The sequence below is a fragment of the Lycium ferocissimum genome, chromosome 12, assembly GCF_029784015.1.
Source record: "Lycium ferocissimum isolate CSIRO_LF1 chromosome 12, AGI_CSIRO_Lferr_CH_V1, whole genome shotgun sequence".
Lineage (NCBI taxonomy): Eukaryota > Viridiplantae > Streptophyta > Magnoliopsida > Solanales > Solanaceae > Lycium > Lycium ferocissimum.
The window spans coordinates 48,001,872-48,117,853 of NC_081353.1; the positions used below are offsets into that span (position 1 = coordinate 48,001,872).

A 115,982-nucleotide genomic window follows, 5' to 3' on the forward strand; every position below is an offset into this window, starting at 1 on the left:
AAACTCTCTTGAAATTTCTAGAAAAATGATGAAGTGTGGTCTTTCTTCGACCATCACATATATATATATATATATATATATATATATATATATGTATAAATGGGCATGGCCGGCCATGTGCCCCTTTTTATCTTTTTTTTTTCTTTTTTTTTTCTTTTCTTTTCCTCCAATTTTTCTAGAATTTTCTTTAAGTCATAAAGATGACCAATTTTATTGCTTGCCTAGTCATCTTGTCCTCATGTACACTTAATCCTTGAAATATAATAGTTTCCGAATTCCAAGTTTGCCCTTAATATTCCATGCCAATAATATTTATAAGCGACTTGCGCATTAAATCAAAACCGGAAAATAGCCTTGTCCTTAACTTTCCTTCCATAACCTATTACACGAACTCGGACTCTTGTATTGCAAACGAGCATTAATGATCTTGCATCCTTTCGACAATAACTCCGGTGTCTATAGTTAACTAGCTAACTCCTAATAAATCTCAATGTACCGAAACTTGGGGGTGTAATAGGTCCATAAGGGAAAATACATCGAAGGTGAAGACTGTTAGCATACCTGTGACAACATCTCCACGAGCCTCTGTATCCTGGCGACCTGACAGTGCATACAGACCGTTCTGACCACCGCCCGTATTACCGGACTTTGCTACCCCGCGCCCCTGCTGGATTTGGGAATTTTGGGGAGCTGCTGAATTTGTGGGCTGAGCTACTTTACCCCCAGTAATCTGTCTTGCGGATGGGCAATCCTTCAGATAGTGGCCCTGCTGACCGCACCCAAAACAACCATCCGTGCCCGAACAACACACCTCTCTCCAGGTGCTCTCTTCACACTTGCGCAAGCGAGGATATGTAGTCGCTCCAAAATTCGACTCTTTTGGCTAAACTTGGACCTCCGAGATGGGACACTAAGCTTGTAGCGAAAGGTCTTGATGACCTATTCTTCGAAGAACCGGCGGTTTCCTCCTCCCGAGTTCCTCCCCGACCGAAATTTCCGTAGACTTAGCCTTCTTCGAATTCCCTATCTTTCTGTACACGCAGGCTTCTTCTTCCTTGACCTAGTCTCGTTACCTTGCACGAATGCCAATATCTCCGAAAATAGTCATCTTGTCATTACGAGCACCGTACAAGTATCCCGCGCAACTCGGGTTTAAGCCAAGCACAAATCTTCTAACCGCGCTCTCGTATCAGAACCATGTGAGGAGCATGTACGGACAATGACACGAACTTGGGAGGTAATAATCCGAACGGTCATGTCCTTCGCCTTAGATTCTCAAACTCTCTATAGCCTTGGATTCCCCGACCTCAATTGGCATGAAGTGCTCGAAAGCGTCCGCAAATTCATTCCAAGTAGTGAAGGTGCATCATCCCCCTCGGGATCGTTCCCATATCTCATACCAAATATGGGCCACATCTTGAAGCTCGGAAAGCTCCGAGTTCCGCTGCCTCGTATCGCAGTACGCATCACACGAAATATTTTTCTCGAGTCCATCAATGAAATTCGGGGGTCTTCCTCCTTCTTTGACCCCGTGAACACTGGCGGCTTCATCCGCATAAACTCTCGAGTCCTAGAATCGTTTGACCCACTACTCCCGAGCTAGGGGCCGTTTCTCGTCGCCGGGCCCGATTTGCCAAAATTTGAGTGAGCGTTCGAATAGCTCTCTAACATCCGCATCCGACGTACGGGGAGGCGTAGTTGCGCGCATTGGGTTGTGGCGGCCGCTCGGGCTCGAGTGCCCCCATTCGTTGTCGCATCAACGGTAGCCACGGTTAGTAGCGTATTTCTCTTGTTGTACTTCCTTTTGAGCCACCGAAATACGTAATTCGCACAAGTTAGAAAAATTCCTAAAAGCATTGCTCTATCTACACGAACTAGAGTATGAAAGAAGTGGAAACAAATCCCGAATGTCTTGGTGGTCCCCTTGTTTATATGTATGGGGCCTCACACATATATAAAATAGCCCCCACCGGACACGCATTTCACATAGACTCCCTAAGACACTTGAACCTAGGGCTTTGATACCAAGCTTTGTCACGCCCGAACTCGGGCTCGGACGTAAAACGGCACCGTGCCGACCTACGTGACCGAGCGAACCAACCGGGTGCAGTCGAATCAACATGTGATACCAAAAACATATCGAACGTGGAAACAACTAAACATATGCTGATATACTAAGTGTCGACCGAAATCATAATGCGAAAATACTTAGACAATCCGAAATATCTAAACGTAGCCAACATGGCTTAAACCAAAACAACCGAACAATCGCAACAAGGCTAACATAATAAATATCGATCGTCTCGAACTGTGTCTATGAAGCCTCTAAGAATACCGAATAATGTAATTTTATCTATAAACAAAAATAACTAGATAGCCGACTACGCCCGAAGGAATTTGAGGCTCACCCAGAGCCGATACGCACTCTAAAGAGCCGAGTCGTCAACTTTGTATATCGTTTGCTCGCATCGCGAGATGCGTGCCCCAACTAATAACAAGGGACATCGTGATTTGAATTGTCCGGTATGCCCAAATCACAATAAAATACCGAAACCGAAAGCGAAATGATAATCATGAATCGTAATCGAATCGTAATAGCAAGGAAGTAGAGATATGAATACTCCACCGTTCTTGTGTCGAATCATCTGTATTATCGTGTTTGTATATGTGGGGCCTCGGCCCAATAATAAATGCACGCTATGGCCTCGGCCTAGTAGTGCGTCAGTCAATGGCCTCGGCCATGTATACGTATACACAAGACTGTGCTGTGCCCTTGGGCAAATCACATATGTTTAATTATGGTTAATTAATAAGGACTGAGACCATAACAACAATGAACAATGCTGAACTGAAATAGACATGCTGGACTGAATTGAAAACACTGACTGTTTCTGAGCATACTGAATTTCACTGAGACTCATGTGGTAACAATACATAAGTCTATAAAGATTACGTCCGAGTTCATGATATTCAAATTGACAACCATGAACGATTCTATAAATCGCAACCCTAGAAGATAACAATTCTACAACATATCATAAAACTAGGGCTAAACTGTATTCTGAGTCAAATTACTGACAAGTATGAAGAATGAGGCGTAGGGAGAATCACGAACATTCCTTAACGTAGATAGTTAGCCTCACATACCTTAATTCCAGCCTTTGCGCGTAATACAATGTTCGTCAACCCTTTCAACTTTGATCTATATCAATACAAGTCAAAGGGATTCTATATTAGCAATAATATTCATGCTTTGGTCATCTAAGCATTTTATCAAACACTTAGTGGGCATAAAGCTCCATAATCTCCATTAATGGTGTTTCTTCACCCAATTCCCATTCTATTACTTCTAGGTGATTCTACAATCTCAATTAGGTGTAATTAACATCATTCTCCATCACCCATATCATTATAACAATCTCAAGTCAACAATCCAAAACCCTACTATAGTTCGTGTAATTCTCTTTACTAAACCCATTTACTATTCTCCCAAGAACTCATCAATTCACTATTATGAATGGTTAGAGTGTAGAAGCATTACCTTTTTGACGTTCAATCCTCTTGAATTCAAGTTCTAGGGTTTTCACGCCCAACAATAAGGTTCCACTCACAACTCTATTGATTAGAAGGGTTTACTCAAGTTAGAAAGAGATTAGGGACTTGAATTCAACCTAGAATTATGATAAAACTTACCTTGGAGGGTTCTTGAGGCTTGGGACTTGTTCCCTCTGACTTTAGGGTGATTTTTCGTGACTAGGGATGTTAGGGAAATAAACCCCAAACTTAAATATAACTTAAAACGCGAAATCCCGACTTTTGACCCGAAACCCGACCTTTTGTGCGTTGGGTCCGCGATGCACAGGCATCGCGTGACATCCTGCGCAGTCAATATTCAGATTGTGCGATCGGCCTGCGATGCGGAGCGATCGCACGCGCCCACACGCGCCCGCACGCCCCCGCACGCGCGACAAGTATCGGTTCTGCATAGTATTCGGTAAAATAGGCATAACTTCTTGTACATAGCTCTGTTCAAGGCCCATAATATACCGTTGGAAATCTATTTCAAAGGGATACAACTTTCATGTTTTAAGTTTCCTCAAATTCCCAACGGATTTGCACGAAATTTGACTGGAAGTCAGACGTATCAAAACTTAGCCGATTCTATAGCCTTTTAAACGCCTTACTATTAGCCATATTGAGACGATCATATCTCCTTGCTCCGATCTCTGATTGGCCTGGTCCTTATATCGTTAGAAATCTATTTTTACGTACTACAACTTTCATTGAGGGTACTTTCCCAAATTCCCAACTAATCAAGGAGTTATCACTGCTCGAAATAGGCCTATCTCTCCTATCAATCATTTTCGCAAAACGTTCAAACCTTCAGTTTTTCCACTAAAACTCTAATGATATGAGTCTAACCTTAGTTCTAAGATACGGGGTGTAACAAAGTTATTTCGTGAAATCATGATTACAAGTTATTTCACGAAAATCATGGGCTTCTTAGCCAACTATATCATGTTCATATTTTGGGATTGCTTAGTTAACCTAAGGCTCGGATAGCCCGAAACTACGTCGCCACCGTAGGATAAGGGTTGTCGCAAGGAGGCAACACCTTCATTATGCGGTTTTGGATCCTTACATGCTTATTATTACTTAAATCTCATATCCTGGCAAGGTGTGAGTGTTCTCGGCGGGTAGACGCAAGTACCAGATCATGTTGTCGGTTACACTATAGCATTCCCCTCGTTACAAGAAGTTTTATATACATGTATTTCCATTGATTTACTGTTTTCAGACTTTACTCACGTTTCATACTCATGTTCAAGTTACATTCAGTTTCAGTTCATATCCTATACCTATGTTGTGCCATGTTCCTTATTTTAGCAGGTTTTACATACTAATACTATTCACCATGTACTAACGTCCCTTTTGCCCGGGGCACCCTTACGGTGCGGATACCGATTTTCCAGAGCATACACACGCACGGTAGGATCACCTCGATTATCGGCCTTATTGGTGAGCCCCGCTCTCGGGGGTTCAACATGGAGTCGTATTAGTATTCAGTTTATGGTAGTCCAGGGCCATGTCCTGGTTGTTAATATTCAGACATGTTTTAGAGGTTTCATAGGCAGATGTTAGTTCACAGAGTCAGTTATGCTTTCATGTTTGCAGACTATTACATTTTCATGAATTTTACATGCTATGAGATAATTTCAATACTTTATTCGGCAAATTACATTTTTATGATTCATTTAACTTGCATCATATAGATTATATTGTGTTGATGCCCATGTTGACAAGCAAGCCATGAGGTTCGCTCGGACACATGCAAGCAAGGCCCGAGTGCCGTATTATGCCCAGGCCATGGTTCGGGGCGTGACAGTTTACATACAACTATCTACAGACTTCTACTAGAATAAAAGTTCTAGAAAGGACGGGACAGGGCCCCGTCATACCCATATGCATATCTACATCTCAAAAGTAGCATACCAAAATGAACTGCAGCTCCGGATCAAGTGGAGCGCACTGACAACTGCTGGGTGGAAGTCTTCCCGCCCGGACCGCCCGTCCGTTCACTCGAACCTCGCGGGTACGAACGCGCCCCCCCCCCGAGCAATAGGGAGTCGACGGACAATGTACTGAGTATGTAAGGCATAAGAGTAACATATACACAAGAATCATGCAAGAAATCTGAAGCTCATAAACCAACTGACTGTCTGAATGCATCTGAATAACTGAATGTCTGAAAACATCTTTATAACTCTGTATAACTGAAAGTGCCTCTACGGCATATGATATGCATGCTCTCTTTAAAATCATGCACCCTCTCTCTCTCTCTCTCATATATATATATATATATATATATATATATATATATATATATATATATATATATATATATATATATATATATATGTATGTATGCATAAGAGAGAGAGAGAGAGAGTAAACTGCCCGACCGTATAGGTACGGTGTTATCATCAACTGAATAATATACTACCGACTATATAGGCACGGTGTTATCATCATCAATCCCACGTCCGGGCATCCCAAGTCCGGGATGATATCATAAGCTGCCCACTGCAGTGGTGTGAGCATCTACGTGCCTGCCCGGCCGACTATAGCGCGGCACGGTATGAGAAAATAGCTATACATATATATAAATGCATGAAAGAATCAGGAAGGAATACTCTGGACTACTCTGGCAACATAAGATCCCTGGAAGCCATAGACATAAAACATAGGAGATTAAGGATGCGATGAATCCTATACCATCTAGGAGCAGAGTCTTTGGAACTCGCTTGCTTACTCTCTTCGTTCATAAGATAAGGATCACGCCAAAAGAATGAAAGGGACGGCCTTAACATACCTTGGAGCGTATCTAATCATCCAACGTCTACTTCTTGCACTCGTAAGTCTACAATCAATATAACATAAGCCATCATTAGACCTTTTTCATCACTTGCTATCCAATTCAACTCAAACATCAACAACAACATCAAAAACAACATCAATATCAATACTCACATCTCAAAATATAATCAAATCTACTTCAAATCCTTTCCCAAAACAGCCCCTAGCCTCAACTCGACCCTTATTCAACTTACCACTTCCATGAGTATATTTCCTTTACTTAAAACCACTAAAATTCTTGATAATTAACTCAAACACAAAGATAGAAATCATATACATACCTTGAAGGAACTAGAATACCAAGAATCAAATTCCAACTCCAATTCCCAAGCTCATCAACTCAAAGAAACCCTAGGAGCAACCTTCTTCTTCACTAGCTCGGGTTTTACGGGGCTCATATCTTACTAAATTTTCACTAATGTGATGGACAATATAGAGAGGAAATATTCTAGGGCTTTTTCTGATTTGGGAGTGAAAATAATGAGAATAAAGCGTGGAGCTACATATATATATATAGATGGGTCAAGAAGGTTCCAGCGGCTGCGGTTCGACGGCTCGTCGACACCTCGACGGCCCGTCGACTAGCTCCGTCGTTCTGCCACCAGAGAATCAGAGGCGGCGGCAATATCGATTGTCCACAACAACGGTTCGTCAATATGGACTGGTTCTGCAAGTTTTTCCTGGGCCAATCCAGCTCGCGTCGATTCAATTTATTTAACTTCTAATCCTGTAGTATTACAAGAAACATGTACTTGTACTTTGGTACACGTGGGGTAAGGCACTTAATATCTTAAAACACTCGGGTACTGATCTCCATACTAAGGGTATAAACCACTCATAAGCCAAGGACTTCCTTGCGATGAAAACGAGAGGTGTAACATCCCACCTCACTACAATATCGCTCACACTCTCTATTTTTCGTCACAGACTATTTTTCTATCTGTGAATGCCTCACTCTTCTTTCTCTCTTTGTTTTGTGTGATTACAGATGGAAGAAATGCTCTCCATTTATAGGAGACCAAACTTGGCCTCCAAGCACAAAAAGAAAAAAAGACCTAAAATTTGTAATCCACAAATTTTGCCTTTGGCTCCAAGTATTTTCATTTGACTCCAAATAAGAATTCAAACCAAGTAAATTGACACATGCCAATTACAACCAAATGGGATGGATCTCATCACATTTCCTCCTAAAAATAATTTTGCCTTTGGCTCCAAGAATTTTCATTTGACTCCAAATAAGAATTCAAACCAAGTAAATTGACACATGCCAATTACAACCAAATGGGATGGATCTCATCACATTTCCTCCTAAAAATGCAACTGCAAAGGTAAATTTAGCAATTGGATTGCTATTGTAGTTTGGTATTTATTGTTGACTATATCAGTGGCCGATCAACGATTTAGAGTCAGTTTGTTTTACTCTCTTTATATTTGTCAATTTTTTTCACAAACGTGTAGTTACGTAAAATATTAATAATAATAGTTTGCTTTCATTTGCTCAGATGTCTACAATTTTTCCGCATGATTTAAACATTAAGTTTTAGAATTTGGTCAATAGTGAGGGGCAAATCCAGAAATTGAAATTTATGAATTTTTGTGATAATTTCAAGTTTATAATAATCATAATTAATTTTACAATTAAATAGTTATAAACAACAACAACAACAACCGCTGAAATCCCACAACGTGGGGTCTGGGGAGGGTAGAGTGCACGCAGACCTTACTCCTACCAAGGTAGGACTACATTTCGAAAGACCCTCGGCTCAATAAAAAGCATAAAAATAGGTCATATAAGGTTAAGAAATTCAAAGCGATATGGAAATGACAATAACGAAAGCGACATAGATAAAATAGGATAATCAAAGTACGAAATAACAGATAATAGCGAAATCGAGCACGAGAAATTATCCGCGATAATGCGACTACTAATAAGGAAGGATAACCGGACTATCTACTAGCCTTCTACCCTAATACGGGTCCTCCAAACCCTCCTATCTAAGGTCATGTCCCCGTGCTTATGAATCTGCGCCATGTCTTGTCTAATCACCTCTCCCAATACTTCTTGACCTACCCCCACCTCTTCTAAAACCATCCATGGCCAACCTCTCACACCTCCTCACCTGCAGGTATCCGTGTCTCTCCTCTTCACATGCCCAAACCATCTCGGTCTCGCTTCCCCGCATCCTCGTCTTCCACCTAGGCCACTCCTACCTTGTCCCGAATAGCCTCATTCCTAATCTCGTCACTCTTAGTGTGCCCACACATCCGTCTCAACATTCTCGTCTCGCAACTTTCATCTTTTGAACGTGAGAGATCTTAACTGGCCAACACTCCGCCCCATACAACATAGTCGGTCTAACCATCACTTTGTAGAACTTGCCCTTAAGTTGTGGTGGCACCTTCTTGTCACATAGCACTTCGGAAGCGAGCCTCTATTTCATCCACCCTGCCCCAATACGATGTGTGACATCATCATCAATCTCCCCGCTGCCTTGCATAATAGACCTAAGATACTTGAAACAACTTTTCTTCTGGATGGCTTGGTACCAAGCCTCACTTCCATGCTAGCCTCCTGAGGTGCTTTACTGAACTTGCACTCCAAGTACTCTGTCTTGGTCCTACTCAGCTTAAACCCTTTAGACTCCAGAGTATGTCTCCAACCCTCCAGCTTAGCGTTAATTCCGCTACGGGTCTCGTCGATCAAGACTATGTCATATGCGAAAAGCATACACCATGGCACCTCACCTTGAATTTACCGCGTCAATCCATCCATCACCTAGGCAAATAAAAACGGACTAAGAGCGATCCGATGCAACCCCATCACAAGCTCGGGAAGTGCTGCGAGTCTCCTCTCTGTCCTTACCCTGGTTTTGGCTCCCTCATACTTGTCCTTGATCACCCTAATGTACGCCACAGGTACACCTTTAGCCTCCAAGCATCTCCATAGGATCTCTCTTGAAACTTTGTCGTAAGCCTTTTCTAGGTCGATGAATACCATGTGTAAGTCCCTCTTCCTCTCACTATAGTAATTTTTTATGCGTACTCAATCTACCATAACTCCTATAAAAAAAATATGAGAATAAACCTGTGGTTTTAGCGAATGGAATGAAATGAGTTTGAAATCTAAAGGCAGATACATCTTAACTTACCTCTTCTTGCCTTCCTAAATAAACCCACCAACACTCAACACATCTTGTTTAAAAAGGAATGAATCTTTTTATATTCAAGGAGTTTTTTACTCTTAATATTTTCATTTTATCTTTAATAACACATTTCCTTTCAAGAAAGACATGACATGTTTAAAATAACAAAATTTAAATAATATTAATGGTTGATTTTACACACCTTTAAATTAAGATCACTAGATTTAGAAGGGATCTTTATATTCTTAAACTTCATGTCCAATCAAACTAAGCCACATAAAAGGAAAATGATGGAGTAATAATATGCAAAACTAGTGTGCAAAAAATGATAAATATGGTCTCTCGTTGGAGTATGTTCGGAGTACTCCCTTGTCCCGTCTTTTAAGAATCATCTCCTTACAGTCAAGGGGCTTTCAATCCTTAACAAAAAAAGTCTGAACTCCAATGTAACTTTCTTCTCTGATCGGTGTCTTTTTCAGGACGTGAGGAATGGAGATCCGTGGGAATGGACATGAGGATAAGGGGCTCTCCGTCATGCTAAGAATAGAGGATTTAGGAAGAATACGGGCTTTATTTCTATCAGGTGTCGGACTCTTTTATCTTTTCATCTGGAAGTTGATCTCTTGTCCAAAGCACTTTTGGTCTCTTAAATTTGCTAAAAGTGATCACTTTTGGTTTTCGTCAAATATATTGATAAATTTTATCTGGTATTTCAGGAGAATTGGGGAAAAAATTAACCAAAAATATCTGGAAAATTCCATAAAATCCTAGAAATCGTAACAAAAAGGCTAGACTAGATACTACACAAGATAAAAATAAAGATGCCAAAAATAAAATAAAAAACGGCACCTCCAAATACGAGTTCCTACTAAAACTTTAGTATTTTTCTTTCACCTTCCATCAAATCTAACAGACAATAATTGTTAAATATTTATCACAACCCAAAAGCACTCATCTTTAAAAAACTTAAAAGGACCAAAATGAGAAAATGAGATCTTTTGGCCTCAACAACAACAACAACAACAACATACCCAGTGAAATCTCACAGTGTAGGGTCTGGGGAGGGTAAAATATACGCAGACCTTACCCCCATCTCGGAAGATAGAGGGCATTTCGGAAGACCCTCGGCTCGAAGAAAACATGATGAGAAAAGGTCGGATAAGCGAGAAGCCGATTCAAAAGCAATACGAAAATGAAACTAACGAAAGCAAAAAAGCCATGATAAAGCAGTATGAGAAAACAGGAACAATAGCTACCACAGATAAATACGATAATTGTGGTACAAGGACCAACATATAGTTGCACGAATCAAAGGACAAGAAAATGAAGATCAAAACTGCGACTACTAGTACGACGGGATACGAGGGACTACCTACTAGCCTTCTACCCTAATCTGAGTCCTCCATAGCCTCCTATCTAAGGTCATGTCCTAGGTAAGCTGGAACTGCGCCATGTCTGTCTAAGCACCTCTCCCCAATACTTCTTCTTACCCTACCTCTCTCTTTCCGAAACCGTCCATAGCCAACCTTTCACACCTCCGCAATGGGGCGTCTGTGTCTCTCTTCCTCACATGACCAAACCATCTCAGCCGTGCTTCCCGCATCTTGTCCTCCACTAATGCCACTCCCACCTTATCTCGGATATCTTCATTCCTAATCCTATCTCGCCTGGTGTGCCCACACATCCATCGCAACATTCTCATTTCCGCAACTTTCATCTTCTGGACGTGCGAGTTCTTGACTGCCCAGCACTCCGCCCCGTACAACAAAGTCGGCCTCACTACCACTTTTGGCCTCCTAGAATTTAAATAAAAGAAAATGATTTTTTCAGATTCCTTATATGTTTTTTTCCAGATTACTTATGGGTGAAAAATGAAAATCTCTGGTAAGGGTCATAAAACTAAAAAGAGTTTGTAAAGAGCCAAAAAATCTTTTCTCCAGATCCAAACTCCTCAAAATATATTCCATTGTACTAACTCCAGCTCTTACCATAACAACGAAAAATTAACGGTACCTATCCTGGGCAGCCAAGCCGCTAGGGCGGAGTCAGTTGGTGGCAAGGATTCACCCGAACCCATTCGACGAAAAATTAGTTAACTACATTGTAAATGGCAAGTTAAAATATTTTTTTCTATATATATAGTATATGTTGAACCCTAGCTTCTGTTGTGTTTACTTTCTTTATATTGTTGAACCCGAAGTGAAAATCCTGACTCTGTCGGGAGAAATAATTATTTGGCCTTTGAGAAAGAGCCTATTTGGATGGACTTAAAAAAGCAGCTTATAAGCCAAAAAAATAAGTTGGGGTAGCTCAACTTATCTTTTTTTTAACCCCAACTTATTTTTTTTAAATTAAGCCAAACGGGCTCAATTATTTTTTGGGCTTATTTTAAGCACAAAATGGCTTATAAGCTGGCTAGCCAAACATCATTTTTTTGCGCGGAGTGCCCTTCTTTTGGGGTGGTCTTTAAATTTTTCCCCTCATATTTGTGGTCTTTAAATTATGCCCTCATATTTAACAGTCTTTAATTTTGCCCTTCGCATTAACTTTGAGCTTTCGCTCGAAATCATGAGGTTCGAGTTCGAACCCCGCTCAAGCATAAATTAAAAAAAATCGCAAGACAAGGTTTGGTTCGCGTGTATCTTGGGACCGGCATACTTTTGTTAAGGAATTACAAATTTTATCTTGACCGGCGTACTAAACCTTATAGGCGACTTTCCGTAAATATCTTGGTCGGCTTATAACTTTGATAATTCCTTCACAAAGTTATCTGCGATTGGGGCTATACTGTGGGCAAACTTTATGGGACCGCCGTAACTTTGTGAAGGAATTATCAAAGTTATCGGGACGAACACTCTTTATCTTGCGGAAATCTTATAAAGGCATCAAATATCTGGTCCGTATACTTTGGTAATTAAACACCGAAAGTTATCTTGCGTGGGGGCATACTGTCGGCGAACTTTTATGGGATCCGGCATAAACTTGTGAAGGAATTATCAAGTTATCTTAAAGATACTTATCCGTCTGCCCATAAAGCATAAGTATCTGGTCCGGTGATAACTTTGGTATTCCTTCAGCGGTATCAGATGGCCGTGCATAAGCGAAAAAATTTAAACTCGCGCTTTGTGAATTTTTTTTTTTAAAATTTTGATTGCAGCGTGGGTTCGAAGCGAAGCCTATGGGTTTTTAGCTAAAGCAAAATTTAAAGATTTCAAATATAAGAGGGAAGAAAATTTAAAAACCAATTTAAAAGAAGGCGATACGACCGCCACCAAACATTCAAAAAAGCTAAGCCAAACGAGCTCAAACTTTCTTTAATTTTATAACCCTTTACGGGAAATCTTCATTTTTTACCGTAATATCTGAAAAAGTCAGTTTCTCCCATTCGAATTATTATAAGGGGCGAAGAAATGTCATTTCTGCTGTGTGCCCATATGCTTGCCTCCCAAAAGACCGAACAATTCTTTCTCCAAATTGATTACCAGCCCTAATTGACAAAAATCAGTGAGCAACGCAGTTCGGACAAAAAAAAATTAAAAATTGTGAGATTGTTGCATTGAGTTCTTTGGCACCTAAGTGAATTTTGAATTTTGAAGTCGTTATATATACCCAGGTGCAAAGTTTCACTTACTCCCATTTCCTTACCAGACAGAGAAACATGTATGTATCTTTGATGACATATATTATACTAATGCGTATATAAAAACCCAAAATTGAGGTTATATTCAAGATTTCAAGTAATTCACACCCTTTAATCAATTCAGAATATTTGTTTAAGCGTTGTGAAGTTCAGTCAAAAACTTAGAAATGGCTCTTGTTGAGATGGAAAGTTCATAATTTTTGTGGGTTATTATTCCTAATATATACCGAAGGGAGTAACTGGTAAAGTTGCTGCTATGTGAATCTTAGTCCGGTCCTTCCCCACACCCCTTGCATAGCGAAATCTTAGTGCACCGCCCCTTTACCCCATAAAAATTCAAAAATTATCATGCAAAATTGAAAACAAGAAAGGTGACTAAAATTCTAACTCTACCTCCCAAGGTAGGGGTAAAGTCTCCGCAGACCCCACTTTGTGGGATTTCACTGGGTATGTTATTGTATTATTCGTATTTGCTAGATCCATTTCAAGATTTGAATTTTTTTGGGGGGTTTTACTGAACGTTATGGTTTGCTTTTAGAAAAAGTCCATGTGGGATCATTAAAAATTTGCTATAGTTGATTGGTTGGTGTGATTTGAGTGACTTTTCTTTGTTAATTTTGAACTTTTCTGAATCACATTATTGGATATCCACATTTTAATATTTTCTTGACAGTTTACTTGTTTATTGGACTAATAATGATGATTCTGCTTTTCAAGATGGATACTAAACACGTTTATGTATAATAAACTCATGAACCTCATTCACTATGTAGTTAGTTAAACTTGTGGTCCTATCAGAAAGTACTATGATCTATATATAATAAATACATGAACATCATTTGTTCTTGAGTTTGCCTACTGCTCTTGATTCAAGTAGATCAGAATTTTTTTTATCAGGTGTTTACTCCACTGCAACTTTGTTTTACATTGTGTTGAAGCAAACTCTTCCCAGTATACTCACACTATCAAATTTAAACTTCGTTGATTTTTCATTCGTTAAGTTCAATATCATTCTTTCATCCTTTTTCGTAAATTTTTTCCTTTTATTTTTATCATCAAAATAGAGGTCAATACATTATCTATAAGACTACAACAACCAACTTTTCGGAAAGAGAACAGAGAAAAAAAGAAAAGATGAAATGAATGACTTGTAATCTAAAAGGATCTTCTTGACTAGTAAAATAATATTACTTTAATAAAGAAGAAGGATCTGAAATTAGAAAACAAAAAGTACCAAAGCCAAATAGTGTTGATTTTCTTACTTATAAGTAACAGTTTATATGATCCTGCAAACTACAGTTAGGCAATCCAGAAAGCTTGTAATAGTTGAAAACTTTTCCTTTCAAAAAATAAAAAAAAAATAAAAAAAAATACAAATGATACTCCAAGTAGATAGACCAATGTGGAATCCTGTTCCTTCTCTGTATATGCTATTAAGCTTGTCCTTCACTGTGTTTCAACTGGTTTTTGCTAAATATCATTTTAATACTTCTGAAACATCTTCAAGTGCAAATGTACTTGCCCTTTTATCCTGGAAGGCTAGCCTTGAAAGTGAAAGCCAATTGCTTCTTTCATCTTGGATGAACACTAGCACAAGTCCTTGCCATTGGGACTGCATTCGTTGCGACAACCTTGGACGAGTGACTGAGATGAATATGCCAAATTATCTCATAAAGGTACCCTTCACCATCTAGATTGATCATCATTCTTCTATCTCCTCAAAATAGACTTCTCTGAAAACTCACTCTATGGTACTCTTCCCACCAATATATTCAATCTTTCAAAGCTGAGTTACCTTGATTTTGGGCTTCAACGATTTTTCTGGAACAATTCCCCTTGAAATAAGATTCTTGAAAGGTATTAAGTACCTTTTGCTCGATCATACTCGTCTTAGTGGTGTTCTGCCCCAGGAATTTGGAATGCTAGAGTCTCTTTTTTTGCTCAGAACGTATCTTACTGGCGCAATCCCGGTATCTATTGGTAACTTGAGCAGCTTGAGTCTTCTATACCTTGATGAAAACAAATTCTCTGGGCATATTCCACAAGAAATAGCGATGTTGAGTTCCCTAAAAGGTCTCTTTCTGTCAAGAAACACATTTATTGGCTCCATTCCGACTTTGTTTGGTAACTTGACCAACTTAGAGTCCCTGTATCTTCATACCAACTCACTTTCAGGTCACCTCAAGGCTTGGGTCTCACCGTTTTGTGCCATTGGGCTTTAACTCAAATTAAAGATACCTCAACATGTGAATTCATTAAATGACCCGTAATTTTTCGCTCCCATTTTTGATTTGGGATTTGCCTAAGGCGAGTTTTCACAATGAACCCCGAAGTATGCTCCATGCACTTTGATCGTGAGAGACTATGAATTGTGATATTCATTTGTGATTTCAGCTGTTCAGTTTGATTATGTTGTTTAATGTTCTGCAATATGTTGATGAGTATTTGAAATCATGATTTAGATTGATATTAAATAAGTTGGTTACAATACAGACCGTTGCTTAGTGTTAGTGGGATGAGCCTATGGAAATACACTTTTGCTTTAACTTTTCCTCAATCTTTCTTTTAACTTTTTTCCCTTGTCATAACACATTTTCTACAACAATAATTAACTTTCCGCAAAGAAAACAGTAGTATGAAATTAGGAAAAAGAATACCAAAGCTGACAAAAGTTCATCCTTTTACCGAGTTACTAAGTGGACAAGTACTTGGGTAAAAAAATTTCATCCATTAGATAATGGAGAATTGAACAGCTTGAAAAGTTTTGAAAGTGAAACAAAAACTTTATTGAAAATCCGCCATCATAATGTTGTAAAGCTTTATGGATTTTGTTCACATGCAAGACATTCTTTCTTGGTTTACGAGTTCTTGGAAGGAGGAAGCTTGTCAGAGAGACTTAGGAATGATGAAAAAGCGACAGAGTTAGACTGTATTAAGAGGGTGAACATTGTCAGAGGGGTGGCATATGCATTATCTTATATGCATCATGAATGTTCACCTCCTATTCTTCATCGGGATATATCAAGTAAGAATGTTTTGTTAGACTGTGAGGATAAGCCCCGTGTTTCTGATTTTGGTACTGCAAAACACCTAAAGTCAAACTCCTCTAATTGGACTTCTTTTGCTGGAACTTTTGGATATGTTGCTCCAGGTATGCTCTGTCTCTATGTATTAACTACTTTCATGAATTTCAAGAATCTCAATGACTACAAAATTAAACAGGATTGTCCATGTGTAGTGCAAGTTAAAATGGACATAACTAACAGCTTTCACCTTGAGATAACCTTAACCTTCTTTGAACTCTGACTTGAGAGGAACATTTTAAAATCATTTAAACAAAATACAAAACTAGTTGCTTTTGAGTCTTATGTCATTTTCATTTTCTTGTACTCTGCCCAGCTTCTCTTATCTACAAATTTTGTACCTTTGCTTTTTTTGTCTTGTGTTTTGAAACACGGGTTTTAACTTATGTGCACTGAGGGTGTTTAACTTTTATACATCAGAGGACCTACAAAAATCGGTAACTATGTATGGTAATCCTAATCTGGTAAAATAGAAAATCAACAAAAGAACCTACTATAATCAGTTAGAATGCATTGAAAGTGTTGAAATTATTTATACTCTGTGTATATAATTTAAATCATTTTCACATGTATACAGAGTTTGCTTACACTATGGAGGTAAACAAAAGTTGTGATACCTACAGCTTTGGAGTGCTATCATTGAAAGTGATCTTAGGTCGGCATCCAGCTGATATTGTTGAAGCTATGTCATCACTTTCATCAACATCAGAAATCCTTGACATATTGTTAAAAGATTTCATTGATCAACGGCCATTACTTCCCTCTCGAGTGGCTGAAGAATTGATCAAGATCACAAAGATAGCATTTACATGTCTTAATCCGAGTCCTCAACTTAGGCCAACCATGCAACAAGTTTCTGCATCTTTAGCCAAAGAAAAGGCACTTTTGAAGAACTCTTTTCCTTTTATTACTTTAGGCCAACTAATTGATGCTGAATTAGGTAGTTCCTATTTAACTTCTTGTGTAGTTCTGTTTTCTTTTTTTCCGTTTGCTGTTGTGATGTTTTCTCCTATTGTACTCTAAATTTCCTTTTTATATTATACAATAAAGTAAATGTTTTGCACACAAAACATTGAACTAGATGTTGGATCTGTGCTTATCATTCTTTATGGTGGAAACTTGGTTGACTGAACGAGCTGTGTGAAGTAGGGGTTGTTGTTGTCTACTGCTATTTCTCCTATTACGGAAAATCTAGATCTCTTGTTCGCCAGGAAAAAATTAAGCAACTGTGGACTGATATGCTCAAGTGGAGGATGAAATTTTGGTGCAGATGTTATCGTGGAGGTAGAATTTTGAAAACACTAGTTAAAATTTATTTGGAAAGCCATAATCTGGTGTCATCAGTTAGTATTTTGGTTCCTAATTTCCTTAGAGACATTCTGGAAGTCGATCCGCTTCTATTCTGGTGTTGCTTCTGCATTCATTTTATCTCAGATTTCTCTTTCTATACCCAACAGAATTGAGAGAAATCAAAACGACGCGCGCTTTTTATGTGTCTTATGTATCAGGTGAACAAAAACTAGGTTTATTGATGGAGCTATCTCCTTGGATCTAATGATAGAAACTGAGTGAAAAATAAAGCCAAATGATTTGAGTGGCTTCACTTTCTAGAATTACACTAAATATTCATTCATCCTAGACCAGTTCTTCTATCTAAGTAATTTATTTCTCCTTATGTGACTTATTGCAACAAACTTATTGTAACCTACTGTGTTGAACTTTGGAGTATAGTAAGCATGCATTTTGAGAGCTTAGTGCTTACCAAAACAAAGGGACACAACTTCTGAGAGACATAGTGTTGGAGTCTTTTTTCCCTATTTAACAAAATTAGTGTCTATTCTCTTCAACAATTGGATCTTTTCCATGTGTAGTCCTAAGATCTTTTCTAAGTGCTCACATAAAATAGATGACTTGATGCCCAAAAAGTGCAACAATATGCTTCGGGGAATAAATTAATTGTTGGCATCTTTGTGGAGTTAGCTAATGTGAGAAAATGGTATTAAAAGTTGTTCATGAGTCTTGGTATTGATTCATTGTAAAAGGGTATCTGTTGAGGACCTCTATGTTGTTGGTGTCTTCACTTTTAATTTATAGCTGTGAACTAGGAATTACATCATTTTATTGTGGGATAGTCCTATAACTTTTTGATAAAGACTGCAAAACAATCATGGTGTTGTTTAGAATTTTTGTGCAGTCTGGTTTAGCTGCAGGATTAGAAGGGGTGAACTTGATCCTGGTTTCCAATTGGTGAATCTGTTTTCTGCAGAATGCACATTAAGGTGCCTTTGATATGCCATTATATGAGAGGGTGGGAGAATATCCTGTAATTCTGTTGAATTATCGTCTGTGCATTTCAGGAAATAAGTGATTAAATCTCTGTTAAGCTCCTAAAGAACATAGTAAATATGAGTCCTTTTTTACAAAAGGAGGATAGTTTTGAAGGTAGTGTTAAAGAGTAGTAGTTATATTTAAGGAAGGATCCTAGTTCTTAATTTTTTCGCCACAGTAGGGGAAAGTAAAGTTCTTTCTAATATGCATATTTTTGGAAATTAATATTGCAGAAATGTCTTTAGTTATGTGTACTAATTGTCCAGAGAGGATATTTACCATCTTGCTCTATTTTATGCAGGGGAATCATAGTTGTGAAGCTATGGCGTGGGTTGGAGCTAAGGTTGAGGCAATAGTACGGAAAGGAATTGGTGAAGAGAAATGATATGGGTTCTGCCAAGGTGATTTACCGCTCTCAATTGAACTTTTTAATTTGGAAAAACCTTCACATAATCTTTTTTTCTGGTGATGACTTCTAGTTTTTGCCTGCTGATGCACTTATAATCTTACTCTAGGTCTATATACTGAGAAATAGTTTGAAGTAAGCTCTTACAAAAATTGTTCCACCAATCAAATGACTCGCAACAGTTAAAAATTAACGGAACCTATTCCACCGCCGCCCATATGCTTTCCCCCCCCAAAAATGAACACCACCGAGTTCGTTGGCCCTAAGCGACGGTTGCATTTTGGAGTCGTTATATCCAGGTGCAAACTTTCACTTACTCCCATTTACTTACCCGAGACAAAAATGTATATATTTTTGCTGACAATATATACATGTAATGCGTATATAGAAACCTAAATTGAGCTTAAATTCAAGCAATTAACACCCTTAAATCTGTTCAGCATATATGTTTACGCGTTGTGAATTTCAGTCAAAAACTCAGAAATGGTTCTTGGTGAGACGGGAAGTTCATCATTTTTGTGGGTCAATACTCCTAATCTCTGTTCTGAGTTATTTGCTAGATCAATTTTAGTGGCGCTTGGACATAAGAATTGTGAAATTTGAACAGAAGAAGTAGTATCTGTTTTCAAGTTGAAAATGGTATTTTGGAGTTGTGTTTGAACATGACTACAAATTGGCGTTCTTTTTGTAATTTTTGTGAGTGATTTGGAGTGAAAATTATGAAAATAGGTTTTTGGAGTTTTTCAAATTCCGGAAAATTGTAACAATTCTATGTCCAAATAGTTTTTCGGAATAAATTCCAGAAAAAAGTGAAAACTATCCATGGACAAATCAGCACTTTGGCTTTGGTTTTTTGGGGAGTTTCGAGGGGTTTCTGCTGAATGTTATGGTTTGCTTTTGGAAAAAGTCCATGTGGGATCATTAGAAATCTGCTATAGTTGATGAGTTGATGTGGTTGAGTGACTTTTCTTTGTTAATTTTGAACTTTTCTGAATCATATTATTGGATATCCCCATTTTAATATTTTCTTGACAGTTTACTTGTTTATTGGACTAATAATGATGATTCTGCTTTTCAAGATGGATACTAAACGCGTTTATGTATAATAAACACATGAACCTCATTCACTATGTAGTTAGTTAAACTTGTGGTCCTATCTGAAAGTACTATGATCTATATAATATTAATACCTTTCCAGAAGGTGGAAAATTCATTGGACAAAACACAAAATGAGTGCTTAAATACCAACAATCTTTCCAAACAGTAAAAGCTACCACCAACAACCGTATCTGAACAAATCACTAATACTACTAGCTAGCAGCCATTAATCATAGTACCAATTACACTAGCTTTTGACAACATTAAAAAATACTAAAGCATGACATATTAAAATAGTGAATAAGGGTGGAACATTAAGATAAGCATATGGCCTCACGCTAAGAACAATATCCATGAATATGATCCCATTAATATCCATGCTAAGAACATTAAAATAGCAGTGGACTGGTCCCATTAGTTCTTAGTCATCGTTGGATTTGAAAAAAAAACTGCATTAGTTGTGCATGCTATAAGGACTATTACAGCTCCATCTACTAGAATGGAGATTATATTGGTTCAAATACCAGACATAAGGGACTCTTTTGAGCCTTTACTTGAGAGATTCTTAAGTAATGTAATGTACTTGTGATTTCATTTTTTTTAGTTTGGTTATATTGTGTTATGTTCTGGAATATGTTTGAGTATTTGAAATTATGAGTTATGACATATTGAATGAATTAGCTTGATATGAAATTAGTAAGTTATTTACGATTGAGATGGTTCACTTAGATGTGGTGAGGTCACAACCCCCTAGTTGGGGTATGCCAGTTTTGACCCGGCTTTTCCATGTAAAATCTTGACATGTCTTTTGTTTGATTGTTTGTCTTTGCTGTATATAGTTTTCTACATATTATATTTGCTACATACATCATTTGTTCTTGAGTTTGCCTGCTGCTCTTGATTCAAGTAGATCAGATTTTTTATCAGGTGTTTACTCCACTGCAACTTTGTTTTACATTGTGTTGGAGCAAACTCATCCCAGTATACTCACACTATATCAAATTTAAACTTCGTTAATTTTTCATTCTTAAATTAATAATTGGTACATTGAATAAACAACATACTAGCTTTACGAAGAAAAGACTAACAAGGTATATGTTTCCTATTGAAAAGGTATATGTTTCCTATTGAAATAGTTTTGCTTTTCCTTTGAGAGGTGTCCTTTCGACTAGTTCAATATCATTCTTTCATCCTTTTTCATAACTTTTTTCCTTTTATTTTTGTCATTAAAATAGAGGTCAACACATTACCTGTAAGACTACAACAACCAACTTTTCGAAAAGAGAACAGAGAAAAAAAGAAAAGATGAAATGAATGACTTATAATCTAAAAGGACCTTTTTGACTTGTAAAATAATCAATATTACTTTAATAAAGAAGAAGGATCTGAAATTAGAAAACAAAAAGTACCAAAGCCAAATAGTGTTGATTTTCTTACTTATAAGTAACAGTTTATATGATCCTGCAAACTACAGTTAGGCAATCCAGAAAGCTTGTAATAGTTGAAAACTTTTCCTTTCAAAAATAAAATAAAAATACAAATGATACTCCAAGTAGATAAGCCAATGTGGAATCCTGTTCCTTCTCCGTGTATGCTATTAAGCTTGTCCTTCACTGTGTTTCAACTGGTTTTTGCTAAGTATCATTTTAATACTTCTGAAACATCTTCAAGTGCAAATGTACTTGCCCTTTTAACCTGGAAGGCCAGCCTTGAAAGTGAAAGCCAATTGCTTCTTTCATCTTGGATGAACACTAGCTCAAGTCCTTGCCATTGGGACTGCATTCGTTGCGACAACCTTGGACGAATGACTGAGATGAATAAGTCAAATTATCTCATAAAGGGTACCCTTCACCATCTAGATTTCTCATCATTCTCCTATCTCGTCAAAATAGACTTCTCCATAAACTCACTCTATGATACTCTTCCCACCAATATATTCAATCTTTCAAAGCTGAGTTACTTTGATTTGGGATTCAATGATTTTTCTGGAACAATTCCCCCTGAAATAAGATTCTTGAAAAGTATTAAGTACCTTTGGCTCGACCATACTCGTCTTAGTGGTGTTCTGCCCCAGGAATTTGGAATGCTAGAGTCTCTTTTTTTGCTCAGAATACAAGCAACCAATCTTACTGGCACAATCCCGGTATCTATTGGTAACTTATGCAGATTGAGTCTTCTATACCTTGATGAAAATAAATTCTCTGGGCATATTCCACAAGAAATAGCAATGTTGAGTTCCCTAAAAGGTCTCTTTCCGTCAAGAAACACATTTATTGGCTCTATTCTGACTTCGTTTGGTGACTTGACCAACTTAGAGTCCCTGTATCTTCATACCAACACAGTTTCAGGATGCATACCTCAGGGGATTTGGTCTCTGACACATTTGATGGATGTTGATTTAGGAAATAACAATTTTGCTGGTCAAATACCAAGTCCTATTGGAAATTTCAGCAAGTAGTTCTCTTTGATTCTGTCCAAAAACAGTCTCACAAGTGAAATACCCACATCAGTTGGAGATGCAGGCAACCTGCTCTTTTTATCCTTATGTAATAACAGGCTGTCAGGACCCATTCCTTCATCCATGGGAAACTTGACTAAGCTCAAGACATTACATTTATGTCAAAATGGATTTTCTGGTCCCATTCCTCCGAGCTTCGGGAACTTAAATCTCCTGTTGATATAAGATTATTTAACAATAAACTCAATGGGTCACTTCCAGTAGAGTTGGAAAACATTACAAACTGGGAGATGTTTCATTTAGCCGATAACAATTTCACTGGTCATTTGCCTCATAATGTTTGTCTTGGTGGCTTCCTGACAGAAATATCAGTCCAAAATAATCGTTTCATTGGTGGCATGCCAAGAAGCTTGAAAAACTGCCCCAAGTTATCCAGGGTCAGACTTAACAACAATAAACTATCTGGAAAAATATCAGAAGTTTTCGGTGTGTGTTCGTATCTAGATTACATTGATTTGAGTCACAATGAGCTGTATGGAGAGCTGTCATTAAAATGGAGCCTTTGTGGTAAAATGACCTGTTTGAAGATGTCTAATAACAATTTATCTGGATCAATTCCATTTGAGATCAGAAACGCATCTCATCTACAGGTGCTTGATCTCTCCTCCAATCATTTCAGTGGCAAGGTCCCTAGAAGCTTGGATAGCCTAAAGCTGCTATTTGAGCTTGATTTGTCTGGTAACAAACTTTCAGGTGATATTCCATCAGAAATTGGGATGCTTTCTACACTCGCAAAACTTAACTTGGCAGCAAATCATCTGAGTGGCGTAATCCCACAAGATATTGGAAATGCTATGCAGTTACTGAGCTTGAATTTAAGCAAAAACATGCTGCAAGCAAGTATTCCTTCCAATTTGGGGAGCTTATGCTTCTTACGAGTTATGGACCCTAGTCACAACATACTGAATGGTGAGATACCATGGCGACTGGGTCAATTACAAAGCTTAGAGTATATGAATCTTGAGATACCATGGCGACTGGGTCAATTACAAAGCTTAGAGTAGATGAATCTTTCACATAATAAGTTGATTGGCTCGATCCCATCAAGTTTCAATCAGTGTATTAGCTTGAGTTTTGTCAACATATCCAACAATCAATTGATCGGCCCTCTTCCTAACAACTTGGTATTTCAGAAGGCATCCCTTGAAGAACTAAGAGACAATAGTGGGGCCATCTCATTGGTTTAAACCTTGCTCTTCATCTAAAATCACCAACAAAAGAATAAATATCTCAACAATTCTTTTTAGTTTGGGAGGTGTTCTTCTTTTGATGGTGATCATTTGTCTTCTTTTTGCCACATGTCGGGAAAAAAGTAACCAAATTGAGCAAAGAGAACAATCTGAGGATCTCTTTTCCATTTGGAGCTTTGACGGGAAGATGACATATGGGAACATCATCATAGCAACAGAGGGCTTTGACAGCAAATATTGCATAGGAAAGGGAGGACAGGGAAGTGTCTTGAGTTACTAAGTGGACAAGTACTCGCGGTAAAAAAAATTTCATCCATTAGATAATGGTGAATTGAACAGCTTGAAAAGCTATGAAAGTGAAACAAAAACTTTATTGAAAATCCGCCATCGTAATATTGTAAAGCTTTATGGATTTTGTTCACATGCAAGACATTCTTTCTTGGTTTACGAGTTCTTGGAAGGAGGAAGCTTGTCAGAGAGACTGAGGAATGATGAAAAAGCGACAGAGTTAGACTAGATTAAGAGGGTGAACATTGTCAGAGGGGTGGCATATGCATTATCTTATATGCATCATGAATGTTTACCTCCTATTCTTCATCGGGATATATCAAGTAAGAATGTTTTGTTAGACTGTGAGGATAAGCCCCGCCTTTCTGATTTTGGTACTGCAAAACACCTAAAGTCAAACTGCTCTAATTGGACTTCTTTTGCTGGAACTTTTGGATATGTTGCTCCAGGTATGCTGTGTCTAATTCTTTGTACTTACAAGTTTATACTAACTTCTATGTATTAACTACTTTCATGAATTTCAAGAATTTCAATGACTACAAAATTAAACAGGATTGTCCATGTGTAGTGCAAGTTAAAATGTACATAACTAACAGCTTTATCCTGGAGATAACCTTCTTTGAACTCTGACTTGAGAGGGACATTTTAAAATCATATAAACAAAATACAAAACTAGTTGCTTTTCAGTCTTATGTCATTTTCATTTTCTTGTATTCTGCCCAGCTTCTCTTATCTACAAATTTTGTACCTTTGCTTTTTTTGTCTTGTGGTTCGAAACACGGGTTTTAACTAATGTGCACTGAGGGTGTTTAAATTTTATACATCAGAGGACCTACAACAATCGGTAACTATGTATGGTAATCCTAATCTGGTAAAATAGAATATCAACAACAGAACCTACTATAATCAGTTAGAATGCATTGAAAGTGTTGAAATTATTTTATCAACAACAGAACCTACTATAATCAGTTAGAATGCGTTGAAAGTGTTGAAATTATTTATACTCTGTGTATATAATTTAAATCATTTTCACATGTATACAGAGCTTGCTTACACTATGGAGGTAAATGAAAGTTGTGATACCTACAGCTTTGGAGTGCTATCATTGGAAGTGATCTTAGGTCGGCATCCAGCTGTTATTGTTGAAGCTATATCATCACTTTCATCAACATCAGAAATCCTTGACATATTGTTAAAAGATTTCATTGATCAACGACCATTACCTCCCTCTCGAGTGGCTGAAGAATTGATCAAGATCACAAAGATAGAATTTACATGTCTTAATCCGAGTCCTCAACTTAGGCCAACCATGCAACAAGTTTCTGCATCTTTAGCCAAAGAAAAGGCACTTTTGAAGAACTCTATTCCTTTTATTACTTTAGGCCAACTAATTGATGCTGAATTAGGTAGTTCCTAATTAACTTCTTGTGTAGTTGTATTTTCTTTTTTTCCGTTTGCAGTTGTGATGTTTTCTCCTATTGTACTCTAAATTTCCTTTTTATATTGTACAATAAAGTAAATGTTTTGCACACAAAACATTGAACTAGATGTTGGATCTGTGCTTATCATGCTTTATGGTTAAAACTTGGTTGACTGAAAGAGCTGTGTGAAGTAGGGATTATTGTTGTTTACTGCTATTTCTCCTATTACGGAAAATCTAGATCTCTTGTTTGCCAGGAAAAAATTAAGCAACTGTGGACTGATATGCTCAAGTGGAGGATGAAATTTTGGTGCAGATGTTATCGTGGAGGTAGAATTTTGAAAACACTAGTTAAAATTTATTTGGAAAGCCATAATCTGGTGTCATCAGTTAGTATTTTGGTTCCTAATTTCCTTAGAGACATTCTGGAAGTCGGTCCTCTTCTTTGCTGGTGTAGATTCTGCATTCATTTTATCGCAGATTTCTCTTTCTATACCCAACAGAATTGAGTGAAATCAAAACGACGTGCGTTTTTAATGTGTCTTATGTATCAGGTTAACAAATACTAGGTTTATTGATGGAGCTATCTTATTAGATCTAATGATAGAAACTGAGTGAAAAATAAAGCCAAATGATTTGAGTGGCTTCACTTTCTAGAACAGTTCTCCTATCTTAGTAATTTATTTCTCCTTATGTGACTTTTTGCAACAAACTTATTGTAACCTACTGTGTTGGACTTTGGAGTATAGTAAGCATGCATTTTGAGAGCTTAGTGCTTATCAAAACAAAGGGACACAATTTCTGAGAGACATAGTGGTGGAGTCTTTTTTATTATTTAACAAAATTAGTGTTTATTCTCGTCAATAATTGGATCTTTTCCATGTGTAGTCCTAAGATCTTTCTAAGCGCTCACATAAAATAGATGACTTGATGCCAAAAAAAGTGCAACAATATGCTTCAAGGAATAAATTAATTGTTGGCATCTTTGTGGAGTTAGCTAATGTGAGAAAATGATATTAAAAGTTGTTCATGAGTCTTGGTGTTGATTCATTGTAAAAGGTATCAGTTGAGGACCTCTATGTTGTTGGTGTCTTCACTTTTACTTTATAGTTGTGAACTAGGAATTACATCAATTTGCTGTGGAATAGTCCTATAACTTTTTGATAGAGATTGCAAAACAATCATGGTGTTATTGAGAATTTTTGTGCAGTCTGGTTTGGTTGTAGGATTAGAAGGGATGAACTTGATCTTAGTTTCCAATTGGTGAATCTGTTTACTGCAGAGTGCACATTAAGGTGCCTTTGACATGTCATTGTATGAGAGGGTGGGAGAATATCCAGTAATTCTGTTGAATTATCGTCCGTGCATTTCAAGAAATAAGTGATTAGATCTCTGTCAAGCTCCTAAAGAACTTAGTAAATAGGGGTCCTTTTCTCAAAAGGAGAATAGTTTTTGAAGGTGTTCTAGAATAGTAATATAAGGAAGGATCATAGTTTATTCTTAATTCTTTTGTCACGGTAGGAGAAAGTAAAGTTCTTTCTAATACGCATATTTTGAAAAGTAGCGTTGCAGAAATATCTTTATTTATTCGTACTAACTGCCCAGAGAGGATGTCTACCATCTTGCTTTATTTTATGCAGGGGAATCAAAATTGTGAAGCTACCGCGTGGGTTGAAGTTAAGGTTGAGGGCAATAGCACGAAAAGGAATTGGTAAAGAGAAATGATATGGGTTCTGCCAAGGTGATTTACTTCTCTCAGTAGAACTTTTTAATTTGGAAAACCTTTCACATATTCCTTTTTTTATTCTGGTGATTACTGCTATTTTTTGCCTGCTGATGCACTTATAATCTTACTCTAGAAGGTCTATATACTGAGAAATAAAGCTCTTATAAAAGTTGTCATTTAGTTACCAAGCAAAAAAAATTGTGCCAATTTGGAGCTAGGCCTATAAAATATTGATGGTTTCTTATAATTAGATTTGATTAAATTACCTAAAAGCATTTGATTTTTGGTTTTTGTGTTATTCACTGTTCATGATTAAAAAATTGCATGAAATAAATCTTATTGTTATTCACAGTTCATGATAAAATAATTGCATGACATATATATTAAGGTTTTTGGTACTTGGACGAATTCTATAACTCTCTATGATCCTTCTTGTTCTCATGTCAAAGGAATTCTCTTTTGGTGTCTATCTTGGTTGTTGATCAAAGTTCTTCACTGGAAAAAATCACAAAGAAGTAGAAATATACTTGGTTGTAATTGAATTAAGAAACATTTAGTATAATCAATGTATAATTGCTCTTTTTAGTTATCTAGACATTCTATAACTCTCTATGATCCTTATTTTGATTGGTTAAGGATAAGGGTGTCAAATCTGGCACAAAAGATGATGGCCCGCCCAACCAGCCCAAAATTTTATAGGTTGGGCTCAAGATAATTTTGGATTGGGCTGATTTTAGCCCAACCTAACATAGCCTATTTTAAAGTGATCTCCAACTTAGTCCAATACTAGCCCAATTCTAGCCCATTTTAAAGATTTACTTAAATTTGGGTTTATTGTTTGAGATTCTTTGTTTTTTTTTTTTTTTCTATATATTCACTTTTCTTGTATCATGTATCTTATAAGTTTGTGATGTGCTTGATATGAAGGAAAATATTTTTCACGGAAAATGTTTTCCTCAAAAATAATTTCCACGAAAATCAGCGAAAATATTTTTCAAGGAAAATATCTTTTGCGAAAAATGTATTTCTAGAAAATAATTTTCACGAAAAAATAGACCCTTCAAAAAAACTGGATCAAGTTGGGCGGATCATGACCCAACTTATTTTTAGCCCATTTTAGCCCAAGTAACTTCTGGGTCATTGTTACCCCCAACTCATTTATTACCTCAGCCCATTTTGATTGGGCCAATTTCAGCCTAGCCCGCCCATTTGACACCCCTAGTTCAGGAGTTATATTTTCACGAATGAATCTGCAGGTTGTATTTTCACAAATGAATCGGCAGGTTGCATATCACCTACAACCTGTTCAACAATTTGGAAAATGGAAATATATTAGTTTAAATAAGAAATATTTAGCATAATCAATGTATAATGCTCTTTTTAGTTATCTAATTGTGGTACTTGGACATTCTATACCTCTCTATGATCCTTATTTTGAATGATTAAGTTAGTTATATTTTCACTAATGAATCTGCAGGTTACATATCACCTACAACCTGCTCAAGATCTTTTTTTTTTTTTGTCAGTCTTGGTGGGTTCTTGACAGAAACATTAGTGCAAAAAAATTGTTTCGTTGGTGGGATCCCGAGAAGCTCGAAAAACTGCTCCAAGCTATCAAGGGTCAGACTTGACAACAATAAACTATCAGGAAAAATATCAGAAGCTTTCAGTGTTCATCCGAATCTAGACTACCTTGATTTAAGTCACAATGAGCTGTATGGAGAGCTGTCATCAAAATGGGGCCTTTGAAGTAAAATTACCTGTTTGAAACAACAATTTATTTGGATCAATTCTGTTCGAGACTGGAAATGCATCTCACCTAAAGGTGCTTGATCTCTCCTCTAATCATTTCACTGGCAAGGTTCCTAAAAGCTTGGATAGTTTAAAGTTACTTTTTGAGATTGATTTTTCTGGTAACAAACTTTCAGGTGGTATTCCATCACAACTTGGGATGCTTTCTACACTTGCAAAACTTAACTTGGCAGCAAATCATCTCAGTGGCATAATTCCACAAGATATTGGAAATGTTTTGCAGTTACTGAGCTTGAATCTAAGCAAAAACATGCTGCAAGCAAGTATTCCTTCTAATTTTGGGAGCTTACGCTTCTTACAATATATGGATCTTAGTCACAACATGCTGAATGGTGAGATACCATGGCAATTGGGTCAATTACAAAGCTTAAGATTTAATGAATCTTTCACATAATAAGTTGATTGGTTCGATCCCATCAAGTTTCAATCAGTGTATTAGCTTGAGTTTTGTTGACATATCTAACAATTAATTGATCGGCCCTATTCCTAACAACTTGGCGTTTCAGAATGCGTCCCTTGAAGAACTAAGAGACAATAAGGGCTTGTGTGGTCATCTCATTGGTTTGAAACCTTGCTCGTCATCTATAATCACCAACAGAAGAATAGAAATCTCAACGATTCTTTTTAGTCTGGTTGGTATCCTTCTTTTGATGGTGATCATTTGTCTTCTTTTTGGCATACCTCAAAAAAGAAGGAACCAAATTGAGCAAAGAGAACAAACTAAGGATCTCTTTTCTATTTGGAGCTTTGATGGGAAGATGACTTATGAGAGCATCATCATAGCAACAGAAGGCTTTAACAGCAAATATTGCATAGGAAATGGAGGACAGGGAAGTGTCTTCAGTGTTGAGTTACCAAGCGGGCAAGTATTTGCGGTAAAAAAAAAAAAAAATCATCCATTATATAATGGTGAATTGAACAGCTTGAAAAGCTTTGAAAATGAAACAAAAACTTTCTTGAAAATCCGCCATTGTAATATTGTGAAGCTTTATGGATTTTTGTTCACATGCAAGCCATTCTTTCTTGGTATACGAGTTCTTGGAAGGAGGAAGCTTGTCAATGAGACTGACAAATGATGAAAAAGCGACAGAGTTAGATAGGATTAAGAGGGGTAGCATATGCATTATCTTACATGCATGATGAATGTTCAACTCCTACTCTTCACCGAGATATATCAAGTAAGAACGTTTTGTTAGATCATGAAGACTGGCCTCATCTTTCTGGTTTTGGTACTGCAGAACTCTTAAGGCCAAACTCCTCTAATTGGATTTCTTTTGCTGGAACTTTGGGTATGTTGCTCCAGGTATGCTCTATCTAATTCTCTGTCCGCTCGTTTTAAGTTTACACTAGCTCTGTATATAAACTATTTTCACGAATTTGAAGAATCTGAACGACCACAAAAATAAACAGGATTTTCCATTTGTAGTGCAAGTCAATATGTAAATAACCAAAAACTTTCTCCTGGAGATAACCTTGATGTCTTTCATTTAATCCTTTGATGTATAGTTGCATTGATTAAGTTGTCAAATTTCCATGCATTCAATTAGTTAAATGATTTTTTAGTTCATTAGTTTATGGATTGACAAAGGGAGTTGTAACCGCCTTCTTTGAACCTTGAGAGAAACAATTTTAAATCACTTAAGAGAACACAAAACTAGTTGCTTTTGAGTCTTGTGTCATTTCCATTCTCTTGTATTCTTCTCAGCTACTCTTTTCTACAAAGTTTTTACATTTGTGTCGTTTATGTCTTGTGTTTTACACGTGTTTTAACTTATTTGCACTGAAGGTGTATAACTTTTTTTACATCAGATGACCTACAAGAAAGGATAAATGTGTGCGCTAATCCTAATTTGGTAAAATGGAAAATCAACAAAATAACCTACTATAATCAGTTAGAATGCATTGAAATTGTTAAAATTATTTATACTGTGTGTATATAATTTAAATACTTTTCACATGTATACAGAGCTTGCTTACACTATGGAGGTAAATGAAAGTTGTGATGCCTACAGCTTTGGAGTGCTATCGTTGGAAGTGATCTTAGGTCAGCATCCAGCTGATATTGTCGAAGTTATATCATCACTTTCATCAACATCAGAAATCCTTGACATATTGTTAAAAGATTTCATTGATCAACGGCCATTACCTCCATCTTGAGTGGCTGAAGAATTGAGCAAGATCAAAATGATAGCATTTATATGTCTTAATCCGAGTCCTCAACTTAGGTCAACCATGCAACAAGTTTCTGCATCTTTAGCCAAAGAAAAGGCACTTGTGAAGAACTCTTTTCCTTTTGTTACTTTAGGCCAACTAATTGATGTTGAATTAGGTAGTTCCTAATTAACTTCTTGTGTAGCAGTGTTCCCCCCTCCCCCCCGTTTGCAGTTGTCATGTTTTCTCTTATTGTACTCCTGTTAGTATCAAGTTTCTATGATGACAATTTTATTTGTGTAGGTATAGTAATTAAATCACACAAGGAAGCAAAGGACATCAACAAAGTTGACTAGTATAAAAGAGCCCGCAAGGCCAGTAAGAAGGAGCCCAACAGTCGCATAAACAAGATGGGCTTACACAAGTCCAATTCAGTGAAGACTTCGTACCTACAATTGGGTATGCTAGCTATATGGCAAATATCGTAGTGGTTGCGCAAGAGATTTTACAGCTGCAAGCAGTACTAAATGCGCAAGAGAATTTTACAGCTGCAAGCAGTACTAAATAAGCTCAAGGAAGGAAAGAAGATCTGCGCTATTAAAGGAGGAATATCCCATCGAGTGTAACAATCTTCTTGATTGACAATGCAGCTCCATCACACAAGGAAAGACGCACTAAGAAGTAACAGCTCCAGCCTTATTCTTGGAAATAGGATCACTAATTCCTTTTTCCAGGGATCAAATCTCTTGGGTTGATATCTCTGCGTGAAGAGCCTAAACAGCTACAAAAAGGCTACTTCACAAAACAAGAACTATACTCAGTCTCATTCTCTCAGTGCTCTGCTTTACTTTTAATAAACATTGTATGTCTGTGTGATTTATAGTGTAAGAAAAAAAGAAATGAGAGTTATAGTATAGCTTGTGAGGCTTTGTATCCAAAATATTCAGAGTGATTTGAGTGTAGACGTAGGAGCTCCATTCAAACCTCCATTGTACCAAACCTTTAACAAAGAGCTGTAGAGAAAACCCTTAAAACCTAAGGGGACTGGACTAGGATTCACATTGAATCTGAACCAGTATAAAATATTTGGTATCATTTATCTTCTACAGTCGACTATTGATTCAACCTAATCGACTAACAGATCGAAAAATTACAATTCACCCCCCACCCCCCACCCCCCCCCGCCCTCCTGCACTTTCAATTGGTATTAGAGCAAGGTCTCACCTTCAGTTGCTTAACCACACGTGAGAAAAGATCAAATGGTTGGATATCAAATTCCTGGAGCAATATTACAAGATGGGCACTCCACAACAAGATCACCATACGTCAACTACTGATTCAACCTAGTCGATTAACAGATCGAAAAATTACAATTCACCCCCTTCTTGCACTTTCAACTCCAAATTTCCTTTTTATGTTATACAATAAAGAAAATGTTTTTCACACAAAACATTGAACTAGATGTTGGATTTGTTCTTATCGTGATTTGTGGTTGAAACTTGGTTGACTGAAAGAGCTGTGTGTGAAGTAGGCATTTCATTGATGTTTACTGCTATTTCTCCTCTTATGGAAAATCTAGATCTCTTGTTGGACAGAAAAATTTAAGCAGCTGCGGATTGATACGCTCAAGTGGAGGATGAAATTTTGGTGCATATGTTATCGTGGAGGTAGAATTTTGATAATGCTAGTTAAAACTTATTTGGAAAGACATAATCTGGTGTCATCAGTTAGTATTTTGGTTCCTAATTTCCTCAGAGACCTTCCGGGTGTCGATCCGCTATCTTTGGTGTTTTACCTTGCATTCATTTTATCTCAGATTTCTCTTTCTATACCCAACAAAATTGAGTGAAATCAAAACGACATGCGCTTTTTATGTGTCTTATGTATCAGGTGAACAAAAACTAGGTTTATTGATGGATCTATCTCCTTGGACCTAAAGATAGAAACTGAGTGAAAAATAAAACCAAATGATTTGAGTGGCTTCACTTTCTAGAATTACACTAAATATTCATTCATCCTAGACCAGTTCTCCTATCTAAGTAATTTATTTCTCCTTATGTGACTTGTTGCGACAAACTTATTATAACCTACTGTTTTGAATTTTGTAGTAGTAAGCATGCATTTTGAGAGCTTAGTGCTTATTAGAACAAAGAGACACAACTTAGACATAATGGTGGAGTCTTTTTTCCCTGGTTAACAAAATTAATGTCTATTCTCTTCAACAATTGAATCTTTTCCATGTGTAGTCCTAAGATCTTTTCTAAGTGCTCACGTAAATTAGATGACTCTTTTTTTCTCTTCAAAAAGTGGGGGCCGCATGAATGCAGGCCCCATCTGCCACAAATTTGGGCGATTCGCGTTAATTGCCCTTCTTTTTGTGGTGATCTTTAAATTTTGCCCATCATATTTGTAGTTTTTAAGTTTTGCCCTTCACTTGGATACCTGAGGTTCTAAGTTCGAACCCCCGCTTAGGCATAAAATAAAAAATAATTTCGCAAGCCAGAGCTAGGAGGAGTGTATGCCGGATCCGGCATAAAGTCCTTAAGGAAAGACTAAAGTTATGCCGGAGGGGGCATAACTTTTGCTCAAGGCATAGTTTAGTCATGCCTTATGGGGCAAAACTTTTCCTTAAGGAACTATGCCTTATAGGACAGACTTTTAATTAAGGCATAACCAAAAGTATGCCCCATAAGGTAGAACTTTTCCTTAAGGCATAGACTTTGCCTTATAAGGCAAACTTTTAGTTATGTCTTAAGGAAAAGTTCTGCCTTATGAGGCATACTTTTAATTATATCTTATGAGGCACACTTTTAGTTAAGGCATAACTAAAAGTATGCCTCATAAGGCGGAACTTTTCCTTAAGGCATAACTAAAAGTTTGCTTTGAAAAGTAAAAAAAATAAAATATATGTCTCAAGGCAAAGTCTGCCCCCTCCGGCATAACTTTAGTTTTTCCTTAAGGATTGTATGCCGGATCTGACATAGACACCCCCAGACCTGCCTTGTGAAATTATTTTTTTTATTTTATGCTTGAGCGGGGTTCGAACCCAGAACCTCAGGTATCCAAGCAAAGGGAAAAACTTAAAGAACACAAATATGAGGGGCAAAATTTAAAGACCACCCCAAAAGAAGGGCAATCCGTGCAAAAAAGGGCAATTTATGGGTGGTCTTTAAATTTTTCCCCTCATATTTGTGGACTTTAAATTTTGCTCCTCATATTTGTGGTCTTTATGTTTTGCCCTTTGCTTGGATACCTGGGGTTATGGGTTCGAACCCCCGCTCAGGCATAAAATAAAAATAAAAATTTCGCAAGGCAAGGCTGAGGGGAGTGTATCTTTGGATCCGGCATAAAATCCTTAAGGAAAAACTAAAGTTATGCCGGAGGGAGCATAACTTTTCCTCAAGGCATAGTTTAGTTATGCCTTATGGGGCAAAATTTTCCTTGAGGAACTATGCCTTATGGGCCAAGCTTTTGATTAAGGCATAACCAAAAGTATACACATAAGACAGAACTTTTCCTTAAGGCATAGACTTTGCCTTATAAGACAAACTTTTAGTTATGTCTTAAGGAAAAGTTCTGCCTTATGGTGCATACTTTTAATTATATCTTATGAGGCACACTTTTAGTTAAGGCATAACTAAAAGTATGCCTCATAAGGAGAAACTTTTCCTTAAGGGATAACTAAAAGTTTGCCTTGAAAAGTAAAATAAAATAAAATATATGTTTCAAGGCAAAGTCGGCCCCCTCCAGCCTAACTTTAGTTTTTCCTTAAGGATAGTATGCCGGATCCAACATAGACTCCCCCAGACCTGCCTTGTGAAATTATTTTTTTATTTTATACTTGAGCGAGGGTTCGAACCCAGAACCTCAGGTATCCAAGCGAAGGGAAAAACTTAAAGAACACAAATATGATGGGCAAAATTTAAAGACCACCCCAAAAGAAGGGCAATCCGTGCAAAAAAAAAATGCACAAATTATGACGTAGGCCACTTGGGCCGACCTTAGGTGGGCACCCCTCCAAAGTGAAATGGAGGTCACCAACCTAGGACATGGGCATTCATGATCACCCATTGACTCTGTCTAGGTAAGTATTAAATTAGACGACTTGATGCCCAAAAAGTGTTTCCACAATATGCTTCAGGGAATAAATTAATTGTTGGCATCTTTATGCTGTTAGCTAATGTGAGAAAATGATATTAAAAGTTTTTCATGAGTCTTGTTGTTGATTCATTGTAAAAGGGTATCAGTTGAGGACCTCTGTTGTTGGTGTCTTCACTTTTATTTTATAGCTCTGAACTAGGAATTACATCATTTAGCTGTGGGATAGTCCTATTTATGACAATTTTTTGGTAGAGCTAGCAAAACAATCATGGTGTTATTTAGAATTTTTCTGCAATCTGGTTTGGTTTAGAAGAGGTGAACTTGATCCTGGTTTCCAATTGGTGCATCTGTTTCCTGCAGAGGGCACATTAAGGTGCCTTTTATGTGTCTATTCTGAGTTATTTACTAGATCAAATTTAAGCTTCGATGTTTTTTGGGGGGTGGGAGGTTTCTGTAAATTGTTGTGGTTTATTGTTTTTGGAAAATGTTCATATGGGATCATTAGAAATTTGCTGTAGTTGATGGGTTGGTGTGATTGAGTGACTTTTCTTTGTTAATGTTGGAACTTTTTTGGATCATATTATTGTTTTCTTCTTTTCTTTTGAGCCGAGGTTCAACCGGAAACAACATCTCTATCCTCAAAGGTAGGAGTAAGGTCTGCGCACATCCTACCCTCCTCAGACCAGTAAACCCTACTTGTGGGATTACGTTGGGTATGTTGTTCTTGTTGTAGGGGAGGAATATAATTTTCAATAGAAAATTCAATATAATTTTCACTAGAAAATTCAAACTCATCAGAAGTTGGGTGGCTTATTGTTACACCTCGAATTTTCACACGTTAAAGTCACATCATGAGTAAGTAGACACAAGTTCAAAAGAAATTATCTTGAGGTTAAAAGGGATTGAGCTTCTTAATATAAATGGTTATAAGAGTCTATAAATAAGATTAGTAAGTGGCGGAAGGTTTGGAAGGTGAATGAATCAAAGAAGCATGAGTTTCGTCAAAAGTCGACAAGTTGGGAATACGATAACTTGTACTTTTGGGTGAGATTAGGAGCACTTCATATACTAAGCAAGTAATGATATGAATTATTTGAATCGTACAATGGTCGCTTGTAAAGTTTGGAAGTCAAACGAGTTGTAATACAAAAGTCGACAAAAGGCGTCGTAAGTTAAGTTTGTAAATTTCACTGAAATTTAGGTCAGATGTCGCGGGTTTTTCTCTCAATCTGCTTAGAGTTACAGGGTGCTCGACCTATCAAATCGAAGGTCTACGAGTCTAGTTTCCAGCGCATTTTACCGTTCATCGATACGACATCGGAGCAGAGAGATATTCGCATTCCGTCCAAGGATGTAAACTGTCACGGGACAGAAAAGCCCAAGGTCGGTGGCTGCCTGGTTCAATATCTATAAAAAAAGCCCCAAATTATTTTGAACCTCATTTCTCTCAAGAACAAACCCTAAGACACCTCCCAAACCCTCTCAAACATTACTCCATAATCCATGAACATATGAAGGAGCTAATCAATCCATCTTAACACAACAAAGACCGTGGCAATCACGAAACCTTCATTTCTCCATAAATTCACTTTTCGAAAGAAAACGTCATCTTGAAGAAACTTCTATTTTGGATTGATTCTGGGAATCTAAGGCATGTTTTATCCTCTTAATCATCTCCTTATGATTCTTCAAGTATTTAATCTAAGAAATTTGGAGGAACTCCCATGTATATGAACCATATGAACTAGTATGGATGAAATTAAAGTTGAAAGTCGCTTTATGTGGTTTAAATGTATTTTCTTGGAGTTGTGAAGGTATGGATGGATTTATAAGGAAGAATAGGAGTAAAAGAGAAGAAAAATAGCAGTCTTGAATGAAGAAATTAAACTACAAATGATCCGGCGAACTTTCGCCCGCAAGTTGTTTGATGAAATGCCTCAATGAGTATTTCCATATGCTTTGAACTTGGAATTGATCCCACATTGGTCGTATGATGTAGGTGATCATTCGTAAGGCATTCGAGGACTCGGGAAACATATATAACTCCGTTGACGAGGTATGTAGGGCTTTCTATTCTTTTAGTGGCATTACTAGATTTCAAATGATCTTTCATTGAAAATTTGTTCCGTTAACTTGGATCGATCGCGTTCCATGGTAATTGAGCTAACACATACTTCATCTATGACTTGTACCAAATTATGTTTCACATCTCCTTTTGGCTATCGATTAAAAGACTTTCTGTACAAGTTGTGTTGATTATGTTACAAAATGGTTAAGCTTACCTTTTTCTCATGAATAGCTTGCATTGAAGTACCTTTCACATTTCATATCCCTCTTGTTTATCAAATGAAGAATGATACTAGTTACGGTACTCTTCACATCAGAGTTGAGTTGATTGCACTTCCTTTAATTGAGTCAATCCTTATCTTCTTGTCTATTACTCCAAGGTGACAAACCTCTCGTTGGAACACTCTTTCCGATAAAAGCTGTGTCGATCATATTTCATAAGAGTTTGGCTAACTTTGGCTTCGTGTATAGTTCATAACAAGATGTTTCCCTGTACATTTACTTCTTGGCTTATTGATTAAAAAATGTAGCGACAATAACTATAGTCGCAGGGTAACGGCAATAGGTCACTCTGACTCTTCTTATGATATCTCTTCTGAGGTCAGTCTTGTATTGCACTTATATATATGTATTTATTTTCATTACCGAGCTGCGCTATAGTCGGTCGGGTAGGCACTTATATGTGCACCTAGATATGTTTCTTTCTTTACCGAGCCGTGTTATAGGTGGCCAGGTAGGCATGTAGCTGTGCACCTAGATGTATTTCTTTCTTTATCGACCCGTGTTGTAGGCAACCGGGTAGGCACGTAGTTGTGCATTACCACTTATCAGTTGGGCAGAGATGATGTTATGATGATGAGCTCACCCCACAGTGGGATTTATTATTGTTATATGACATGATATATGCCTCCACAGTGAGGAATGATTTTACGAGCACGCATTTACATTTATGTCATGGTTATGGTCGCCCTCAATGGCCTCGTTCAGAGTTTCAGGTTGCCTCTATATCTCCTCTTATTATTTATATCTCTTATGCTTATGTTATGTTTATGCTTACTACCTTACATATTCGGTACATCTATCGTACTGATATAATTTGTGCGCTGTGATCATGCCCATAGGTACAGGTAGACGGATTGGTGTACCTTTTTCAGTAGGATACGAGAGTTCAGCAGGGATGTTTGCACTTCATTCTCCGGAGTGGCTGGTCGCAGTCATTAAATAGGATGCATGATATATATATATATATATATATATATATATATATATACACACACACATATATTATAAGTATGGCTATAGATATGTCTGGGCCACTGTCCCGACCAGTTGATGCATAATAGTGCTCTTAGAGGCTTACAGACTATCAATCAGTGTACAAGTATTGTGTTTGGCCTTGTCGGCCTTCTGACTAGTTGTCTTCCTTGGTTGTGGCCTTGTCGGCCCTAGTTATGCATGTATGTGTTGTTGGGCCTTTTCGGCGTGCAGGTTGTCATGATATACTTCTAATAATTGTTATACAATGGCCTTGTCAGCCTATGTTTCTCATTACAGAGTTCAGATATCATAGTTGGTTCGCTCGGCCCTTTGGGTGCAGGGTGCCGGCCACGCCCCCCAAGGTTGGGGTGTGACAAACTTGGTATCAGAGCAGGTTTGTCCTGGGGATGTCTGTAAGCCATATCTAGAAGAGTCTTGATTATGAATGTGTAGCGCGCCACATTAATAATCACGAGGCTACAGGGCATTTAGGTTGTTACCTTCCTTGAAATCTAGATCGTACGGTTAGAGCGGAGTCACAAGTAGTCAAACTTCTATTTCTCACCTTGATTTCCTTTTCAGTAATGCTGATCTAAAAGAAATGTACGGTTAAGAGAAACTGAACAGGGACACTGTAAAAAGGTATTAGTCACTTTCCATCCTCTAATGTGAATCCAAGAGCTTTGGAGATTACCTTGCAGTGAAGTAAAGAGGTAAAGAGTTTGAACGATGTCTATGATTTTTGATGAGCTAGTATGAGTATCTAAGATATGTCCCCGGTAATAACTTACGAGGCGACTATCAGAATTTGTAAAGCCGACTGTTAAAGTTGTTTGTATCGTATTTGGGCTGCCTTGGCTTGACGAGATTCGAAAATTCATATCCGACTATTGATGAGATTACGTAATATTTTGAGATGTATATAGTTAATACAAGTTTGTAAGTTGAAGGAAAAGATGATGAAGTTGTGTTATAAACGGGTATTATATGACAACTTGACATGCTGAGCTTACTTTTGTTGTACAGAGTCGTAAGAAATATTGTTAGGTTGTGATTCGGTATTGTGGAAGATGTTCCAAAGTAAGATCTCCTTTCCTCTTTATGTGTGTGATTCGATGATGTCATAAATCTAAGATGGGAGAAACGGATAAATGGTGTACTTGAACTGATAGTTGTATCGTGTGTATATGTTGAGCGAGTTTTGTTATATTGAGTGGCTGAAAATGTGACGTATATGTATTCATGCGTGAGTTGATACTGTAAAATAAATTTTAAAAGGGAGTTAGAAGGGGTTAATGCCGTAAAACTATGTTAAAGCAGGCTCACCGTTCGTCGGCTGGTTGATAGACTTCTTTATGTTGAGAATAGTATTTCTTCTCTGTTGTGGGTTTGAATTATAAGGAATTACCAAGGGATGAAGGACATTATGTTAACAATAAGTGAAGGAAGAATGAGAGAGAATGGCCAACGACTCGATGAAAGTGAGTGAAAGAGGAGCAATTCAAAATAAAGTCAATGACTCTATGAATATAAGGTAATGTTATTACCATAACAGGAATCTATAAGTCAGAATAGTTAAATTGTTTCGGGAAAGTTTTAGGTTCGTAGGAACATCGAAAGCAAGTTTTGACGGAAGTTTCGCATCTAAGGGCAGGCCGACACAACCTGCGGCCACTAAGACACTACCTGTGAGACGCAAGCAGAACCTGCGGAGCCGCAGGTGGCGTCGCAGACCTTGATAGGGAGTAAAGGTCAGTGTTTTAATTTGGGAGCTTGTATGACGATCACTTAAGTTATGCTTGGAGACCTGTGCTAATGCACGTGTGAAGTTTGTAGATGATGCCTTCTGTAGGAGTGGTGAGGAAAAGAAGCAGGATTGGCAGGAGGACTGTTATAACAAAAATCATCAATTAATAGGAATACGAAAGAGATCATGACATGAAGGGATTATAAACATAGAGGAAATGGGTGACGATAGGGTGTTTGAACAGGATTCCTAGAGTAAATAAAGGATTAAGGTTGATAGAAAGATAGAAAGGGAATGGTCTAGTTATGATAAAATATAACGACAAGAAGCTGGATAAAAGGGATGGTAATAGTAAGAATCGAAATAGCAACATGGCGAGCTACATAATCCTAATCGGCGGACTTGGAAGCCTGATGAGATGAGGTTAGAAAACGAAGTGCCTCTAGAAGAAAGGTGAGCTTTATGAAAGAAAAATCAACATTTACAAGGTATCTTGAGAAGAAATTGAAGCATGAGAGATTCTGTAAAACGGATAAGACATTGATAGCTTGTAAACAATATAGACGCGAGGGCGAATAGCAACAAAGGAATAAGAAAATGTGTGACTCATCCAAGAAAATATTTTTTTATGGAAGCTTAAGGTAAATGATAAGAAGGGATAAAAGCAAAAAGGGAAGTGAAAGCTATCGCAAAGTGAATAATAGTCACCAACGGGTACGAGAGAAAATATATCAGTACATATATGAATATAGGGAGTGCTCGAAGTAAGAGGTTTACTACGAAGGATAATTAACTGAGGACGCAATGTTAAAAGGCATGGATGTTATCTCTACATGAAAGGGTAAAGCAAAAATTTCTTCGATATGAGGGATGTGGTGAAGGAAATTAAGTTGACGCACAAGGAAATTTTTTTGAAAGAATAAGACGATAGGAACAGAAGTTGTAATAAAGTAAAGTCATTGGAAAATATTGAAAGGACGATGTCCCAATAAGGGGGGGAAGCTGTCAAAGAAACTCTAATGTACCTGGTAATTAGGAGACATCAGGGAAAGTCACTACTAAAAAATTGCCAAAATTCGACGGACAAAAAACCGACGGACTGCGTCACTTTGAAAAATCGACTGAAAACAGATGCAGTGCGTCGGTTTTGTGTATTTCTAATTTTTTTATTTTTTTATTAAAAAACCGACAGACAATGTCGGTTTTTTCCGCAGAATTTTGAAATTATATTTCCTCCAATTTTTTTTTACAAAAATCGACGTCCCACTTCGGTTTTATTAAAAAAAAAAACTAATTAATTAAAAACGGACGGACAACATCGGTTTTATTTTTAAAAATATATTAAATAATTTATAATTCATTTTGTTTTTTAAAATATTAGTAAATGAATTTTTTTTAAAGAAACTGACGGACTACGTCGGTTTTTAATTATTATTTTTTTGTCAAAGGCTGGTAAACATTTTTAAAAAAACGACGGACCGCGTCAGTTTTTCGGTCGGATTTTCTTTTTAACAATATGATAGAAACGGGTTTGGCATATCATTTGCCATCTTCCCCAAAAAAAAATACCCACTTCTCAAATAAAAAACCCTAACCCACATCCCTATGCCCATGCCCGCCACCTGCTGCTAGCCGCCGCCCACCCACCGCCACCTGCATAGCCCAACCCCACCTACCCCAGTCCCGTTTTTAACTTGTAATTTGAGGTAGTTTCTTTTAAATTAGGGCTTTTAAAATTCTTTCAATCTTAGTTTTATTTGTAGATTTTAGGCCTAATGTTAGTCTATTTAGCTTTGTTAAACATCATTTGTAATGTTATTAATGTTGAATTTGTGAAAAAATGTAAAATTTATTTGACTAGTTTACTTTTTAGCTTTGTTAAACATCATTTGTAATGTTATTAATGTTGAATTTGTAAAAAAATGTAAACATTATTTGACTAGTTTACTTTTCATCTTTTTTTTTTTTTTTGACTTGAGATTGTGTTATATTTTACGTTCATTGTCAATGTATTTGTGTTAGCTTAGTTATCATTGTTTGTAATATTATTGATGTTGAATTCGTGCAAAAATATATACTTTATTTGACTAGTTTTTTTTTTATTTTTTTTTTATTTTTTTATGTTGGGATTGTGCTATTTGTTAGAATCCATAAGTCAGTAGAATTTTTATTGAGCATTCAAAATTAGAATTAGTTGAGATTGTGCTTTTCAAAGTTAGAATTGTTAAGTTATAGTATTTCTATAACCTCAAAACTAAAGTGTAAACTTTATTTGACTAGATTTACTTTTCAATTTTTAGAATTAGTTGGGATTGTGCTTTTCAAAGTTATATTAAAGTTAGAATCCATAAGTTATTAAAGTTAGAATTGCTATTGAGAATTCAAAGTTAGAATTGGTACGGATTGTGTTTTTCAAGGTTAGAATTAAGTTATAATATTTCTGTAACCTCAAAACTAAAATGCAGACTTTATTTGGCCAGATTTACTTTTCAATTTTTAGAATTAGTTGGGATTGTGCTTTTCAAAGTTATATTGAAGTTAGAATCCATAAGTTATTAAAATTAGAATTGTTATTGAGAATTGAAAGTCAGAATTGGCTGGTATTGTGCTTTTAAAAATTATTGATGTTGAATTTGCGAAAAAATGTACTTTATTTGACTAGTTTACTTTTCATATATATATATATATATATATATATATATATATATATATATATTTGCTTGAGATTGTGCTATTTTTTATGTTCATTGTCAATGTATTTGTGTTAGCTTAGTTAGAATTGATTGAAATTGTGCTTTTTCAAGTTATATTAAAGTTAGAATCCATAAATTATTAAAGTTAGAATTGTTATTGAGAATTCAAAGTTAGAATTGGTTATGATTGTGCTTTTCAAAGTTAGAATTGTTAAGTCATAATATTTCTATAACCTCTAAACTAAAATATAGACTTTATTTGACTAAATTTACTTTTTAATTTTTAGAATTGATTGGGATTGTGTTTTCTTAAGTTACATTTTAAGTTAGAATTCTTAAGTTAAAATATATTTCTATAACATCAATAATTTGTGGGTATATTTTTGTAGATGGATCGTATGTGGATGTATAATATAAATAATAGTGATCGTGTGGGTGTACATGATGAATTTGTTGACAAGTTTATCACACATGCAATGTCACTTCACCCTTTTCAAAATGAAGGGGTAATTAGATGTGCTTGTTCTCGTTGCCGGTGTAAGAAGTATTTGAAACCGGAAGCGGTTAGGGTTCATTTATATAGTTGTGGGACTTATGTTTTTGTTTGGATTTCATAATGGACTTATGTTTCATGCTTTATAGACTTATGTTAAAACTATGTAGAACTAGTTAATGGTACTTTTGGTTGGACATTTAAATATTTTTGAACTTTGAAGGTCTATTTAGATCATATTTGATGTGTTTAGATAGTGTTTGATGTGTTTGATTGTTACTTAGGGTGATTTTATGTGTTGTAGCTCTTTTAGAATTGATTTGGAACATTTTAGTCTTTGGTTTTGAGCAGGTTTTGGTCTTTTGGTATTTGTATTGGTTTTGTGCAGGTGTGGCTGCAGAAAATGCAGCAATTGCATGTAGGAAATTTTCCAGAAAACTAACGCAGCCCGTTGGTTTTTTTTATAAGATTTATATTATTTCTTTTTAAATTAAAAAAATTAAAAATTAAAAAAACTGACGCAGTCCGTCGGTTTTTTTTTTTTTATTATTGGATAAAAAATCGACGGACCATGTAAGCGACGCAGTCCGTCGATCTTCAAAAAGCGACGCTATGAAAACCGATGGACCGTGATGGGTCGGTTTCCCGTCAGTTTCAATGAAAAAACAGACGCGGGCCGTCGGTTTTTTCGGTCGGTTTTTGATATTTTTTTAGTAGTGAGTATACGTGAATGAAAAATGGGACAATCATCAAAAAGAAGACTAATGTAGAGGAAGTAACGATAATTGCAAGCAAGCTAAGGTTCGAGAAAGCAAATAGAAATTTCAGACAAAGACCAAATAACTAAGACAACTAAAAGGAAATTGAGAAGGGACATAGTTGTATTTAAGATACAGAGCACTGGGGAAGTGGAGGCCTGAACGCGATGTAACCATATAAGAGAGATACGTTATTCAAGCTAAGGATGTCAGTTCAATTAAGTCCCGAAGGAAAAGATAAGTAACGTTGCTAATAATAAGATGATACGGACCGAATCAAAGGGATTAGTAGATGAAAGGAACTAGAAGTGAAAATGGATATGACAACAAGACATGAAGAGCATCGACAACGATTGAACCAGTAGCCTGTTATCTGCTGAGGCTAGAGATGAAATATGTCACTTCACTGTGCAACAAAGCCAAGAAATATGCCCGACAAGTTGTTAGAAAAAGAAACCATTACACTCAGTTTGGGTTGCAAGGTGTAAGCTATAATATGGAATGTTATTTCAGGATTTGGCAACGTCCATCGCTAGTTTAATTCCCTTGAGAAATCGTGAGTGGAACTAGTTTGGGTTTGTTCAAACTACGTTTATAGTTGAAAGATTTTGCCAAATTAAACAGAAATAAAATGACTCAATCTCGTAAGATTTCAGTCCTTATCTTACCAAATTAAGGTGCACAATTCTAGAGGCCCTTCCAAAAAGATATATGTGCCCATACTATACTTACAAGTAACATAGGTGGTTTGAGTTCATCCCTAGTAATCGCCACCATCCGATTATGTAACTCTCAACGAGAAGATGGAGCCATGATTTGGTACGGCAAATAGTAATAAGGAATGAAAAAGGGTGAAGGACTAGACATCCTTGTCTCCGTTAGACATCTTAGCGATATTGACAAGTTTCTCAAAGCTGATAGGAATTCTATTCGGGTAACCGGCATCCAGACTTTGGAATTTCACTGGAATCACCACCCATGAAAGGCCTATTGAGACTCGTCGAGAAAGGTAGACTTATCTTGCAGTGGGACCGGCTAAGTAGTTGATAAGTTTGACGTGCTTAAGGAATTTAAAGTAGTTTATCCGGTGTTCTGCACATCTAAATATCATGAGTACCCCATCACTACCCCTGATCCTCGAAATCATCATCTACAAGCTACAAAGTTGGAACGCGCTGCCAAATAGGATAATGTCGAGGAACCGACATAAGGAGACAAGGGAAGATGTGAAGGCTGGATATCCCCATCTGTCTCAGACCTCAGATTTATACCGACACTCGTGTGATAAGATACCTCCTTTTCAGTTATATATATTGAATTTTTATATATCTTATTAGATTTTATTATTGAGACAGATATGGCCAGTATGTTGCAGACTTCAGCAAAGGACGGTTGAGGTAAGTTATGGCTAACCTATTATGATTTTTGTATAAATAGACGGTCGTGAGGGGCCAAATTGATATTGTTATGTTGTTGTGTGGCCCTGTGTGGCTTTGGACATTTGTTTGGGCTGTTTGACAAGTTTTGGATAGTCCTATTTACAGAGAAAACTCTGCCGAAATTTTTGGAAATCCCGAGAGTTAGAATATCCCTCAACATTCTAGGACGAATTTTCTTAAGAGGGGAAGGATGTTACACCCCGGATTTTCACACGTTAAAGTCGCATCATGAGTAAGTCAACACAAGTTCAAAAGAAATTATCTTAAGGTTAAAAGGGATTGAGCTTGTTAATATAAATGGTTATAAGAGTCTATAAATAAGATTAGTAAGTGGCGGAAGGTTTGGAGGGTGAATGAATCAAAGAAGCATGAGTTTCGTCAAAAGTCGACAAGTTGGGAATATGATAACTTGTACTTTTGGGTAATATTAGGAGTGCTTCACATGCTAAGCAAGTAATGATATGAAGTATTTGAATCTTATAATGGCTACTTGTTAAGTTTGGAAGTCAAACGAGTTGTAATACGAAAGTCGACAAAAGGCATCGAAAGTTAAGTTTGTAAATTTCACTGAAATTTAGGTCAGATGTCGCGGGCTTTTCTCTCAATCTACTTGGGGTTATGGGGTGATCCACCTATCAAATCGAAGTTCTACGAGTCTAGTTTCCAGCACATTTTACTATTTGTCAATACGACATCGGAGTAGAGAGATATTCTCATTTCCGTCCAAAGATGTAAACTGTCACGGGACAGAAAAGCCCAAGGTCGGTGGCTGCCTGGTTCAACATATATAAAAAAGCCCCAAATCATTTTGAACCTCATTTCTCTCAAGAACAAACCCTAAGACACCTCCCAAACCCTCTCAAACAATACTCCATAATCTATGAACATATGAAGGAGCTAATCAATCCATCTTGACAAAACAAACACCGTGGCAATCACGAAACCTTCATTTCTCCATAAATTCACTTTTCGAAAGAAAACGTCATCTTGAAGAAACTTCTATTTTGGATTGATTCTGGGAATCTAAGGCATGTTTTATCCTCTTAATCATCTCCTTATGATTTTTCAAGTATTTAATCTAAGAAATTTAGAGGAAATCCCATGTATATGAACCATATGAACTAGTATGGATGAAATTGGTTGGTTGAGCTGCTTTATGTGGTTTAAATGTATTTTCTTGGAGATGTGAAGGTATGGATGGATTGATAAGGAAGATAGGAGTAAAGGAGAAGAAAAATGGTAGTCTTGAATGAAGAAATTAAACTACAAATGATCCTACGAACTTACGCCCGCAAGTTGTTCGACGAAATGCCTCAATGAATATTTCCATAAGCTTTGAACTTGGAATTGATCCCATATTGGTCGTATGATGTAGGTGATCGTTCATAAGGCATTCGAGGACTCGGGAAACATATATAACTCTGTTGACGAGGTATGTAGGGCTTTCTATTCTCTTAGTGGCATGACTAGATTTCAAATGACCTTTCATTGAAAATTTATTCCATTAACTTGGATCGATCGCGTTCCATGGTAATTGAGCTGACACATACTTCATCTATGACTTGTACCAAATTATGTTCCAAATTGCCTTTTGGCTATCGATTAAAAGACTTTTCGTTTAAGTTGTGTTGATTATGTTACAAAATGGTTAAGCTTACCCTTTTCTCATGAATAGCTTATATTGAAGTACTTTTCACATTTTATATCCCTCTTGTTTATCAAATGAAGAATGATACTAGTTACGGTACTCTTCACATCAAAGTTGAGTTGATTGTACTTCCTTTAATTGAGTTAATTCTTATCTTCTTGTCTATTACTCCAAGGTGACGAACCTTTCGTTGGAACACTCTTTCCGATAAAAGCTGTATCGATCATATTTCATAAGAGATTGGCTAACTTTGGCTTCGTGTATAGTTCATAACAAAATGTTTCCCTGTACGTTTACTTCTTGGCCTATTGATTAAAGAATGTAGTGACAATAACGATAGTCGGAGGGTAACAGCGATAGGTCACTCCGACACTTCTTATGATATCTCTTCTGAGGTCAGTCTTGCATTGCACTTATATATATGTATTTATTTTCATTACTGAGCCGCGCTATAGTCGGTCGGGTAGGCACTTATATGTGCACCTAGATATGTTTCTTTCTTTACCGAGCCGTGTTGTAGGCGGCCGGGTAGGCACGTAGCTGTGCACCTAGATATATTTCTTTCTTTATCGAGCCGTGTTGTAGGCGGCCGGGTAGGCACGTAGCTGTGTATTACCACTGATCAGTTGGGCAGAAATGATGTTATGATGATGAGCTCACCCCACAGAGGGTTATTGTTATATGATATGATATATGCCTCCGCAGTGAGGAATGATTTTGCAAGCATGCATTTACATTTATGTTATGGTTATAGTCGCCCTCAGTGGCCTCGTTCAGAGTTTCAGGTTGCCTCTATATCTCCCCTCTTATTATTTATATCTCTTATGCTTATGTTATGTTTATGCTTACTGCCTTACATACTCGGTACATCTTTCGTACTGACGCAATTTGTGCGTTGTGATCATGCCCACAGGTACAGGTAGACAAATTGTGTACCTTTCTCGGTAGGATACGAGAGTTCGACGGGGATGTTCGCACTCCATTCTCGAGTGGTGGTCGAGTCATTAAATATGATGCATGCTATATATATATATATATATATATATATATATATATATATATATATATATATATATATATATATATATATATATATATAATGAGTATGGCTCGGGTACGTCGGGGCCTTTGTCCCAACTAGTTGATGCATAATAGTGCTCTTAGAGGCTTACAGACTATCAGTCAGTGTACAAGTATTGTGTTTGGCCTTGCCGGCCTTCTGACTAGTTGTCTTCCTTAGTTGTGGCCTTGTCGGCCGTAGTTATACATATATGTGTTGTTGGGCCTTTTCGGCGTGCAGGTTGTCATGATATACTTCTTACAATTGCTATTCAATAGCTTTGTCGGCCTATGATTCACGTTACAGAGTTCAGATATCACAGTTGGTTCGCTCGGCCTTTCGGGTGCCTGGTGCCGGCCACACCACCCAAGGTTGGGGTGTGACATTGATGTTGGTTTCAGTAGAAGATTTTTTTTTTTTTACTCTCTTCGTGGGGTGAACTTACTAAGTGTAGGTCATAGCCCCCTAGTAGGACTATGATAGTTCTAAAGATGTTTTCTATGTACTTATCTTGATATGTGTTTCTTTTGACTGTTTGTCTTTTCCATATATTTTTTTCTTCATATTATACTTGTTATCCACATTAGCTTGTGTTTTGAGTTTGCTTGCTCCTCTTGATTCACGTAGATAAAAAAGAAATCTGATCGGGATACTCCGCTGCAACTTTTTTCTTACATTGTTTTGGTGCTTTGTAGAGGTGTACCTGTGGCCTATATTAGGGCTATCTAGGATATGTACGATGGAGCCAAACTCGGGTTAGGACAGTGGGAGGTGATTCGGAGCACTTTCCAGTCGCGATGGGGTTGCACTAGGGATCAACCCTTAGCCCGTTCCTATTTTCCTTAGTGATGGACAAATTCACACGACATATTCAAGGGGAGTTGCTGTGGTGTATGTTATTCGCGGATGATATAGTATTGATTGAAGAGATGCGAAGTGGAGTTAATGACAGGCTGGAAGTTTGGAGAGCGGCTTTAGAGTCAAAAGGTTTCAAGTTAAGCAGGACCAAGACAGAGTAACTGGAGTGCAAGTTCAGCAATGTGACGTCTGAGGCAGAGGTGGAAGTGAAAATTGAGGCACTAGTCATTCCTAAGAGTGACAACTTCAAGTATCTTGGATCCATAATCCAAGGAGATGGGGAGATTGATGCTGTCGTCGCACACCGTATTGGGGTGGGGTTGGGCGAAATGGAGGCTTGCCTATGGTGTCCTATGCTATAAGAAAGTGTCGCCAAGGCTTAAAGGTAAGTTTTACATAATGATGGTTAGACCAACACTTTTGTATAGGGCAGAGTGTTGGCCATTCAAGAATGCCCACGTTCAGAAGATGAATGTGGCGGAGATGAGGATGCTTAGATGGATGTATGGGCATACTAGGATGGATAGGACTAAGAATGAAGTTATACGGGATAAGGTGGGAGTTGCTTCTGTGGTGGACAAAATGAGGGAAACGAGGCTGAGATGGTTCGGGTATGTGACGAGGAGTTGCGAGGATGTGCCAGTGAGGAGGTATGAGGGGTTGGCTATAGCAGGAGTTAGGAGAGGTCGGGGTAGACCGAAAAAGAATTGGGAGAGGTGATTAGACAGGACACAACTCGAATTGACTGAGGGCTTGACCTTGGATAGGAGGGTTTGGAGGTTGAGGATTAGGGTAGATGGTTAGTAGGTAATAGAGTCATTATCGTATGATTTAGGGTGGTCGCATAGTTTCTTTCTTGCTAATGTGTATTGATATATGTTACTCATTTATTTTGTACATTTTGCTATTTTGTTGTCCCTTTTTCTTTCCTACGTTTCTGCATCGATTACATTTCTTTTGAGTCGAGGGTATATCAGAAACAACCTCTCTATCCCCATAAAGGTAGAGGTAAGGTTTGCGTACATCTTACCGTCCTCAAACCACACTTATGGGATTACACTGGGTATGTTGTTGTTTTGGTGCTTTCTCTTCTATCAAAACTAGTAAGAGTTGCTCATGGTGAGCATGGGCCCAACGGCAAAATAGTCTAAACACTGATGCACCAACTAATCATACATAAAATCATGTCTAAGTGAAGAATCAGCTCTCTAAATAGCTAAGTGCAGCAAAAATAATAGCAACACCATTGGAGCTGGCATTTCCTACTTCCCAAAATTAGTGGTATAGACAAAGATATGTAATATTTCAGGTTCCTACCGGTAAATCTCCGAGTCAATTAGAAAAAATTAAGTAAATCTTCAATAAGTTGATCGAAGTCCATGATATCCATCCAGAGAGTCTCAGATCATCAAATTTTGAACTCTCAAAATATTATCTGCCACTGGAATGAGGGAAGTCTATCTTAGACGGCCTCAAATCATCTTCCATTTGAACTCTCCTGCATTAGAGCAATAATGATGAAAATAGTCAGAATGTGTAGACAACAAAAAAAATTATGAGGTACTGAGGTACTGAAGAGGTAAGGAAATAGTAACTCATACGCAGCGTCTTTAAACTTCTTTCTTCCCCTCTCGTATACAAAGACTACCAAACCTCCACCTGTCAAAATATTCTTAACAAATCTCACCCTTGTAACATAAACACGACAACAACAACAACAACATACCCAGTGAAATCCCACAATGTGGGTTTGGGGAGAGTAAACTGTACACAGACCTTACCCCTACAATGTAGGGAGGTTGTTTCCGAAATACTCTCGGCTCAAGAGAAAGCATGACTTGTAACATAAACATATAATAAAGAAATTTTGTATTGTCTTCTCAAGTTCTCATTCAATTGGAATAAAAGTACCAAGGGAGAAGTACCTCTTCCATCTTTATCCAATTCTCCATAATCCCTGTTTTATGTGGATGCACATAGGTCACAACTATTTTCTGGCATAATCTTCTAAACAGAAGGAAATTAGAGTAGTCTGTAACCTGTAACCTCATTGTTAGGGTAGTCTGGTTGTCTCTGCACATACTCCACTTCAACAATTCCTTTTTGTATTGTGTTTCTACTTGATAATTAACGATAAAAGAAAATATGGATTCCTTTTTCATTTCAAATTCATTACGTAATGCGTGCAGATACAGATTGGTTTGTGTTGGCCATGAAATTTAGTAACAAAACAATTCTTTTACCCACATAAAAGTAAGTTAAAAAATACTATTCCAGAAAATAATAGGGAAAAAGAACATATAGGAATGGCAATAGCTTTCCTAGGAATATGCAGATATAATCAAATAAAAGGAGAATGATGGCAACTTAACTAAAGAACACATTGATTAGAAAAAAGATCTAACTACCAAACCAATCAAACCTTAAAATAACTTGAAGTTTTGATGGATCAACCCATTCTATCCTTTTCTTTTACAAAGCAACATCAAAACTATTTCTAACTTTCTTCACATTTGAAACAAACTTAAGGCGTGAATAAGTAAGCACTGGAAATAAATCTATTGCAAAAGTCACTTAGAAGTGTTCCAATATAAGGTAAACTGAAACAGAAAACATCTCCTAGATCAACCTATTTAAAGCTGAAACGCAACTTTGCTCCTTTCCTTAGAGGAGAATCCCACTTTTAAAGATTGTTTAGTACGTGCTGAAAAACACACGGCATTCATCTGAAGGTTAGTCTGGCACTAACCAACATGTTGTAATTTAATAGTCTGGCACTAACCAACCTGTTGTAATTTAACTTTTATAATAAAAAGTAAGTTCATATATAACAAAAAAAATCACCTAGTAAAGTGCTTCTTGATTTGTTTCTTCAATTTGGATCATAGAACACAAGTAATATTAAGATGCTTCCCAAAGAAGTGAATGCAATCTTAGTGTTGCATATAGGGAAAAGGGTCCAAAATACCCCTCTCTTTTGGGAAAAGGGCTAAAAATGCCCTCCGTTACGAATTTGGGTCAAAAATACCATTTCCGTCATTAAAGTTTTTAAATTTACCTCTCTGTTAATGGAAATCCCCCAAAATAACCCAGTTTCATTTTTTAAACTCGCTCCATTATTTGACCCAATCCAACTAAATAATAACCATACCATCCTACACTGCCCCTAATTGTGTCTAGTGCGGATGATCTCCGGTGAAAATCTGGCGGATGAATGGTATGCTCTGAAATCTTAAAGCTTTTTTTTTGCGCACCAGCCATAAATGTTTTCTGACATATCTGCTGAACCTTTAGCACTAAATTTATACAATTGGTTGTTAACATAAATCTTTCAGTTTGCTATTTGACTTATTTACTGTTATATAGTATCGTTTTAGCTGTAATACAGCTTTTTGGTTGTCCACTTGGCCAGAAAAATAGGATCTTCGAATTTGCATAACCTCTTGTTAGCTAACATTAAGAACTTTGACAGCTCGGAACTCCTTCTTCAGCTGAATCTTGCTATGTCTGAGCTAGTGAGTGGCAGCAGCTTGCATTTATGTCTAAAGCTTGGTGAAGCTAATTAGGCTCATGCTAAACTGTATTTTCTTGGTACCCATAAAGAGATGAATGTTTCTTAATTGTTTTATGCTCAGGAGAGCCATACATGTAAACTCAAGCCTTTCTCTACTCTTGGAGAAGAATGTTCACCTTGAATTAAATTGATAGAAAACAGGTGCTGCTTTAGATTGGATTAGGCTGTCTGCTGGTAGAACCATGAATATTTGAAAGATATGGGTTATTATTTAGTTGGGTCGGGTCAAATAATGGAGCGTGTATAAAAAATGAAATTGGATTATTTTGGGGGATTTGGGGATTTCCGTTAAAGGAGGGGTAAATTTGAAAACTTTAATGACGGGAAGGGTATTATTTACCCAAATTAGTAACGGATGATATTTTTAGCCCTTTTCCCAAAGTAAAGGGGTATTTTTGACCCTTTTACCTTTATAGTATTCCAAATCAGAATAAATTGTATTTGTTCAGAAAATTTGAAGTATATCATTTTTGTGAGGTCCAACAGGAAACATCAGTAAAGCTAAAAATTAAGGAAACAGATTTTTTTCAAAGGAAAATAAGTTTATTACTTACTTTTTGAAATTTTGTTAGTACATACTTATCATCAAATTCATCTTATTAATACCACTGATTAGTGCAAAATTGAGTCAGTGTAATCAAATGACCTTAATTAAATTATCTTGGACGTAACAACTTATGAAAAATTCACCTCGGATTGCCTGTCTTCGTCACTTACAATTATCTATCATCCGACAATTGCAGCATTAGTCTAAAAATTGATACAACCACTGCATGTATGCATATCATGTTGCTTGATTTGCACTAAATAGCTTATGTATATTTATGAATCGCACAAGCTGTCTGTCCCTTTCAGATTTTGCTTTTTTGAATGAGAATAGTTAAGGTTTTATGAATTAGTATAGACTTTCAAGCTGCTAGTTAAAGGAGCTTTCATCGATTATGAATAATACCAATTTGAAAGTGTGAAATTGATGTTCTCTCTCTTTTTTTGGTTGTATTTTACTAATATAGAGCTAGTGGAAGACTATAAAATTATTTAACCGATCAGATTGAAAAGTAAGGGCAACTTCCATTTGAAAGTTCGGGGAAAAATCAGGATACTTGATCGCACTATCAAGTCGATAATTTAGAGCAATTTTCATTTCAACCAAAAAAAAAAAAAAAAAAAAAAAAAGCATATTGTCACAAGAAGCAAGTACAACTATACGAAAAGAGCCATGAGTAATATAGAAGGTAATCATGCTCAAAGCCACAAGAAATTCTACAACAGCGAAAAATTCATAAAACGTATCACTGCACCGTCAAGATTGTCAAGTGCATTACCCCTTTCAGATCTCTAAAATGTCGAAACGGCTCAAAGAATGTCTTCGTTGAGGTATTCGAAAGGAAACAAAAGAGAAAGAATCAACATAAGGATGTTTTTAAAAGGTTAAGGAGGAAGAATAAAGACATACAAAAATGGAGATTTTTCTGTAGCTTAGCTCGGGGTTTACAGATGAAAAATTAGGTATGATGTAGCATTAGAAATTTAGTGCTTAACTAGCAATATATGCCTGTGCGATGCAAGGGTCGAACATGTTTATTCATTTTAATTAGCCAGCCTTTAAGGTTTGTATTTTAAAAATAACTTTTAAAAACATTCTAATTGTTATTATATATAGCAACATATACAAAATGTATTTTATGTACCATCACTTTAATTATGATTAGAAAATGGAGCTTAAAAATTAAAAACATATGATGGAATTAAGTCTTTGAGGTGGAAAGAGTCAGACTTTTTTCTCATTGTCATGACAATGAAAGTTGTTCATCGATGTGAAAAACAAAATTAGTAAGAATATGAGGGAAAATTAATATTTTGATTCTAGATTTTTTCTTTTAAATTCTTTAATATCTTATATGTATACTGACAGGTTGCTATCCATCTCAATTAATTAACTGTTCAGATCCAAACATAAGAACCATTGTTGTACATATTGAATTTTTTAAAAGCAAAACTAATAAAAAGAATGATTAAATTACTTAAAAAATATATTATAATTTTTTATACTAACAATTATAGATAAAAAGAATTGTTACAAAGAAATCAAAATAAGAAAGATATAGGTTATATCGTAAATCACCAAATTTTAATTCCGAAATGAAAATATAAAGTAATACATTTTATAAATGCAAAGAAACAATAATCAGAGAATGCAAATGAGAGTAAAATAAGTAAAGTATTGACAAAGAAGAAAAACGGGGATAAAAGTCACTCCCTCCCTTTACTTTTACTTGTCCACATTGACATATCAAGAGAAAGAAATTTTTCTTCTTCTTATTTTACCCTTCACATTAATTACTCATTTTCAAATTATTTTCTAAGGCTATTGAGACTATACGCCAATAAATATGAATATTATGATAAAATATATACTTCATTAATTAATTCTTAAAGAACGTGAAAAGTCAAAAGTGGATAAGTAAAAGTGCACGGAGGGAATAAATATGTGTAGGAGAATTAAAATTGAAGTGTATATGTGTATACATGAGAAGATAATAAATACTCAGCCCCTTAGCACCTCGGGACGGGAGTGGGGGACGGCCCTACGCGCAGGCAACAGCAGCACCGGCTCTATGAAGTCAGAATCGAATCTTTCTGTTGGCTTTCCCAATTCATTCGTGAATAATAATTCAAGGGCGTGAAGCGAGTACTTCTAGCTGCTTCGCCTGCTTCTTATTATGAGTAATTAATTTTATCTTGATTTTGTAAATGAACAAGTAATTTGAACATATATTTTTAGTAATGTGACCAAGTAAATGGGACGGAGAGGGTAAGATGGGAAAGATTTAATTAGTTTTATCTTGGTTTTGTAAATAAACAAGTAATTCGGACATATATTTTTAGGAATGTGGCCAAGTAATAGGGGACGGAGAGAGTACTTCATTTATTAATTCTTAAATAACGTGAAAAGTTAAAAGTGAACAAATAAAAGTGCACGGGGGAAATAAATATGTATCGGAGAATTAAAATTGAAGTACATACGTGTATACATGAGAAGAGAATAAATATTCAGTACTATGACATATGTCCACGTGGGATAAAAAAGTAGTTTAGTAATGTGGCCAAGTAGTATGGGACAGAGGGAGTACTTCATTTATTAATTGTTAAAGAACTTGAAAAGTCAAAAGTGAACAAGTAAAAGTGCACCGAGGAAATAAATATATCGGAGAATTAAAATTGAAGTGCATACGTGTATACATGAGAAGAGTATAAATATTCAGTACTATAACATATATCCTCGTGCGATAAAAAAGTAGTTAATTAAAGTGTACAATTTATATAGCTTTTGGTACAAGCATTCATTGTTGTGTTAGTCCCTCTTGGACACTTATAGAAAGATAAACACGTGTTTGTCATTTGAAGCAGAAGGGACACGTGCTTGTCCTTGAAGCAGGAGGGATGCAAATGTAATTTCATATAAGTTGCCAACTTTTTCCGTCAAATAAGTAAAATTTACAATCAGGCAGATGAATTCAGCGGAAATAATAATTGTGCACCTTTTCGTTACACCCCAACTCCCGTTTCTATATATTAAATTATTATTAGTAATTAACCTACTAGTTTCCCTGTCATTGTGAATCAATAATTGGTACATTTTGTCAAAAGAGTTACTTAGTCGTATTAGGAAGAAGATGGAAATGCTTTTGGTTTTACAATCAAGCAAATGAATTCAGTGGAAATAATAATTGTGCCCCTGTTCGTTCCACCCCAACTCCCGTTTCTATATATTAAATTATTATTAGTGATTAACTTTCTAGTTTCCTTTTCATTGTGAATCAATAATTGGTACATTTTGTCAAAAGAGTTACTTAGTCGTATTAGGAAGAAGATGGAAATGCTTTTGCTTTTCTTTTGAAGTATCGTTTTGATTTGATCGCTATTTTATTTCTTCTTCTTTTCCTTAATCTTTTCTCCCTCTATCTTTGTCATCAAATTAGAGGCCAACACATATACCTTTGAAATCATGAGTTAGATTGATATTAAATAAGTTGGTTACAGTACAGATGGTTCCCTCGTTGCTGAAAAATTTTATTATGTGCGCGGCACAGGTATGATGTGGAAGACAAAACTTGTGTGAGTTTCCTTTCATATTTTGCCAAGTGGATTTTGAGTCCCACTTCAGCAATAAATGGCCAAAGACTCGTGGAATATGGTGGGTCCACTGTCAGCACACTATCTTTCACTTATTTTCCTTCGCTCTCTTCTTTTGTACTCATCACTTATGTGCTTCTCTTCTTCTTTTTTTTTTTTTTTTTTTAATGATCGTATCTTCTATTTGTAGAATAATATTGATACTAGCCAAAGCTTTTGATTTTTTTCTTATTTTCCCAGTGTTTTCACTGATTGTGTTCCCAATATTGTATATGCAAAAGACTGAACTTTCTATTTATTTTTGAAAAATTAAATGGGGCTCTAAATTTGTCAATAACTATAGAACCAAAAGCAAAACTAGACAAAGTTAAGTTTTAAGTAATCGCAGAGTTTCTAAATTTCTTTGCTTCATCATTGTCATGCTCATTATATGAGATTAAAAATCATCTTTATGTTTTTTTTTTCTTTCTATAATTTTAATCTAAAAGTAGTTAATTGCAAGTTTTAGGAACTAAAACTTAAAACTCAAAGTAATTTTAATTATTCCATTGTATTACTTCTATTTGGTAAAGGGAAAACTCATTAAAACTTACCCTCTTTCGTTTGTCTTGGAGATGATTCATATTGAGTTTTTCTTCTATCAACACTTAATAGATTTAAGAGTGCTATTATCTATTCCAAAGAAAAGAAAAAAAAAATTGCATGCAATGAGTTGGAAACAATTTCTGTAAGCACACCGATTATAAAAGAATAGGAACCCGAAACAGCAAAACAAAATTCGTTTATAGAAATTTATTTTGTTTACTTATTTTTGAACTCTAGAACCATATTTAATTTTCAAAAATAAATTAAAATTGAAATCTTAACAGTGTCAATCCATTTGAGGTAGTCTCAATCCATTTTTCTATTTTATTTTAGAGGTGAAAATATGATGTAAAAGTGAGGTAAAATAGGGTAATTAGGGAAGCAAAAACGGAATTGTTGAAGAGAAGAAAGAAAAATAATAAATAAATAAAATAGAAAACCAAAGGAAATGTAGGTAAGAGAGAGAGTGTGTACACAGGACCCACCATATTCCACATCACAAATTTTGAGAGAAATATCACACAACTAATGTCTGCCCAGTAGGAGTGCCTCACCTATTATAAAATTTCTCTTGCTTACTGTTAGTCGGATGAGGCTATGGAAATACGCATTTGCTTTAACTTTTCCTCAATCTTTCTTTTAACTTTTTTCCCTTGTCATTACACATTTGCTACAACAATAACTAACTTTCCTAAAAGAAAACAGTAGTATGAAATTAGGAAAAAGAATACCAAAGCTGACTAAAGATCATCCTTTTACCTTTAAAAATAACAGCTTTTACTGATCCAATTGACAACCAAACATCTTGTCTTAGCAAAAAACATTTCTTACGCAATGTTGAATATTTTCCTTCTGCACATATGCTAATAATTTTGATCACCACTGTGTTTCCACTAGTTTCTGCCAAATGGCATTTTAATACTTCTGAAACATCTTCAAGTGCAAATGCAGTTGCCCTTTTAACCTGGAAGGCCAGCCTTGAGAGTGAAAGCGAGTTACTTCTTTCTTCTTGGAAGAATACTAGCACAAGTCCTTGTCACTGGGACTACATTCGTTGCGACAACCTTGGACGAGTAACTGACATGAATATCTCATATTATCGCATAAAGGGTACCCTTCACCATCTAGATTTCTCATCATTCTCCTATCTCCTCAAAATAGACTTCTTCGATAACTCACTCTATGGTACTCTTCCCGCCAACATATTCAATCTTTCAAGGCTGAGTTACCTTGATTTGGGCTCCAATGATTTTTCTGGAACGGTTCCACCTGAAATTGGGAACTTGAGCAGCTTGAGTATTTTATACCTTGATGACAACAAATTCTCTGGGCATATTCCACAAGAAATAGGAACGTTGAATTCCCTTAAAGGTCTTGTTCTATCACAAAACACATTTATAGGCTCTATTCCCACTTCTTTTGGTAACTTGACCAACTTAGAGTCCCTGTATCTTCATACCAACTCAATTTCAGGATCCATACCTAAGGAAATAGGGATGTTGAGTTCCCTAAAACTTCTCGATCTGTCAGGCAACACATTTATTGGCTCTATTCCCACTTCTTTTGGTAACTTGACCAACTTAGAGTCCCTGTCTCTTCATAACAACTCATTTTCAGGATCCATACCTCAGGAAATTTCATCTCTGACACGTTTGATGGAAGTTGAATTAGCAGAGAACAGTCTTATGGGTGAAATACCCACATCAATTGGAGACTCAGGCAACCTGCACTTGTTAACCTTAAATTATAACAGGCTTTCAGGACCCATTCCTTCATCCATTGGAAACTCGACTAAGCTCAAGAGATTATATTTATATGAAAATGGACTCTATGGTCCCATTCCTCCAAGCTTTGGGAACTTAAAATCCCTTGTTGATATGAGATTATTTAGCAATAAACTCACAGGGTCCCTTCCAGTAGAGTTGGAAAACATTACAAACTGGGAGATGTTTCATTTAGCCGATAACAATTTCACTGGTCATTTGCCTCATAATGTTTGTCTTGGTGGGTTCCTGATAGAAATATCAGTTCAAAATAATCGTTTCATTGGTGGCATCCCGAGAAGCTTGAAAAACTGCCCCAAGTTATCCAGGGTCAGACTTAACAACAATAAACTATCTGGAAAAATATCAGAAGTTTTCGGTGTGTATTCGTATCTAGATTACATTGATTTAAGTCACAATGAGCTTTCTGGAGAGCTGTCATCAAAATGGGGCCTTTGTGGTAAAACGACCTGTTTGAAGATGTCTAATAACAATTTATCTGGATCAATTCCATTTGAGATTGGAAACGCATCTCATATACAGGTGCTTGATCTCTCCTCTAATCATTTCAGTGGGAAGGTCCCTAGAAGCTTGGATAGCCTAAAGCTGCTATTTGAGCTTGATTTGTCTGGTAACAAACTTTCAGGTGATATTCCATCAGAAATTGGGATGCTTTCTACACTCGCAAAACTTAACTTGGCAGCAAATCATTTGAGTGGCGTAATTCCACAACAGATTGGAAATCTTTGTGCAGTTGTTTAGCTTGAATTTAAGCAAAAACATGTTGCAAGCAAGTATTCCTTCCAATTTTGGGAGCTTATGCTTCTTACAAGTTATGGACCTTAGTCACAACATACTGAATGGTGAGATACCATGGCGACTAGGTCAATTACAAAGCTTAGAGTTAATGAATCTTTCACATAATAAGTTGATTGGTTCGATCCCATCAAGTTTCAATCAGTGTATTAGCTTGAGTTTTGTTGACATATCTAACAATCAATTGATTGGCCCTCTTCCTAACAACTTGGCATTTCGAAGGCGTCCTTGAAGAACTAAGAGACAATAAAGGCTTGTGTGGCCATCTCATTGGTTTGAAACCTTGCTCTTCATCTAAAATCACCAACAAAAGAATAAATATCTCAACAATTCTTTTTAGTCTGGTTGGTGTCATTTTTTTGATGGTGATCATTTGTCTTCTTTTATGCATATCTCGAAAAAGAAGGAACCAAATTGAGCAAAGAGAACAAACCAAGGATCTCTTTTCCATTTGGAGCTTTGACGGGAAGATGACATATGAGAGCATCATCATAGCAACAGAGGGCTTTGACAGCAAATATTGCATAGTAAAGGGAGGACAGGGAAGTGTCTTCAGGGTTGAGTTACTAAGTGGACAAGTACTCGCGGTAAAAAAAATTCATCCATTAGATAATGGTGAATTGAACAGCTTGAAAAGCTTTGAAAGTGAAACAAAAACTTTATTGAAAATCCGCCATCGTAATATTATAAAGCTTTATGGATTTTGTTCACATGCAAGACATTCTTTCTTGGTTTACGAGTTCTTGGAAGGAGGAAGCTTGTCAGAGAGACTGAGGAATAATGAAAAAGCGATAGAGTTAGATTGGATTAAGAGGGTGAGCATTGTCAGAGGAGTGGCATATGCGTTATCTTATATGCATCATGAATGTTCACCTCCAATTCTTCACCGAGATATATCAAGTAAGAACGTTTTGTTAGATCATGAAGACAGGCCTCGTCTTTCTGATTTTGGTACTGCAAAACTCTTAAGGCCAAACTCCTCTAATTGGACTTCTTTTGCTGGAACTTTTGGATATGTTGCTCCAGGTATGCTCTGTCTAATTCTTTGTCCTTTCAAGTTTACACTAACTTCTATGTGTTAAGTACTTTCATGAATTTCAAGAATCTCAATGACTACAAAATTAAACAGGATTGTCCATGTCTAGTGCAAGTTAAAATGTACATAACTAACAGCTTTATCCTGGAGATAACCTTAACCTTCTTTGAACTCTGACTTTAGAGGAACATTTTAAAATCATTTAAACAAAATATAATGTAAGATTAACTTAATTCACACAGGATCTTGAACACAATAATCTTACATGGAGATAATACGGAAAACATACCTGATGCCGAAGACATTATCACGAAAGCGGAAGCGTTAATTGCGTAAACTGATTTCTACCTCCTTGCCCTAGTCTTACGTTACCACAGCCATCAGTGATGGAAAAAATATATATAGAATAAGTGGTAACCCTAATGGGTGGAGGGAGGACCAATTTATAGGAGTTGAGACTTAATCCGGTACGTCCATCAAGTAACCGATCTAACGGATGAGATTTATTCTTCATTAAATATTAGTTATGGGCTTTACATTAATTGGACCACATATTATAATTAATAAAATTCTAACATTCTCCCAGTTGGCCCAATGACCGCATAACACTAATATTTAACAACATAAACATTAGTTGCGCATAAAATAAATCTCTTATATAACGTCCATCATACATACCATAATGTAACAAACCACTAACGTGAGTTATGGCGGTTATATATAATTTTGTGCTACATACTCCCTTCCATATACTACAACATTAGCAACTTATCATATTAGGTTCATAAGCTATAAAACATATAACATTATAGTCCACAATAATGTCTCATTGAGACTCATCCTGTAATATCTCAGAACAATAATGTGTACACCATTATGAGAAATAGGAAATTCATTAATGTATATCAGAAACACATAATTGAGCTCAGAGTGTCAAACATTATAAAGAAAAACATTAATCATAAGTTCAACCAAGACTCATTCTATGTACATGTTCTTTAAATGTCTTTGGTTGTAAACCTTTCGTTAACGGATCTGCAATCATGAGATCAGTTCTAATATGCTCAAGTGACACCCTTTGTTTCTGAACTTCATCCTTGACGGTAAAGTACTTTAATTCCATATGTTTGGCACCTTTGGAGTACTTATCGTTCTTGGAGAAGAATATTCTTTTGATATTATCACAATAAATTTTCGGCGGCTTGGTAATGGTGTCGACAATCCCAAGTCCTGAAATAAAGTTCTGCAGCCATAATGCATGAATTGTGGCTTCAAAACATGCCACAAATTCTGCTTTCATTGTGGATGTAACAATGACGGATTGCTTAGCACTCTTCCACGATATTGCTGCTTCAGCTAATAGGAACAAGTAACCAAAAGTGGACTTTCTAGTGTCAACACATCCACCATGATCTGAATCCGAGTATCCAATGACTTATTTGTTGGATCTCCTATATGTGAGCATGTAATCCTTCGTTCCTTTCGTGTACCTCAAAACTTTCTTTGCACGACTTTCCAACGATCAATTTCCGGTTACTCGATATCTTCCCAAAGATTCCGACCGCAAAACTAATATCTAGGTCTTGTGCAAGTTTGAGCATACATCAAACTTCCAACAATAGAAGAGTAAGAAATTGACTCCATTTCTTTTCGTTCTACGTCATTCTTTGGATTAATGCATGAGACTAAATTTGTCCCCTTTTTGAATCGGAACAACTCCTGCTGAACAATTGTTCATGTTAAATCTCTCAAGAACTCTTTCGATATAGCCTTTCTGAGACAGTCCCAATAGTCCTTGTGATAAAATATTTCTATCCCTATCACATAGGATGCCTCACCCATTATAGATTCACAATAGTGCGAGATACGGCTACAAAATAATTGGTAGAAACCTATAAACCATAATTTGGTTCTTCATCACGGCATCAGCTTCAAAACGTCAACAAATAAAAACTTAAGATCTAAAATAGATCAATCCGTAGAGTATCAACACAAACTTGAAGTCGGTTTGTTTAGGTCTTAATAGTTATTATTGTTGGGTAGTACTATCAATACCATAAATACGTGAAGCTGGGTAACAACGAGCAGTCTGGCATGTTAAATTTCAATTTTTTTTCTGTAACTATAATAATGCGTAAGGTGGCTGAGACATAAACACACGTTACACATATATGTTTTCTTTCATGAAGATTATCGGTTCAAATATCCAAGCTCTTGATACCACATGTAAGATCAACTTAATTCTCACAGGAACATGAACACAATAATTTTACATGGAGATAATATGGAAAACATACCTGATGCAGAAGACATTATTACGAAAGCGGAAGCGTTAATTGTGTAAACTGATTTCTACCTTCTTGCCCTGGTCTTACGTTACCACAGCCGTTAGTGATGGAAAAAAAATTATATAGAATAAGTGGTAACCATTAGGTGGAGGGAGGACCAATTTATAGGAGTTGAGACTTAATCCGGTACGTTCATCAAGTAACCGATCTAACGGACGAGATTTATTCTTCATTAAATATTAGTTATGGGCTTTACATTAATTGGGCCACATATTAGAATTAGTAAAATTCTAACATACAAAACTAGTTGCTTTTGAGTCTTATGTCATTTTCATTTTCTTGTATTCTGCCCAGCTTCTCTTATCTACAAATTTTGTATCTTTGCTTTTTTTGTCTTGTGTTTTGAAACACGGGTTTTAACTTATGTGCACTGAGGGTGTTTAACTTTTATACATCAGAGGACCTACAACAATCAATAACTATGTATGGTAATCCTAATCTGGTAAAATAGAAAAACAACAAAAGAACTTACTATAATCAGTTAGAATGCATTGAAAGTGTTGAAATTAATTATACTCTGTGTATATAATTTAAATCATTTTCACATGTATACAGAGCTTGCTTACACTATGGAGGTAAATGAAAGTTGTGATACCTACAGCTTTGGAGTGCTATCATTGGAAGTGATCTTTGGTCGGCATCCAGCTGATATTGTTGAAGCTATATCATCGCTTTCATCAACATCAGAAATCCTTGACATACTGTTAAAAGATTTCATTGATCAACGGCCATTACTTCCCTCTCCAGTGGCTGAAGAATTGATCAAGATCACAAAGATAGCATTTGCATGTCTTAATCCGAGTCCTCAACTTAGGCCAACCATGCAGCAAGTTTCTGCATCTTTAGCCAAAGAAAAGGCACTTTTGAAGAACTCCTTTCCTTTTATTACTTTAGGCCAACTAATTGATGCTAAATTAGGTAGTTCCTAACTAACTTCTTGTGTAGTTGTGTTTTCCTTTTTTCCGTTTGCAGTTGTGATGTTTTGTCCTATTGTACTCTAAATTTCCTTTTTATATTATACAATAAAGTAAATGTTTTGCACACAAAACATTGAACTAGATGTTGGATCTGTGCTTATCATGCTTTATGGTTGAAACTTGGTTGACTGAAAGAGCTGTGTGAAGTAGGGGCTATTGTTGTTTACTGCTATTTCTCCTATTACGGAAAATCTTGATCTCTTGTTCGCCAGAAAAAAAATTAAGCAACTATGGACTGATATGCTTAAGTGGAGGATGAAATTTTGGCAGATGTTATCGTGGAGGTAGAATTTTGAAAACACTAGTTAAAATTTATTTGGAAAGCCATAATCTGGTGTCATCAGTTAGTATTTTGGTTCCTAATTTCCTTAGAGACCAGTGTTATCAAAAGCAAAAAGCGCAAAAAAGCTCTAAAGTCAGCTAGGGCTTTAAGTGCAAAGCGCAAATAAAGCGTGGGCTTCAATGAAAAAAAAGCGCAATGGTACAAAAATACAAATATATATATGTTTAGTCCAAGATTGATAATAATAAGCATGAATAACAAATATATGGACAAAGAAATTGTAAAAATAATACGATAGAGTGAAATATCAATCATCTAGTGTCACCTCTTCAAGAGAGGCTCATTGGCAAGGAAAAGTATGTCTTAGAGCCTTTGATGTGACACTGAAGCGCACATAAAGCGAGGCGAAGCGCTCAACATGTTTCGAGCCTCGCTTCAGGGCTTAAGCGCGCTTAAAGCGCGCCTTTGATAACACTGTTGGAGACATTCTAGAAGTCGATCCGCTTCTATCTTTGGTGTTGCTTCTGCATTCATTTTATCTCAGATTTCTCTTTCTATACCCAACAGAATTGAGTGAAATCAAAACGACGTGCCTTTTTTATGTGTCTTATGTATCAGATTAACAAAAACTAGGTTTATTGATGGAGCTATCTTATTAGATCTAATGATAGAAACTGAGTGAAAATTAAAGCCAAATGATTTGAGTGGCTTCACTTTCTAGAATTACACTAAATATTCACTCATTCTAGACCAGTTCTCCTATCTAAGTAATTTATTTCTCCTTATGTGACTTGTTGCAACAAACTTATTGTAATCTACTGTGTTGAACTTTGGAGTATAGTAAGCATGCATTTTGAGAGCTTAGTGCTTATCAAAACAAAGGGACACAATTTCTGAGAGACATAGTGGTGGAGTCTTTTTTCCCCATTTAACAAAATTAGTTTCTATTCTCTTCAACAATTGGATCTTTTCCATGTGTAGTCCTAAGAACTTTTCTAAGTGCTCACATAAAATAGATGACTTGATGCCCAAAAAGTGCAACAATATGCTTCAGGGAATAAATTAATTGTTGGCATCTTTGTGGAGTTAGCTAATGTGAGAAAATGATATTAAAAGTTGTTCATGAGTTTTGGTGTTGATTCATTGTAAAAGGGTATCAGTTGAGGACCTCTATGTTGTTGTTGTTGTCTTCACTTTTACTTTATAGCTGTGAACTAGGAATTACATCATTTTGCTGTGGAATAGTCCTATAACTTTTTGCTAGAGATTGCAAAACAATCATGGTGTTATTGAGAAATTTTTGTGCAGTCTGGTTTGACTGCAGGATTAGAAGGGGTGAACTTGATCCTGGCTTCCAATTGGTGAATCTGTTTTCTGCAGAGTGCACATTAAGGTGCCTTTGACATGTCATTCTATGAGAGGGTGGGAGAATAGTAATTCTGTTGAATTATCGTCTGTGCATTTCAAGAAATAAGTGATTAGATCTCTGCCAAGCTCCTAAAGAACTTAGTAAATAGGGGTCCTTTTCTCAAAAGGAGAATAGTTTTTGAAAGTGTTCTAAAATAGTAATATGGAAGGATCCTAGTTTATCTTAATTATTTTGTCACAGTAGGAGAAAGTAAAGTTCTTTCTAATACGCATATGTTGAAAAGTAGTGTTGCAGAAATGTCTTTATTTATTCGTACTAACTGCCCAGAGAGGATGTATACCATCTATTTTATGCAGGGGAATCATAATTGTGGATTGGAGTTAACGTTGAGGACAATAGCACGAAAAGGAATTGGTAAAGAGGTGGTGTGGAAATGATGTTGTGTGGAAACTTGAAAAGAAGTTCGATCCATTTACAATAATGCATGTTGTTGAGACACTGATGGAACTAATATAATTAGTAATACTTCAATTTGGAGTTAAAATATTGGGGTTTATTTAACTCATTCACAATAATGCATGTTGCGGAGTCAGTGATGGAACTTTTAGAATCAATAATACTTGTAAATTGCAGTTAAAATATTGGGTTTTATATTACTCATTCACAGGAATGCATGTTGCAGGATGTGTTGGTATGACGGAAAATGTTTGCCTATTTTCTCTTGTTTGATTGCACTTAAGATTAAGGAAAATGTTTTCCTCCAAATAGGTGAAAATGTTTTCCATAAAAATTTGAGGGAAAACATTTTCCGGATTAAAAAAAAACACACCAATGCATTCCCCAACTACCCCGCACGCCCCACCTCCCCAACCCCCAACTCCACCCCGCACCAACAAACCCAACCCCAACCCCTCCCTCCCCACCACGCCACTCCACCCACCACCCCAAACCACACCCCACCCTACCACACCCCCAAAACCCCCCAAACCCCAAGCCACCGACACCCCACCTTCCACCACCCACCCAGCCCAAACCCCACTCCACTACCCCCACCCACCCCTACCTTCCATCCCCACCCCCATCGATTTTCTTTTTTATATATTTATCTTATCCGCTTACCACCCCGACCCCACCCAACCCCCCCCCCCTCCCCACCAAACCCCATTCCAAAATTTTGTAAGAATGATAGTTTTTTTTTTTTTTTTTTTTTTTAAAGTCAAGAAAAAAAGCTTTTAAATTTTTTTTTTTTTGGATTTTTACACCACCCACCCCTTCCCCAACAACCCTTCAAAAAAAAAAAAAAATTCATTTTTAAAAATATTTTTAGATTTTTTTCTTAGTTTTTACATCCCCGTCCCCCACCACCAACCTCAAAATATTTGGTTTATTTTAACTCATTCACAATAATGCATATTGCAGAGGTAGTGTGGAAAAATGTATATAACTACAAATAAATAATGGTAAGAAGACTTCTTAATTACCAGACATTGACTAAAAATGTGACAACTTAGATATTATTAACAATGATTAAATTAGAGTATCTTCACCATCGACAAGCTTAATAACAAGTCTAACGGCTTAAAACAAAATGATTAAATTCTCAAAAGTGTATCAATGCCTAAAATATAGTAGTAGTACTTAGATATTGTATTGATAGTGTTGTAATACCATTTAACCTATAAATGTTATTCATTTTCTTAACTACCACAATTTTCTCAGTTACTGTGATTTAGACAAAAAGTTGTATCTCAGTTTCAAATCCAATATTTAACTGCAATTAGAAGTGCTATTAATTCTAATAGAGAATTTGTTTTGATCTTCTTTTCCAACTTTGCCTTCTCTTCCTTTTGGACTAAGTCAGCTCTTCTCCCTTATTTCACTCTTTAATTAATGTCTCACAATAATTTAAAAAAAAAAAAGGTAGGGTTCAATTTTATGACAGATAGGAAGATTATTGGAAGTATCCCCATAGATCAAATTTTGCAGTCACGTAGCTGAGAATTAATTTGCATGTTAAGCTTTAAATATTGCTCTTTATTAAGCAGTAGAATAACTTATACTATATGAGTTTTCTTACCATATACCCAAAGCTGAGAATTTCCTGTTAGGCTTTAGCTACTTCAATAATGTCACACGCTACTTCTTCCAAATTTTACAAGTATGATGTCTATAACACCCAGCAACCGAGCCAGGATAAATGTGAAAATTTGCTAGAGTTCCAAACACACATTTAAACCTTTATAAGTTCAAACTTCAAAAGCAATTCATGGAGTTCAAACTGTTAAATATTCATAGAGTATTTCCGTATTTTAATTAAGATATTTTTGTTAAAATCTTATTTCTGCATTATAAAATGGCTAAACACGGAATAATTTTAAATGTCGGTCCAAAAAATAGGTATTCGTCACTTTCCCAAATTACAAAGAAAAATATTCTCGAATGCCAAGGATTCTTTGATTCCTTTTCATTAGTGTTCTTCCCTCTTTTAATTTCTCACCACGATAATGTAAACAGTAGACTACAATTTTATGATAGAAACGAAGATGATTTCCACAAGCCAAATTCTGCTAGAGTTGTGAAAAAGGTAAAGTATTGCTCTTTATTAAGCACAGGTAAATTATTTGGTGTTATGAACTTTTGAAAGCTATAGAACAGTCTAGATTTGGTGTTATGATTATTTTCCAAATTGCTATGCATCCTCAAAATGACGCTCAGAGGAGCTTGCTCATATCATAAAGTATCAAATGAATTATGTGAATTCCATTCTTCTATTATCTGAATTCATCTGGTGCAATGAAGTAGGTTGAGAATCATGAGATCTCAGTTACAAGATCCTATCTGTCTAAGTGTTGGTGGACAGATTTAGATGGACAGAGTTACTCGGTGCCTATGCTTGTGGGAGATAGCAAGTGTCATGTGGAATTAGTCGAAGTGCGCTTAAGCTAGCCAAATACCACTGTTATAAAAGAAAGATTGATGTGAGTCCATCTGATGTACACAGTCAGAAATCCACCATTCAACAACAACAACATATCCAGTGTAATCTCATAAGTGGAGTCTCGAGAAAGTGATGTGTATGCATACCTTAGCCCTATCTTGTGAAGGTAGTTTCCGAAAGAACCTCGGCTCCAATAAAGCATATCAAAGCAGGTTTGAAAAGGAAATACAGTAGTGAAGATTTTGAAAATAATGAGAAAAGAATAGTATCGACAACAAGTTATACGATAACTGAAGCAAAGGAAACAACAGGTACTAATAAAATAAAAAAGATGATGTGGAGAAGACTAAATGATGGATGGATGCATTTGTGGAGGCTGGAAAAATATAAGAGCATGATCTGAAAAACTGTAAGTAAGCATTCTTTTTTCTCAATGTGTTTGTTAATTTGGCCTTTCTAAGAAGTTGGACCCAATTGAACAAATGATGCTGCTCGAAAACTTTTTAAGAAGTTGGACCCATTCACAATAATGCATGTTGCTGAGACAGTGATGGAACTATTACAATTAGTACTATTTCTAATTGCAGTTAAAATATTGGGTATTGTTTTACTCATTCACAATAATGCATGTTGCAGAGTTAGTGATGGAACTATTAGAATTAACAATACTTCTAATTACAGTTAGAATATTGGGTATTGTTTTAACTCTTTCACAATAATGCATGTTGTAGATGCAGTGTGGAAAAATGTATATAACTACAAATATGTAATGGTAAAAAGACTTCATACCAGACATTGACTTAAAATGTGACAACAACTTGGATATCATTAACAATAATTAAATTAGAGTATGTTCACCATCGACAAGCTTAATGACAAGTCTAACAGTTTTAAACAAAGTGATCTAATTTTCAAAAATGCATCACTGCCTTAAAACATAGTAGTAGTACTTAGATATTGTATTTATGGAGCTTTCTATCTACAAGCTAGTGTCTATGCTAAAATATTTTTGTAACATGTATTACCATGTTCTTAACTACAACAAGTTTCTCAATTACTGTGATTTAGACAAAAGTTGTATCTCAGTCTCAAATCCAATATTTTAACTGCAATTAGAAGTACAGTTAATTCTAATAGAGAATTTTTTTTTATTCCCTTTTCATTTTTTTTTTCTTCAGTCTTTTTCCAGCTTTCCTTTTCTTCCTTTTTGATTAAGTCAGGTCTTCTCCCTTCTTTCACTCTTTAATTTTTTACAATAATAAAGAAGGTAGGGTCCAATTTTATGACAAATAGGAAGATTATTGGAAGTTTCCCCATAGACCAAAATTCTGCAATCACATAGCTGCTTTGGCTGTTAGGCTTCAAATATTGCTGTTTATTAAGCAGCAAAACAGATCATGGATGGATGCATTTGTGGAGGCTGGAAAAATATAAGAGCATGATCTGAAAAACTGTAAGTAAGCATTCTTTTTTCTCAATGTGTTTGTTAATTTGGCCTTTCTAAGAAGTTGGACCCAATTGAACAAATGATGCTGCTCGAAAACTTTTTAAGAAGTTGGACCCATTCACAATAATGCATGTTGCTGAGACAGTGATGGAACTATTGCAATTAGTACTATTTCTAATTGCAGTTAAAATATTGGGTATTGTTTTACTCATTCACAATAATGCATGTTGCAGAGTCAGTGATGGAACTATTAGAATTAACAATACTTCTAATTACAGTTAGAATATTGGGTATTGTTTAAATTCTTTCACAATAATGCATGTTGCAGAGGCAGTGTGGAAAAATGTATATAACTACAAATATGTAATGGTAAAAAGACTTCATACCAGACATTGACTTAAAATGTGCCAACAACTTAGATATCATTAACAATAATTAAATTAGAGTATGTTCACCATCGACAAGCTTAATGACAAGTTTAACAGTTTTAAACAAAGTGATCTAATTCTCAAATATGCATCAATGCCTAAAATATAGTAGTAGTACTTAGATATTGTATTTATGGAGCTTTCTACCTACAAGCTAGTGTCTACATATGCTAAAATATTTTTGTAACTTGTATTACCATGTTCTTAACTACAACAATTTTCTCAATTACTGTGATTTAGACAAAAGTTGTATCTCAGTCTCAAATCCAATATTTAACTGCAATTAGAAGTACAGTTAATTCTAATGGAGAATTTGTTTTGATTCCCTTTTCATTTGTTTTTCTTCGGTCTATTTCCAGCTTTCCTTTTCTTCCTTTTTGACTAAGCCAGCTCTTCTCTCTTGTTTCACTCGTTAATTTCTTACAATAATAAAAAAGGTAGGGTCCAATTTTATGACAGATAGGAAGATTATTGGAAATTTTCCCATAGACCAAAATTCTGCAATCACATAGCTGCTTTGGCTGTTAGGCTTCAAATATTACTCTTTATTAAGCAGCAGAACAGCTATATTATGTGAGTTTTCTCACCATATACCCAAAGCTGAGAATTTCCTGTTAGGCTTTAGCAATATTCTATATAAGGCAGGCATGTATACATTGTAAAACACACAATAATACAATCAGTACAAGGAAAATTCCTCCCAAATTCCTTCTCTTCTTTCAAAAGCAAAACTAGACAAAGTGAAGTTTTATGTAATCCCAGAGTTTCTAAATTTCTCACTGGAATTTTTTCTGTATGTAATTTTAATCTAAAAGTAGTTCAAAAGTTTTAGGAACTAAAACTTAAAACTCAAAGTAATTTTAATTATTCCATTGCATTTACTTTTATTTGTTAAAGGGAAAACTCATTAAAACTTACCCTCTTTCATTTGTTTTGAAGATGATTCATATTGAGATTTTCTTCTATCAACACGTAATAGATTTAAGAATGCTATTATCTATTCCAAAGAAAAGAAAAATAAATTACACGCAATGAGTTGGAAACAATTTCTGTAAGCACGCCGATTATAAAAGAATAGGAATCCGAAACAGCAAAATAAAATTCATTTATAGAAATTTATTTTGTTTACTTATTTTTTTAACTCTAGAACCATATTTAGTTTTCATAAATAAATTAAAACTGAAAATCTTAACAGTGTGCACTTATTAGCGAATGTTAGGAATAAAATTCAGGAAACACAAAAAATTGAAAAAAGAAATTTGAGGTAGTCTCAATCCACTTTTTCTATTTTATTTTAGAGGTGAAGATATGATGTAAAAGTGAGGGAAAATATAGTAATTAGGGAAGGAAAAACGGGATTGTCGAAGAGAAGAAAGAAAAATAATAAATAAATAAATAAATACAATAGAAAACCAAAGGAAATGTAGGTAACAGAGAGAGAGTGCCGACAGAGGATCCACCATATTTCACATGGCAAATTTTGAGAGGAATATCACACAACTAATGTCTGCTCAGTAGGTGTGCCTTGCCCATGATAAAATTTCTCGTTGCTTAGTGTTAGTGGGATGAGCCTATGGTAATACGCTTTTGCTTTAACTTTTCCTCAATCTTTCTTTTAACTTTTTTACCTGGTCATAACACATTTTCTACGACAATAACTAACTTTACTAAAAGAAAACAGTAGTAGTATGAAATTAGGAAAAAGAATACCAAAGCTGACTAAAGTTCATTCTTTTACCTATAAATAACAGCTTTTACTGATCCAATTGACAACCAAACATCTTGTCTTAGCAAAAAAAACATTTCTTACGCAATGTTGAATATTTTTCCTTCTGGACATATGCTAATAATTCTGATCATCACTGCATTTCCATTTGTTTCTGCCAACTACCAAACCTCCACCTGTCAAAATATTTTTTACAAATCCCACTTTACCCCCTAACATTTAAGGGTTGGGAAAGGATACCCCCTCCAAATATCAAATGGGAACGATAACCCCCTTATACAATATTTTTTGGTAAAAATTTTCTTTTTTTGACTTAAGATTTTTTTTTTCTTTCTAGAATTTTAACATGAAAATATGTAACCCTTATTATTGTCACATTCATCTATTCCGTTGAAAATAATATACTCCATTTAGTATATAACAATTAACTACTTGGAATAATCTGCTAATAAATTTCAAACTATGTGACATTCGTTTTACTTGCATGCGCATTAAATTTTTGAGTTCTAATTACACATAACAGTCTACCTAATTCTCCCCCCCCCCCCTCCCCCCACGCCCTCTTTCTAACATTACCTTTGGGTAATCTATGAATTCTTTCATTCATCCCTTCCATTGTTCTATTGAACACGAAAAGGCAAAAAAGAACTATTCAGCTACTTTTCTTGATTAGCTTAAGCTTGTGTTTTCCTCCTTTTTGATGAGTCTAAGCTTAAAGAAAATTTTACTTACTATAACAAATTTGATTATCAGTGACGAACTATTTTGTCACATAAAATTCACATTTCGCAACAAAAAATATTTTGTGATGAAAAAAAAAATCATCAAACATTCGTCCCTAAACATGGGTCACTAATAGTATACAAAGACAATTTAGTGTTTCGTCGCTAAACAAAGTTTATTAGCTACAAAAAATAATTTCGTCCTTAAATGCATACTATTTATGACAAATTTGTTCGTCAAAAAAAGTATAAAAAATTGTGGTTGATTGTGTGTTTTTGTCACTAAAAAGGTCATTAATGCCAACGAAATTACCTTGTTACTAACTATTTAGTTTAATTAGTGACGTCATCTATTGTCTCTAAAGTTATATGTATTTCATGGTTGAACAAACAAAAATTTTGTCACTAAAGACTACTTTTTATATACAAAAAATTATTTCGTCCCTAAATATATAAATTAGTGACGACTTTGCTGTTATAAAAATGGTTTACAATTTTGTAGCTAAAACTATCATCTCGTCGCTAAAAGCAATGCTTTTAGCGACACAATAATTTTGTCACTACAAATTATACTCATTAGGGACAATTAAAATTGTCATACAATACAAAGTTAATTTGTAGTCAATAAGTAGACGGTTCTGGGACAAACGTTGTTTTTGTCACTAAATATAGTCAATTTATGACGAAATGAAGTCCAGTGATGAAAATGTGATTGTCTTGAGAAGAATAATCTAGTTGTCGCTAAAAATTAAGCCTTCAGTGATAAATGTTTTTTGTCACTAATTACAAATATTTGACGACGTTTAAATTCATAGCGGCGATATTTATAATTTGTATTTATATTGTTTTCCGTTAATTTGAGAATTCTTAAAAGATGATAAGCTTTTTCATATTTAAAAAAAATAATTGTTAATGCATGTAAAAGTTTTACGATGAAAACTTACCATTGCACTTGCATTATATAGAAGTTTTCACCCATACAATTAAGAACCAAAGTTTTATTGAGATAATACAACCTAAGTTTTATTGAGATATATATACATATCTCATTACAAGCTTTTTAAATAAAATTAAAAAGGCATAAGAAAGTAAAATATGTCGAATATGGAAGTTTAACCGATCGAGATATACTTGAAGCAGGTCTTGATACGATTCTCACTCTCATATACCTGTGCAAAAGAGAAGGGAAAAAATAAGATTCGACTTCATACTTATGATTTCATGATCTAAACAAAATATAATTGGTAAACTACGAGGTCTTCTTAATTGTTAAAAACATAGAGTTTTAATTGGTCAAAAAGAGTAATAGAAATTTGGAAAACAAAATGAATGAGAAAAATATAAACATAAAGTTTAATGCAACCCGATGCTAAAAGAGGTTATAAACTTGCAATAACATGTAGAACTGATTAGTTATTAACTTTAAAATGTGCATTCAATTCACACACAAAACTATTACCTTAATGGGCTTCCCTTCTTCTAAAAACTCAACTTCCATATTTTCTTTAAAGTTAAGGAATACTCAAATTTTACATTAGGAGACTACTTGATACTCAGCACGCACCTAACATTCATAAGATGTTAAGCAGAAAATAGTAACGAATGAATTAGACAATATTACACATGTGATCTCCTCAAATAATATATGTTTAATCTTATTCAAAATTAAAATTGGAGACTACGAAAAATATTGATGCATACCTGCTCTTTCTTCAGGAGGCTTCACTTTGCAATGTAGTTTTTTCATTTGTATTCTCATATAAATGGTGGTCATTCTAAAATTCATTTGGAGCCAAAAACTTAAAATAAAAAGCACCAAAAGACAGTTTTCTTTTTTATGTTACTGAGCCAAAAACATTGCTACCTATTTTTTTGGGTGGGAATCTGAGTTTGAACTTTGAAGAGAGTTGTATCATGTGAAGGTAAGTGGTGGGATAGATTATTCCATAAACATAGGAAGTGGAGAATTGGTTGACCCAAGTTTTTCTTCTAATTCTACAATTATCTCTCCCTCCCTCTACAGACTACACTCATTAATATTTATCTTCAACTAATACTAAAGGGGTAATCAAGGTCCTAAGTACGTACCACCAACTTGTGTAATTCTTGTTTATTTAAGAGCATATTATGCTTCATGTCCCAAGTTATTGATTTTGTACCTTTTTCTTCCAAATTGAGTTAATTAAGTCACCATTAATTTAACAATGGGAATCAAACATAAATAAATCATACAATACATACTAGAATTGTAAAAATGAAAAGAAAAATTACAAAATTGATTTAACTATTTGGCTATTAATATGATAACCCACCAACCAAATTCTTATATTAAATTACTTAATAGAAATTTAAAATTAAAAACTCCTGTATGTTCGATTATGAAACGAGGCCTATGTCGTAGTAAAAGATTGCACACACCCAAAGTGTTCCTCAGACACAAGAAAAATGGGAAAAGCTTTATATATAAAGTGTCTAAATAAAACATGACTGTATGATCAAATGATCACGTGATTCTTTCATTTCAATCGTAACCAAATTGTTGCTCAATAGCCAATTTGTATCGAAATCAAAATCAATTCTTTGTAAATTAAAATAATTTCGAAATATAATTTAAAAATCAATCAAATTGAGATAAATTAATTAGTTAATTAATTAATTAAGCTTCTTGAACTTACAACAACAACAACATACCCAGTGTAATACCAACAAGGGTTGTGGTAAGTGCTCCTTCATCCTGAACCATAGGTCTCGGGTTAGAGTCCCCTTGAGTACGGAGTCACCTTTGTTAGGGAGTGCTTTGCCCCTCAACGTGGGACTTCCCGGCGCGAATCTAAATTTTTTCGGACCCCAATGCGGGTACCGGACACCGAGTGAGAAACCAAAACAACAATATACCTAGTGTAATCACACAAGTGCGGAATTAAGCTTCTTGAACTTAACAAAATAATATATATATATATATATATATATATATATATATATGTGTATAAAATCAATAGACTGAATATAGTAATTAAGTCATAAATGATTATAAATTGAAAATTTTGAATACATACACAGTTAGACACCTATTTCTTGAAATGATTTGATTTTCAAATTACTAGATACGTTATGTATTTTAGGAAATAATATGTAATTAATTTATATAAACAAAATAAACATACTAATTATGTAAAAAAGTATAATACATATTAGGGTATATTTCCCAAATGAAATGACAAAATAGCACAAAAATTAATAAGAACATACTCTTAACTTTTATAAATAATTATTTCTCTGTTTGAAATTTAAGAAGTTTAACAATTTAATTAAAAAAAAAAAGGTGGAGAGCCTTTGGATGTCAACACTTGTCATAATATATTTGAAATCCTATTTGGTTAATTTTTTTCTTTTTTTTTTAAAAAAAAAAATCACGTTGGTGGTAAATAGTTAATAAAAAAATGACAAAATAAAAAAAAATGACAAAATATTCAACACCTTTGAAAAGCATAGGCTTGGAAGTTATAATTTCTCTTTGTGGAATCACGTCCCCAACTCACATAATGTTTTATATTTTGCATTTGACACTTGCCTTAACATATATAAGATATAGTGTTGGACGCTACCGCATCATTTTGTGATTTCGTCTGGATGTTTTCTATGACGAGCACTTGAAAAAATATTTGAAGTTGTTACTTATAATCATAAACAATCACTGTCAAATATCATATCATATTTAGCTACGAATTTTTCTTTTCATAGCAAATAGTCGAATTATTTAACTACAAATTTTAAGTCGTCGCTATTTAAGACATTGCATATTTTGTGACAAACTTTGTTGTCACTAACTCACAGGTCAATTAGAGACAATAAAATATGTGTCAATAACTGTTTATATTATTAGTGACAAAAGTAAATCTCACAATTTAATATAAAATTTTGTGGCTAAAGCTTATAATGTTTAACTACAAACTATATAGTTTGTCGCTATTGTAACAACATATTTTTGTGACGGAACTTTTTCGCGCCTAAAATTTAATTAATTTCAAGACAAATAATGATTTGTCACAAATTGGGTAAACTATTAGTGACAAAATAATGTGTCACCGATAACTTAAAATTTGTGGCTGATGTTACTCAATAAATGGCGCCAACACATTTTTTGGTGGGAAATTTTAGTGGACAAAACATTTGCTACGAAACCTTGTGTTTCGTCACTAAAAATGTGTGGCTCTGGTATTTAAATACGAAATACAATTTTTGTCACGTAAAGTGAATTATTAGTGACGAATTTTGTGTCGTAGCTAAAACTTTCGTAGCTAAACATCACATTTGTTGTAGTTATACCCCCTTAATATTTAAGCATTGGAAAAAACAATACGGCCTCCACATGTTGAATGAGAATAGTAATCCGGCCCCTTATACAATATTTTCTGGTGAGACTTTTCATTTTTTAAATAAAAATATTTTTTCAAGAAAAATACAAAGATATATAGTAACTCTTATTTATTAGATTTAAGCTGCACATACATTTGCATAAACATAAGCACTCAAATAAGGTGCCAATTGATTTCATGTAACAAAGACATTTCGTTCATAACCCTCAAATTAGACTTGCTTATATAAATATAATTAGAAAAATATTTCATATAGGATAAAAATCAGATTGATTTTTCAGGAAAAAAAAAAAGAAATTATTCGCTTAGCTCATCTGAGTGGTTTTGAAGAAAAAAATATGCTTGAATAATCGATTTATGTGGAAATTGTTGTGAAATATATCTTAGCGGATAAAATTAATTACTAGTATACAAAATATTCATAGATGACCCAAAGTAATTAGAGGGTGAAATTAGGTAGACTGTTGATGTGCAATTAGAACCCAAAAGTTTAATGCGCATGCATGTAAAACGAATGTCACATAGCTTGAAATTTATTAACAGATTATTCGAAGTAGCTGTTATCCTAAAAGAAGTACATTATTTTCAACGGAATAAGTGAATGAGACAATATATTTTTGCATTTTAGTTCTAGAATGAAAAAGAAAAAGATCTTTATTCAAAAAAAAAAAAAAAATTCTACCGGAAAATATTGCATAAGGGAGTTATCGTTCCCTTTCAATATTCGGAGGGGATATCGTTTCCCAACCCTTAAATATTAGGGGTAAAATGGGATTGACTCTTAACTTTTCCTCAATCTTTCTCTTAACTTTTTTTCCCTTGTCATAACACATTTTCTACAACAATAACTAACTTTCCTAAAAGAAAACAGTAGTATGAAATTAGGAAAAAGAATACCAAAGCTGACTAAAGATCATCCTTTTACCTATAAAAATAACAGCTTTTACTGATCCAATTGACAACCAAACATCTTGTCTTAGCAAAAAACATTTCTTACGCAATGTTGAATATTTTTCCTTCTGCACATATGCTAATAATTTTGATCACCACTGTGTTTCCACTAGTTTCTGCCAAATGGCATTTTAATACTTCTGAAACATCTTCAAGTGCAAATGCAGTTGCCCTTTTAACCTGGAAGGCCAGCCTTGAGAGTGAAAGCAAGTTACTTCTTTCTTCTTGGAAGAATACTAGCACAAGTCCTTGTCACTGGGACTGCATTCGTTGCGACAAACTTGGACGAGTAACTGACATGAATATCTCATATTATCGCATAAAGGGTACCCTTCACCATCTAGATTTCTCATCATTCTCCTACCTCCTCAAAATAGACTTCTTCGATAACTCACTCTATGGTACTCTTCCCACCAACATATTCAATCTTTCAAGGCTGAGTCACCTTGATTTGGGCTCCAATGATTTTTCTGGAACGGTTCCACCTGAAATTGGGAACTTGAGCAGCTTGAGTATTTTATACCTTGATGACAACAAATTCTCTGGGCATATTCCACAAGAAATAGGAACATTGAATTCCCTTAAAGGTCTCGTTCTATCACAAAACACATTTATAGGCTCTATTCCCACTTCTTTTGGTAACTTGACCAACTTAGAGTCCCTGTATCTTCATACCAACTCAATTTCAGGATCCATACCTAAGGAAATAGGGATGTTGAGTTCCCTAAAACTTCTCGATCTGTCAGGCAACACATTTATTGGCTCTATTCCCACTTCTTTTGGTAACTTGACCAACTTAGAGTCCCTGTCTCTTCATAACAACTCACTTTCAGGATCCATACCTCAGGAAATTTCATCTCTGACACGTTTGATGGAAGTTCAATTGGCAGAGAACAGTCTTATGGGTGAAATACCCACATCAATTGGAGACTCAGGCAACCTGCACTTGTTAACCTTACATTATAACAGGCTTTCAGGACCCATTCCTTCATCCATTGGAAACTCGACTAAGCTCAAGAGATTATATTTATATGAAAATGGACTCTATGGTCCCATTCCTCCAAGCTTTGGGAACTTAAAATCCCTTGTTGATATGAGATTATTTAGCAATAAACTCACAGGGTCCCTTCCAGTAGAGTTGGAAAACATTACAAACTGGAAGATGTTTCATTTAGCCGATAACAATTTCACTGGTCATTTGCCTCATAATGTTTGTCTTGGTGGGTTCCTGACAGAATTATCAGTTCAAAATAATCGTTTCATTGGTGGCATCCCGAGAAGCTTGAAAAACTGCCCCAAGTTATCCAGGGTCAGACTTAACAACAATAAACTATCTGGAAAAATATCAGAAGTTTTCGGTGTGTATTCGTATCTAGATTACATTGATTTAAGTCACAATGAGCTTTACTGGAAGGCTGTCATCAAAATGGGGCCTTTGTGGTAAAATGACCTGTTTGAAGATGTCTAATAACAATTTATCTGGTTCAATTCCATTTGAGATTGGAAACGCATCTCATATACAGGTGCTTGATCTCTCCTCTAATCATTTCAGTGGGAAGGTCCCTAGAAGCTTGGATAGCCTAAAGCTGCTATTTGAGCTTGATTTGTCTGGTAACAAACTTTCAGGTGATATTCCATCAGAAATTGGGATGCTTTCTACACTCGCAAAACTTAACTTGGCAACAAATCATCTGAGTGGCGTAATTCCACAACAGATTGGAAATCTTTGTGCAGTTGTTTAGCTTGAATTTAAGCAAAAACATGTTGCAAGCAAGTATTCCTTCCAATTTTGGGAGCTTACGCTTCTTACAAGTTATGGACCTTAGTCACAACATACTGAATGGTGAGATACCATGGCGACTGGGTCAATTACAAAGCTTAGAATTAATGAATCTTTCAGATAATAAGTTGATTGGTTCGATCCCATCAAGTTTCAATCAGTGTATTAGCTTGAGTTTTGTTGATGTATCTAACAATCAATTGATTGGCCCTCTTCCTAACAACTTGGCATTTCAGAAGGCGTCCCTTGAAGAACTAAGAGACAATAAAGGCTTGTGTGGCCATCTCATTGGTTTGAAACCTTGCTCTTCATCTAAAATCACCAACAAAAGAATAAATATCTCAACAATTCTTTTTAGTCTGGTTGGTGTCATTTTTTTGATGGTGATCATTTGTCTTCTTTTATGCATATGTCGAAAAAGAAGGAACCAAATTGAGCAAAGAGAACAAACTAAGGATCTTTTTTCCATTTGGAGCTTTGACGGGAAGATGACATATGAGAGCATCATCATAGCAACAGAGGGCTTTGACAGCAAATATTGCATAGGAAAGGGAGGACAGGGAAGTGTCTTCAGGGTTGAGTTACTAAGTGGACAAGTACTCGCGGTAAAAAAAATTCATCCATTAGATAATGGTGAATTGAACAGCTTGAAAAGCTTTGAAAGTGAAACAAAAACTTTATTGAAAATCCGCCATCGTAATATTATAAAGCTTTATGGATTTTGTTCACATGCAAGACATTCTTTCTTGGTTTACGAGTTCTTGGAAGGGGGAAGCTTGTCAGAGAGACTGAGGAATGATGAAAAGCGACGAGTTAGGCTTGGATTAAGAGGGCGAACATTGTCAGAGGGGTGGCATATGCATTATCTTATATGCATCATGAATGTTCACCTCCTATTCTTCATCGGGACATATCAAGTAAAAATGTTTTGTTAGACTGTGAGGATAAGCCCCGTCTTTCTGATTTTGGTACTGCAAAACACCTAAAGTCAAACTCCTCTAATTGGACTTCTTTTGCTGGAACTTTTGGATATGTTGCTCCAGGTATGCTCTGTCTAATTCTTTGTCCTTTCAAGTTTACACTAACTTCTATGTATTAACTACTTTCATGAATTTCAAGAATCTCAATGACTACAAAACTAAACAGGATTGTCCATGTGTAGTGCAGTTTAAAATATACATAACTAACAGCTTTATCCTGGAGATAACCTTAACCTTCTTTGAACTTTGAGACTTGAGAGGAACATTATAAAATCATTTAAACAAAATAAAAATCTAGTTACTTTTGAGTCTTATGTCATATTCATTTTCTTGTATTCTGCTCAGCTTCTCTTATTTACAACTTTTTTACCTTTGCTTTTTTTATTGCTTGTTTTTAGAAAAACGGGTTTTAACTTATGTGCACCGAGGGTGTATAACTTTTATACATCGGAGGACCTACAACAATCGGTGACTATGTATGGTAATCCTAATCTGGTAAAATAGAAAATCAAAAAAATAACCTACTATAATCAGTTAGAATGCATTGAAAGTGTTAAAATTATTCATATTGTGTATATAATTTAAATCATTTTCACATGTATACAGAGCTTGCTTACACTATGGAGGTAAATGAAAGTTGTGATACCTACAGCTTTGGAGTGCTATCATTGGAAGTGATGTTAGGTCGGCATCCAGCTGATATTGTTCAAGCTATATCATCACTTTCATCAACATCAGAAATCCTTGACATATTGTTAAAAGATTTCATTGATCAACGGCCATTACCTCCCTCTCGAGTGGCTGAAGAATTGATCAAGATCACAAAGATAGCATTTACATGTCTTAATCCGAGTCCTCAACTTAGGCCAACCATGCAACAAGTTTCTGCATCATTAGCCAAAGAAAAGGCACTTTTGAAGAACTCTTTTCCTTTTATTACTTTAGGCCAACTAATTGATGCTGAATTAGGTAGTTCCTAATTAATTTCTTGTGCAGTTGTGTTTTCTTTTTTTTCGCTTGCAGTTGTGATGTTTTGTCCTATTGTACTCTAAATTTCCTTTTTATATTATACAATGAAGTAAATGTTTTGCACACAAAACATTGAACTAGATGTTGGATTTGTGTTTATCGTGCATGGTTGAAACTTGGTTGACTGAAAGAGCTGTGTGTGAAGTAGGGGTTTTATTGTTGTTTACTGCTATTTCTCCTCTTATGAAAAATCTAGATCTCTTGTTCTCCAGAAAAACTTAAGCAATTGTGGACTGTCATGCTCAAGTGGAGGATGAAAATTTGGTGCAGAAGTTATCGTGGAGGTAGAATTTTGAAAATGCTAGTTAAAATTTATTTGGAAAGACGTAATCTGGCGTCATCAGTTAGTATTTTGGTTCCTAATTTCCTTAGAGAGCTTGTAGAAGTCGATCTGCTTCTATGCTGGTGTTGCTTCTGCATTCATTTTACCTCAGATTTCTGTTTCTATACCCAACAAAATTGAGTGAAATCAAAACGACATGCACTTTTTATGAGTCTTATGTATCAGGTGAACAAAAACTAGGTTTATGGATGGATCTATCTCCTTGGATCTAATGACAGAAACTGAGTGAAAAATAAAGCCAAATGATTTGAGTGGCTTCACTTTCTAGAATTAGAGTAAATATTCATTCATCCTAGACCAGTTCTCCTATCTAAGTAATTTATTTCTCCTTATGTGACTTGTTGTGACAAACTTATTATAACCTACTGTTTTGAATTTTGTAGTAATAAGCGTGCATTTTGAGAGCTTAGTGCTTATCAGAACAAAGGGACACAACTTCTGAGAGAGATAATGGTGGTGTCTTTTTTCGAGTCTGCAACTTAAATGACCCAAAAAGTATCCGAAGGTACCAAAATAACCTAGTAAAAAAAAGTGACCGAACTAACCTTTGCGCACTAAATTAGTGCGCAATAGGACCAAACTGCATTTTTGCAGTTAAGTCCTATTGCACACTAATTTAGTGTGCAATATGGGTTTAATAAAAACCCTACCAGCTTCATTTTCCAAGTTACTCTTCTTCACCTCACCCTTTTTCACTCTTTCAACAAACTTTAGCATCCCCCCCCCCCCCCCCCCCCCCCCCCAAAAATCATGTCTCAAAGCTCTAAAACGTCAAACTTTGCTATATAATTGGATGTTTGTGAATGTGGTTGTTATTGTAAGCTAAAAATATCAAGGACCGAAGATAATCCGGGGTGTCGTTTTTGGCGTTGTAAAGTGCCCGAAGTAAGTGCTTTTACAAATTTTTAGGCTTTAAATTTTTTTCACATTATCTACATATTTTACTTTTATAAACTGATTTTTTTGTAATGTTTCTAGTATATGGGTGGTTGCAAACATTTTCGTTGGGAAGATATAGCATTCCCGTGGATAAAATGATGGCGGCAAAGATCAAAAAGCCTCCTGTTGATAGAGATACCGCAACTTTACGTATCTCAAGAGATACCATGAACTTTGACTTGCAATTTAAGCTTATGGAAGCTAAAGAAAAGATTGACCTTTTGGAGGTCTTGCTAAAAGAATCCAAAGAAAAACAAAGTTTTCTCAAGGCTAACCTTAGAGAAACTCAACACGAGAGAAATGCTTTGAAAGAAAAACTGAAATTTTGGAAGATTATTTTGCTATGTTGTTGTTGTTTATTATTTCTATGTATTTTGTTTATTAATTTTAATATTTCTATGTATTTTGTTTTTCTATTTATTTTGTTATTTTTATGTACTTTGTTTTTACTAGTTGCACGTTTTCATTCATTGTGTAATCCTCACCCTTTATGTACTAATTTATCTGTTTTTTTTTTTAATTATGAATTGTTGAACTTTTTATGTATTATTAACTCTAAGAAGATTATTTAAATTAATAATAGACTATTACAATCAAAGAAAATTAAAAACATACTAAAAATATTCAAATTGATGACTTAAAAACATACTAAAAATATTCAAATTGGTGACTTCAGCATAAACTAAAAATACAAATTAACCGCACCAGTCCGAAACTTAAATTACCCAAAATCTAAGAGAATGAACCAAAATAACCCCTAATCATCATCAGAATAGAAGTCCTCAATATCGTGCTCAGAACAATATTTTGGGTTTCTTGCTAGCATTCTGTTGTTTTCTTTCCTAATCCTTTGCACGACAAGCTCGCAAGTTTCTGGAACTACTCGAGGCATGGTTATTGAGTACCTTGTTGGGATTTGAGCGTTGATATTTTTCAAGTCACGAACAAGTCGTTCTGATTCGGCATGCTGATGTGCCCATTCTCGGCATAACCCATAAAAATATTCTCGTGGATCTGAATATTTCACGCTGCAAAAATCATCATTACGCTCCATAAAAAGGTGGGGTTTCATATCGTCTAGTTTGAAATCATTGTTATCAAGAAAGCTTGATTATATATATGCAATATATTGCTATGATTTGAACTATCATCACCACTGCTATTCGAATCCTTTGGAAGGAATAAAGACCAATCTATATTTCTACTACTCGACATTGAATATGTTGTAGTCTAATAATAAATGAAAGGCTACTTATATAGATGGAAACCCCCAAGTACCCTCGGGGGGTGGTCATCATGGCCCTACCTACTTACTTTATTATAAAAATATATATTAATCTTCATCGAACATCTCACAGTCCGAATTCCACTTGGATATGAATCTTACGTAACCACGTTGACCATATTCTACCCTTAGGCAACGTATTTTCATCCGATTGTTGTCTTCGCGAAAACTGTTAAGAGCAAAATTCAACTATTGTGGAGTGTCACGAGGCATTGACATAGCACTTCTTTTGGGCGTTTAAGCCCTAGTGACCTCAAGTTTTGTTCAAGTGCTGCAGCCTCCCTGACACGCCAATCCCACTTATCTCTCATTGTGTTATTGTATTGTTAATTGAATCTGTTATTCAGGTTATTTGAATATTTAAAATCATCATCTAGTTCCCATGTCCTACCCATTGCTTCAAATATGTCTTGTGGGGGTAAAACACGTAATAGAACCAATATCAGCAAATTGGGTGTAAAACAACATGATATCTCATTTTAATGTGAATGCTAGTTGTTCGTCAATCATGTTATATACTACTCTTTATGACACTATCTTGTATTGCGCAACATTTAAATGCGGAATATATCAGCCATAGATGACACATTATTTGACCGCTTTTTATGACATACTATGCTTGATGTGACAACACAATGCTGCATTATTTGTTCGCTTTTTATGACACTAACTTGTATTGTGCAACATTTAAATGTGCAATATATGAGCCATAGATGACACACTATGGTTGTCCGCTTTTTATGACACACTATGGTTGATGTGACAGCACAATCTTTTGCATTATTTGTCCGCTTTTTATGACATTAACTTGTATTGTGCAAGATTTAAATGCGCAATATATGAGCCATAGATGACACACTATGCTTGTTGGCTTTTTATGACACATTATGCTTGATGTGACAACACAATGCTCTATTATTTGACCGCTTTTTATGAGACTAACTTGTATTGTGCAACATTTAAATGCGCAATATATCAGCCATAGATGACACACTATGCTTGATATGACAACACAATGCTGCATTATTTGTCCGCTTTTTATCACTAACTTGTATGAGACATAGATGACACACTATGCTTGTCCGCTTTTTATGACACACTATGCTTGATGTGACAACACAATGTTGCATTATTTGATCGCTTTTTATGACACACTATGCTTATTTTGACAATACCATGCTGCATTATTTCAAAATTCTTATCCTATTGCGCAACATTTTCATGCGCAAAAGTATTGCGCAGTATTTTCATGCGCAAAAGTATTGCGCAGTATTTTCATGCGCAAAAGTATTGCGCAGTATTTTCATGCGCAATAGGGTTCCCATGTTTTTTTAAATTTTCACTTTTGCACTCATATTTTGCCTATTTAATATGAATGTTGGATGAGATAAAAACTTATCCATTTCATAAGTTTAAGTCTTTTAAGTTTTTGAAAAAACTCAAACTTCAAAGAAAAAATGTCTTCTCTTTCTTTAACCGTTAAGGTTTCTCTATTTTGGGATGGAGATATACTTGATGATAATAATACCGTTCGTTATAGTATCAAACCAAAAGCCCATGTAAAGTTTCCAACAACCTTAAATTACGAAACATTGATCCCACACAAAAAAAAAAATGAACACTGATCCCACAGAGTATGGATTATCTGTAATTGGCAGATATCCATACAGTGTTTCACAAGGCTTAGTGCTTTATGGTGTGTGGAATATCAATGATGATGACTCTTTGAGGGAGTATTTGAGGGCGCCTGAAGAATATAGGGATTTAGTCACCATTTATGTTCTTGAAATATTTATAGAAAAGATACCTGAAGAAGTCCCTCAAGTCCATCCTACCCATGGTAACACTTATGGGGACTTTAGTTCTTATGGAGACATTTTGAGTGGTCAAGTGCTGCTGGAAACTCTAAGCCAGCAATTTAATCAAACTTACATTGAAAATTGGTAAATGTCCATTTTTAAATTATTATTTTATATAGTAGCACGTGTTTATTTTATTTATTGGTAAATATCTATTTTTGGTATCTTTGTAGGGGCTACACACCTGATATGAGTAATATTGGGCAAAACCCTCAGTTCGGTGGAGTTGAAAATTATTCAAAAAACTCTCTAGTGGTACCAAATAATGATTTTGGGCAATCTACTCAGTTCGGTGGAGATGATCTTTCTCTAAACCATGTCAATATCGGTAGGTTTATCACCTTGATATTAAATAATTCATATATATTTGATGTTGGTATTTAAAATATGTTACTTTTCGTGTAGGAAGAGGCCTTTCTTAGATGGTGATGATTATCCAAATTATTGTGAGACATCATCAAGTGACAGCGAACTGAATGATGCAGAAGAAACCAATGATGATGACGAAGAGGTCGATGTATAATCTGGTGGGCAGCAAGCAAATTTAATAGCATTGACGCAAAGTTCGCTGCCGGAAAACCCAACTCCCGAAAGCCCAATGCAGTGGTATTCTGACAATATTCCATATCTAGATAATCTTCAAGGTCGGGCTGATGCCTTTGTCTTCAGCAGAGAAGATGATCAATGTCGTCAAAAAATATGGAAATAACCGGCCGATCTTATAAAAGATAATTGCTACCTTGAAAAAGGGATGGTGTTCGGGTCAAAAAAGGCATTGCAAAGGGCAGTAAAAATTTATTGTTACAAGGAAATTAGGGAGTATAGGGTTGATGATTCAACCAGAAAAATATGGAGACTAGTTTATAGATGACAGTATTAAGGCTGTGCATGGATGCTTCGAGGAATTGAAAAGCCCGATGGCATGTGGGTTATCACAAAATTCCACAAACATCACACTTGTGCAATGGGAGATAATTGAGCAGATCATTTTAATTTAGATATAAAAATATGATTGCTCAAGTGCTACTTAAAGACGTTGTCGAAACCCCAAGGTAACCTATTCTACCTAGTTCATTATAATTCTTACATCAATTAAATTGTCATTACTAAGTGTTGTTTGTTTAAACTTGTGCGGGATCCCCATCAAAGATTGCATTAGAAACGTTAAGATAGTATATCAAAAAACAATAAGCAAGAGAAAGGGATAGCTTGGGTGTAGGCATGCGTTTGAGATGATTTATGGGAAATTGGGAGAACTCTTTAAAGATGTTCTTCGAGCTATATGGTAGCTCTACAAAAATTCAATGCTGGAACTGTTGTAGAGTGGAGGCTTCTGGCAAGTAATATTTTTAACTATGTGTTTTGGGCATTTAAACCATCTATTGATGGTTTTGCTCACTGCCGGCCAGTCATATCCATAGATGGCACACATGTATATGGTGCATATGACATCAAGTTACTGATTGCAATAGGAATGGATGCCAATGGGTCGATATTCCCTCTTGCTTTCGCAATTGCCGCTAACGAGAGCAACGACACATGGGGGATGTTTTTGACACATTTGAGGCTGCATATTATTAAGGATTGCATGGGCATATGCGTGCTATTTGATCGCCATCAAGTCATAATGCACAGCATGTCTACTTTGGAGGGGTGAAAGCCTCCCTTTGCTTACCATCGCTATTGTTTAAGGCATATTAAGGCAAATTTTCAAACGAAGTTCAAAAATGGCACACTTAACAAATTGATGTGGCCGACTGCGATGAAGCATCAACAAAAGAAATGGCTTATGAGGATGGAGACGATCAAGGCAGTAAGTCCAGAATCATATACTTGGTTGAAGAAAATTGAAGTAAAAAAATGGACATTACATGCTGATAAAGGCAGAAGATGGGGGATGCTCACAATAAACAGCTCGGAGTCATTCAATGGTTTGCTAAAATCTGCTCGGGGACTACCCATTACTGCAATGGTAAGAATGACTTTCATGCAAGTTGTGGAGCGGTTTGTGACAAGAACCAAGCAAGCCAGATCTATATTGGCAGAGGGTGGGAGATAGATGCCAAAGCCTTTAAAAATGATGGAGCATCACAGGCAAAAATGTCAACTGCACAAGATGACCGAGTATAGCCTAGCTGTACGTGTGTATGAAGTCAGAATAGGTTATTACCAGGGTAGGGGAGGACACATACATACCGTTTATGAGGGCACGAGAACGTGCAGTTGTGGTAAGTGGCAAACATACCACATGTCGTGTTCTCATGCCGTCAAGTGTTTCGAGGCAACGGGAAAAATAGTATCAAGTTATGTGGCATCAGAATACAGCGTCAAAAGTTACGATAAAGCATATGCCAGCCACTTCTACCCACTTATTGATCAAGCTTATTGGCCAAACGAGCCATTTTCAATGGTTGCTAATAAGGAGTATATCCGTAAAATTCGGGTTAACGCATGAACTCAGATTCATAATCAAATGGATATCAATGATAGGACATACTCTCACAGGTACTCTACGTGTAAGGAGTTTGGACATGATAAGCGTTTGTGTAGCCTACGAGGTCGTGGTGGTGCAAGTACGTCTCATAGTAGAAAAGCCTTCCGTACTTGATGTATTGTTTTAAATATTTTGTTATTGTAAATAATGATGTATTATTTGGTTATTGCAATGAATTATTTTGAACCTCTCGTATTGGATGAAATATTTTTTAATATAATACTTTTATTTGTACATTCGAAAAAAAACTAATGCCTTGACTAAAAAATAAAACACTTAAAACAAAACCTTATAAAATAAAAGACTTAAGCCTAAACATAACAAGATTCAAACAAAGAGAAATTACTTCAGGCCACTTTACAACCCTTAAAACGACGATCCAAACGTTTAGGTAAACTTGATGTTATGAGCCGACATTATTGTCCGCAAAAAAAATATCAAGTTCTATATAAAATATTAATATTTTGAAGTTTTGGAACATGACTAATCTTTCGTCAAATTATGAAAAAACTTGAATCTAAGAGCTTTAAAATTGAGTGGAAAAAAAATACTACCCTTTGCGCACTAAATTAGTGCGCAAAGGGTATTTACTGCGCAAAGGGTACTTCAGTCACTTTTTTTTCTGGGTTATTTTGGTACCTTTGAATACTTTTTGGGTCATTTAAGTTGCGGACTCATCTTTTTTCCCTATTTAACAAAATTAGTGTCTATTCTCTTCAACAATTGAATCTTTTCCATGTGTAGTCCTGAGATCTTTTCTAAGTGCTCACATAAATTAGATGACTTTTTTTTTTCTTCAAAAGTGGTATGACGTAGGCTCGGCCACTTTGGCTAACCTTAGGCGGGCACCCCTCCAAAGTGCAATGGTCACCAACCTAGGCCGTGGGCCTTCATGATCACCCATTGACCCCGTCCAGGTAAAGTATTAAATTAGACGCCTTGATGCCCAAAAAGTGCATCCAGATAAGTATTAAATTAGACGCCTTGATGCCTAAAAAGTGTTTCAGCAACATGCTTCAGGGAATAAATTAATTGTTGGCGTATTTATACAGTTAGCTAATGTGAGAAAATGATATTAAAAGTTGTTCACGAGTCTTGCTGTTGATTCATTGTCAAAGGGTATCAGTTGAGGACCTCTGTTGTTGGTGTCTTCACTTTTACTTTATAGCTGTGAACTAGGAATTACATCATTTTGCTATGGGATAGTCCTATTTATGACAATTTTTTTTATAGAGATTGCAAAACAATCATGGTGTTGTTTAGAATTTTTCTGCAGTCTGGTTTGGTTTAGAAGGGGCGAACTTGATCCTGGTTTCCAATTAGTGAATCTCTTTTTTCTGCAAGACCGAAAGAGCCTTGGATCAACTTGAATTGGCCAAGGTTCAAGAACCAAAAAATCGCTTGGCCGAACAGATTATCCCCCTGATTGAATCAGAGAAGGCACGCCTCGTTCGAAGAGTGCACATTAAGGTGCCTTTGATATGTCTGTTCTGAGTTATTTACTAGATCAAATTTAAGCTTCGGTGTTTTTTTGGGTTGGGAGGTTTCCGCAAATTGTTATGGTTTTTATTTTTGGAAAATGTTCATGTGGGATCACTAGAAATTTGCTATAGTTGATGGGTTGGTGTGATTGAGTGACTTTTTCTTCGTTAATTTTGAACTTTTCTGGATCATATTATTGTTTTCTTCTTTTCTTTTGAGCCGAGGATCCACCGGAAACAACATCTCTACCCTCAAAGGTAAGGGTAAGGTCTACGGATATCCTACTCTCTCCAGACTAGCAAACCCCACTTGTGGGATTACACTGGGTATGTTGTTCTTTTGTATGGGAGGAATATAATTTTCACTAGAAAATTCAAACTCATCAGAAGTTGGGCGACTGATGGTGGTTTCACCAGAAGCTTTTTTTTTTTAACTCTCTTCGTGGGGTGAATTTAGTAAGTGTAGGTCATAGCCCCCCTAGTTAGACTATAATTTATAGTTCTTTCGGCATTTTCAACCGTTCCCGAGCATTGATTAGCTCGCTTTTGACCCTAGGAGACCGCTGATATGCTTCCCGGGGTGCCTAGACTGAATTCAGGAAACTTTGGTGGAAATATAGGCTTAAAATGAAAAATGGTTGACCCAAAGTTGACTTTTGGGCAAACGAACCTTTTTCGGAATTCCATCAATTTTGAGAGGTTCGGATGGTTGTTTAGAACTTGTATGTGTGTTTGGTCCGGTTCCCAATGCACTTGGGTGCATTTCGGGACTTGGGATGGAAGTTTGGAATTAAGGCACCAGGAGTTGACTTGGTTAACGAGACCTCCGTTGGGAATTTTGAGGCCACAGGCGCGTTCGCAGCGCAACTTTATGTGGGAATATGTGTCTGGTATATGAACAGATGGCCTCGGGAATTAGTCAAAAAATCAGATCGAAAAGAAATCTTGGGTTAAGTTTTTGGTGTTTGGTGCCCGCTTTAGCGGCACCAGACTGCGGCAGCAGCACAGTTGGAGCGGTAGCCTTGCTGCTGGAGCGATTAATCACTTTTAGTCATTACCGCTGAAGCATCTAGGTGGTCGCTGGGGCGGTCCAGGTACCACTTCAGCAGGTGACGGGCAGTTAATAATATTAATGAAGTGTTAAAAAGACCTAGACCCTCAATTTACCCCATTTCGATAATTGAACTTAAAGAAATTACTCTTAAGGATATTTGGAAGAAAATCTTGGAGGTAATTCCTACTCACTTCTTCATTCTTCCTTTAAACCATATTCATGTTAAGATTCCTCCTTCTCCCTTAATGAACCCAAGGTGGTAAGAGTTAAAAGAGGGTTTGGAAGAACATTGTTCCTAGGATTATTAATGAATAAATTGGTGATTTTTTGTTAAATATTGACTAATCTAGGCTTATTAATCATAGATATTCCACTTTTAATGTTGAATTTCGGATTCGGAGATTTAGGATTTATACCCAATTTGGGGGTCTTGCATGAAATCAGAATCTAGGCTAATTATTGAGCTAAATCAGCAATTAAGGGTGGGATTATGATTGCCTAGTACTTAATTTAGTATTTTGCCAGCGAATTTCCCATTTTGCCCTTGCAGGCCCGTTTTTCCAATTTATAAGGTTAAAATGGACCTAGCTGATATCATAGCAATATTAGTATCATTCTTCAAGATTTCTAATATGGAATTTGATTATGCTTAGACTACTTTGGTTCTCAGCTTCAGAGGAAGGGCAAGGCAAAAAAGTGACTTGTTGGTGTTGCGATTCAGCAGTCCAGGTAGGTTATGGTTTACCTTTGGTGAGACTTTGTATAGTGAATCATATATTTAGATTATAATGTTAGTGACAGCATGTGAACCTTCGGGTATGAAGTTGGGATGGATATTACCCTAGGTTGGGCCCTGATACGTGTTGGGACTAGCCACCTCGTTATGTGTACCTTGACTATTTCATTGTGTTGGCTTGATACCATGTGTAGTTGGTAGATATCGACTTCTGTTTGTCGTCTGGATTTGGATAGAATTGACATACCCGTGTTGGTATTTATACGTGGTTATATTACTGGCGTACCCACTGTTGGTGTTTAACTTATTGATATATGTTGGCATACCCACCGTTGGTATTGTGATGTGATACGTTGTTGGCATACCTCGTTGAGGTACTTGTGATATTGAACTTAATTGTTGATGATTGACATAAGCATTGCACGTAATTTCTCATATTTATCATGCATGGCTGATATCCGATGATGATCCTGTATCGTTGATTGCGTGAAACTAATATTTTGATGAACTCTTTTACTTGAGTGATTATGAAAAGGCCGATGTCCGAAGATTCGTTCCTGAATCGTTTTTTATATGAAACTGATATTTTGATGAACTCCTTTACTTGAGTGATTGTGAGAAGGCCGATGTCCGAGGTTTAATTCCGGAATCGTTGATTATGTGAAACTGATATTTGACAGGCTCTTTTACTTGAGTGACTGTGAGATGGCCGATGTCCGGTGATCTATTCCGGCATCGTTGCTGCATGGTCGATTCTGATGTTATTCCGGAATTGTTGTTAGTGCATGGACTCTGTGCGTTCCCCAGGGTGGTGCCGGTGAGACTCCCCCTGTGAGCAATTAGCCGAGGTCCGTCGTACTGTTGGGCAATGATCGGGATGGGTGGCACTTAGACTTCGCGAGTCACGGCGGGTTGTGCTACTCTGGAGAACGTCGATATTTTCGTCCGGAGTACATGTATACACCTCATTTGCATGGCACGACATCGCATTCATACCATTATTGCCTTTGCATTGCATTATGACTTGATTGAGATGTTGTGATGATTAGACTGTGATGATTCTGTTATGATGATGGATCGTGATGATGCTATTGTGGTGATCGTGATGATGCTATTCTGTTATGATTCTGCATATGCATTGCACGCATTTCCCATATTATTCATGTATGGCTGATACCCGGTGATGATCCTGTATCATTGATTGAGCGAAACTGATATTTTGATAAACTCTTTTACTTAAGTGATTATGAAAAGGCCGATGTCCAAAGATCCATTCCGGAATCGTTGTTGATACGAAATGGATATTTGATGAAGTCTTTTACTTGAATGATTGTGAGAAGGTCGATGTCCGAGGTTTAATTCTGGAATTGTTGATTTGTGAAATTGAGATTTGACTGACTCTTTTTGAGTGATTGTGGGAGGCCGATATCCGATGGTTATATTCGGGCATCGTTGTTGCATAGTCGATTCCGATGTTATCTCGGAATCATTGTTAGTACTTGGACTCTGCGGGTCCCGGGGTGGTGGTGAGACTCATATTGAGCAATTGGCGGGGTCCCATCATGCCCATTGGGCAATGATCCGGGATGGGTGGCACTTAGACTTCGCGAGTCACATTTGGGTTGTGCTACCGAGACGTCGATATTTTCGTCCGGAGTACATGTATTCACCTCATTTGCATGGCACGACATCGCATTCATACCATTATTGCCTTTGCATTGCATTATGACTTGATTGAGATGTTGTGATGATTAGACTGTGATGATTCTGTTATGATGATGGACTTGACAGATTTGGGTTTAGATGCTTTCGTAGGCGATGATAGATATGGTTGTGACTATATTGTCTTATACTTGCTGAGTCTTTTTTATCCGCTTTATTTTACGAATTGTGTTAACTATACTTAGTCGGCGATGATGCTACGATCTTGTTGATTGTACCGACTTTGCACTTCGATTCGTTTTTTATGAATGCGAGTACCGAATCGGATCTCTTTCTCGACCGTGGCTGATCGACTCTTCAGCTTCCACTCGAGTTTTCCAGGGTGAGCATGGCGTCCGCTGACCTTGAAGACTCTCCTATTTCATGTCTCCTATTTCATGTCTTACTTTATTTCAAAGACATAGACATTATGTATTAGTACTTCCAGATTGTATTATTCTCCCTAATTGCTCTTGTTTTATTCAGACTAGACCCTAGGGGTATTTACTATCTTCCGTACTTTTTACTACTATCTATCTATATATATCGTGAGACTTACATATCTGTAATTTCCGCTACTTAACTTTCTTCAATTTATGTATTAGTTCATTGTTGGGATAAGGGTTCGCTTACTGAGGTGGAAAGGTAAGTGCCCGCACGGCCTAGGCTAAATGGGTCGTGACAAGTTGGTATCAGAGCCCTAGGTTAGCCGGTCTTTAATACAAGAGCGTGTCTAGTAGAGTCTCGCGGATCGGTACGATGAGATCCGTACTTATCTGCGGGAGGCTATAGGACATTTAGGAAACCTCACTTTCTTTCTTTTCGTCATGCTACTTTATTCAAATTGGTATCTGGAAAGACGAGGACTCGAGCTACGATGGCCCGATGTCAAGTACCAGAGCTCATCATACCTATCTCGGTAGGCGAACCCTTATCTCAACATTCACAAATAATAGAAAATAGCAGAAGAAGGTAAAGTAACGTAAGTCTCACTATATAATATTATATAAACAAGCGCGAAAGTAAACGAAATCCACCCCAGTATCTGCTCTAGTCATACAAGCGCATCAAAGTTCAAATACTAAAGTCTGAATAATAATACATACGTAGTCTCAAATCATGTCTCAGAATAAAAGGCAAGACATAAATAGTAGGAGAGTCTTCGAGGTCAGCGGACGCCATGCTCACCCTGGAAAACTCGAGTGGAAGCTGAAGAGTCGATCAGCCACGAGTCAAAAAAGTAGATCCGACGATACTCACATTCAAAAAGAATGCAAAGCAAGTGTAGGTCAAGAAAAAACAACGATCGATGATGGCATCATAGGCCGCCGACTAAGCGTAGTTAACACAATTCAAAAGATAAAGCAGATAAGCAATTAAACCAACCAAGCATGAGACAATATAATCGCAACCAAGTATCCGTCATCACCTATGTAATCATCTAAACCCAAATATGATAAGTCTAAGCATATCCGATCCAAACCAATCTCCGCGATAGAATCATCACAATACGATCATCACAACAGAATCATCACAATCCAATCATCACAATATCTCGGTCAAGTCATAATGCAATGCAATGCAATAATGGTATGAATGTGATGCCATACCATGCAAATGAGGTGTACACATGTACTCCGGACGGAAATATCGACGTTTCGGTAGCACAACCCAGTGTAACTCGCGAAGTCTAAGTACCACCCTTCCCGGATCTTTGCCCAACGGCGTGACGGGACCCGGCCATTGCTCAGGGGGAGTCTCACCGGCACCACCTCGGGGGACCCGCGGAGTCCAGTGCATAAACAATGATTCGAGATAACATCGGAATCGACTATGCAACAACGATGCCCGAATATAACCATCGGATATCGCCTCCCACAATCACTCAAAAAGAGTCAGTCAAATCTCAGTTTCACAAATCAACAATTCCAGAATTAAACCTCGGACATCGACCTTCTCACAATCATTCAAGTAAAAGACTTCATCAAATATCCATTTCGTATAAACAACGATCTTCGAATGGATCTTTGGACATCGGCCTTTTCATAATCACTAAAGTAAAAGAGTTTATCAAAATATCGGTTTCGCTCAATCAATGATACAGGATCATCACCGGGTATCAGCCATACATGAATAATATGGGAAATGCGTGCAATGCATATGTCAACAATCAACAATCAGGTTTTAATATCACAAGTACCACAACAAGGTACGCCAACAACGCATCACATCACAATACCAACAATGGGTATGCCAACATATATCAAGTCAAGTACCAATAGTGGGTACGCCAACATATATCAAGACAAATACCAACAACGGTATGTTAATTCTATCTAAATCAGGACGACAAGCAGAACTCGATATCTACCAACTACTCATGGCGTCAAGCCAACACAGTTAAACAACCAAGTACACATGACGGGGTGGCTAGTCCTAGCACACATCAAGGGCCAACCTAAGGCAATATCCATCCCAACTTCATACCCGAAGGTTCACATGCCTTACGAACGATCACCTACATCATAATCTAAATATGTGATTCACTATACGAAGTCTCACCAAAGGTAAACCGTAACCTACCTCGACTGCCGAACCACAACACCAAAAACTCACTCTTTTTCTTTGCCCTTCCTCTAAAGCTCAGAACCAAAGTAATCTAAGCATAATCGAATTCTATATTAGAAATCATGAAGAATGTGTTACATCCCGTGATTTCATGCCTTGGAAAGTATGCGAGTTAAATGACATTAGTAACGGAAACGAGGTTATCCCCCAAGCTTATAGGTGGTTAGAGTGATGCTACAAATGTATCGTAAGGATTAGAAGTTAAACAAATCTAAGAAAATAAGTTTCGTCGAGGTTCGAAATTTATTTGAATGCATTACGGTCCAAGCTATTATATTCTGTATTTTGGACCAGGAAATTGAACAGGCCAACATGAGCAAATTTAACCAAGTCCGGAGAATTCAATCATATTCAAGCATGAAATCAAGAACTCGGTGTATACAAGGAATGAAGTCCCGAAATATTTAAGACTCGAAAGTGGAATGACGGTGATTGGAAATAATATTTTTGTATGTGCCAAAAGAAGCCATGAATTACTGCTATATCACATGATCATTATAATATGTATATAAACAATGTTAACAAACGATCACTATTTAAGTGGGTTGTGATCAATAAATTAATTAAGTGTATAATTGGTTGAATGTTGAATTGTAGTAAAGATAAAATAATTAAATAATGGGTCAATGGATAATGTTGGAGCTAAAAACACTTCCTCCGCATGTCATAACGGAGGAAGGCAGCATGTGACTCATCGTGGTTATGCGTATGAGGTGCACCATTAATAGAAAGTAATAATTGGAGGCATTATTTATATATGTAGATGTGTGTGCGGACCCCATGAGATTTAGTAGTATACATGTAGTATCTCTCTAGTTAATGGAAGACTTATATTTATTTACACAGCAACCTTGTTCCACGAAAATTGAAGACATATGAGGCGACCATATTTCTGTTTGAAAGTACACATTCACAAAAAATTACCTTGAAACAGCAGCATGAATTCTTATGGCAAGTAGCAACGTTTTTGCCCTATTTTAAGCGGATCGGAGATTTCTTCATAGTGAAGTAAGGTGGAAGAAGATTATTTCTTGGAATATAAGGTAAGAATTCTCCTCTACTAGATATATTTAAAGTTCGTCCAGATCATAGATGAATTGCGAGATGAGAACTACGGAATTAATGACGGAAATCGGATAAGTTGTTATTGGTAAATGGAGTTTGAGAAAATGAGAAGAACGGGGGAGATCTTTTTTTGTTTTAGGATAAGTTAAATTTTCGTTATACGATTAAGAGAATCATTTGTATGATTAAGGATAGTATCATTATTGTTAGACATAGATCGTGGAGCAGATAAAAGTTGAGTTTTGAGCCGTTGAGCTAAGACCAAGTATGTTAAGGCTATTCTCTTTTCTTCTTTTGGTATGATTCTTTACGATACGAACGAACGACAAACATATAAACCCCAAAAGTGACTCCCACTCTTAGACACATTAGGGGAATTATGACTTGACCCCAAATGCTACCTTGTTATATATCGTTCATGTATATGATTCCGATAGCTTTATTTATTGAATATTACTACTTCATAACGAAACTTAAAATCCTTATGTCTTTACATCTTATCAAAAGGTTCCATAATGATTCTATGAGTCATCATATATATATATATATATATATATATATATATATATATATATATATATATATATATATATATATGTATTCATTATGTTCCGACACCGAGCCGTGCTATAGTCGGCTGGGCCGGTAATCACACGTAGACGTGCAACGACCGATCAACAAGGTTCACACCGAGTCCTGATACAGGCCAGGTACGTTATACACACCGAGTCCCACTAGGGCCGGGTACGTTATATAAATATGATGGTGATAAAGGCCTATGGATACTTATGCATTGATAAGTGGTTTTATATGAAAGCATGCATGACTTTTGCCTTTGGGGCTATTCAGAGTACAGGTTGAGCTTCTTGTTTCAGCTTACCTCCTTATGAATTATTTATTGTTGTTCATGCCTTGCATACCAGTACATTATCCGTACTGACTCCCCTATTTGCCTGGGGGACTGTGTTTCATGCCCGCAGGTACAGGTAGACAAGTTGGTGACCCTCCATCTTAGGATCTCCTGTTCAGCTTGAGTTGAAGCGCTCCATTGTTCTAGAGCTATCGAGTTCATTTTATATATTGATATATTTTGGATATTGATTTGCATATTCAGGGGTGCGGCAGGGCTCTGTCCCGTCTTATGATATAGTTATACTCTTTAGAGATCTGTAGATATTTGTGGGTTGTATATATGTAGGTTAGCAGAGTCAGCATGGTTTCTGATATACTTTGTATATATTTGGCGCCACCTCGTCGGCTTGCGTACTTATTCTGAGCAGTATATGACTATGACTCTTTTGAAAATACTTATTTTCGATATAATGATTTTTATGAGACGACGGCATGTCTTACAGATATTTTTATCATGAGTCCATTTAGAGTCTACTCATGTCAAGCGTGTTAGTAAGTTGGTGTCCAGCAGGTACAGTTCGGGCACTAGTCATGGTCCATCAGTTTGGGTCGTGATAGAATGATACTAAAATTGCTATGATATCAACTAGGTCCATTTTAACCCTAGAAATTGGGAAAACGGGCTCACAAGGGAAAAACAGAAAATTCGCAGGCAAAACACCAAATTAAGTACTAGGGGATCATAACCCAACCACTAATTGTTGATTTAACTCAAAAATTGGTCTAAATCTGATTTCAAGTAAAAAACCCCAAATTGGGTATAAACCCTAAGTCTCCAAATTCGAAATTCAATGTTAAAAGTGGAAGACATATGATCAATAGGCTTAGATTCATCAAATTTTAGCATTAACATCATCAATTTATCATACATGACCATAAGGAAAAGTTTCCCAAAACCCTCCTCCGAATTCCTTCACTAAGGGAATGTTAAAGGGAAGGGAAGAATCTAAAATGATTGTGATTAAGGAAGAGTAAAGGATTAGGCAAAGTTTACCTCCAAGAGTTTCTTCAAATTATCTCCAAGAATAGTTTCTCTAAGATCGAATATCAAGATATGAAATAATGAGGGTCCAAGACTTATTTAAGATACATTTAATGAACCGCCACAGCGATTGGAATGCCGCTACGGCGGCTGGGATACCGCTGCAGCAGTATGGTCCCTACTACACATCACCGCCCCAGCGGTCATCACACCGCCACAACAGTGCTGCTGGGGCGGCTCTGGTGCTGCCATTGCGGTCACTAGACACCAGAATCCCTCTTTTTTTCTAATTGTTCAATCGAATTTTTGGGTTATTCCCGAGGCCATCTGCTCACAACCCAACCACCTAAACCCATAAAAAAATACACTGCGAATGCGCTCGTGGTTTCAAAATTTCCAACGGAAGTCTCGTTGACCGAGCCAACCCCCGATGCCTTAATTCCCATTTCCTCTCCAATGTTCGAAATGCATCCGCATGCATTGGGAACCGAACCAAATGCACATACGTGTGTTCTAAAAGACTCTCTGGACCTCTCGAAATCGACAAAACTCAGAAAAAGGTTTGCTTGCCCAAAAGTCAACTTCAGGTCAACTCTTTTCACTTAAAGCCTATATTTTTACCAAAGTTGTCCGAATCCGGTCTAGATATCTCGGGACACGTATCAACGGTCCCCTCGGATAAAAAGTGAGCTAATCAATTCTCGGGAGTGGGTGAAAATACCGAAAGAACTATAACGGCCAAACGAGTCGTTACATCAGATACCAATTGAACCGTTGCTCGTCCTCGAGTAAAGAAAAGGAGGAAAGTAGGGAAATACCTGAATCAGTGAATAACAGGGGATATCGGCTATGAATATCTGACTCAATCTCCCAAGTAGCCTCTTCCACAGGGCGGGGCTTCCACTACACCTTCACAGAAGCAATCTCCTTTGACCTCAACTTCTGAACCTTCCTATCCAAGATCATAATAGGCTCCTCCTCATAAGTCAAATTCTCATCAAGCAATCTAGAATTCCAATAGACAATGTAGGTACCGTCGGCATAGTATTTCTTCAGCATCGAAACATGAAAAATCGGATGAACTCCTGCCAAGCCTGGCGGCAATGCTAACTCATAAGCAACATCGCTGATACAATCCACAATCTCAAATGGACCAATGTACATGGGGCTCAACTTGCCCCTCTTACCAAACCTCATAACACCCTTCATGGTGAAACCTTCAATGGGGAACTTGGTCACCTATAGCAAACTTTCAAATACCGGACCTTCCACCCCGCATACATCTTTTGCTCACTCGAGCAGCCACAAGCTCGGCCTAAATAACTCTCACTCTATCGGGTGGACTCTCTCAATAGATCCGTGCTCCTACCAAGCCTCGAACCCATCGAACCAACCAATTGGAGATCTACACCTCCTACCATATAAGGCCTCAAAATGTGCCATACTAATACTCGAATGATAACTATTATTGTATGCAAACTCTACCAAGGGAAAGTGCTGATCCCAATGACCACCAAAGTTAATAACACACGCTCTCAACATGTCCTCAAGCACCTGAATGGTCCGCTCCGACAGGCCATCAGTCTGGGGATGGAAAGCTGTGCTAAAGTCCAATCAGGTACCCAATTCATCATGAAATGCCCTCTAGAATCGGGAAGTGAAGATAGTACCCCGATCAGATACAATAAAAATAGGGATCCCATGTAACCTCACAATATCCCGAATATATATCTTGGCTAAGTTCTCCGCGGTATAGAAAACTTGAACCGGAACAAAGTGAGCGGACTTAGTCAACCGATCCACTATCACCCAAATAGAATCAAACTTGCCAAGGGTCTTCGGAAGGCCCGCAACAAAATCCATGGTAATCCTCTCCCACTTCCACTCGGGAATGGGCATCCTCTGAAACACCCCATCGGGTCGCTGGTGCTCATATTTTACCTGTTGATAATTTTCACACTTAGCTACAAAATAAACTATATCTCTCTTCATACAGCACCACTAATAGTATTGTCTCAAGTCACGGTACATCTTAGTAACTCCCGGATGAATGGAATAGCGAGAACTATGGGCCTCAGATAAGATCAACTGAATCAGATCGCTAATACGAAGAACGCACGCGCGTCCTCTAATCCTCAAAATGCCCTCAGAATCAATCACGGCCTCCTTGACCTCCCCTCCTGATAAGCTTTGATCCGATCTAATAATGATGATCTCGCCTCTATGCAAGAGAAAATCTTACCCGGGGCTGAGATGTCAAGACGGACGAAACTGTTGGCCAGAGTCTGAACCTCCATGGCCAACGGACGCTTGAAAACGATCAATCGAGCTGAACTCTCCATACTCACTACCTTGCGACTCAAGGCATCAGCCACTATATTAGCTTTACCAGTGTGATACAGAATAGAGATGTCATAGTCCTTCAGGAGCTCCACCTATCGGCGCTGCCTGGAATTTAGATCTCTCTGGGTAAACACATACGGAAGGCTGCGGTGATTGGTAAAAACCTCACAATGGACTCCGTACAAGTAATGCCTCCAGAGCTTCAATGCGAAGACTATGGCCAATAACTCCAAATCATGTGTTGGGTAATTCTTCTCATGAACCTTCAACTGACGGGAAGCATAAGTTATCACTCTACCCTCCTGCATCAATACCGCACCCAAACCCATACGGAAGCATCACAATAAACAGCGAAGTCCTTGCCTTCCACGGGTAAGGCTAGGATCGGGGCTGTGGTCAAAAGAAGCTTGAGCTTTTGAAAGCTCTCCTCACAATCATCCGTCCACTGGAAGGGAACATCCTTTTGAGTCAATCTAGTCAAGGATGAAGCAATAGTAGCAAAACCTTTCATAAAGCGACGGTAGTAACTGGCCAAACTCACAAAACTACGAATCTCCATAACAGTAGTAGGCCTCGCCCAACCCCTCACAGCTTCAATCTTCTGTGGATCAACCATAATCTCCTCCTTGGACACCACATGGCCCAAGAATGCTACAGACTCCAACCAGAACTCATACTTAGAAAATTTAGCAAACAACCTATGTTTCTTCAACAACCCAAGAACTGTACAAAGATGACTCTCATGTGCCTCTCTACTCTTGGAATACACCAAGATGTAATTAATAAACACAATCACAAAAGAATCAAGAAACGGCCTAAAGATTCCATTCATCAAGGTCATAAATGCAACTGGGGCATTGGTAAATCCCAAAATACATAACTAAAAACTCATAGTGGCCATATCTCGTCCAAAAGGCTATTTTTGGAATATCCTCCTCCCTAATCTTCAACTGGTGATAGCTGGAACGCAAATCAATCTTAGAAAATACTGAAGCACCCTGAAGCTGGTCAAATAGATCATCAATACGAGGCATAGGGCAATTGTTCCGAATAGTGACCTTGTTTAACTGGCGGTAATCAATACGCGTTCTCATGGTCCCATCTTTCTTTTACAAATAACACAGGAGCACCCCAAGAGGAGATGCTCGGTCTAATGAACCCCTTGCTCAGTAAATCTTGCAATTATTCCTTAAGCTCCCTCAACTCGGCAGGTGCCATCCGATATGGTGGTATGGAAACAGGGCGAGTACCTGGGTCCACATCGATATAGAAATTAATTTCACGATTGGGTGGCATACCCGGCAAATCTGATGGAAATACCTCCGCGAACTCACTCACAATAGGGATAGACTCAAGGGGTGGAGATGCAACGGTCGTATCGCGAACATACGCCAAATACACTAAACACCCCTTACTTACGAACTTCTTCCCCCGAAGGAAGGATATGATCTTCTTCGGAGTGGGACTAGAAGTACCTCTCCACTCAAGCCTAGGGATGTCCGGCATGGCTAGAGTGACTATCTTGACTTGACAGTCCAAGATCGCATGATAAGGAGAAAGCCAGGACATACCCAATATAATATCAAAGTCCACCATATCCAGAATCATCAAATCGACCCAAGTGTCGTACCCCATAAAAGTAACCAAACAAGACCGGTACACTCGATCAACAATCACAGAATCTCCGATCGAAAGGTCCAGGATTTAAAGTTTGCTATTAGTGATCAGGTTCTATTGAAGGTTTCACCCATGAAGGGTGTTATGAGGTTTGGTGAGAGGATAAAGTTGAGCCCCAGGTATATTGGTCCGTTTGAGAGTTTCGACGATGTAACTTATGAGTTAGCATTCTTTGCCAGGCTTGGCCGGAGTTCATCCGGTCTTTTATGTTTCGATCTTTGAAGAAATATCATGCCGATGGTACCTACATTGTCCGTTGGGATTCTATATTACTTGATGATAATTTGACTTATGAGGGGGGCCTATCGCGATCTTGGATAGGCAGGTTCAGAAGTTGAGGTCAAAGGAGATTGCTTCCGTGAAGGTGCAGTGGAAGTACCGCCCTGTGAAAGAGGATTCTTGGGAGATTGAGTCCGATATGCATAGCCGATATCCCCAATTGTTCACTGATTCAGGTAATTCCCTACTTTTCTTCTTTTCTTTGCTTGAGGACGAGCAACGGTTCAATTGGTATCTAATGTAACGACCCGTTAGGTCGTTATAATTCTTTCAACATTTTTGCCCGTCTCAGGAATTGATTAGCTCGTTTTTTACCCGAGGGGACTGCTGATATGCTTCCCCGGGTGCCTAGATCGAATTCGGGCAACTTTGGTCGAAATATAGGCTTAAAATGAAAAATGGTTGACCCAAAGTTGACTTTTAAGCAAACGAACCTTTTTCGAAATTTCGTCGATTCTAAGTGGTCCAGATCGTTGTTTAGAACTTATGTGTGTGTTTGTTCTGATTCCCAATGCACTTGGGTGAATTTCGGGACTTGGAATGGAAGTTTGAAATTAAGGCACCGGGGGTTGACTCGGTTAACGAGACCTCCATTGGGAATTTCGAGGCCACAGACGCATTCGTAGTGCATCTTTATGTGGAACTATATGTCTGGTATGTGAGCAGATGGCCTCGAGAATTAGTCAAAAAATCGGATCGAAAGGAAATCTTGGATTAAGTTTCTAGTGTCTGGTGCTCGCTTTAGCGGCACCAGACCGCGCAACAGAAGATCGCCGGAGCGGTAGCCCTACCATTGGAGCGGTCAATGACTTTTAGTCATTACCGCTGAAGAGCCAACCTGCGCTGCTGGGGCGGTCCAGATACCGCTTCAGCGGGTGACGGGCAGTTAACAATATTAATGAAGTGTTAAAAAGCCCTAGACCCTCATTTTACCCCATTTCGATAATTGAACTTAAAGAAATTACTCTTAAGGATATTTGGAAGAAAATCTTGGAGGTAATTTCTACTCACTTCTTCATTCTTCCTTTAAACCATAATCATGCTAAGATTCCCCCTTCTCCCTTAATGAACCCAAGGTGGTAAGAGTTGAAAGAGGCTTTGGAAGAACATTGTTCCTAGGATTATTAATAAATAAATTGGTGATGTTTTGTTAAATATTGACTAATCTAGGCTCATTAATCATAGATCTTCCACTTTTAATGTTGAATTTCGGATTTGGAGATTTAGGATTTATACCCAATTTGGGGGTTTTGCATGAAATCAGAATCTAGGCTAATTATTGAGCTAAATCATCAATTAAGGGTGGGATTATTATTGTTTAGTACTTAATTTGATATTTTGCCCGCGAATTTCTCGTTTTGCCCTTGTGGGCCCGTTTTTTCAATTTCTAACGTTAAAATGGACCTAGTTGATATCATAGCAATATTAGTATCATTCTTCATGATTTTTAATATGGAATTCGATTATGCTTAGACTACTTGGGTTCTCAGCTTCAGAAGAAGGGCAAGGCAAAAGAGTGACTTATTGGTGTTGCGGTTCGGCAGTCCAGGTAGGTTATGGTTTACTTTGGTGAGACTTCGTATAGTGAATTACATATTTAGATTATAATGTCGGAGACAACATATGAACCTTCGGGTATGAAATTGGGATGGATATTGCCTTAGGTTGGGCCCTGATGTGTGTTGGGACTAGCTACCCCGTTATGTGTACCTTGACTGTTTCATTGTGTTGGCTTGATGCCATGTGTAGTTGGTAGAAATCAAATTCTATTTGTTGCCTGGATTTGGATAGAATTGACATACCCGCGTTGCTATTTATACTTGGATATATTATTGGCGTACCCACTGTTGGTACTTGACTTATTGATATATGTTGGCATACCCACCATTAGTATTGTGATGTGATACGTTGTTGGTGTACCTCGTTGAGGTATTTGTGATATTGAACTTGATTGTTGATGATTGACATATGCATTGCACGCATTTTCTCATATTTTTCATGCATGACCGATACCCGGTGATGATCCGGTATCGTTGATTGAGCGAAACTGATATTTTGATGAACTCTTTTACTTGAGTGATTGTGAAAAGGGCGATGTCCGAAGATTCATTCCGGAATAGTTGTTTATATGAAACCGATATTTTGATGAACTCTTTTACTTGAGTGATTGTGAGAAGGCCGATGTCCAATATTCAATTCCGGAATCGTTAATTGTGTGAAATTGATATTTTACAGACTCTTTTACTTGAGTGACTGTGAGATGTCCGATGTCCGATGATCTATTCCGGCATCGTTGTTGCATGGGCGATTCCAATGTTATTCCGGAATCGTTGTTAGTGCATCGACTCCGCGGCTCCCCGGGGGTGGTGCGGTGAGACTCCCACGAGCAATTAGCCGTGGTCCCGTACGTCGTTGGGCAATGATTTGGGATAGGTGGCACTTAGACTTCACGAGTCACGCTGGGTTGTGCTACCAAGATGTCGATATTTCCCTCCAGAGTACGTGTGTACACCTCATTTGCATGGTACGGCATCGCATTCATACCATTATTGCACTACATTGCATTATGAATTGATTGAGATGTTGTGATGATTGGATTGTGATGATTCTGTTATGATGATGGATCGTGATGATTCTATTATGGTGATTGGATTGGATCGGATACATTTGGACTTGACAGATTTGGGTTTAGATGCTTTACGTAGGCGATGATGGATATCTGGTTGTGACTATATTGTCTTATACTTGCTAGATTCCTTGTTTATCTGCTTGATCTTCTGAGTTGTGTTAACTATACTTAGTCGGCCGATGATGCCTACCAGTACTGTTGATTGTACTGACCTGCACTTGCTGCATTCTTTTATGAATACAGAGTGTTACGCCCTATTTTGAACTGGTCGGGATAGTTTGCAACTTCACGGTTCTTCTAACTGGCTTTAAAAAGGTTAGAGTCGCCACCTTATTTTTTAAGAAAAAACAGGAAACCTATATGTATTTGTGTGTCTACTCCATTTTTAGTCCACGAAACCTATGAGATTCTAGATAAGGGTTTTATTTACCCCGAAGGAAAGGTATTAAGCATCCCTCAGAGCCTGTCCGAAGACAGTCCTTAAACTTAGTTTAATTGAATACTAGAGGGGGGTTATCTATCTGTTTATCATTATTAGTACATGTTTTCAAAATGTTATGACTTCATGAAAAGCTACACTAGGTGATAATAGACTAAGTATATACAGTGTATAAAAATGTATTTATATCAAGTATCAAGCATTAAAAAAGAATATATAAAAGAGTATAAAGAGAATGTACCTCGTAAGTATAAAAGTGTATCTGTTAGTATAAAGAGTGTATATATGTTAGTGTAAAGAATGTATTAAAAAAAATGCAAGAGTATGTAAAATAAATATATCAAGTATATAAAGAATATATGTCTATGTATATAAAGGAATATAGGTGTGTGGAACATATAAAGAATGTATTTCAAATATAAAAGAGTGTATATCAATTTAAAAAAATGTATAAAAAATTGTATAACTAGATATATCAATGCATAAATAATGTAAGAAGACTTTAAGAATATTCATTAGTGTAGAGATCTTATATAACAAAAGAATTCAGAAAAGTGAAGTTGATTTGACTTGTTTCTACCATTTAGTTAAAAAGAGTGTTCATTTAATGAATATCCTATCAAAAGAATAAGGAACAAAAGGATAGTAAAAAATGAGTGAAAAAGATATAATGCCTTTAAAGAATAAAAGATTTGTAAATGGACGGCCTAGTATTACCTAGCATCAAAAATGTGGATTGAACTTAACTAAAATATGTATTGGTGTATATGAAACAATATAAAATGTACGTTGCATTAAAAGTGTATAAAGAATATAAAATAAAGGATGGACTAGTATTTTTGCCTAAACGCCAAAAGTGTTAATTTAATTAACAAAGTATTTATATCGAGTCAATCTAATCAATTTATGAAAGTGTAGACGGCCTAAGTCTTGCCTAAAGCGATTAACGAACTTTAAATTAAACATATAAGTGACAAGTAATTAAATATCCCCGCCCAACATTAAAGTGAAATTTTCACTACTCCGAGTTTATATTTTGTACAATTTTAAATAACGCGCGAAATAAATACAGGATTCGATGAAGTCTTGAGTTCCTTAGGAGTGTCCTCTTCGGGATGTGTCTCAGGGTGCACGTATAAACACTTAGTAAAAGTGTTAGTAAAAGAATAAATAATTATCGAATGAATTAAAGAAATAATGAATAAACTTAAAATAAAAACTCGTCTTTTGTACAGGGGAGGCCTTGGAAATCGACAGAAATTTCTTCATCAGCCATTCAAATATAGTAGTGGTTCTTTATCAAATTAAAAGAGGACAAAACAGTCCAACTAGTAGAGGGACAGCAACCAAACGAAAATGAAACAACTTAAACGAGCAACACAGTAGCAAAAAAAATTTAAAAAAAATTACAGGGCAAAGAGCAAGATATTAGTGAACCAAAATTGTAAAAAACAGTCCAGTATTCATCATTGGCCACCGAAGTAGTATTTTCTGAGCATAAACCAACAAAAGTAATGTAAAATTGTCCGAAAATGGAAACTGTCAGGGTGAGCAGTAAGCCAAAAATGTGAATCTACTCGAGAATCAGCCCATCATTAGACACAAAAAAAAAAAAAAAAACATTAGCTATACAGAGCCACGATGGCATCTTCGCCCGAATCTTTGCCCAAAATCCAGCAACCAAAACAGCCGTAAGCGAGAAAAGTATGTAAGAATCAGCTGTAGAAAACCACAAATAACTATGCGAAACAGAGACAAGAACAACTGGGTATCGAAATAAAACAAGCTTAGGACGAGGCCATGGAAGCCAGCCGTGGCGGATGCCGAAAAACACCCATTCACCGGAGCACAAAGACTTCGACCAAATCTGGAAAAGCAAGAAACAAAGGGAGGTACATCCATGAAATCAAAATAAAACAACGAAGAAAAGGAAAGAAAGAGAAGAAGGTGAGGCGGGCAGCGTTTAGCGGTGGTGGCTGCTAGTGATTGCTTCGGTTCATCGGAGCTAGAAGCTCGTTGCCGGAGCCGTGGATTCCATGGCGGAGCTCGCTGATTTCAGCGATGAAGAAGGCGGAGAGAGAGACGAGAGGAGAACGAGCAATTGGTGCTGGTTTGCGCGGCTGCTGCTGGCGGTTCGCCGGATTCCTGTGAACTCACCGGAGAAGATAGTGAATAAGGAGGAAGTGGAGCTTTGGAGTGGAGAAGATGCTTTTAGTTTATGAGAGAAAATAGGGAGAAAACCAAAAGATCCTAAACAAAAAATCTGTAATTATGTACATGAAAAATAGAAATGCCCCCCTCGCTTTTACTTATAATATAAAATGACCCCATTTATTATCCAAAAAATAAAAGAATGCCACCTCTTGTCCCCTTTACCCCTTTTAACCCATGTGTAAAAAATGTATTAACCAATGGATGAAGAATCCAACCCATCACTTCAAATGTCACCTTTTTAAAAAGTGACAAGACCTTGACTTGATCAAATTCTTGCTCTGCGTTTAAGAATTAATTGCTCCGATTTTCTCTACACTGACGGACTGTACTAAAATATAGTTTATTAATACATGTATAAATAATAATGTAAGTATAAAATTTAAATTTTAATGTATAAGATACAAAAAAATGTCTGTGCTATAAAATAAAGAAACAATTATTAATTGCGCAAAATGGTAGTATTACGCTGTACATGTGCAAAAATAATGATTCTTGAAAAATGGCAATAAATTTATAAAACTCCTAAAATGAGGACAATTATCAATAAATCATCAAAAATGTAAAAAATGTGTAAAAAGTGTATTTCGTGCTCTTTTAATGATCGGGGCTCTTCGAAACGTTAATTTTAAGCACGTCGAGCCAAAATTAGGTGTCAACACAGAGTACCAGGTCAGATCTACTTCTCTGACCCGTGGTTGATTGACTCTTCAGCTTCCACTCGAAAGTTTTCGTGGGTGGCATGGCGTCCGTCGATTGAAGACTCCCTTATTTCATGTCTTACTTTATTTCGGCAGACATAGACATATGTATTAGTACTCTGATTGTATTATTCTCCCTAGATGCTCTTGTATTATTCTAGACCTTGAAAGCGTATTCTTTGTCTTCCGCACTTTTTACTACTATTTATCTATATATATCGTGAGACCTAGTATCTGTAATTTCCTCTACTTAACTTTCTTCAATTTATGTATTAGTTCATTGTTGGGATAAGGGTTCGCTTATCGAGGTGGGAAGATAAGTGCCCGCCCGGCCTAGGCTAAATGGGTCGTGACAGTTCTAAAGAGGTTTTCCATGTAATTATCTTGATATGTGTTTCTTTTGACTGTTTGTCTTTTCTGTATATTTTTTCTCCATATTATACTTGTTATCCACATTAGCTTGTATTTTGAGTTTGCTTGCTCCTCTTGATTCACGTAGATAAAAAAGAAATCTGATCGAGATACTCCGCTGCAACTTTTTTCTAGCAACTTTTTTCTTACATTGTTTTGGTGCTTTCTAGAGGTGTACCGGTGGCCTATATTAGGGCTACCCAGGATATGTACGATGGAGCCAAAATCCAAGTTAGGACAGTAGGAGATGACTCGGAGCACTTTCCATTCGAGATGCGGTTACACCAGAGATCAACCCTTAGCCCATTCCTATTTGCCTTAGTGATGGACAAATTGACACGACATATCCAAGGGGAGTTGCCGTGGTGTATGTTATTCACAGAAGACATAGTATTGATTAACGAGACGCGAAGTGGAGTTAATGATAGGTTGGAAGTTTGGAGAGAGGCTTTGGAGTCCAAAGGTTTCAAGTTCAGCCGGGAAGACGAGTACCTAGAAAGTGCAAGTTCGATGTGACGTCCGAGGAAGGAGGTGGAAGTGAAGATTGAGGCACTAGTCATTCCTAAGAGATACAGCCTCAAGTATCTTGGGTCCATAATCCAAGGAGATAGGGAGATTGATGCTGATGTGGCACACCGTATTGGGATAGGCTGGGCAAAATGGAGGTTGGCCTCTGGGGTACTATGCGATAAGAAAGTGTTGCAAGGGCTTAAAGGTAAGTTCTACAGAGTGGTGGTTAGACTAGCACTTTTGATGGGGCAGAGTGTTGGCCAGTTAGGAATGCCCACATTCAGAAGATGAATGTGACGGAGATGAGGATGCTTAGATGGATGTGTGGGTATACTAGGATGGATAGGATTAAGAATAAATTATGCGAAATAAGGTGGGGGTTGTCTCTGTGGCGGACAAGATGAGGGAAACGAGGCTAAGATGGTTCGGAGTTGTGAACAGGAGGTGTAAGGATGCGCCAGTGAGGAGGTGTGAGAGGTTAGCTATAGCAAGAGTTAGAAGAGGTAGGGGTGGAGTAAAGAAGAATCGGAGGAGGTGATTAGACAGTACATGGCAGAGCTTCAATTGACTGAGGACATGACCTTGGATAAGAGGGTGTGGAGGTTGAGGATTAGGGTAGATGGTTAGTAGGTAATAGAGTCGTTATCGTATGATTTAGGGTGGTCGCGTTGTTTCTTTCTTACTAATGTGTATTGATATATGTTACTACATTTATTTTGCACATTTTGCTATTTTGTTGTCCCTTTTTTCTTTCTTACGTTTCTGCATCGATTATATTTCTTTTGAGCCGAGGGTCAATCAGAAACAGCCTTTCTATCCCACAAAGGTAGAGGTAAGGTTTGCGTATATCTTACCCTCCCAGACCCCACTTATGGGATTACACTGGGTATGTTGTTGTTGTTGTTTTGGTACTTTCTCTTCTATCAAAATTAACTTTCTAGTTTCCTTTTCATTCTAAATCAATAATTGGACATTTTGTCAAAAAAGATATTTAGAGCCCGTTTGGATTGGCTTATAAGTTGGTCAAATTAGCTTATAAGCCATTTTAAACCTATTTGGGTGTTTGCCAAAAACAGAAAACAGCTTAAATTAAATTAAAAGTGCTTAAAATAAGCCAAAATTAAAAAGTTGCTCAACCTCAACTTTTTTTTGAGCTTACAAGCCATTTTGGTTTTGACCAACAACTTTAGCCTTTTATCCCTTATATTTTCTGTTAATTTCAATACTACCCTTACTTCTAAAAACCCTTTAAGCACTTTTATTCAAACACGTAACTGCTTATTTATAAAATAACTTCAGCACTTATGCTTAAAAGCCACTTTTTTTTCAGCTAATCCAAACGGGCTCTTAGTTGTATTAGGAAGAAGATGGAAATTCTTTTGCTTTTCTTTTGAAGTGTCCTTTTGATTTGATCACTATTTTGTTTCTTCTTCTTTTCCTTAATCTTTTCTCCCTCTATCTTTGTCATCAAATTAGAGGCCAACACATATATCTATAACAACTACTTTTCAGAAAGAAAACAAAGATTAAAAAAAAAAAAAAATCAATGGTTTATAATCTTAAATATCTTTTGACTTGCTAAAGAATTAATTGTTATAAATAAGAAGAATCTGAAACCTTAATAAATAGTAAAATATCAAACTAAGTAAAGCTTTTTTTTACTTATAAATAACTGATCCTCTGATCCAGCAAACTGCAGTTTGTTAGATTACCAAAAATCTTGTATTGGTTGAATACATTTTCTTCTTCAATACAAATGAGACTCCCAAGTACATAAGCTAATGTGTTCCTTCCCTACATATGCTAATCATTTTGATCATCACTGTGCTTTCACTCGTTTCTGCCAAATACCATTATGACACTTCTGAAACATCTTCAAGTGCAAATGTAGTTGCCCTTTAACCTGGAAGGCCAGCCTAGAAAGTGAAAGCCGGTTATTTCTTTCTTCTTGGATGAATAATAGCACAAGTCCTTGCCATTTGGACTGCATTCATTGCGACAACCTTGAGCGATTTGTGGGTTGTTACGCGTACCCCCTTGGGGACTCAGCATCCTCACTGAGGTTTGCTTCGCCACTGAACTAGGGGAGATATCACCTCAAACACTACCTGTAAATTGCAATGGTCCAGGTCCAACCCTTGTAATGGTCCAGTCCAACCCTAAAGGTATTGTACTTTTTGTACTAACCCTCGAGGCCATCTCAAGGCTTTTGGGTCTCACCTTTTTGTCCCTTTGGGCTTTAACTCAAATTAAAGATACCTCAACTTGTGAACTCATTAAATGACCCGTAACTTTTCCCTCCCATATTTGATGTGGGATTTGCTTAAGGCGATTTTTCACAATGAACCCCGAAGTATGCTCCATGCACTTTGATCGTGAGAGACTATGAGTTGTGATATTCATTTGTGATTTCAGCTGTTCAGTTTGATTATGTTGTTTAATGTTCTGCAATATGTTGATGAATATTTGAAATTATGAGTTAGATTGATATGAAATAACTTGGTTACAGTACAGACCGTCACTTAGTGTTAGTGGGATGAGCCTATGGAAATACACTTTTGCTTTAACTTTTCCTCAATCTTTCTTTTAACTTTTTTCCCTTGTCATAACACATTTTCTATAACAATAACTAACTTTTCGAAAAGACAACAGTAGTATGAAACTAGGAAAAAGAATACCAAAGCTGACTAAAGTTCATACCAAAGCTGACTAAAGTTCAACCTTTTACCTATAAATAACAGCTTTTACTGATCCAATTGACAACTAAACATATTGTCTTAGCAAAAAACATTTCTTACGCAATGTTGAATATTTTTCCTTCTGCACATATGCTAATAATTCTGATCATCACTGCATTTCCATTTGTTTCTGCCAAATACCATTTTAATATTTCTGAAACATCTTCAAATGCAAATGTAGCTGCCCTTTTAACCTGGAAGGTCAGCCTTGAAAGTGAAAGCCAATTACTTCTTTCTTCTTGGATGAATAATAGCACAAGTCCTTGTTACTGGGACTGCATTCGTTGCGACAACCTTGGACGAGTAACTGAGATGAATATGTCAGATTATCACATAAAGGGTACCCTTCAGCATCTAGATTTCTCATCATTCTCCTATCTCCTCAAAATAGTCTTCTTCGATAACTCACTCTATGGTACTCTTCCCACCAACATATTCAATCTTTCGAAGCTGAGTCACCTTGATTTGGGCTTCAATGATTTTTCTGGAACGATTCCACCTGAAATTGGTAACTTGAGCAGCTTGAGTATTTTATACCTTGATGACAACAAATTCTCTGGGAATATTCCACAAGAAATAGGGATGTTGAGTTCCCTAAAAGGCCTCTTTCTATCAAGAAAACCATTTATAGATTCTATTCCCACTTTTTTTTGGAAACCCGCCAAATTTTAAGTCCCTGTCTCTTCATAACAACTCACTTTCATGACCCAAACCCTCAGGAAATGGGATGTTGATTTCCCCTGGGTTCTCGATCTGTAAACAACACATTTTTTGGGCTCTATTCCCACTTCTTTTGGTAACTTGACCAACTTGAGCCCCTGTATCTTCATAACAACCCCTTTTCCCAGGATTCATAACTCAGGAAATTTCGTCTCTGACACGTTTGATGGAAGTTGAATTTGCAGATAACAGTTTTTTCACCCACATCAATTAGAGACTCAGGCAACCTGCTCATTTTATCCTTAGGTAATAACAGGCTGTCAGGATCCATTCCTTCATCCATTGGAAACTCGACTAAGCTCAAGGGGTTATATTTATGTCAAAATAGACTCTATGGTCCCATTCCTCCAAGCTTTGGGAACTTAAAATTCCTTGTTGATATGAGGTTATTTAGCAATAAGCTCAATGGGCCCCTTCCGGTAGAGTTGGAAAACATTGCAAACTGGGAAATGTTTGAATTATCCGATAACAATCTCACTGGTCCTTTGCCTTATCATGTTTGTCTTGGTGGGTTCCTGACATAAATATCAGTCCAAAATAATCGCTTCATTGGTGGCATCCTGAGAAGCTTGAGAAACTGCTCCAAGTTATTGAGGGTCAGACTTGACAATAGTAAACTATCAGGAAAAATATCAGAAGCTTTTGCATCCAAATCTAGACTATATTGATTTAAGTCAAAATTTTTATGGAGAGGGGTTTATCAAAATGGGGCCTTTTGGTAAAATGACCTGGGAAGTTGTCTAATAACAATTTATCGGATCAATTCCCTTTGAGAAAGGGAAAAAAGCATTTCTCCCACAAAACTTCTTTCCTCATTTCCCTTTGGGAAGGTCCCAGAAACTTTGGGTAGCCTAAAGCTACTTTTATTTGGGGAAAAAACCGGGGGAGGAAATAATATTTTTTTTTAAAAACCCGCCAAGGGAAAAAATATTCACGGGATTTACAAATAAAATGGGAGACTTGATTGTAACCAAGAATAAAAAAAAAGGATAAAATCCAAAATTTTTACGGGAAAGGGAAAAAAAACACAAAACTTGGCCCCATATCCCCTATAAAGGGTTTTCACTTTTAAACCAAGAAAAAACTCCCAAAAACCACTACCACTCCCAAAAAAATTCCCCCTTTTTTTTCCACCCATTTTTTAAAATCGCTACCTTTTTCTATTTTTTCCCCGGGCTATTTTTCTTCTGGAAGCCCGCAAATTTTTTTTCTCTCTTTTTTTGGGGATTACAAAAAAGA

General features: G+C 36.5%; 6 protein-coding genes, 1 non-coding gene and 4 pseudogenes across 7 annotated transcripts; 9 read left to right on the plus strand and 2 right to left on the minus strand.

Annotated features, from left to right (window-relative positions):
• The first annotated feature begins 12,992 nt into the window (after positions 1-12,992).
• On the plus strand, positions 12,993-66,823 carry LOC132040544 (MDIS1-interacting receptor like kinase 2-like; annotated as a pseudogene).
• On the plus strand, positions 14,601-18,699 carry LOC132039386 (probable leucine-rich repeat receptor-like protein kinase At1g35710). The gene is made up of 4 exons (XM_059429873.1): positions 14,601-14,876; positions 15,111-15,349; positions 15,846-16,351; positions 16,861-18,699. The coding sequence occupies exons 1-4, from the start codon at positions 14,601-14,603 to the stop codon at positions 17,304-17,306; spliced, it is 1,467 nt and encodes a 488-aa protein (XP_059285856.1). The 3' UTR covers positions 17,307-18,699.
• Positions 21,656-22,573, plus strand: LOC132039387 (probable leucine-rich repeat receptor-like protein kinase At1g35710). The gene has a single exon (XM_059429874.1). The coding sequence runs from the start codon at positions 21,656-21,658 to the stop codon at positions 22,571-22,573; it is 918 nt and encodes a 305-aa protein (XP_059285857.1).
• LOC132039388 (MDIS1-interacting receptor like kinase 2-like) lies at positions 23,903-24,776 on the plus strand (annotated as a pseudogene).
• Positions 35,160-35,312, minus strand: LOC132041234 (U1 spliceosomal RNA). The gene has a single exon (XR_009410941.1). It is a non-coding gene; the product is annotated as a U1 spliceosomal RNA (small nuclear RNA).
• On the plus strand, positions 58,498-60,162 carry LOC132039389 (MDIS1-interacting receptor like kinase 2-like). The gene has a single exon (XM_059429875.1). The coding sequence runs from the start codon at positions 58,498-58,500 to the stop codon at positions 60,160-60,162; it is 1,665 nt and encodes a 554-aa protein (XP_059285858.1).
• Positions 60,687-64,529, plus strand: LOC132039390 (MDIS1-interacting receptor like kinase 2-like). Its single transcript, XM_059429876.1, has 2 exons — positions 60,687-61,242; positions 64,156-64,529. The coding sequence occupies exons 1-2, from the start codon at positions 60,687-60,689 to the stop codon at positions 64,527-64,529; spliced, it is 930 nt and encodes a 309-aa protein (XP_059285859.1).
• A 12,043-nt stretch (positions 66,824-78,866) lies between the features above and the next one.
• Positions 78,867-80,261, plus strand: LOC132039391 (probable leucine-rich repeat receptor-like protein kinase At1g35710). Its single transcript, XM_059429877.1, has one exon. The coding sequence runs from the start codon at positions 78,867-78,869 to the stop codon at positions 80,259-80,261; it is 1,395 nt and encodes a 464-aa protein (XP_059285860.1).
• LOC132040272 (MDIS1-interacting receptor like kinase 2-like) lies at positions 79,985-82,586 on the plus strand (annotated as a pseudogene).
• Positions 82,587-90,330: 7,744 nt separating this feature from the next.
• Positions 90,331-90,452, minus strand: LOC132041235 (U1 spliceosomal RNA; annotated as a pseudogene).
• Positions 90,453-114,086: 23,634 nt separating this feature from the next.
• LOC132039393 (MDIS1-interacting receptor like kinase 2-like) lies at positions 114,087-115,267 on the plus strand. The gene is made up of 2 exons (XM_059429878.1): positions 114,087-114,531; positions 114,990-115,267. Exons 1-2 carry the CDS (start codon positions 114,087-114,089, stop codon positions 115,265-115,267), a joined length of 723 nt encoding a protein of 240 aa, XP_059285861.1.
• The last annotated feature ends 715 nt before the right edge of the window (positions 115,268-115,982 follow it).

Coding starts and splice junctions, on each gene's coding strand:
- LOC132039387 (XM_059429874.1), top strand. CDS start 21,656: ATGATACTCCAAGTAGATAAGCCAATGTGGAATCCTGTTCCTTCTCCG.
- LOC132039393 (XM_059429878.1), top strand. CDS start 114,087: ATGTTGAATATTTTTCCTTCTGCACATATGCTAATAATTCTGATCATC. Junction 114,532..114,989: donor AACGATTCCACCTGAAATTG/GTAACTTGAGCA, acceptor TTTTATCCTTAG/GTAATAACAGGCTGTCAGGA.
- LOC132039390 (XM_059429876.1), top strand. CDS start 60,687: ATGACATATGAGAGCATCATCATAGCAACAGAGGGCTTTGACAGCAAA. Junction 61,243..64,155: donor TTTTGGATATGTTGCTCCAG/GTATGCTCTGTC, acceptor ACATGTATACAG/AGCTTGCTTACACTATGGAG.
- LOC132039389 (XM_059429875.1), top strand. CDS start 58,498: ATGCTAATAATTTTGATCACCACTGTGTTTCCACTAGTTTCTGCCAAA.
- LOC132039386 (XM_059429873.1), top strand. CDS start 14,601: ATGTGGAATCCTGTTCCTTCTCTGTATATGCTATTAAGCTTGTCCTTC. Junction 15,350..15,845: donor TTGACCAACTTAGAGTCCCT/GTATCTTCATAC, acceptor GTATGAAATTAG/GAAAAAGAATACCAAAGCTG. Junction 16,352..16,860: donor TTTTGGATATGTTGCTCCAG/GTATGCTCTGTC, acceptor ACATGTATACAG/AGTTTGCTTACACTATGGAG.
- LOC132039391 (XM_059429877.1), top strand. CDS start 78,867: ATGTTGAATATTTTTCCTTCTGCACATATGCTAATAATTTTGATCACC.